The 119,932-nt window shown below is 53.3% G+C and overlaps 8 protein-coding genes across 9 annotated transcripts; 5 read left to right on the top strand and 3 right to left on the bottom strand.

Annotated features, from left to right (window-relative positions):
- Nucleotides 1-11,824: 11,824 nt before the first annotated feature.
- On the top strand, nt 11,825-14,340 carry BBC3 (BCL2 binding component 3). The gene is made up of 4 exons (XM_060275444.1): nt 11,825-11,922; nt 12,184-12,391; nt 13,515-13,669; nt 13,964-14,340. Exons 2-4 carry the CDS (start codon nt 12,190-12,192, stop codon nt 14,078-14,080), a joined length of 474 nt encoding a protein of 157 aa, XP_060131427.1. The 5' UTR covers nt 11,825-11,922; nt 12,184-12,189; the 3' UTR covers nt 14,081-14,340.
- Nucleotides 14,341-15,479: 1,139 nt separating this feature from the next.
- Nucleotides 15,480-39,096, bottom strand: SAE1 (SUMO1 activating enzyme subunit 1). Its single transcript, XM_060275443.1, has 9 exons — nt 38,912-39,096; nt 32,688-32,799; nt 24,124-24,297; nt 23,433-23,575; nt 23,055-23,154; nt 20,536-20,641; nt 17,005-17,149; nt 16,037-16,106; nt 15,480-15,753 (listed from the first exon to the last, which is right to left on the bottom strand). The coding sequence occupies exons 1-9, from the start codon at nt 39,073-39,075 to the stop codon at nt 15,661-15,663; spliced, it is 1,107 nt and encodes a 368-aa protein (XP_060131426.1). The 5' UTR covers nt 39,076-39,096; the 3' UTR covers nt 15,480-15,660.
- Nucleotides 39,097-39,280: 184 nt separating this feature from the next.
- On the top strand, nt 39,281-63,724 carry ZC3H4 (zinc finger CCCH-type containing 4). The gene is made up of 14 exons (XM_035118513.2): nt 39,281-39,728; nt 49,586-49,802; nt 51,046-51,159; nt 51,826-52,042; nt 52,682-52,824; nt 53,577-53,673; nt 53,865-54,004; nt 55,126-55,239; nt 55,924-56,035; nt 56,341-56,450; nt 56,662-57,029; nt 57,332-57,597; nt 58,492-58,743; nt 59,605-63,724. Exons 1-14 carry the CDS (start codon nt 39,550-39,552, stop codon nt 61,104-61,106), a joined length of 3,831 nt encoding a protein of 1,276 aa, XP_034974404.2. The 5' UTR covers nt 39,281-39,549; the 3' UTR covers nt 61,107-63,724.
- Nucleotides 63,725-71,294: 7,570 nt separating this feature from the next.
- Nucleotides 71,295-73,932, top strand: LOC118086649 (cdc42 effector protein 2-like). The gene has a single exon (XM_035118540.2). It carries the CDS (start codon nt 71,561-71,563, stop codon nt 72,248-72,250), a length of 690 nt encoding a protein of 229 aa, XP_034974431.1. The 5' UTR covers nt 71,295-71,560; the 3' UTR covers nt 72,251-73,932.
- A 5,428-nt stretch (nt 73,933-79,360) lies between these two features.
- PPP1R14A (protein phosphatase 1 regulatory inhibitor subunit 14A) lies at nt 79,361-86,118 on the bottom strand. The gene is made up of 4 exons (XM_035118545.2): nt 85,860-86,118; nt 81,492-81,572; nt 80,596-80,628; nt 79,361-79,804 (listed from the first exon to the last, which is right to left on the bottom strand). Exons 1-4 carry the CDS (start codon nt 86,079-86,081, stop codon nt 79,667-79,669), a joined length of 474 nt encoding a protein of 157 aa, XP_034974436.1. The 5' UTR covers nt 86,082-86,118; the 3' UTR covers nt 79,361-79,666.
- Nucleotides 86,119-94,152: 8,034 nt separating this feature from the next.
- On the top strand, nt 94,153-105,866 carry SPINT2 (serine peptidase inhibitor, Kunitz type 2). Of its 2 annotated transcripts, XR_004692766.2 has the most exons (8): nt 94,153-94,263; nt 98,675-98,839; nt 100,477-100,527; nt 100,753-100,809; nt 100,925-101,092; nt 102,621-102,695; nt 103,580-103,796; nt 105,569-105,866. XR_004692766.2 is itself a non-coding variant. In XM_035118538.2 (7 exons), the coding sequence occupies exons 1-7, from the start codon at nt 94,194-94,196 to the stop codon at nt 103,744-103,746; spliced, it is 753 nt and encodes a 250-aa protein (XP_034974429.1). In that variant the 5' UTR covers nt 94,153-94,193; the 3' UTR covers nt 103,747-105,866. The 2 variants fall into 2 exon arrangements, 1 of the variants encoding a protein (XP_034974429.1); XM_035118538.2 differs by having other exon boundaries at nt 103,580-105,866.
- A 1,337-nt stretch (nt 105,867-107,203) lies between these two features.
- On the top strand, nt 107,204-110,338 carry LOC118086655 (uncharacterized). Its single transcript, XM_035118546.2, has 5 exons — nt 107,204-107,227; nt 108,002-108,401; nt 108,557-108,690; nt 108,794-108,874; nt 109,753-110,338. The coding sequence occupies exons 1-5, from the start codon at nt 107,204-107,206 to the stop codon at nt 109,840-109,842; spliced, it is 729 nt and encodes a 242-aa protein (XP_034974437.2). The 3' UTR covers nt 109,843-110,338.
- A 520-nt stretch (nt 110,339-110,858) lies between these two features.
- On the bottom strand, nt 110,859-115,605 carry YIF1B (Yip1 interacting factor homolog B, membrane trafficking protein). The gene is made up of 8 exons (XM_035118547.2): nt 115,525-115,605; nt 115,207-115,412; nt 114,152-114,256; nt 113,863-113,941; nt 113,655-113,712; nt 112,962-113,117; nt 112,605-112,698; nt 110,859-111,521 (listed from the first exon to the last, which is right to left on the bottom strand). The coding sequence occupies exons 1-8, from the start codon at nt 115,571-115,573 to the stop codon at nt 111,366-111,368; spliced, it is 903 nt and encodes a 300-aa protein (XP_034974438.2). The 5' UTR covers nt 115,574-115,605; the 3' UTR covers nt 110,859-111,365.
- Between the last annotated feature and the right edge of the window lie 4,327 nt (nt 115,606-119,932).

Raw genomic sequence — 119,932 nt, 5'->3', positions numbered from 1 at the left:
ATTGTGCTTTTAATATTCTGTTTGGGATGGGAGCTGCCCAGAGTGGCTGGAAAAAATTATTGTTATTGTTATTATTATTAAAATCAAATAATATTAACAACACTCCCAGGTGAGTCTTGCCTGGCGCTGCCTTTCCAGACCACAAGATGGCAGCATCCGCCGGCAAGGATTCCTTCTGCGCCAGGGCAAGGCGGCTGGCGGAGAGGCTGGCGCAGGCCGCTTTTCTTGGCTGCCACCTGATCTGCTCCCCCACCCCCACCAAGAAAGTGCGCCGGAGATTCCCCCCCCCCATATTCCATGGAGTTCTGGGAAGCGGGACACCTGTGGCACATCAGTAAGCAACATCATTATACGAGAGGCAATGTGATGTAGTGGTTAGAGCAGTGGTGGCCAAACTCAGCCCTCCGGCTGTTTTGGGACTACAGGTCCCATCATCCCTGACCACTGGTCCTGTTAGCTAGGGATGATGGGAGCTGTAGTCCCAAAACAGCTGGAGGGCCAAGTTTGGCCATCACTGGGTTAGAGTGTTGGATGAGGACCTGGGAGACCAGGGTTCGAATCTCCACTTGGAGCTCACTGGCTCCAATAATTTGGGCCAGAATTTGTGCCTCTCAGCCTCACGGGGTTGCTTTTTCCTTGGGGGAAAACATGGGGTATGGATTGAGTAGATAAATACTGTATACAGGCAGGGTTTGATTTTCAGTGGACTATTTTTCCAAGCTGGGTTTCCCTCCTCCTGTGACTTTAAGGCTGCTGTATAGTTCTTATTTTGCTTAATATTTATGTACTTGTGCCTAAGATTGGGGGGGGGGAGAGGTTTGCTTTGTTTTGTCATGTAGAATTCATTCTGTGTTTGCCAAATTGCTGGTTTTGGTCATTTTTGAATGTATTGACATGCTCTGTGTCTTATATATTTGTATTTCCAATGCTCTTGTGTTTGTTTGGTTGTTTTCAGTGTTTGCTGTAAGCAGTTTTGTGTGCAGCTTGGGGTGGGAAAGCGGCATCTAAGTAATTTATTATTATTATTATTATTATTATTATTATTATTATTATTTTATACCCCGCCCATTTGGCTGGGTTTCCCCAGCCACTCTAGGTGGCTTCCAACAAAAGATTAAAAGTACATACAGTAAAACATCAATCATCAAAAACTTCCCTAAACAGGGCTGCCTTCAGATGTCTTTATTATTATTATTATTATTATTATTATTATTATTATTGTTATAGCTCAATTATTCAAACTAATAATAATAATAATAATAATAATAATAATAATAATAATTTATTATTTATACCCCGCCCATCTGGCCGGGTTCCCCCAGCCACTCTGGGCGGCTTCCAACAAAACAGAAATTCTAAAATACAGAAATCCATCAAACATTAAAATACAGAAATCCATCAAACATTAAAAGCTTCCCTAAACAGGGCTGCCTTGAGATGCCTTCTAAAGGTCTGGTAATTGTTGTTCTCTTTGACCTCTAGTGGGAGGGCATTCCACAGGGTGGGTGCCACTACCGAGAAGGCCCTCTGCCTGGTTCCCTGTAACTTGGCTTCTCGTAGTGAGGGAACCGCCAGAAGGCCCTCGGAGCTGGACCTCAGTGTCCGGGCAGAACGATGGAGGTGGAGACCGTTTAGGGCTTTAAAGGTCAACACCAACACTTTGAATTGTGCTCGGAAACGTACTGGGAGCCAATGTAGGTCTTTCAGGACCGGTGTTATGTGGTCTCGGCGGCCGCTCCCAGTCACCAGTCTAGCTGCCGCATTCTGGATTAGTTGTAGTTTCCGGGTCACCTTCAAAGGTAGCCCCACGTAGAGCGCATTGCAGTAGTCCAAGCGAGAGATAACTAGAGCATGCACCACTCTGGAGAGACAGTCAGTGGGCAGGTAGGGACTCAGCCTGCGTACCAGATGGAGCTGATAAACAGCTGCCCTGGACACAGAGTTGACCTGTGCCTCCATGGACAGCTGTGAGTCTAAGATGACTCCCAGGCTGCGCACCTGGTCTTTCAGGGGCACAGTTACCCCATTGAGGACCAGGGAGTCCTCCACACTCGCCCGCCTCCTGTCCCCCACAAACAGTACTTCTGTCTTGTCAGGATTCAATCTCAATCTGTTAGCCGCCATCCATCCTCCAACCGCCTCCAAGCACTCACACAGGACCTTCACCGCCTTCACTGGTTCTGATTTAAAAGAGAGGTAGAGCTGGGTATCATCAGCATACTGATGGACACCCAGCCCAAACCCCCTGATGATCTCTCCCAGCGGCTGCATATAGATGTTAAAAAGCATGGGGGAGAGGACAGAACCCTGAGGCACCCCACAAGTGAGAGCCCAGGGGTCTGAACACTCATCCCCCACCACCACTTTCTGAACACGGCCCAGGAGGAAGGAGCGGAACCACTGCATGACAGTGCCCCAAACTTATGAGGAACGGTTGAAGGATCTGGGTATGTTTATCCTGGAAAAGAGAAGACGGAGAGGAAACGTAATCGCTATCTTCAAATATCTCAAGTATTACCACATGGAAAGGGGAGCAAGCTTGTTTTCTCCTGCTGTGAAGAGTAGGACTCAAACCCATGGCTTCAAGTCAATAATAATAATTTGCCAAGCAGGGAATGCAGGGGAAGGGGGTCCTTTATTTACCTATTTCATAAAATCATATTAATAATATAACAACCACAACCACAATTTATTATAGTACTTAATCTGTACCGCCCATCTGATGGAGCTTCCCCAGCCACTCTTGGCGGCTCTTAACAGAATTAAAAGCACACACGAAAAATCAAACCTTAAAAACTTCCCTAAGCAGGGCTGCCTTCAGATGTCTTCTAAAAGTCAGATTTATTTCCTTGACATTTGATGGGAGGGCGCTCCACTGCCTGGTTACAAAGAAGGAGATTCCACCTTAGCAACAGGAAGTAGATAAATATACTGTATGCAAAAAACTTTCTGATAGTAAGAGCTGCTCAACAGTGGACCACCGGAAGGTGGCGCCCTCCCCTTCCTTGGAGGTTTCTAAGCAGAGGTTGGATGGTCACCTGCCTTGGATGCTTAAACTCAGATTCCTGCATTGCAGGAGGTGGGACTGGAAGACCTTCAGTATCCCGTCCAGTTCTATGATTCTATGATTCTGAGAATTGTTGTTGTTGTTAAAATGCTGCCCATCTTACAGGTCGCCCCAGCCAGTTTGGGTGGCTTTCAGCAAAATATAAAAAGACAATAAAACATTGAGCATTAGAAACTTCCCTATACAGGGCCGCCTTCAGATGAGGGGCGATGGGGGTGGAGACGTTCCGTGAGGGATACAGTGGTACCTCGGTTTTCAAACATCATCTGCTCCGGAAGGCCGTTCGACTTCCGAAACGTTCCAAAAGCAAAGTGTACATTTCCGGAAGCATTTACGTCCGGAAAACTCAATACGGAAGCATCCTCGTGGCACATTCGGCTTCTGAAAAGCATTCGAAAACCGAAGCAGTTACTTCTGGGTTTTCAGCGTTCAAAAGCCGAAACGTTCGACTTCCGAGACATTTGGAAACCGAGGTACCACCGTACACGGACGAGGCCATTTAGGAGGAGAAGTCCGGAAGCACCTTTGACACCCTGGGAGAGAAGGGCAGTGGCTTCTCTGAGCCTTGCTTGGGGGGCAATGAGGGCAGGGGCTGGGCAAGAGGCCGCTTTGGGCTGGCCCACCCACATGGCAAGGTGAGGCAAGTGCCTCAGGCGGCAGAATCCACAGAGACAGCAGATCCCATGCAGATCTTTACACACACACCCCTTGTTCCTGGGCATGATTTTGTATTTGCTTCACAGAATCATAGTATTGTAGAGTTGGAAGGTGTCCCCAAGGGTCATCTAGTCCAATCCCCCGCAATGCAGGAATCTCAGGTCTGCTTAAAAACCTCCAAGGAAGGAGAGGCCACAACCTCTTGAGGGAGTCCATTCTGCCAACAAACAGGTCTTACTTTCAGAAAGTTCTTCCTGATGTTGAGTCGTAATCTCCTTCCTTGTAACTTGAAGCCACGGGTTCGAGTCCTACCCTCCAGAGCAAGAGAAAACAAGCTTGTTCCCTCTTCTATGTGACGGTCCTTGAGATATTTGAAGGTGGCTCTCATATCTCCTTCTCAGTCTCTACAAGGCCAAACATACCCAGCTGCTTCAACCATTCCTCATCAGGCTTGGTTTCCAGACCCCTGATCATCTGCACACCTTCCAACTTGTCAACATCCTTCTTAAATTGTGGTGCCCAGAACTGGACACAGTATTCCAGGTGTGGCCTGACTAAGGCAGAATAGAGTGGAACAATTGCTTCCCTTGATCTGGACACTAGACTTCTGTGGATGCAGCCTAGAATAGTATTCACTTTTTTGCTGTTGCATCACACTGTGGACTCATGTCCCCCATACTATATTTGTGCTTCAGGTGCCAAACTGCCATGGGCCGGCCCTGCCTTTGGGGTCTAGGAAAAGGAGCCGTGTCCCACCTGCAGGGTCCCAGGCGCCAGGAAGAGCCTGGGGCTGAGTAGGATGGGCGCTCGCTCCCTTAACTTGCCCTCCCAGCTCAACTGCGTCTGAATCTGGCCCCTGAGACTTGCAACCAAGGAGGGCAGGGCTCAACCATCCCAGTGCAGAAGGGGGCTTTCGGTAGCTTCTGGCCAGAGGGGCCACGCTCGCTTGGCCTCCATGGTCAGAGGCAGCCATGCTTCTGGAAACAGCAGGAGGAGAAAGGCTCTTGTGCTGGGAAACCACAAGCAACTGTTCGGCCATGATCCAGCATGGTCTCCTTGCGCTCTTATAGGCACCGGTTGCCTCTGAGCATGTGCAGACTCCACCCAGCTGCAGCCACCGAGGCCAAGCCGGACAGGCTCCGGCCCAGCAGCAGCGCCTTCCGCTCATTGGCGCGCGCGTTGGGCTCGGCTGCCCCCGTGGCTGTTGCTGAGCCCCGTGATGTATTATTTCTCAGGCTCCGGCGGCGGCGGCGGCGGCGCGCGCTCTCGTGCTGCGCTCCGGCCCTGGCCTTCCTCCTCCCGGCGCCTGACGCGGCTGCCCGGGCCCCAGTGCCCCAGTGCCCCAGACGTGCCCCCGCCAGCCTCCTGGGCACTGGGCTGGGCGCTAGGGCGCCGCCTCCTCCTCCGCCGCGGATGCTGATGCTCTGCTGCCTCCGCCAGCCGCGGATGCTGTTTCCATGGCAGTTGCTTTTCCTGCTGGGATGGCGGGCGCTGATTGGCTGCGCCAGCCCTAGTGCAAGAGATGGTTGGAAGGGACGGACCCAAACGCGGCGGCGGCGGCGGCGGCAGCGGCTGTTGTTGCGACGGGGCCGAGGCGAGAGGGCGGAGGAGGAGGAGGGAGCAGAAAACGCCTTCCCTCGCTCTCGTGCGATGTGTTTTCTGGCACTTTTATTTATTTATTTATTTGGGGGGGCGCGAAACTTAACTTTTGAGTCCTGCCAGCTGCCATCCCTCCATCTGGGTGGGGAGGAGGGGTAAAGCCGGTCAGTGGGGGCGGGGAGGGCAGCGGGCAGGAAGGAGGGGGAATCCCCGGGATGAGGTCAGGGGATTTCCCTCCAGCCCCTTGCGGGGATCCTAATCTCCCGAGGGCCAGCCTTGCACCAGCAACCCGGGAGCCGAGGCAGCAGCTGGTCTCTGCCCACTTCGGGTGGGGAGCGAAAGAGGCTCAGGGGCTCAAGGCCAGCAACCCCCTCCCCACTACGGAGTTGTGCCCCCCACCCCCGACCACCGAAAAGCAACCGACGCCTTTGGGGCAGGCGAAGGGGCGGCCCTCGGGCACTCCTAGGCCCAGTGTGGCCGCTGCACTGGGAAAGAATGGCAGTACTGAAGGGTTGGAACTTGGGAGGGACCCCTGTGGTCATCTAGTCGAACCCACTGCAATGGGGGAATCACAGTTCCAGAATCCCTGCCAGATGGCCGTCGAACCTCGGTTTAAGGACCTCCCGGGGAGGAGAGTTTTCCCCTCCTTCCCCAAAGCCCCGCCAGACAGGCCGGTCTCCGGGTAAGGCGAAAGTCAGCCCGCCGCACCTGCCTCGGCGTGGGGCCTGTGGTTCAGCGCCTGACGTTCCCCTTAGAGGGCAGCTTGTAGGTCACCTCGCTCAACCCCGGCTCAGCCCTCCTGCCCAGGATTAGGAGGCAGCTCAGACGCGCAGCTGCGTCCGCACGTGGCCCACGGAGCGCTTCGGGCCCTGAACATCTGGGCATCGCCTGCGCCACCATCCTGCTCCCCCCCCCCCGCAGAAAGCTGCCACCGACGGGCAGAGCTGGGGTGCTGCCTTGGCGCCCATGGATCATAGGCTCATAGAAGCTGGAAGGTACCCCCAGAGTCATCTAGTCCAGCCCCGCCGTGCCACGCTCCCCTTGGCCAAGCGGTAGCCTGGCTGCTTCGCTTCACCGCCTGTGAAATGGGGCGAGGGGGCTGCACCGTCAGGGCCTGTTGGGGGGACAGAGGGGGCGAAGGAGCCCCGGGCTCCCCACGCAGCAGCCCCACGCAGGGAAACGGAGGCCGGCCGAGGCGCAGCAGGCGTGCCCGGGGAACCCCACCCATCGGGGGCGCGCAAGCCAGGCCGGGCCTCCCCAGGCTGCCGCCCGTGCCCTGTCTCTGCCGCGCCTGCCCGTTCGCCTGCCCGGCCAGGCCGTGTTGCCGTGGCTCCGCGCGGCGCGCGTGGCGCTCTTCCTTTGGAAACAGGCGCCTACTCGGCGCTGAGTGGCTGCGCGCCGCCGCCGCCGCCAGCCAATGGGAAGGCAGGGGGCGGGGGTGTCCAGGCAGCCGAGCGGAACCGACGGGGGGTTAGACACGCTCCGCTGCCCCTGCTGCAAAACAAACCCGCGCAGGGGGGGGGGGCTCCTTGCGAGTAGACGGGGCGCCCCCTTCGCCCCCCCCCCAGCCCCGTGCATTGCGCGGAGCGCCGAGGAGCATTTGGGATGGGCACGTGGGGACGTCCCGACTCTCCCCGAGTGGGGAGCCCGAGAGCCAGGCAAGGAGCCTTGGTTGGGGGACACGAAGGACCCCCGCGCAGGGGAGCCCAAACGCTTCTGGGCTGGACACGTGGGCCTGTAGAGTTGAAAGGGTCCCGAGGGTCATCCACCCTAGCCCCCTGCAATGCGCGGGACGAGCTTACGAAACGGCCCCAGTTCTGGCGCCTTGTCTCTCGCCTTGCTGCCCCTCTTGCGCCCATTATCCCGAGGGAGGACTGAGGCAGGGAGACGGGGCCACGCTGGGAAGAGCGAGGGAGTCCGGCCCGGGGATGAGAGCCCCCTGGACCGCGGGATGTAAGCCCCGGTGCGTGGGCAAGGGCAGAGGCGGGCTGGTGCTCGGACGCCCCCTCGGGCCGCCTGGGCCTCATCCAGGCTCAAAGAGAACCAGGGCGGCCGACTTCACAGGGAGCTGTTGCCTGGCTGGAGACAGACAGAGAGGGTGGGAATGAAAATGCTGAAAGCGCGTTGCTAAGGAAAGAACTCCTCGTCGATGTTCCGGGGCCGAGAAACACGCCCCGCTCGCCACTTGCCCTCGGGCTGCGGCGCGCCAGCCCTCCTGCGGGCGCCCGGGACGGTTCTTGAGGTCTAGAACCCCAGGGTGTTCTTATTTCGTTCTGGGATAAGAAAAAAAGAAAGAGAACCACGGGCTTGATTGACTTCTCTGGGCTTCCCCGAAGCCTCGAGCTGGGAAGCGGGATGCGCACAGCCCTGCCCTGCTCTTGCGAGGCTCTCCTGCGTGGAGGGGAACCAGCAGGCGAGGCGTAAGGACGCCAAACGAGCCTGCTGGATCAGGCCAGTGGCCCACCTAGTCCAGCACCCTCTACTCGCAGTGGCCCAATGCCCCTCCCTGCTTAGGGATTGAGATAGACTGTCTCTGGGCCTGGAGGTTCCACAAGAGCGGATGAAACCTCGGAGGCCGCAGAGGAGGCAACCAGACGCTTGGGCCACGGGTGCGGAGGAGGAGGACAAAGTGGTGGCGCGGGGCGGGATCCCGGCAGCAGGTGGGTCCCTCCCCTCTCCGCGATAGTGCGCGGGCCTCTGCAACAGGAGCGGTCTGCGAAACGCGCAGGGCCGCCGTGCGCTTTTGGTCCTGGCGCGCGTCCGCTCCGTCGAACTAGCGCTGCCTGCTGCCCGCCTCCCTCCTGCCGCCCCCAGGGGTGACATCATCGCGAGGCGGGCATCTGCTGAGTGGCTGTCACTGGGCAAATTCGCCCTGCGCCGCAGCAGCCACAGCGAAGCGTTACTCATGCCCGGCCGAGCGCATGTGCCAGCCCAGCGCTCCCCCCCCCCCGCTCTCGGCGAAGGAGGAATAAACAGCCAGTGATGTCAGCGCGGGAGGGAGGGAGGCAATAGAGACAGCGGCGAAGGCGCTCCGACGGCCCGACGCCTCGCGCTGCCATTGGCCGCGGCCCGCCTGCTCGTCCCGGCGACGGGGCGCTCGTTGGCTCCGCGGCGCTTCTGTTCAGCCAGCCACGCGGCGGGATCCCTCCACCGGAGGGCACGGGGGGGGGGCAGGGGAGGAGCAGCAGCAGCAGCGCAGGGAAGCGGGAGGGGGCGGCGCCACTCAAGCCCCCCCCCCTGCTCGCCCGCTTGGCATTCGGGCCACCTTACCCATGCCCACGCTGCCCACCCGCGGAGATCCAGCTCACTCAAGCTACTAAGCACTCTTTGCATGCTCAAAGGCGCTCCCGTTCATTCTCATGTAAACAGGTGTCTCCGGGAGGAGCCCCTGGCGAGGTCATTTTCTTAGTGGCGGCAGGGACCTTCCCAGGTGAAGGGGAACCAGCTTCACGGCTGGTCCTGAGGATGATGAGGAAAGAGGACCCCTTTATGTTTACACTGACTCTCTCGAAGCCATTCATCATTTTAGGAACTTTCGTTGTGCCCATTTGGTCATCATCTGATTCCATCTGAAATTTGCTGCTTGGAGTCGGGCTTGTGTCCCCCACCCCCACCCCAAATCCTCTAGTTTGACGTTGGGGCTCCCTCACTTTGGTGGGAGTTTGCACAGCCGCTGGGATTTCAACCTGTGGAACTCACTCCCACAGGATGGCCACCAGTGGATGGCTTTAAAGGAGGACTGGGCAAATCATCCAGGAGGAAAAGTCTCTCAATGGCTGTCTTCACAGCTGGGGGCAGCCATACTTCTGGTGCAAGGGAACACTGTGACGGAAACCAGAGCGCCGTTTACCTTCCCGCCACAACAGCACCTATTTATCTACTTGCACTGGTGTGCTTTCGAATTGCTAGGTTGGCAGAAGCTGAGACAGAGCAATGCGAGCTCACCCCGTTGTGGGGATTCGAACTGCCAACTTTCTGATCGGCGCAAGCCCAAGAGGCTCAGTGGTTTAGACCACAGCGCCACCCACGTCCCAGAGGCCTCATAATGCCACAATGTCCCCACCCCCCACATCTTGGAGTCAGGAAGGACTGTGAATAATAATAATAATAATAATAATAATAATAATAATAATAATAATGTTACTCTTGTCAGCCTGTTTTGCCATGGGACCTCCACTCAGGCCCCTATGTCACTGTGAGTCAGAATCATAGCGAGGACCTGTGAGTGACACATATGTTCCACCAACATCTTCATACATGACACTCTGCTCTAATGTGCAAGCAGACACACACACACACACACACACACACACACACACACACACACACACACACAGTGTGCATTGACAGGCCATAGATGACACTCCCCGCCATAGGCCAGGCCAAAAGGTTCAGCTAGAAAATGCCTCCCCTCCCCTCCCTCCTGCTCAGCTGTGGGGATGACCCACTGACCCAGAGCCCAGCAAGGGGAAGAGGCCCACAGCACAGCTCCACAAAGGGTCGGCTGCTGGAAATCCCCTACTTCAACAAAGGCTGCCTGGCTTGCCTTGCCAAGGAGGCCTCCTCTCCTCCTAAAGCCCCCCCCCATGCTACCTTACAAGCCTTGGGAGTTTCCCTTCCCCTTTTCTAAGAGTCGCAGGCCTTGTCCTGGATTGCTCACCATGGAAGAGGAGCCCTGATAGTTAAACTGTGGAACTCCCTCTCATAGGAGACAGTGATGGCCACAGACCTGGGTGGTTTTAAAAGAGGATTAAAGAAATCCATGGAGGAGGAGAGGGCTTTTGAGGGCTTCTAGCCACAACAACAACAACAACAACAACAACAACAACAACAACAACAACAACTTATTATTTATACCCTGCCCATCTCGCTGGGTTTCCCCAGCCACTCTGGGCGGCTCCCCACAGAAAATTAAAAATAGAATCAAACATTAAAAACTTCCCTAAACAGGGCTGCCTTCAGATGTCTTCTAAGAGTCAGATAGTTGTTTATTTCCTTGACATCTGATGGGAGGGCATTCCACAGGGTGGGCGCTACCACAGAGAAGGCCCCCTGCCTAGTTCCCAGGATGGCTCTGGTCTACTTCCACAGTCAGAGGCAGCCATGCTTCTGAATCCCATTGGCTGGAATCCACAGGAGGGGAGAGGGCCCTAGTGTTTGGATCCTGATTGCAGGTTTCCCTTTGGGATACCTGGTCATTCACTGGGAGAGCAGGAGGCTGGACTAGATGGGCCAGTGGCCTGATCCAGCAATCACTTCTAAGACCCTGCATGGGTTTCCCAAAAGCAAGTCATGCCAGACAAATCTCATTTCATTTTTTGATAGAGTTACAAGCTTGGTGGATCAGGGGAATGCTGTGAACACTATCTTGATTTCAAGAAGGCTTTTGACAAAGCTCCCCAAGATTCTGTGGTTCTATGACTCAGTATGGGACCCCGTCAGTGGATTTGTAACTGGTTGACTAAGGGCTCTTGTGCTTGGATCCTGCGTGTGGGCTTCCCTTTGGGACATCTGGCCGGCTGTTGTGACGACAGGATGCTGGACCAGATGGGCCACAGGCCTGATCCAGCAGGCTCTCTGCTTATGCTCTGATGCCTGGTGGGGGAGGGCATGGGGAGGTGACCCTGAGCAAGGTATTGGGAGAAGCGTTCAGCCTCTTTTGGATAAGGTTGCCCCCTCACTTCAAGCAATGGGTGGGCAACACCTGGCTCCAGACCTTCTGATCTGACCAGGAGCACCTTTTCCCCAACCCCAGTTGCTTTGCCAGCTGCACCGTTTGCTGGAGAGCTCAGCCTCTGTCTGGCCCTCAGTGCCTTAAGTCCCTTGCAGGTTAGATTACTGCAAGGCACTCTGCCCAGGGCTGCCCTTGAAGACAGCCCAGCAGGCTTCAGCCAGGAATGATTCTACCGGGGGCAGGGTGGTCTGATCTGGCTGGGGGAGCAGCTTGCCAGGGTACCAGGAGAGAGGTGCCCCCCCTCATTTTTGAACCTGGAACTTCCTGTTTGCAAAACATATGGAGGCCTGTTTTCAGTTGTGGCACCTGAAGTGGAGGAAAGCTCTTCTCTCTCTCCCGCGCCGTTTAATTTTCTGGCTGCAGCCACTCCGCATGGCGCTAGTCCGCGGGGAGGCGGGTTTCGACTGCGGGTTCCTCAGTGTTTGTTTACTCCGAGGGAGGCGGGGCAGACGTTTGCCCACCAAGCAGGACCCGGGCCAGCCTCAGTTGCTCGCTCGAGGAATGGGTCGAGCAGGGAACGTGACGGAGGGCGGGTCGGGCCGGGGGGAGGGCGCTTGCGGCTAGCGGGTCCTGCCGGCCGTCCGGCCGCGCCCCTCCGGGGGATCCCCGACTCCCGCACAAGCCCGAACTTGCCTCCTGGAGGCGGCGGAGGGGGCGGGGCGCGGTGACGTCAGGTCGGGGGCGGGGCGCGGCTCCCGGGGCGCGCTGCCACTGCCCGCTCGCCTGGCAGAGAGTCTCTGGCCGCCGCCGCTCCAGCTCGCCGGCGTCGCTCTCCTGCCTCGCCCGCTGCCGCCGCCGCCGCCGACGGAGCCCCTGCGCTGCCCAGAGACCCCCGATCCGCCCCCGGAGGGTTCATGCAGCTGCAGTAAGTGCGGCGTGCGGATGCCCTCGGAGGGACCCGTCCCGTCGGGGGAGGAGGGAGGCGAGCGGTCCCGCACGTGGCTGCAGGGGGGCGTCAGCCCGGATCGGGGCGTTTCCGAGCTTGGGGCGGGGCGGTAGGAAGGGAGACGGGCCCCCCACCCACGAAGCTGGCACGGCGCGGTTTGTTTACAAACACGAGACAGGCGCGCGGGGGCTGCTCCGCCCGCCGCCCCCACCGACCGTCCCCTCTCCGCTCGCCCCGCAGAGCGCCATGGCCAGACCACTGCAGGACGGGAGCCGCGCCGAGCCGACAGCAGCTGTGTCCGGGAGCCCAACCTTCCCTGTGGGGGGGACAGTGGCCCTGCCGCCCCCCCTCTGCCGCGCGCCCCTCGCCTCGCCACCCCGGCTGAACGGCCTCTGCCGCTGCGGGATCGGCCACGAGACGTTGCGGATACGCTCCGGGGCCACGCGAGGTGAGTGTCTGGGGAGGGGGCTCCGAGGTGGGAGGGGAGCCTGTTGGTCGGGCGGGGGGAGGAGGGCTGACTGAAACCACAAAGCGCCTCTGAGCATGGGCAGAGAACCTTTCCCCCCCCCGCCCGACGCGGCTGCGGAGCAGGTCCTTCTCGGGGTCCCAGCCAGGGCGGTGGTTGTTCCGTAGGAGCTGTCCCGCAAGGAAAGGGCGAACGCGTCCCCGGGGTGCGGGGCAAGAGGGGCGCGGCTCAGCCCCTCTTGTCTCCCAGCCGCAGGTGTCCGCGGAAGAGGGGTCAGACCCCCCGCTCCTCCTCCCCACCGGCACAGCCCAGCCCCTTTCCGCGCCCCCGCCTGTCAAGGACAGACCTTTGTTTTTCCGCGACGGGCGCTCCTCCTTCCGGAGCGCTGCGTCTCCTTGCGGGCAACACGCGGTGGCTGCGAGCACGTGGGAAGGGGCTCAGGCGAGGCACCGAGATCGGGCGCCAGCCTGTTTTCCGGACTCGTTTTATTGCTTCCCCACCGATACCAGACCACTTTCCGCACCCCTAAACACCCAGGAAGCGTTTGTGCATGTGGCAGGCATTGGGCTGACACGGAGGGCGGGGGTCTTGCGGGTACCCCGTTTGCCCCTCAGTCTGCTTTGGTCCCGCCCCACTTGGCCGCACTGCACGCAGGGGGTGGCCCCCCAACCGCCCTGCCCTCCTTGAGCCTGGTGTGGAAACGCTGACTCATCAAAAAAATGCGTGTGTTGAGGGGGGGGAGGCAGACTATGGGAGGGGCCGCCCCCAGCCAAGCGCTGCGAGGAGGAGCTAGGAGCATCCCTGGTGGAGAGCAGCGAGTGGCAGCCCCCTTGCAAACATTGCCCCCCCTTCCCAAGTTTCACGGGGTGGTGGGCTGAAGGGCAAGAGGCAGCTGCGGGCGAGCTCCCCGCAGCGATGCTCGCCCCAGCCAGCCAACCAACCAACCGGGGGGGCCTGTGTCCTGGAATGATCCCTTTTCCCTCCGCAGTTGCCAAGGAGACAGGAAACGGCCCCCTCCCGCCCGCCGGGGGAAAGCAGGGGCTCCTCGGCTTGCTGCTCCCCTCCCCGCCTCGCCGTCCTCATCGCCGCTGCCTTCCTTCCGCAGGCGACGCGCCGCCGCCCGCCGCCCCCCGCGACGGCCCGGGGGAGCCCCCGTCCAGCGGAGCCCTGCTCAGGACCCCCGCGCCCGGCGTGGAGAGAGCGATCGGGGCTCGCCTGCGAGTCCTGGGAGACCAGTTTCAGCGCGAGTACGAGCACAGGGTAAGTCGGTGTCCGGGATGCTGGTATCGCGCGGGGGGGGGGGGCTCCCGAGGCGGCCTGGGGCTGCCCGACTGTCAAGCCTCGTCCGCGCCTCCCGCCGTTGCTTTGCCCAGGGAGCTGGGCAGGCGCCGCCGCCGCCGTTGACTCATCGCCTAAAAATAGCGCGGGATGGAAAAAGGCCGGGTACGGGAGCCGCGGCAGCCGGAGCAGGGCAGTGTCCGTCCCGCCGCAAGAGGGGCTCCAGCTGCCTTCCTGCCCTGCCCTGCTCACCTGAGCCCTATCTTCTCCCCGCAGGAGCAGCGCCGGCCGCAGGGCGCCCTCTGGGGCCACGTCTCCCACTTCGTCTTCCAGCTGCTGGGCATCTTGTACAACCTGCCGGCGGAGGGCATGGCCGGCCTGCGCCCCAACTAGCGTCTCCTCGTGGTCCTCCTGCTGGCCAGGGGGGGAAACCAGCCGGGACTGGAGCCGCCACCCATCGCTTTCACCCAGGCCACCTCCGCCGGGTGCTGTGACTGAGAGGGGCGGGTAGGGCTTCTTCCTTCTGCCCCCAGCCCAGCAGTGCCTTAAGGAGAGCTGCTCAGCTGGGACGCCAAGCAAGTTAGCACTATGTCAATACTGTTCAATGGAGCCTGTACAGCAGGGGCGGGCGGGTGGGTGGGGGAGATAATTGCACAGGGTCCTGTTTCCTTCTGGGGGGCAGGCCAAGCTGTAAATAGGGGGCGTGGCCATCTTGTACATAGGGGGAGGTGGGGGCTGTACAGTGGAAGCTGCTGTATGTATATACATCCTGTGGACAATCCAGAGCTTGTACAGGAGAATTTGGTGCTGCCTGTAGATACTTGAGGGGGGGGAGCGGGTCCGGGGTCTGTACTTTGGGGAGGGGGGAGGCAGAATTTTGTATGTTTCCTTTTCAATAAAAACTGGACTAAGAAGTTGTATTGTCAAGGCCTACATGTAATTTCTGCTTGTAAACAGAGGACCCAGGAAGTGGTTATGCCCACCAAGGTCCGGTCGGGCAGCAGCGACTCTACAGCAGGGGGAAGGCTTTCTCGGTCGAGGCGGGGGGAAGGCACCCCACTGGGAGAGGGGAAGGCACCCCACTGGATCAGACCGTGTCCTCCCACAGCATCTGTGGGATATTGGTCAGTGGGGCTGACTGAGCTCTTGACATCAAGAGGGCAGTGCCAAGGGAAACCAGAGCAGCCTTTCGGAAGAGATCGTGAGAGCTGAAGGTGGTCTGCTCAGGGCCCAGGGGGAGATCAGCCCAGGTCTTTCGAGCTATAAGTGGAAGCCCCAGCCCCCCTCCCGCCTGGCAAGCGCCAAGGTGACCTTTCTCCCCAGGGAGTGCAGCTCTGGGGGAGGAATGCAGAGCTGACCCCAAAGACAACCCCGCCCAGCAGGACCTGCGGCCTTCCTCACCTTCCTGCGGCCAGCCTCACCTTCGCTTCCTCAAATAGCAGGGCGGGTTTTCTGCTGACCATCTGGCTGCTTGACCACAAAGCAGCCACACCCTTTCACGCTGCTGCTGCGCCAGGAACAGAGGCCCGTGCCACGGGAGGCCCTGGGCAGGACCTCCATGCCCGGCTTTGCCAAGCCACAGAAGAGCACCTGGCCAGGTTAGCAGGGGGATCACCTACAGCCCCAACAGCTGCTGGGCACAGGCCATCGCCTTGCCACCAAACCGCCTCCTGTGCCCAGCCAGGCAAGAATAGTCCAGGGCACCCTGGAGCAAACAGGAACAGAGGGGGTCCCCCACCCCTCCCCATTTAAAGACAAATAGGCTCCAGTCAAACTCGCTGCAGGAGAGAAACATTGCTAAAAAAGAGTTTATTGAGTGCTAAATAACACATCCATGGCAATGCAGGAAGGGGGGCATCAGCAACAGCCCCCCTCCATCTCCCAAGGCCAGAGGTGCCACAGAGGAAAGAGCCACATGGGGCTGTGGGCACCTGCTCCAGGACTACAAACGGCTCTGGGGTTGCGGCTCAAGCTCAGTTGGGGGTCAGGCACTCCACCATCCCGTTGCCCCTCATGCCGTCAAAGAAGAAGAAGTTGTTGAGGGGAGCATCCCGCTGAGAGAGGGCCTGGAGATGGGAGGGGGGAGAAGAGGAGGAAAAGGCAGCGTGAGCAAAGAGGCAGAGCTTGGGGGGGGGGAGAGAGGGTGCCTTGAAGACCCATGCTGCCAGGGCCCAGGCAGGGCCAAGGGGGCAGCCAGGATCCCTCCCCACTCCCCTCTCCAGGAATGTTCACAGTTGGGGGGCAGGGGGAAGAGACACAAGATATTCCCTGCAGCTGTGCTGCTTGTGGGTGGGGCTGCAAGCAAGAGCCGCTCCCCCCATGTGGGGAATCCAGGGCCACCTGCCTCACCTTGACCACCTCCTGGCCCAGCACTCCTCCGACCACAGCGCAGACGGGAGCCACTTCGGAGCAGCAGGAGCTGAGAGAGAGAAGTGGGGTGTGTCGGGGGGGGTGCCCTGTGGGAACACCTCTTTGCGGAGCCCCCACAGAAGCAACATGCCAAGGGGAGCATTTTTGGCAGAGGGCAGCCACACAGCCCAGTGTAGTCTGGGCAACCCAATCCCAGTCTGGTGTTGTCAATGGGCATTCCACACAGTCCTCAGGGGGCTGGGCAGGGTGCCCCCCTCCCATGCTCCAGACAGCCTTGCTAAACATAGTCCCCAGCCGCCCGCCCCCCACATTCTTCCTCTCCCGACATTCTCCGTAACCCCTGGTGGGTCGCATGCAGGGACATGCCAATGTGGTGGAGGGCTCAGAAGCCTCGCCTCGCCTGAGGGGCACAAGAGGGCCTTCTGCTGCCCCCTCCCTCCAGGAGGAAAGCAGCCGCCGCTCTCTTCTCCTCCCCCCCCCCTGTCCAAGGTCACAGAGCTGCCCCCTCTATCCCCACAAGCAGCAGTGCAGCACTGCGGCACCTGGGATTGCCCAGCAACTGAGGCGCCCTTTCAGAATTAAGGGCCTGAACTCGCACAAGAGAAAGGCAAGCTTTTCTCCGGCAGCCGCTCCCTCAGCCCCATGGAGCGGAATGGCCAGCGCTCAGAACAGCACAGCCGGTCCCTGCAGTAGCCCTGCAGAAGCATGTGAGCCTTCAGAGGGTCCAGACCACCCTCCTAGAGAAAGAGGGTTGAGCCACCACCCTTCCCAAAACGTTGGACATGGGGCAGTGCAGCCCGGGCATTTAAGGTTCTACCACTCGGATGTGCCATGGGGGACATGGGGCTGACTCAGGGGAGTGCTGACGACAAACAGCAGCAAAGCCTAGCGGTGGGGGTCCGTTCTCAGGGGTCCTGGCCCCCAAGGCAGTCCCTCCTCCCACCCACCTGGCAAAGTCATCCGGGAGCAGGTCAGCCCCGACTCCGAGAGAGGCCAGCACATCAGCACGCATCTGCAGGAGCACCTCGGCGTCCTCTGAGCAGCTCTGCAGGGAAGGGTCCCTGCCCTTGAGGGTCCGGAATTTCAGGAGCACTGGAAGAGGCGGGGGCAGAAACAGCATCGCAACCTGTCACAGGACTGATCCGGGTGAGACCCCGGAGCTGGCAGCGCTTCCCAAACACCCCCCACCCAGACCCCACACCATGCCTGCTGCTGTCTCCTGCTCTGCTGGGCCCTGTTGGGGCAGGTTTGCATCAAAACGACCAAACTCTCCCTTGGCTTGGGTGGGCAAGGAGACCCCTTCTTTTGAATCCAAGGGGTAGCCACCTCCAGAGTCCCCGCCGCCCAGCTCCCACTTTGTGCTATTTCCCTCCACCCAGACAGGTATGTGAAGGGGCAAAGAACATACAGACGGTCCTATTTACACCACGTGCGAAGCCCACTTGCTCCCGAAGGCCAAGGCAGCCCCTTCAAGGGCCAGCAGGCAGCCTCTTCCTCCTCCGCAGGGCTGCTCTCTGGAGACCCCCTTTATACCCCCCAGAAGGGGTGGTGCTGGCAGAAGGAAAGGCCTTTGCACAGACTGTCTCCAGTCTGCAGAGGCTGCACGTGGGTTCAGCCAAGGCAAAGTCAGAGCAATCTGCTGAGTGATTGGTTGCACATGCGCCAGAGCCCACCGCTAAGCTGGGCGGCTTCTCCCACCAGATGATGGGAGAGGACAGCAATCCTGTTCAGTTCCTTTAGGGATCTCTCTGGTGCACAGGATCTCGGCAGGATTAATTTCCCTTCATATCAGCTGATGTGTGTGTTGGGGGAGGGAATTATTGCTGCTTAGCATTTGGGCTCAGCTGTAATTCTGCAATACTGCTGGCCTCCCTCTTAAAGGAGACACAGAGCAGGGCTCTCTCCTCCTCTGAAAGGAGGGGAAGCTGTTTCAAAGGGCACTTTGCAAAGTCACAGCCCTACCCACCTGCCGAATTTGGCTGGTGGCTGCACCAAGGTCAGACTTGGCCTCGGGCAAAGCCCCACCCATCAGCAAACATAGCCTACTTGGCCCGCCCAATTCCCTTCTTGCCCTGCTGGAAGAGAAGTGAGATCACCCAGCAGGGATAGGTCAGCAAAGCCAGAGCAACAGGAACCAAGGGGCAGGGGCAGCTCATGCCGCCAAAGACTGAATCGGGACTAAATATGACCAACACAGATTGGAGAGCTGGGCCCAAACCAGCAGAAGGAATATCAATAGGGACAAATGTCAGGTTCTGCACTTAGAACCAATATAGGATGGGGGACACCTGGCTTAATAGCAGGACATGTGAAAAGGATCCAGGGGGCTTGGTGGAGCACAAGCTGAACATGAGTCCACAGTGTGATGCAGCAGCAAAAAAAGCAAATGCTATTCTAGGCTGCATCCACAGAAATACAGTGCTCCAGATCAAGGGAAGTCATAGTCCCACTCTATTCTGCCTTGGTCAGACGTCACCTGGAATACCGTGTCCAGTTCTGGGCACCACAATTTAAGGAGGATGTTGACAAGCTGGAAAGTGGGCAGAAGAGGGCGACCAAGATGATCAAGGGTCAGGAAACCAAGCCTGATGAGGAACGTTTGAGGGTGTTGGGTATGTTTAGCCTGGTAGAGACTGAGATGGAGATATGAGAGCCATCTTCAAATATCTAGAGGGCTGTCACATGGAAGATGGAGCAAGCTTGTTTTCTGCTGCTGCTCTGGAAGGTAGGACCCGAACCCATGGAGTCAAATGACAAGAAAGGACATTCCAACTGAACATCAGGAAGAACTCTCTGATGGTAAGAGATGTTTGTCAGTGGAATGAACTCCCTCGGGAGGTGGTGGACTCTCCTTCCTTTGAAGTTTTAAAGCAGGGGTTGGATGACCATCTGTCACACGTGCTTGAGATGAGATTACTTCATTGCAGGGGGTTGGACTTGATGACCTTTGGGGATCCCTGCCAGCTGTAAAATTCTACAATTCTATGATAGCAAAGCCTCACTAAGGAGAAATAAGCTGGCATGTTGGAGAAACCCAGCAGGCCAGGCACTCTGCATGGCACCCAAGCAACAGAAACAGAACTCCGGGGTGGCAGGAAGAGGGGGACTGGCTAACCCTGCAAGTATTTTTATCCAGCTGCTGTTATCCTAAGTGCTCACAATCCTCAATTATATCACACGCAGACAAGAAGTTGGCATCAACACCAACTAGCCCTCAGAGGAAATGGCCCACCTCCTGACGCTGACGCTCCCTCCCTCATGCTCTCAGCCCAGGTGAAGAAGGGGGTCCTTGCCAGCCAAATGAAACTGGCAACAACAGCCCACGTGGTCCCCTGTCCAAACATGCCATTGCTGTCTCCTCCTCCTCCCCCCAGACCCCCCCCAACACCGATTAATTCAGAATTCCTCCACTTTGTGGAGCTAAACCCCAAGATGCAAGAATCTTGTTGCACTGATCCCGAGCATTAGTAGAATAGCAGCAGCAGGAATCGCAGAACAGGAGCACTGAAAGGGACCGCAAGGGTCATCTTGCCCAAGCCCCTGCCATGCAGGAATCCCAGCTGAAGAATCTCTGACAGGAGGGAGGGGAAGGAGCTGTGTTTGAGAAAAGCCAAGGAAGCAGAGAAGGTTTTTTTTTGGGGGGGGGGAATCTCCCCTAAGGAACTTCCTCTCCTGGTGGGGTTGTTGACAACCCCTCTCTCCCGCTGCCCCTGGGAATGTCTCAGCACCCCTCCCCTCGCGAAAGCCCAACATGGGCTGCTTGCACACACAAGGCCCACACAAAGGCCTTAAAGCTCCCCCCATTCGGGATGGGGAGGGGCAAACCATGAGGGCAAAGGAGAAAAATGGGCTTCAGAAGCAACACGGACTCGAGCGCAACCAAGAACACAAAGCAGCTCTTTGATTTGCACAATCCAGAGATGCTGCCCCAAGAACTAGGCCTCTTACCCAGAGCAAGGCGGATCAATAAGAATATACATGAAGCACCACTGGCTGGGAAGAGGGCTCCCATTTCCTCCTCGGAAGAACAGGACAATCCTGCCTTGGATGGTGGCAGGGGGCAGAGTGCCTGCTGCTTGGGAGCCCGGCAGCCTTGCCCTGGCAGGGAACCAGGTGGAGCCCATGGCCGCCCACCCACGAGGCACATGCCCACCCCCCTCAGGCCCCGCTGAAGAGGTGGGTCCTTGTGCCACCAAGCAGATTTGTCCCAGGGATGAATGCCGGGCCTGTTCCAGAGACAGCCCCCCCAAGCCCCTCTGCCCCCCGCCTCGGCTGCACACGTGTAGACCTCTCCTTGGGAGCGCAAGGGGCTCACGTGCCGGCAAGTGGGACACAGCCCCATTGTCTGCTGGGGACCAGGAGTCATGTGGTCCTAAGAGCAGTCAGGTGACCAGCTGCAACACCAACTGACCTCCTGCTCACACACACACTCCCCCCCCCCATAAACGCTCACGCTGGCCTCCAAAGGGGCATCTCACCTTGAAGAAGGAAGTAATCGGGGGCCGTGCGCTTCAGGGCAGCCTTGGCCTTCTCGCCGCTCCAGTCGACAGTCAAGGCCTCTTTCAGGAGGCAGAAATTCACACACTGGGGGGAAAGGACAGAGAGTCCAGAGTCCCGTGTGCAGCTGCTTGGCTTCGCCACCAAGGGATGCCCCTTCCAGCACCTCATTGCAGCCACATTCCCTCTTCCTCCCATTATGGCTCTTTCGGTGGCACAGCCATTATTTCCAGCATTAAGACAGCAGGCGCTACATTTCTATCCTCATTTTCCACAGTTGCTCCTTCTGAACTGCCCGGCTCCCCCCCCCCCCGAGACCCCCACAGCTGAGTAGTAGCGGGAGGCACTGGCTGGGAAGAAGGCTCAGAGCCCAGGACGTGGTGGCAGGAAAACGATGCCTGGTCAGAGGGAGAAGAGCGGGCAGACAGGGAGGAGGAGGAGGAGGGTTACAAGCTGAAGAGGCAACAGGGTTTGGTGATCAGGAAGAGGCTGTGGCAGAGAGCAGACCAGGATCAGAGGCAGGAGACAGAGATGCAGCAAGTTGTTGAAGAAGCCAGGGGGTCTCTCCCTCATGCTGTGACCAGCTCCCCTCCCTGTTGGTCTCCCAGAAGCCAAAGAGGTATGAAGAAGGCAGAGCAAAGACAGGCAATAAGGACTCCCCTGTGGGAAGGCTCTCCAGTCCTTGAAATTGCCTCATTGTGGCAAGATCTACCAGGAGGCCTTGCCTCCTGAGCTGTTTTGTCTCTTTGAATAAAAAGAGTTAACTTCACTGGCACCGTGTGAGTTATCACTGGCTTGATCCTGACACCCACCCTGGGGCAGGGGGTTGAGGAAAGATGGGGCCTGATCTGACAAGCAGTAAGAAGAGCCACCTCCTGACACCACGCTGGGCCAACTCATGACTTATGAAGCATGCCCTGCCCATTCAGGAAGGGGCTGTGGGGCCGCTAGGATGCACACAGAAACCTCCAGGAGCAGCTCAGTTGCACAAAGGCACCAGGGACAGGGAGCAGAGCTCTGCAAAAGAGCACCCCAAACTGATCTCTGGAGGCCACGACCTGCGAGGCAAGCAGTGGCCCTTGGAGCTCTGAGCCGTGCCTGACACTCTTGCTTCCATCCTCCAATCCTTGTGGTGGTATAACCAGGTGTTAGGAGGCTGTACACCTGGCCGCCCACACAGAGGCTTGGTTTGAGGAGAGGAGAAAGCAGCTGCTTTGCCCCTCCCCAACCATGGTTTGGCTTATCTTTGCTATCCGAACACAGGCTCATGGCTTGGCTGTCCTTTACAAACCTTGGTCACAGCCCATGAGGAGAAGCAAAGCAGCTGTGATCTATTCTGCTGGGAGCGTCACTAAGCCATGGTGTAGCTTATGTGACTCAGACCAGTAGCTCATATCTAGCAGCTTGCCATGCAAGCTCAGAAATCGGCAGGTTTATGTATTTAAAAGACATAGAACTTGCCATAAACCTGGTTTCTGCTTCTTCAGTTGCAGAAAGAGGCTCTAGAAATCCATGGGCGCGGACTGCAGACAGCTTAGATTATGAATGGCCTGGGCACGGACTGCGGTGCCTGCTAACAGGTAACTATCAATGAACTACCAGTTCTTTATTTGCTACAATTTATAACCCGTCCTTTCTCCTAAAGGACCCCCGACAACCACATGCACCCACCACCACCCCAGCTCTACCCCTCTCACACAGCCCACCATTTCCGTGGGCCTCCCTGCCCCTCCTTAAGGAAGAATCCCAAAATGCTTCCAAGATACGAACCCTAGAAACCTAGCTATATAGGGCAGAGGCAAGTTCGACTCAATGGGCCTCCTCTGCTCCAGGCAGAGTCTGCCCAGCCTGGCTGAAGCGCAGAGCTTCCTAGAAGGATTAGTCCTTACATGGCACTTAGGATCCAGAAGGCCCTTGCTTTTGTCCATATAGTGAGCAACAGGACACAACATCCTTGCCTTTATCATTTTGTACAGTGGCATTCATCTGATGCTGAGGCCATAATCTGCCCAATCCCAGGGCTAGAGGGGGTTTTGTTTTCACAAGAGGCTCACTCCCCCCCCCCGAACTATTCCTTCTCATCTCGGCATCTTTTAACTTAGGGATAGGACAGCTGTGATGCTGAGACTCCGATGGTCAGGAACATTGGGAATTCTAGTCCAACATCACCTGAAAGGCCACGTGCCCCCCCCCCTCGGACTTAGCCATTGCCTGGCTCTTGTGGGAAGGGGAATGCTGGGACTGGGAGCCCAAGCAAAGAATGAGAAGCACCTGACTGACTGAGGGCTGCACTGGGGCAACAACAGACCTGCCTGAGGGAGAGGGAAGAGGAGGAGAAAAGGCAGACTCAGCTCAGAGGAGTTTTGGGGACGAAGACCAGGAACGCAGCTATATGGCCATTGCATTACGTGGAGTTGGGGGGGGGGAGGGGAAGGAAGCAAGGCACAGATCCGTTCCTGCCTCTGTTTCCAAATGGCCAAAGAGCTCTCCCAGCACACACCTTCTTCACTAGCGTGGTCTCTGTGAAGTCCAGCTTGGCTTTCTTTGCGTCCGGCCCATCCTCCACTCCCTGGCTGGCTTTGGCAACCTTTGTCTTCTCCCTGCAAGGCATGGAAGCAATTTAACACTGCAGCCCTCCTCCCTCCAGCCGGTGGAGGACTCCTGCTCCACAACGGCCTGAGTTTCAACAGGTGAAGAGTTGGCACCTGGACAGTGGGCACAGGATGGCTCTCTGCCTCCCTCCAGTGGCCAAACTCTAGAGAGGTTTCCCCAAGTAGCACCTGACAGGCCTAAAGCCCCCCCCCCCCCGCCCCATGAAAGGCATTTCCCCACGAAGGCCCCATTACCAGCCCCATTACCAGCCCCCAGGCAGACTCACTCCACAAATTCATGCTCGCCCAGGTTGGCAAACATGTAGCCGTGGTAGCCAAAGACATCTCCCGCAAAGAACTTGACGCCGTTCTTGTGGCATATTTGGTCGATCTTCACCAGGACTTCCTGGGAGCAGCACGTCACGCAGACCTGGAAGGTGAAAGCCACAGGGCCAGAGATCAGCTGCCTGAGCATATTATTCTAATTATTACGACATAAAAACACAAAATGCACAACGTATTATGTAAAAAACCAATAGCCCCTCTGTACACAGTTTAAAAGGCCACAGATTTCATCAGGCCAAGACTTGGTTGAAGACGAACGTTTTTGCCTGGCGCCTAAAGGTGTATAATGGAGGCGCCAGGCGAACGTCCCTGGGGACAGCATTCTACAAACAAGGAGGCACTGCAGAAAAGGCTTCGTTCTCATGTCGCCCAGGCTGCCCAATGGCCTATGGGACAGAGACTTTCTAGGAAATCTAGGACAGAAAAGGCCTTCATTGTCATCTCCTCTCCCCTACATGCTGGCTGGCCTCTGCTTAAAGATCCCCCCCTCGACAGCACCAGAGAGGGCAATCTGGGAGCAGAGGCATTGTGAAAATGGTGGCTCAAAGGGTGCCTTTGGTGCCCACCGAAGCCTGAGCTGAGGCCACTAACTCGGACTGTCTTCCCTCGCTGGCTTCTCCCGCCAAAACTCACCACGTCAAAGCGGGTGAAGAACTCTTCGGGCTTCTGTTCGACATTCCCAGGGTCCGCTTTCACATCCACCATGGGATTGAGGTCCTGAGCCCGCTCCAGCGAGGCTTCCGCCCTGTTCTTGCCCACGGACCCCCCAGGAATCAGAAACTGAGCTTGCGTATCTTCCAGTGACACCTGGGAGGGGAGAAGGAAGTAATCGGAGCTGGCCAAAATCCCAGGCCTCCCAGGGTTAAACAGCAGCACCAGGACAACTGGACCTCACCTGAAGCCACACAGCAAAAGGTTTTATTTATTTATTGCATCTATAAATAAATAAGGGGCTCAAAGTGGCGTACATGGTTCTTCCCCTCCTACAACAACCCTGTGAGGTAGGAACTTCTACCAGGTACTTCACACCAGGGACTTCTAGCAATTTATCTCTGGAAAGCAGAACCCCGAGAGGGAAGAAAGATCTCAGGGTGGTTCATTTGCATGAAAATGCAAGCTAGAAAACCATGGGAGGGAAGACGGGGAAGAAGGTGAGGGGGTATTGCTGCCCTTTACTGTTATTATATTAAGTAACTGGTGTTTTATGGTTTAAACTGCTCTGTGGCCTCTTGATGAAGGGTGGTCTATAAAGTTAATAAATAATAATAGTAGTACCGGGTAGTAACTACAGGGCCTCCTGTTCTAAGCCTTGTGCAACATGCAGAAGCTCATTTCATTCACTTATTTAGGCTCAAGGATGCATAAAAGGTTCCCGTCCCCATTTTATCCTAACAACAAGAAGAATGCACTAAAGCAGACAAAGCGAAGGCACAGCGATTGACCCCAGGCTGCCCAGTGAGCTTCGTGGTTTAAAAGCGGGGCTCCCCTGCTGTAGTTCTGTCATTTATTTATTTATCAAATCTGTCTATTGCTCTTCTTCTGTAGATCTCAGGGTGGTTTGTTTACATGAAAATGCAAGCTAAAAAAAGAGAAGCAAAATACGTAACAAAAACAAGAACCAAAACAAGCTAACAACCCCCCCAAAAAAGCACATGTAAAAGGGTATCAGATGTTAATCAGCCCAAGGCCTGGTTGAAGAAGGTTTTTACCTGGCACCAAAAGGTGTATTATGAAGGTGCCAAGCGAGCCAGTCCATTACCGAGGGAAGAAACCAGTCCAGCACTTCCACCGCCCCACCCCCAGATGTAAAGAGAAGTAGAGCTACGTGGCATCAGAATATTGCTGACAACTCCAAACCTCTGGATCAGGCTTTCTCAACCTTGGACCTCCAGATGTTTTGAGACTACAATTCCCATCATCCCTGACCACTGGTACTGCTAGCTAGGGATCATGGGAGTTGTAGACCAAAAACATCTGGAGAGCTGAGGTTGAGGAAGCCTGCTCTGGATAATCCCACTCAGAGGTTTCATGTTAAATAGCATAGGGGATAAATCAAACCATGAGGAACCCCACATTGAAGGCTCCATCGGGCCAAAGAACACCCCCCCCCCCAGCAGCACCCTCTGGAAATGACCATCGAAGCAAGACTGGAACCACTGCAAATAGGTGCCAGCCAGCCCTAACTTGGACAGCCGCTCCAGAAGGATTCTTTCTTCTTTGGTGATCCCTCATAGCCGAGCAAGATTGTCTTCCACAAACACGGCCTTAACAGTGAGTTCATAAGAGACTGTGGAGGCCAATTCTGGATCCACACATCCTTCATCAGTGGGGACATAGGTTTCAAGGTGGGATTTGATCACGGTGTGGATTTGCCAAGCGTGCCTTCCTCTTCACACGTTTCTCCCTTGCGTCCTGAGTTCGAGTGTCTTCAAACCCCATGACACCTTTGGAAAAGGCTGTCCTCCAATTGGAGCGCTCGCAGGCCAGTGTTTCCCAGTTGTTGGTGTTTATACTACATTTTTTAAGATTTACCTTGAGAAAAATCTTAAAAACCTCTTTTGCTGACCACCAGCATTATGCATTCAATTTTCAATTCCGGAATAGAGTAGTTGCTTTGGAAGACGATCATCAGGCATCTGAACAACATGACCAGTCCAATGAAGTTGATGTTGAAGAATCATTGCTTCGACACTGGTGATCTTTGCTTTTTCCAGTACACTGGCATTAGTTCGCTTGCCTTCCCAAGTGATATGTAAAAAATTTCCTGAAACACTGTTGATGGAATCTTTCAAGGAGTTGGAGATGGCGTCTATAAGTGGTCTGTGTTTCACAAGCATAGAGTAAGGCCCTCCAGATGTTTTGGACTACAATTCCCATCATCCCTGACCACTGGTCCTCTTAGCTAGGGATCATGGGAGTTGTAGGCCAAAACATCTGGAGGGCCGCAGTTTGGGGATGCCTGGAGTAAGGTGACCGCCTTGGGTGACCCTACTGGGAGTACGAGACTCCAGACGGCTTCACTCACAAGGATCGCAGGAACGTGCAAGCCCACTCATCACCACGACAAGGTGATGATCCAGTGAGTGGGTCCAGAAGGATACCATGGTTGATGCCACTATGAAGCCAAGGAGAATTAACAAGGAGCCATTCACTGTCTCTATCCATTCCTGACAGAAGTCAGCATACAGGGCGACCGAAGCAGTTTCTGTGCTAAAAGCAGGCCTAAACCTTATCGAAATGGATCTAGAAAATCACTTTCCTCCAAGAGCACCTGGATCTGCTCGAGAACCTTACCCAGGAAGGAAAAATGAGTCGCTGGTCAGTAGTCACTATGGCATTGCTGCCTCCGACCGTGGAGGCAGAGCGCACACATCCCGGCTAGTAGCCATCAATTGCCTTCTCCTCCATGAATACTTATTGCCTCTATACCAAAGAGCTCCTGGGAGGTACCTTTTATATCAAGAGCTTATGTAGCACAAAAGAGGAATGGGGGAGGGAGTTTAATTCAGTTCCTCCACATCCAGGTGGAGCCGAGACCCAGATAAAGCCCCGTCCAATCCAGCTGCACACTCTGGCAAAGCAAGTGTCTGGTCTCCCAGCTGCTGCCACTTGATCTGTCCCTAGCGATTGATTTAAGAGCAATTGGGAGGGGTGGCAATCAGTTGAAGCCATGGCAAATGGAGAGCTGGCGCATTGTTCTCTGGCAGGGCTTCTCTCTCACAGTTCAATGCTGCGCAGGAAGTAAAAAGGCTCAGTTTTTTTGTGCAAACGCAGAATGGGGAAACTTCCAGCTGCTGAAAACTCATGCAGCCATCAGAACCACAGGAGCGACAGAAGAGTTAGAACAGCTTGAGGACTGCTCAAGCAAGGGAAAAAGCAGGCTCTCTCTTTGCTGTTTTCTCTGAGGGGACCACATGTGCCGGCCATGTACTTTGGCTCTCCCCACCCTGATCCTCGCACACTTCCTTCTCTACAAATTCTTGCTCATCTTCTGGCTAAGAGGCCGGTTTGCATCCTCATTTCAGTGTGAAGGAGCTCCACCTTGTGGCCCAAAGTCGCAAGCGCTGCTCTGTAGAGTTAAGCCTGTTTTCCACACCCAAAACTTACACAGGGGCAGTGCTTTTTTCCCCTTAAAAATGTTTAGGGGTACTCTCATTTTGACTCAGGAAGGTTACCATTTTATAGTTCGAATCACGGAAAATAAATACAGTAAATGGACAAAAGTACAAAGATTCACAAAATGTTTAGGGGTATGTGTGCCCTTGTGTACCCCCAGAAAAAGTACTGCAAAGGGGTTACATACCAGGAGTTTGTGTGCAAAGGCAAAATCATGCAAAGTCAGGAAGACCCCCAGAACGGCCCTCCCACAGGACCATCCTTACCTTACTGGGCTCTGGAAACTGTGGGAGGCTCCTGCAAGATCTCGCAGAGCCCCCTGACATCTTGCAAAGGCACCTCAAGATATTGCAGAAGCACATCACAGCCTTCCCGAGGCCTCATGGAACCTTCCCAGAGCCCGACAAACAAGGCGGAGGGCCTAAGAAACTCTTTCTGCAGCAGGAAAACCCAGCACAGAAAGAGCTTTTAAAACCCTCTGCCGTTACTTATGGGGCTCCAGGAAGGTTGAGAGATCTTCGTTAAGAGCCCCTTCTAACTGTCTCACATCCACCCACCTTCGCTCTCCATTTCTTATTTGTTTTCCTGCCACCCATGCAAGGTGCAATTGTGTAAGTAAATCACACGCTAAATTGGGTCTCCCCCTCCAAATGCTTTCTCCCTCATGCCTATTTTGTTGTTGCTGCTGATTTCTAAAGTATTTGAAACTCCAGATTTTTTCAATACTTGACTTACACCTGATTATGAGCATCTCTCATCTGGGGCAAGTGTATTTCTAGACTGATTTGTGTTGTATTATGTGTTAGTCATGCTCAAGAGAAGACCCACTTAAATTAAAGTTCTCAAGCCACAGCCAATGATTTCAACGGCTCTACTCCAAGAAGGGCTAACACCCCCAGTAGAACTAATGTCGGCTGCAGCCCTTGATAGGCAGAAAATACACACAAGGAAAGGTTTTGGCTGGTGCCACCAGGAAGAGACCGGGCGGGAAATGATCCACAGGAGAACACCACAGGAGCCCTGAAGACTGAGAGACAGGGTGGCAGAGTGGTTAGTGTCAGACTAGGACCTGGGAGAGCAGGGCTCAAACCCTCATCTGGCCATGAAGCTCGCTGGGTAACCTTGGGCCACTCACTCACAAGGGCTAACCTACCTCACAGGACAGTAGGAGAACACTTCAATCTCCCAGGACATACAATACAAGATCTCAAAGCAGCTGTCTTATTACAAAATAATTTCAGAAATAGACTTGAAAGAGAAGTGGCTGAATTACAACTTATTACTTTGACTGTGTCGACCACAGCAAACTATGGCAAGTTCTTAAAGAAATGGGAGTGCCTGATCACCTCATCTGTCTCCTGAGAAATCTCTATGTGGGACAAGAAGCTACAGTTAGAACTGGATATGGAACAACTGATTGGTTCAAAATTGGGAAAGGAGTACGACAAGGTTGTATATTGTCTCCCTGCTTATTTAACTTATATGCAGAATTCATCATGCGAAAGGCTGGACTAGATGAATCCCAAAACGGAATTAAGATTGCCGGAAGAAATATCAACAACCTCAGATATGCAGATGACACAACCTTGATGGCAGAAAGTGAGGAGGAATTAAAGAACCTTTTAATGAGGGTGAAAGAGGAGAGCGCAAAATATGGTCTGAAGCTCAACATCAAAAAAACCAAGATCATGGCCACTGGTCCCATCACCTCCTGGCAAATAGAAGGGGAAGAAATGGAGGCAGTGAGAGATTTTATTTTCTTGGGCTCCTTGATCACTGCAGATGGTGACAACAGTCATGAAATTAAAAGACGCCTGCTTCTTTGGAGAAAAGCAATAACAAACCTAGACAGCATCTTAAAAAGCAGAGACATCACCTTGCCGACAAAGGTCCGTATAGTTAAAGCTATGGTTTTCCCAGTAGTGATGTATGGAAGTGAGAGCTGGACCATCAAGAAGGCTGATCGCCGAAGAATGGATGCTTTTGAATTATGGTGCTGGAGGAGACTCTTGAGAGTCCCATGGACTGCAAGAAGATCAAACCTATCCATTCTGAAGGAAATCAGCCCTGAGTGCTCACTGGAAGGACAGATCCTGAAGCTGAGGCTCCAATACTTTGGCCACCTCACGAGAAGAGAAGACTCCCTGGAAAAGACCCTGATGTTGGGAAAGATTGAGGGCACTAGGAGAAGGGGACAACAGAGGACGAGATGGTTGGACAGTGTTCTCGAAGCTACAAACATGAGTTTGACAAACTGCGGGAGGCAGTGGAAGACAGGAGTGCCTGGCGTGCTATGGTCCATGGGGTCACAAAGAGTCGGACACGACTAAATAACTAAACAACAACAACACTAAACTGAAAACGTGGGAGAGACGTGGTCTGAATAGAGATATTGGATTCTTGTCTCATTCCACATGCTAAAGCTATTTTTGGTCAGCTGCATACTATCCCTTGCTTTTTCCTGTAGGACTAATTGCAGTCGTTAACAGGTTTACCATACGCATTGAGTCAATCACCCATCTCCTACTACCCTCCAGAGAAAAACCCCACCCCACCCTCCCACTATATATACAAGGTAAGGGTCTGGTGACTTGTGTTTCAGTGTATCCGAAGGAGTGTGCATGCACACGAACGCTCATACCAATGACAAACTTAGCTGGTCTCTAAGGTGCTACTACTAGACCAGGGGTAGGCAACTTACAAGCCTGGGGGCCGGATGCAGCCCAATCGCCTTCTCAATCCGGCCCGCAGACAGTCCTGGAATCAGCGTGTTTTTACATTAGTAGAATGTGCCCTTTATTTAAAATGCATCTCTGGGTTATTTGTGGGGCATAGGAATTTGTTCACCCCCCCCCCAAAAAAATATAGTCCGCGGCCCCCGTCACGGTCTGAGGGATGGTGGACCAGCCCCCAGCTGAAAAAGGTTGCTGACCCCTGTAGTAGACTATTTTTTAATTTTTTTATTTCAACTGTGTCAGACCAACACGGCTACGTATCTGAATCTACCTCACAGGGTTGTTGTGGCGATTAGATTGGGGGGAAGAAACATGTACACCCCCTTAAGCCCTTTGGAGGAAAGAAGGTGGGACCAGAGCTGTAGCTGGGGGGGGGCAGGTTTTTTGCTCCAGATGAAGTTTCCCTGGGTGCGATAAAAATGAAAGCATGATGGATGCAGCACTGCCAACAAGGAAATCAATCTGGGATGTTTCTGGCCAAGGGGCACTGGTTCTCATTCTGCACATGTGAAGAAGTAAAAACCCCACAGGAAAGGAGGAATGCCCCCCCTACCTTTCCCTAGGAGGGGATTTTCCTCTTTCGAGTGGCCTCAGGGGTCCCAAGCAAGGACGTTCCTTTCCTGGGAAAGTCTCCATCTCCCGGCTTGCGACATACAACCCTCTCTCTGCCACATATGCACTCTCCGTGGGGCTTGCCTTGTGCTTGATCTGGAGGCCACAGTTGGCGCAGAACGCAGCAGCACGATTGCTGACAAGACTGAAGACTGGAAGTGAGAGCTGGACCATATAGAAGGCTGATTGCCAAAGAATTGAAGCTTTTGAATTATGGTGCTGGAGGAGACTCTTGAGAGTCCCATGGACTGCAAGAAGGTCAAACCTATCCATTCTGAAGGAAATCAGCCCTGAGTGCTCACTGGAAGGACAGATCCTGAAGCTGAGGCTCCAATACTTTGGCCACCTCATAAGAGAAGACTCCCTGGAAAAGACCCTGATGTTGGGAAAGATGGAGGGCACAAGGAGAACGGGGCGACAGAGGATGAGATGGTTGGACAGTGTTCTCGAAGCCACCAACATGAGTCTGACCAAACTGCGGGAGGCAGTGCAAGACAGGAGTGGCTGGCGTGCTCTGGTCCATGGAGTCACGAAGAGTTGGACACGACTAAACAACAACAGCATCAATTAGCATATGAAGCCCGTATGGACTTGGGACCAGTTACCGTATTTTTCCGTGTATAAGACGGTATTTATTCCTTTGAAATAATAGGCAAAAAATGTGTGTCGTCTTATACACTGTTAGCAGAGGGGGGATGGGCAATTGGTGGCAGCACCCAGCAGATGATTGGCAGTGGCAACTGGGTGTGTCATTGCTTGCTGCGGTAAAGGCCTGCTGATGATTGGCTGTGGCTATTTATGGCAGCGTTTAGGCATGTGTTAAATCTGCTGCGGTTGTGTTGAGCGTGCAGGTGGGCTTTTGGCAGCGAGCGTGCTGACAACTGGTTGCCACAACAATGTGTGTGATTTGGCATGCAGGCTGTAGAGCAGGCCTAGGCAACCTCAGCCCTCCAGATGTTTTGGGACTACAACTCCCATCATCCCTAGGTAACAGGACCAGTGGTCAGGGATGATGGGAATTGTAGTCTCAAAACATCTGGAGGGCTGAGGTTGCCTGTGCCTGCTGTAGAGCGTTTGGCAGCGGTGATCCCCCCCAAAAGCTCAACAACACTGGCCTCCAAAAATAGGGGTCGTCTTATACATGGGGGCGTGTTATACACAGAAAAATATGGTATTTGTGAGATCCCCTTGCCTCCCATGGGCCGACTCAACTGCTTTGATTCAAAGAATTGGCACTCCTACAGGTGCCACATAATACTTCTTCTGCATTTGTAAGAACTCAATCATTTAGTGAGGCGGCACCTACACTTTGGAACTCCCTGCCTCTTGACATCATACCCTCACTATTCTTTTCGGCATCTGCCAAAAACTTGGTTGTTCAGACAAACCTACCCAGATCTTCGGAAAGTTGAAGTGAGTTTTAATTTGTTTCAATCTATCATTGTTTTAAACTTTGTGTGTGTTTTAAATGATCACTGCAATTTTTTGTAGGGTAAATTTTATTATCTTTTCTGTAAACCGCTTTCAGGGTCCCCACCCCCACCCTCGCAATCAAGCAGTGTTTAAATTTCATGAAATAAATAATTTTATGCACATGCGCTTTTGAGTACAAAGGGGAAAGATCCCATATATCCTATTTCCCATTCTAGGATCAGGGGACACACAGGGCGACAGGGAGCCCAAGGGAGGAGCCCCCCCCCCGGACCCGCTCCTGGCCCCTTGGGCAAGACTCACCTGCTGATGGTCGAGCATCGTCAGGGCTTTGACTCCTGCCAGGATTAGGTTCTTGGCCACTTCTGCCCCCAAGCCTTTCATGCCCACCAGCAGCACCCGAGATGCCCGCAGGCTGCAGAATACAAGAGGAAGACATCAGTGTCCTGATGCACATAGTCTCAAGGAGGCAGCAATGAGGCAGTTCACCCCCCCCCCAAAGGCACAAGGTGCTGGTCAAAAGGAAGTGGCCTAGGATGGAGGTGAAAGGGTTAATCCAAAGCCAGCGGACTGGATCCTTTTGCCAAATGATCAAATTAACGTGAGCGGTTTTGATCTTCAAAGCCACGAGGGTTCAATGGCTAATTTTATCCCTGCTATTCCTTCTTTTTTTTTTGCGGCTTTTCTCTCCTGTCTTCACTGCTGGGGATATTAAGTGGTTTGTTTGTTATTTTTATTAAGATTTTACAAGACGTTTTAGCATAATCGAAAATTCAAATTACATTTTAAATTTTAAATTACACCCCCTCCTCGAATTCCCCCAACTTCCCTTTCTGGTTTATAGCATATTTATTTCTTCTGCTTATACTTTTATATGCCTTATGTGCTAAAATTAAAGTTGTACCTTGTCAGTGTTCTTAATATTTTAATCTCCTATTTATATTTTCCATTTATATTCATCCATTGTAAGTGTATTACTCCAATCCTGCAAGTGAGCTCATTTCAATGCATTAGGCTATTTCTGTATATCCATCATAAAAGGTTCCCAATCTTTTTTGAAGCCATCGCTGTCCTTATCTTTGAGTCTCTCAGTTAGCTTCGCCATTTCAGCATATTCCATCAACTTTTCTTGCTATTGTTCTTTCGTTGGTATTTCATCGCTTTTCCATCTTTGGGCTAGCAGAATTCTGGCCACTGTTGTCGCATACATAAAGAGATTCTTCTTGACCTACAATACCTAATGAAAATGCTTCTGGTATTTTAACAAAGGTTACCTTGAAGATTTTTTTTCAATTCATTATAAATCATAGGGATATTAAGTTGTTTAATGTTAGCCGCTGGATCCTCAAAATTTGGCTGCCTAGGAAGCTCCAGCCTGGGGGGGAAATACGCTCAGGGTTGCAATGTGAAAACAGGCAGTACGTGTTGCTGAGGGTGAAATTCATAATTAGAACCATAGAATGGAAGGGTTAGAAGGGACCCCTGGGGGTCATCTAGTCCAACCCCCTGCAATGCAGGAATTGCAGCTAAAGAATCCCTGACAGATGACCACTCAAATCTCTGCCTAAAATCCTCCAAGTAGCCACTTTCCTTATTAGAATAAAGGGGGTTGCCCCTCACTCCTATCTCCTCCCCTCTTGAATTTCCCCAAATGCCAACCTCCAGAGATGTCCAATACAAAACAAGCAGCACGCAAGGGCACAAGATTCAATCAAGTTTCAATCAAGTATTATTAATCCAAAAGGAAAACAATAAGAGAACCTCCAGAGATGATCATGCGGTGATTTATGATAGCCAGGGAGAATCCTGGTATCACACTCCCCCTTTGAAAAGATTAAATGGGATAAACCTCCCGGGCAGTTGCTCTGAAGGAGCCACTCCAGTTTTCGGATGAGGAGCATCTTGGTGAGAGGAACGGCCATCGGACCCAGACACTGCAGAAGAGCCCTTCAGGGTCACTCTCAAGGCAGGGGTAGGCAGCCTAAGGTCCAAGGGCCAGATCCGGCCCAACCGCCATCTCAATCCAGCCCACGGACGGTCCGGGAATCAGTGTGTTTTTACATGAGTAGAATGTGTGCTTTTATTTAAAATGCATCTTTGGGTTATTTGTGGGGCATAGAAATTTGCTCATTTTTTTCAAAAAAAAAGTCTGGCCCTCTCACAAGGTCTGAGGGACAGTGGACCGCCCACTGCTGAAGAAGTTTGCTGACTCCTGTCTTAAGGCATCAGCTCACCAAAACAACTTCCCTTCTTCTATTTTTGAGATGGGAACTAAAAACAAATTCTTATTTCCTGATGAGTAGCCTTTGGACTATGTTGTTGTTGTTTAGTTGCTTAGTCGTGTCCGACTCTTCGTGACCCCATGGACCAAAGCACACCACTATAATGTAATTTAAATAGATAGCTATCTTTAGAAAGGTTTTCCCTCCAAAAGCATTTTATTTTAAAAAATCCAATTTAAAATTTTAAAAATCTGATTTTTTTGCTTTAAAAATATCATTAATTTTTATCCACCTGGGTTTCAACGCCAGCCTCTCGCCTGGGGCCCTTCACAAGCCCAACCAGCCCCAGCGGCCATTTTCTTTGGCCCTCACTGAGGAGGCGGAATGCGGGGGCCCGGAAGGTTCTGTGGCTGTTGGGTGGGGGATGGGATGGGGAGGGAACACCCCCCCAAATCAGGCGGCTGCCGCTCCAGAAACAACAGAAGCCCAGGGGGGCAGCTTGTGTGGTAAGACCTCCCCATGGCCAGTGCAGCACTCCTGAGGGGAGATAGAAAGGTGGCCATCACCCCCTCGCTCCCTCCTAGGAAAGGGGAGCTCCGAATGGGGGCCAGAAAACAGGGGCCTGCTCGGCACCTGCCCCCCAACAGGCCGGCAGTGGCAGCAGGGGGGCTGCCGGGCCTGGCAAGATCCAGCCACCTTGAGGTGGGGCAGCACCCCGAACCCCCAGGAGGTGGCCTCTGTTGGCAGGAGCCAAGGCCAGTGTGGGGCAGGCAGGAGTGGCGCACTGGGAGCCCCGCAACAGGTAAGCCCCCCTAAGTCTGCCCCCCCCGATTGCCTGGAAGGTGCGGCTCTGTGGCAGCTGGGTCTCCATGTGACCTGGGGGCTCTTTGTGGGGTATTTACGCTCCAATCCATTGGTTTAAAGCTGTCTTTCATAGCATGCAGGCCCCCAAGATGCCCCCTAAGGAGCTTTCCCTTGGCAGCAAGACTTCTCTGTGGTGGCCCCCATGCTGGGGAAGCCCCAGGAGGCTCAGGTGGGGGTCCCTCCCAGAGAGCAGAGGGCCTTGGCCTTGCCTGGCAAGACGCCCCTTCCAAAGAGGGCCGTCCCACTCAGGGCGCCGGGGCTGAATCCGGCCGCTCCTGCCCCGTCCCCTCACAGCGGCTGGCCAGATGCCCCCAAGCAGGAGCCCCTGGCAAGTGTTGGAGGGAGACCACAGGCAGCACTGGCCCTTGCTTTGCCAGGGAGGCCGCCGCTGAGCCTGGTAGGAGGGAGTTCCACAGTCCCTGTATGCCTTAGATCTAGATTCGTTCTGAGACCGTGTTTTTGGAGGAGCCACACGATGTAGCGCTTATGCAGCCGCTCTGAGCTCAGTTTTGGCCGGGAAGGGTATAAATGAAATTTATGATTATTATTATTACGCATTTGGAAAGGGAGGTGCTTTTGTTTTGCCTTCATCCCGTGTTTTGTGTGTTTATATTTTCTGCTGTGAGCTGCCCTGGCCTCTGTGGAGGAATATGGATTCAATAATAAATAAATAACTAATAAATAGGCTGGAGTATTGTTTACGGGGGGCTGAGAGAGCTGTTGGTGTTATTGATATTATTATTGTATCTTTAGTTTTGGATCTTATGATTTACCTGGAAATGGTTTTCATTTGGTTGTGTACTTTTTGATGTGTTTCATTTATTGTTTATGACTTCTGTTATGTTTGCAATTATGTAAATCTTGTCATGTTGTAAGCCGCCGTGAGCGTAGTTTCATTTATGGAAAGGCGGTATACAAACAAAATTATGATGATGATGAAATGACAGGGCAGCAGAAGTCCCTCTGTGCTTCCCAGACCTTTCAAATAAATCGGTGGCTTCCCCCCCGCTTTGCACCACTGGCGCAGCTATGCTTGCTCTTCTGTCCTGAATCCTAGGGATGCGCATGGAGCTTTGTTTTAAGCCGCCATCAGGGAGAAGGAAAAATGCTCCCAAGGGAGGGATTTTGCCATGGGACTGGGCAGGGCCAGACTGAGATTTAATGCGGCCCTCAGCTCCTGAAGGTAATGGGGCCCCTTCTATGTCCAGCTGTCCTTTGTCAACAATAAATGGTCGAATTTTTTTTGTGTTGAATACATGCGATATGGTCATTTATGGACCTCATAGGTACCTAAAGCCATTTGCACATGATGCCCTGCAACTAGTCCATGCAGAAAATAGGCACCCTATAGAGAAAAATGAGCAAGCCAGTGATATTTTAGGGAGCAGGCAAGGCCATGACTTGCATCATAGGAGCAGACACAACACAAAACACGGTTGCTGTATGTAGTTTTTATTTTATTTGCTTTTTATCTTATATTTTGGAAATGCACATCCAGTTTTTTAGCCCCTTTAATCTTTTTCAGGGCCCCCAAGAGAGTGGGGCCCTAAGCTAGAGCTTGTTTAGCTTATACACCTGTGCAACGCCCTCCCATCAGATGTCAAGGCAATAAGCAACTATCTGTCTTTTAGAAGACATCTGAAGGCAGAGCCCTGTTCAGGGAAGTTTTTAATGTTTAATGCTGTATTGTTTTTTTTAATATTTGGTTGGGAGCCGCCCAGAGCGGCTGAGGAAACCCAACCAGATGGGCGGGGAATAAATAATACTAAGTAATAAATAAATTAATAATAATGCGTAAATCCGGCACTGCTCCCCCCCGCTTTGCACCAGTGGCACAGCTGTGCTTGCTGTTTTGCCCTGAATCCTAAAGATGCGCCTGCAGCTTTGCTTGAAGCCGCCTCTCCTCCTGCCTGACAAGGGCCACCCGGGAGAAGGAAGGAATTGTTGGAGATTCATTCCCCGTGTTTGCATTCATGGGATTGTTGACTACCGATGGTGTATGTTTTCATTCCACAGAGTCGGACGTGACTGAAACAGGATGTTTGTTACTGTGTAAACAAAAAAACCACTAAATTGCGCTTTGCTGTCTGATGCTAGAGAGAGAGGGAGCTATGTTGCAGTGCTCCGAGTGTGTTTATATGTAAATAAACGTGGATTAGCCAAATGCTGTGCTACTGAGTTCTGTTACACAATTGTGCAAACTCTGCAGAGCCGTAAGTGTGCTGATGTCAGTTGGCATCAGTCGCTGTGATGTTCAGGCTGGAGAAAGCTTTTGAAGCTACCGAACGATCGACCAGGAGGAAGAGTACTACAGGGTTCTACTCGTGAGTAGGAGATCCTGACAGGAATGCCATGGGACCTGGCCTTCTCCGAGATGGTCTTGTGCTCCCAGGAAGGAGGACCCTCATCCGTTTGCTCTGGAAAGCAAATGGGGTTGCCAGGAGCTCCAGAGGCGAGCCTGGGTGGCCAAAGGACTCCTGCAAAGGAGCGCCAAGGGGCCCAATCATCCTCCCCAGGGCCCGATTGAGGTTTGATAAGGCCCTCAGCTCCTGAAGGTAATTGCTGCTGTTTTTTGGGTTGAATAGATGTGATATGGTAATTTATGGACCCCATAGGTATCCAAAGCCATTTGCACATCACAAAAGATGTATTTTATCAAAGTCATTGTTGAACTGAAATACAGTTAAGAAGTAGATGAAGAGTGAAATTGATACAAAATAATTATTAAGTTCTAACTTAAAATGATTGGGGGGGGGCATGAATTACATCCTAGGAGCCTACACAACCCAAAACACTGTTGCTGTATGTAGGTTTTATTTATTTATCTTACTGTGTTTCTCCGAAAAGAAGACACCATCTTATATTTATTTTTCCTCAAAAAACCCCCCAGGATGGCTTATTTTCAGGGGATGTCTTATTTTTAATTACATGTCCAGCCTAGCCTCTTCCTTGGCACCCTCCAGAACTGCGCCTATCACTATGTCTTATTTTCGGGGTATGGCTTATATTGCGCAAATGCTTGGAAATCCTGCTACGGCTTATTTTATGGGTATGTCTTATTTTAGGAGACACAGGGTATATCTTATGTTCATGCTGTCTTGTGTTTTTAATGTTTGGTTTGGAGCCGCCCAGAGTGGCTGGGGACTAAATAATAAATTATTTTTATTTTTATCTTGTTTTGGAAATGCACATCCAGTTTTTCCCCCTTTAATTTTTTTTTGCGGGGCCCCCCAGAGTGGGGCCCTCAGCTCTTGCTTGTAGAGCTGCTAAGTCCATTCGGCCCTGGGACCGGGCCTTCTCCGAGACGGCCTCGTGCTCCTCGGGAGGACTCCTTTTGCCCCGTTGGGGTCCTGCACAGCGGAGCTCCGGAGGGGAGCCTGGGGGGCAGAAGGGCCCCTGCGAAGGAGCGCCCCGGGCCTCCTCAGGGCTCTTCGGCCTTACCGTTTCTGCGCTTCGAGGCCCCAGAGGCGGATCTGGCGGTCGTACTGGGCCGCCTCCTCCTCGCTGATGGCGGCGGTGCTGGCTGAGTGCGGAGCGGGGGCCCCTGCGCCCGGGGCGGCGGCGGCGGCTCGGCCGGCCTCGTCCTTCTCCTCCTTCTCCACCATGGCTTCGACTCGCCGCTGCCGCCGCCGCCGGGCCCCGCCCCTTTCCCCGCCCACGCTGGCCCCGCCCGCCGCCTTCCGGCCGCGCTCGGGCGTTTCCGCTAGGCGTCGGGCGAAGCCGCCGCCGCCCTCCACCCCCCCTTTCCGTGCGCTGCGTCGGGCGTGTCGGGCGCCGCCTGGCTGCTGCGTGTGTGCGGGCGAGGGCGGGCGCTGGGCGAGTGTCGGGCGGGCGAGCAAGCCGGCGCCATTTTGTGTGGTGCAGCCTCGGAAGCAGCTCGCCATCCCGGCAGCCTCCGCCAGCCCAGCCCGCGAGCGGAGCGCGGCGCCTCAGGCCCGCCGAGTACAGTGACTGTGCCCCGTCCCGGTGCGCCTCTGCCTCCTCCTCCTCCGCCCGCCCGGCTGGCTCCCTCGCCCGCGGGCGCCGTCCCGCTCGCCCCGTGCCCCCGTCCCTCCTTCTCCGAGCCCCGGCCGCCCCCCATGGCCGTGGAGAGCCCCAGCGTGCCCCCGCCCAGCAGCCCGCACGCCAGGCCCCCGTCCCCCTCTCCGGCCGCCGCCTCCCTCCTCCACAGCCACCACCACGGCAGCAGCCTGGGCCTCGGCGGCGCCAGCGCCCGGCCGCTCCAACAACACCACCACGGGCCCGGCCCGGACGAAAGGTCCAGTACCCGCCTCTCTCTCTCTCTCTTTCTCTCTCTCTCTTCTAGCGGGGGGGAAGGGAGGGGGCACGAGCGGGGGGAGGGGAGGCGGGGGAGGGCAGCGCAGGAGCCCCCCTATCCCGGCCTGGCCGCGTCTCCCGCGAGCCCAGGGGGGAGGGGGGCAGGCCAGGAGGAAGAGCAGGAGCAGCAGGTCCCGAGGGGGGAGCGGGCCCGGCCGGCCTTGATGGGCGCCCCCCTCCCGGGCCTTTGGGCGCCCCGCCACGAGGGATGGAGGGAGCCTGCGGGGGTGGGGTGGGGCAACATTTTGACAGACAGAGGGGGAACCTCTTCCATCCTTCCCTTCCCCCCCCTCCCTCGAGGGCAGGTGGGCAGCACAGGGTCGCCGTGGGTCTACCTTAGCGTGCGCGCGCACGTGTGTATGCTCGCACACGGGCGCGTGCCTCCTTTCCTTCCTCCCTCCCTCCCTTTCCTCTTCCTCCCTCCCTGTGGAGTTCTCTCTTTCATGTGATGCAGGGGTTGGGTTGGTAAGTAATCTCTTTTATTGAATAATTCAATTTGTACCTTGTTCCTTTCTTTCCCCGCCACAAACAAAAGGCCAGAAGTCAGTAAGCATTTCGTTTAAGGAAACGAGCAGAACGGTGTCCCTTTCTGTTGGGCTGCTTGGTGCACCTTCCATGTGTGACCCGTTAACTTAGGAAAGTACTCACAAAAGCACACACCCATCCTGGAAAGAAAAAAGGAGATGTTTCTGATGACTGTATTTTTAAAGATGGCCCAAGCCCTGCAGTAAGATTTGCAGGGTGAGGGGCTGGCCCCTCCGCCCTCCTCCCCCACCAGCAAAGGGCTATGGAGCTCCAGCTGGGATGCCACCCAGGCACTTGGTCTGCAGACTCCCTCTTCATCCGGCTATCTGGAAAGTGGACACACGCTGCACTTAGTGCAGGTTTGCAAAGTTGTTTCCAAAAAGGATAAGCAGTTCCAAAATGTAACAAATCACAGAGTCCCCAAAGTCATCAAACACTACCACCCTCTCCCTCATTTGCTAAGCAATAACCATGTACAGTGTAAGCACCTTATTAGCAGCCCTTTTCTTCCTGTTTCCATCGTCCTTTTGTTAACTACCGTACATGTTCTGTGCAAAGTTCATGTTTGTGCCTCACACAAGACAAGTGAATCCAAATGACAGTAACTGTGTTGTGTACATTAGACTCCTTATCCCATAACCCAGCGCTTTCCAAATCCCGTCGCTCTTGTTCTTCATGTAAAACAAGGCCATACACTTGGTCCCATAGCGAGCGCAGGGTTTTGTCCTGTTTATTTTGATGAAACGGGAAACAGTCCACAAGTGCCACACACTAGTTTATGCAAAATAGCATTGGCTTGTGCTTTCCTGCACTACCAAAAAAATTACTTTTGTGCGCATGTGCTAGAAAACATCTACAAAACAAGGAAACTACTAATTGGTCCACTAAAGAACAGAGTGAAATTTCTGCTTGGGGTGACAATAATTATAAAAGTAACAATTTATTACTTGTACCCTGCCCATCTGACTGAGTTGCCCCAGACACTCGGCAGCAAATGATAGTTTAAAGGCAATTATCACAGTGAAGTGTTAAGTTTAGAGATTTTTTAAATAAAAAATCACCTTAGCATGCAATGCCCCCTGATTCTGACTGGCAGGTAGTGGGTGGGCTGGTAAATAGGCTGCCTCTTCCCCGACCTCCATTGGTGGAGAGGAGGTAGAAGATCTACCTGAAGGAGCGTCTCCATCTCCATCGTCCAGCCTGGACACTGAGGTCTGGCTCCAAGTTCCCTTACTGCAAGGTGTGAAGCTACAGTGAGCCTGGCAGAGGGTCTTCTTTGTAGTGGCACCCTCGCCGTGGAACACCCTCCCATCAGATGTCAAACAGATAAACAATTATAGGACTTTCTGAAGGCAACCCTGTTCAGGAAAGTTTTTAATGGTTCATGTTTTATTGTGTTTTTAATATTTTGTTGGGAGCCACCCAGAATGGCTGGGGCAACCCGGTCAGATGGGCGGAATAAAAATAAAAATAGTAGTAGTAGTTATTAGGGAGAAAGCTACTGCCAGCAAAGGCCTGAAAAGGAGGGTTTTTGGGGAAATGAATGTTGGCAGCTTTGGATGCAAAGCACCGAGGACCCTGAACCATTAGGCCTCAACTACCTGTAGCTGGCACCGCAAAATGGTCTCTCCAACCCCTTTCTGCCCTGACCACCTCAAGCAGGCAGGGCCTGGGATATGTCCCTAGACCCACCCCTCTAGTTGGATTCATCTGCTGCTAGTGCTGCAGTCACATACTCCTTTTCTCTTTGTGCCCCGGCTCTTGCTGCATGGTTTGGCTGTATTCACTCCGTGACATTGGTGGCAGAGGTACCACTGCTGTTGGTCTGGTTGAAATTTCCTAGTCAAACTAACAGGAGAAAAGGGTTCCTTTCCCCATCACTGGCCCAGCTCTGGTGGTCAGAATATGTTAGGTGGTTTAGTCCATATGTTGGTAGCTCTGGTGGGGACCTTAAAGCACAAATTTAGCCAGTGACTTACAAAAGCCCACATTTCTGCCAACTAAAAGCTTGAGCCATTTTATTTCTACTTGTGACTGATCTAGCTGCAAACTCTGAGATGGGTTGAACTTGTGCTTGTTGATCGTGTCCTGGGCAGCCTGAATTCATGTTCAGGGAGTTTGAGGTGGCTGAATGAGGCAGCCAAGGGTTGGCCTGATGTGTTACCAAGAGTTGTGCAACAGAGACCTGCTTCAACTTTGAACTCTATATTCCTCAATTTGTAAGAATTTACGTGGCACTTCTGAGTTAAGTGCATTATTTCAGCACTGCCAACAATAAGCCAATGAGGCAGGTCTGGCAGTGCTTTGTAAGATCTGCTAGATTTTTTAAATTCTTCCTATTGACAAAATTAGGCTGGGAGTTGGAGAAAGACAGAATAAGGGTGTGCACACTTGGAAAGTGTTAAGTCCTAGGCACTGATCCTCTTGCTGTTTTGCGTGATGTTAAGTGGGAAGGGATTAAAATACAAACTCTGTATCAGCATTTTATGCTGGTTACAGTCAACACATTTTTAAGGGAAGTGTTCTTGTGCCTTTAGTAGTTTGATGGAAAGGGAGAACTTTTGCAGATAAGAGTTTCTTCTCCTGCCGCTGAGGACACCTGCTGAATTTCTGCTTCTCTCCCATTGTTGGAAACATAGGAGGCTGCCCCCTGTTGAAACTCTTGTGCATTCTTGGGGGAATGACGTCAGCTTAGAATGATGCAAGTCAACAGTATGACCAGCAAGGAAGATGGGGGAGGAAACGTGGCTGTTCATTTAAACTGGAAGCTAATTTCCATTACAGAGCAAGATTGCATATTAACTCCTTTGTGAAGCATAGGCTGCAGCCCTGGAAATGACCTTTTAAATGAAATATTTGGCAGGTGCATAAAGTGCTTAATGCAGCCAAGAGTGACTCGCAGAGTAGTTAGTGGTCGTGGTGGTGGTTTTTTACTGTCTTCTGATTATTATTATTTTGCCCAGGGAACCTTGAAAGCAGTTTTGGTAGTAGGAGAAAGAAGCTGGCCAGTTCCTTCGGAAGAAGGTGTCCTGCATTCTTCCAGGGCAGCCTCTCTTGACGAAGGGATCTTTTAATAGCCAACTCTGCGGGTTCCACTCTCCTCTGTGATATGCCCTTGTGCTTTGTTTGGCTCGTCAGTCCATAGCACCTGGTTCTGCTGCAGGCTCTTGTTTTGAAAGGTGCAGACATGATATTGGGCTTAAAGCTGTGCTTTTGGGCAGGTTGAGGCCACTGAAATAATTCCAAAATGTTTAAGTCTCATCGTTCCCCACCCCCTAGCTGGAGGGTGGGTTTTTCAAAGAGGTCCAAGTTAGCTGCCTGCCTGAATTAAAGACGTCGTTTGTCTTGATCGCCTTTGAAAATACAGTTCCCTCTAGCTTTAAGGAATTAGCATTAGGAAATCCTCCACAAAAGTTTCCGGTGTCTTCACCCTGCAGTGTATGCTGCTAAACCAGAAAAGGAACTCGAACTCCTACTCCTGCAGTGTTGAGGTCATGCCTTATATCAGGCATCCCCAAACTGCGGCCCTCCAGATGTTTTGGCCTACAACTCCCATGATCCCTAGCTAAGAGGACCAGTGGTCAGGGATGATGGGAATTGTAGTCCAAAACATCTGGAGGGCCGAAATTTCGGGGTGCCTGCCTTATATTATGAGTGCGTACTTAGGGGTAGGTCCCACTCCTGCTAAATCCCCTAGGGCCGACTCCTACCCCAAGGCGTGTGCTTTGTCGCACCGATTATAGGTCCCATTTTGTTTTGGGAGAGCTAAGCTGCAAGTCTGCCTTATTCCAGATTTTTTAGTAAGTTTCTTCATAGCATTTCCCCGGCATTCTGAGTTCATACTTTGGGTGAAGAAAGGTCATTGTTTTAATCCCCAACTGCATCTCCAAGCAGTGCTGGGAATAGTCCAGGTCTGAAACCCAAGAGAGCTGTTGCTAGTCAGTGTGGGCAATACACACAGAGAGAGACCACTGGTTTCACTTGGTAGAAGGAAGACATTCCTAAGATGCATTAAGGTTTTGTATAGTAATGCCAGAGAATGTTATTTTGCCTGCTGAAGAAAGTGCATTTATACTGTAGTGGGCAGGTACTCGTGTTCCACCTGCTGACTAGGGTTCCCCGTGGCTGGTTAGATTTCCTTAAAATGTCATTGGCCAAGAGGTTTTTTGTTGTTATGGAGTTCCTCACTCCAGGAAACATCCTGGCTTTTCTGAATTCATGGTTCACAGCACCCCAGCTCCTCCCCAGTTTTGCTCTTATAGGAATCATTCACTGGGTAATTACTGTTTGGTGTTCTCTCCCACACCTCCTCCTGCTCCAGTGTGTGAAATCTCAGGCCCAGCTGTGGATGACCTTTGCTGTGGACCTGCAGCCTGCACAGATTTTAGCTGATGATGTAGAATGCTTCCATAATTGCAGCTAAGTTCTACTCAACAGTAGATCCTTCCAAATTAATGAACCCAAGTTACACCCATTATGGTTATGGCTGATGTTGGGTCCATCTGTGTTCCCTTGAAGTAGACTCATTAAAATTAACAAACTTGTTAGTTTGCTAGTTTCAGTGGGTCTACTCTGAGCATGAGTAAAGTTGAGCACAACCCTAGGTTTCAGCAGTCTCCTAGGTAAGCAGCAGTGCTAGAAATTATCCAGGCGCTTTTTGCGTGCCAGGTTGGCGACTGACTTCTCCATCTGGCTTGGCCCTCCAGCTTTCTTAAGCAGGTAAGCAGAAGAGCTTGTTCATTGCCTTTATATCCCACCTTTTTCTCCAAAGAGGACATGGTTAATCCCTCAGTGACCCTGTGAAGTAGGTGGAGGCTGTGGCTGCCCTTAGGTCACTCAGTGAGCTTAAGGACTGAGTGGGGATTTGAACCCTGATCTCCCAGGTCATATACCACACTGGCTTCCTACAAGTCCTCATGTTATGGGGCAGCTATATAAATAAATATTGGGCAAGCAAAATACCACTTTGAAAAGGATCTGAAGTATTTTTCTTGAAGCTTGAATATGTTTTATTCTGGATTGTTTTATTTGATTTTAATGTGTTGTAAACTGCTTTGCTATTTTTTCATTAGATTATAAAGTGGTATAGAAATGAAATAATAACAACAAACTTAATTGGGGGCGTGCGTGCGTAGACATACCGTTGTGGCAACCGTAACCTAGGTTCAAGGTGCCATTTGGTGATTAGCTCATATATCTGGGTTTCTAACACTGGTAAGCAGGTCAGGGGAACAATATCAATTTCATTTTAACATTGTGTTTGTTCAATCCAAAGTTTAGACCCAAGGTGGTTTTCCCATGACTTTCACATTTCCCACCATCAGGGGGCAGCAGAGACACTGGTCTTGATTTTTGACCAGAAAAGGTCTTACTATTTCTATTAAGTTTCAGACACAAAGTAAGAAAGCAGAAAGCATTCTCATTATAGAGAACTAACATATTTCAGTTGCAGTAATTAAATAAGAGCTTGATATTTCTGCAAACGGTCCAGTAAAGCAAAACCACATACCACTTGCTCTGAGGCCCTCTGTCCTGCAGTGTTTCTGTTCCTTAATCAACTTAGAATATTCTCCTAAAATTCCCTTTCTGCCTCATTGCCTTGACAGTGTGGCTTCTCTCTTTACGTCTCTGTGTTGGATCGATCCCTGTCATGTTTCATTCAAAGTTATGTGTCAGGTTCAGTGGCTTCCCTTTTGTTTCCGTCCGGTGTTTTCTTCAGGCTCATCGCCTGCTGCCGTCCTTCGGCACCTGTTCCCACTCCCACTTTTCCGTTCTGTGCCAGGCACCTCCCTGTATATATGCCTGGCGGAGCCCCCCATGGCCCCCGTGGGCCTGTTGAAGCCAGCTCCTTCTCTTGACCTCTGAGAGGTGTCTTTGTCTGCTGATCCCTGCCATTACAGAGCCTTCTCCTGCCATGGCTTCTTTCCTCAGCCTGGTATTCTTTCTCTGCCTTTTCTCTGGCAGATGTGATCTTTTCAAGCACATTGCCTTTGCCGTGCTCTGGGTTTTGTACTGTTGGCACCAAACACCTGCTGAAGCATGAGCACTCCCTCCCCACATGGACTTTCCAGGAGAAGCTTCTGTGCTGTTCTGATCCAGGCCTTGGAAGGGTCTGTTGTCTCCAGCAGGCTCTGGTCACATGATCTGTGAGGTCACACAGGGTGACTGTGATGTAATACTTTGCATGAAGCTCAGCATTCTGCTGCAGAGGTAGCAAAGGGACTGGCTCCCGAGGAAAGTCCCCAAGAGCTGTGGTGGGCCAGCCACAAGGCTAGCGTTTCCCCCAGTGTCACATGGCAACCATGCTGCTTTGCCCTATAGCCAGAGTGAACACGTATGGCAAACTCTACTATGAAGTTGACAGAGCCCTGTAGCTTTTAGTAATAATTACTTTACTCAGAGTTGCTGATTAATAGCTTTTCACACAGCATTAAGCCACCACGTTTTAGATCATTTTGACTGCCAGAATAAGGCTACAATCCTAACCACACTTACTAGGGAGTAAGCCCCATTAAACACAGTAGGACTTACTTCTGGGTAAATATGCATGGGATTGCACATGTATCTTGCATGCTGAAGCCTTCAAGGCGTTTCCTATTACCAGGCCAAGCATGGTCAAGGCGAAAGCTGTTTATTTATGCCAAGGTGGAAGAGGTTTAGGTGAAGGGATCAGTGCTGCCATTGGAAAGTGGATGGCAGGGATGAAGTCCAGCTGCCCTGAAAGTCAAGGCTTCCCTTATGTGACCCCCACACAACTTTAGGCTGTCCAAAACCCCTCTCTCCCAAGCATTCATTTGTGGGGATGTGAGGTATTGGGTGCCGTTTTTCTTCTGAGTTATTTTGAGAGTTGGAACAGTTATAACTAGTAAATTGCAGTGCCAGATTTGGCTCTGTTTAGGTCTTGGAAGCCCCTATTGCACACGCTTCCAGTTGTGGAGGAGCTGCAAATAATTCTGAAGGTTGCTGCCAGCTTCAAACTGTTCCCTGTCTGAGATGCAAACACAGCCTGGAGGTGGCGGCACTGCCTGGCTTTGCCCTGGCTGGCCACACACCACAGTCAGCACCGCATCACTCTGTCCTGCTCACAGAGAGGAGGAGGCCCCTGAGGGAGGACAGCCAAGGGGCTGAGTTGTGCACAGGGCCTTGTCAGCTGGCTGGCAGGCTCTGGGGAGAAAGTCAATAGTTTTTGTTGCAGCGGCAGAAGCAGCCTGGCTTCCACCCTGTGCGCTGCAGAGGCAGTTTGACTAGCAGCAGACTTTTAGTGTGAGGTGGAGGAAGAGAGGGCTTCACTGAGGTGTGGCATGAATATACCTGAGGAGCAGGCAACCCTCATCCAAGCCTATTTTTCTTTATTCCCTCTCTTCCCCCACTGCCCCCTGAGATCAGGAGAACAATCCTGTTTGCTGTACTCAGGTAGCACCGGTAGCTCCCTGCAAGTAATGCTGGCTCGCGCCAGAAAGGATGTGAGCTTGTCTACCCCGGCAGCGCTTCCTTTCGCGAAACACATCGCTTCCTCGAGTGCCTGCTCAGTTTCTTAACCCTGGAAGTCAGATAAACCACATGCTTTACCTATTGCCTTCAGTTTACAAGCACAGAACACGGACTATCATAAGATAGGCAAATTGAGGTGGTTCTTTATTTGAAATAGCCTGAGTCAAAATGTAGCGAGTATTCTAGTTTTAAGTGCAAAGCGGGTGTGAAGTTCGTGAGTCCAACCTTCTAGCAGAAAAGTGGGCGTGGTTGCGATTTCCACATCTGGTGGTCTACACAGATATGGGCTTCTTTTCTTAAATGAAGATGACGTCCATTAAAAATGCCATATGTGAAGCCGGCCCCATTGCTAGTTTTGTGTCTTGGTCTATAATTTGCTGTATGTCCTTGGGTCTCACTGTTGTGCTTGGCTCATGGATACTGACTGTAGCAGCTAAACCGTTCGTGGCCTGGAGAGTGCCAGCCTAGGAGTTTGGCTTTCGGAGTGACTGGCTGGCCTGGTGCCTGCAGGGCTTCTGCCATAGTGATGGGCTAGTGCTGGTGGTGCTCAGAGTGGTGGTCTTCAGGGCACCCACTGACCTTTCCCCACTGGTGGTGCCTGTGCACAAACCGCAGTAGGCAGCCAAGACCAAAGAAAAGCTTGTGTGTCATTCCAAGTAGGAGGCGAGCCCTTTTCAATGGCTGGTGAAGGGCTCAAGCGTTCAGGAGATGTTGGTTTCACTTTATAAATAAGATTCCCACTCAGGAATTTGGTCGCATGTAAGGAAAGCTTATAAGCTGTTGTGGCAGAGGGATGGTGAGCACGACCTATCAGCTGAATCCCCGGTTCTCTGCTCACACCGGGTCTCGCCACCAGGCCACCTTGGGTCAGCCCCCATATCTGTATTATGGAGGTGATAAAAATGGCAAACCGTTTTCAGTAAACACTATAAAATGAAAGCATGTCATGCATGAAGTCCTTTGAGCAGTTTAGGGGACTTACTTTAGAAATACGTTCGTTGTTTATCCTTTCAGTCTTGCAGAAGAGTGCGGGGTTCCTCGGCAAATGGTTTTCTGGCTTTGGACTGGGAATGGAAGTTGTAGTGACTTTTGTCTTTGCACAGGAGGGAAGTGGCACTTCAGCTTTAGGCTCAGCTCTGGGCTTTCTCAGCTCTTCTTGCGTTGCCACTTTGCTGTATTCTAGGGCTGGGGAGGAGTAAATGTGTTGCCTTGCGGTGGCAATGTAAAAAGGCAGCTCTTCGTTTCTGTGTAGATACCAAGCAGTTGCAATAGCCACGTCTCTTGCTTTTATTTAACTTTGAGGTTTCCAGCCACAAATGTGTTTGCATAGTCAGATACGTAGCCAGGCACTTGATGGTTGCTTTTGCTGGTGTGTGCATGCATGTGTGTGTTTGTATCCTCTCCCGGAATATAGTCTTGGGCAGGCTTCCTCAACCTTGGCCCTCCAGATGTTTTTGGCCTACAACTCCCATGATACCTAGCTAGCAGGACCAGTGGTCAGGGATGGTGGGAATTGTAGTCTCAAAACATCTGGAGGGCCGAGGTTGAGGAAGCCTGGTCTTGGGGCTGGAGCTGTATTCATTTTTGCACATACTCTGCAGAATAAGGATCTGTTCTGGGAGGAAGCAGGACTGGTTTGGTTCTTTTCCAATGCACTGATCAGGCCTGCGACCTTTTGACAGGCAAGCGACGTGCTACTTAGCACAGTTTTCCGCTTTGAAACTCACCTGTCACCTGCCTTGCTCCTTCCATCCAAATGATTCCAGTTGTGTGTCTTTACAGGGAGGATGGGGAGCTGGAAGAAGGGGAGCTGGAAGATGACGGGGGCGAGGAGCCGCATGATGCTTCAGAGTCCCGCGAGAAGAGTCGAAAGGACAAAAACGAGAAGCACCATAGTGACTCGGATGAAGAGAAGACTCACCGGAGGAAAAGGAAGCGTCGGAAAGAGCGCGAGAAAGAGAAGCGGAGGTCCAAAAAGAAAAGGAAATCCAAGCACAAGGTGGGTGAGGCCAGGCAAGCTTCAAGAATATCAGTTTCAGACCCCTCCTCAGCCTGTCCTTTGATGTTTGCCCTGGTCTGGGGTTACAGAGCTGGGGACGTAAAGGGGATGCCAAGCAGGATGTCTCCTGCATTTCTTCACAAGGATCTTGGTGGGGCCCAGAGCCTGCTGGGTCAATGGCATGCTGGTCTTCAGAAGCGTGAGGGGGCCACAGAACTGCATGAATGAGATGAGAAGTTACCAGTGATAAACTAGACTCAAAGGTGGAAGAAATGTTTGGAGGCTAGAAGAGATTAAAAGCAACTGCTTCTAAGGTGAACAAACGATACGAGGAACCAACAACAGTTAGACTTGCATGTACAAATACCAAAGTATCTGAAAAATCAAGTAAACTAGTGTGCATGTGCTGGAAGCCCAATTTCAAATTGCATTTCATGCCCGACTACCTTTGAAAGCTGCCTGCTTGCTCCAGAGGCAGCAGTAACTTCCATCTATCTATCATCTATCTATCAATCATCTATCTATCTTCAACTGCTACCCATTAGCCAAAGAAAACCTGCCAGAGCTTTCAAATCCCTAAAAACCAAGGAGGGTTCTTGGCCTATTAGGCTTATAATATAAAAAGACACAACACAAAAGAAAAAGGGGTTGGGGGGGGGAAGAAAACAAGCAGTCTAATGGCCAACCGGCATGAAAAAGTTAATGTAGAGGAGTCACAAAAAGTTGCCCCTATGGGGTGTCCCTGCTGCCCTTGTCTTCTGTCGGCTGTTACAGCCTGATGTAGTGTCTGTTGCTTTGCTTGCTTCATATATAGTTGGAATTCCCACCTGTGTAGAGAAGTCAGCGCTGAAAACATTAAAGCTAATAATAATAATAATAATAATAATAATAATAATAATAATAATTCTTTATTATTTATACCCTCCCATCTGGCTGGGTTTCCCCAGCCACTCTGGGTGGCTTCCAACAGAATATTAAAATAATCTATTAAATATTAAAAGCTTCCCTAAACAGGGCTGCTTTCAGATGTCTTCTAAAAGTCTGGTAGTTGTTTTTCTCTTTGACATCTAATGGGAGGGGGTTCCACAGGGCGGGTGCCACTACCGAGAAGGCCCTCTGTAACTTGGCTTCTCGCAACGAGAAGAACCAGAGCTGCCTTTTAAGCAGTAGCCAGAGCTGGGTGAATAAAAAGAGCACGATCTGGGGAGTTGCCTGTAAGTAACAGCCTTGCCCTCCTTTGCAGCGCCATGCCTCTTCAAGTGATGATTTCTCAGACTACAGTGAGGACTCAGACTTCAGCCCCGGCGAGAAGGGGCATCGAAAGTACAGGGAGTACAGCCCTCTCTACTCCTCCTCGGTAAGTGCATTTGGAAGTTCACCAGGAATCAGGCTGGGGTCTAAGTCCCGCCCTGCAGTTAGGCAAAGGCTCCCACGCAACAGGGGCCAGTTGGATTTGTGGCAGAACGGTGGCAGGTGGCAGTGGAGGCCTCTGTATTAGAGGGGAAAGTGGGCAGCTAGGTAATGTCTGCTCCTGGAAAGGGTGGTTTGGGAGAGAGCCCCCCCCCAATGTGCTGCCCTCTGTACTTTTTGGACTACAATTCAGCCTCAGCCAGCATGGCCAGTGATCAGGGATGACCCTCTGGAGAGTCTGGTTTAGAAGATGCATAAGGAGCCCATTTGTACCTCAAGACCCTATACACATCTGAGGACCAGGTTATGTGAGAGACCGCCTTATTCCTGCAGTCCATGGGAGAGCTTCTCTTGCAAGTCCCCAAGATCTCAGCAGCCCTCCTCCACAGGAACTTAGGCCAGGGCTTTTGGTGTGGCTGCCCCTGTAGTGTGGAACAGAATTTCTTTCGGGAGACGGGTGGCTTTCCCTGTTGGCTAAATGTGTCTTTGCCAGGAGTGCCTATGGCTCCCTGTTTAAAATGCATTTGCTGTTTTCATTGTACATCTCATTGAGATGGTTGGTGATGGTGATCAACTTATGCCTGGTAATAACCCTGTGTGCGTTCACTTCCAGTCTCATCAGCAGTATCCGTCATCTCACAGTGCCCCCAAAAAGGGATATTCCAAAATGGAAAGCAAGAACTACCCCATGTACGAGGAATATGAGAACGAGGGCTATTGTGACTATGAGGGAGAGGATGACGAGGACATGGGCAAAGAAGACTATGATGACTTCGCCAAGGAGCTGAACCAATACCGGAGAGCCAAGGAGGGGTCTCACAGGGGGAGAGGTACGCACCTGCCTGTGCTTAGCCCTCATTCCAGGTGCTGGAAAAGTGTTTGCTCCCCAGTACAAAAATTACACCCATCCTGAAAGTCAGTCAGCATTCTGGGATTAAACTTGGCTTTTTAAATGGCACTTCAGGCTCAGTGCATATTTTTGTTCTGGGTTCAAACTCAGAAAACAGGTTGGCATCAGGGTTGCGTTCCTGCCTGCTTTTTGTCAAAATGGAGGAGCTGAACTGTCTCTGCCTGTTGGGTTCCCCAGAGGCCAACTGCATGTTTTGAGTCAGATTGACTTTGGTACCGAAGGTGTGTTAGCTCCTTGGTTACGCAGCATCCTCCCCTGGGACTGAGGCCCCTTGCCACAGCATGGCTGCTTTTCTTTCCTTTGAGATCTTAGTCATAGAAAGGCAAGAAAACATATCTCTCTCCGCCCCCGCCCCCCGGGTGTGTTGTGTCCTCTGGTCCACAGAATCGTGGAGGCATGGCTGTGTCCCATTGTATGGGAATTTTGCTGTTCCTGATAGACAGGTGCAAAATGCTCTGCTGTTCCTACTTACAGGGAGCCTTGGCAGGAAGCTGGAAGCAGCATCTCTTTATGCCCCAGAGTCTGATCCGTTTTTGTTCCGTTTGTCTTGTGTCCACAGGGGGTCGTGGCCGAGGCCGAGGCTACCGTGGTCGTGGAAGAGGCGGGATGCGAGGGCGAGGCATGGGCAGAGGCAACCGTGGCAGGGGAAGAGGGGAGCACCCAGAGGAGGAGGAGGAGGAAATGTATGAAGAGGAAATGGAGGTAAGCTGGCACGGCCGGCGCTTGCAGCTGGCCCAGCTTCCTGCTTCCTTGTGTGGCATCTAATCAAAACAGACACAACTGTATACAATGGAAGTATAATACATACTGAATGTCCCAGTGCAATTGGTATAATGACCCAAAATAATATCCACTTGAGGCCTATGTGTACAGTTGCAGAGAAGTTGACAAAATATATATGCAGTCTTGCAAATTGCTATTCAGTATAACCGAGTTCAGGAGTTCAACTCTGTAGTGAATCATCTAGATAACATGAAGGACTCCGGCTGATGAGACGCCTGGCTATGGTCTTCGTTTCGCTTGTCATCTTCAAGTTGGTTCAGATACATTGCTAAATAATACATGTCATGCTGTTATTACAATGTACATTGCGAGGACATTATTTTGTCCAGTTGCATAATACCAATTGCATCGGTTTGCCAGAAGCAGCTTAGTCATGTTGGCCATGTGACCCGGAAGCTGTCTGCGGACAAATGCTGGCGCCCTCGGCTTATAGAGTGAGATGAACACCGCAACCCCAGAGTCGTCCGTGACTGGACCTAACGGTCAGGGGTACCTTTACCTTTTTAATTGCATCGGGACATACAGTCCGTGTTATACTTTCATTATATACAGAGTTGTGTTTATTTTGGTTAGATTCTATTCTCTCTATTCCTTCATTGTTGGATACTCCTTGTGTGGCATTTCATGAGCCAAACCCCACTTTGTTGATTTCTCCTCTTTCTGAATGCCAGTACTGTGAAGGAGAAGAGCCTGCAGGGGGAGATGAGTATGACGACTATTCCAAAGAGCTGAACCAGTATCGCAGGAGCAAGGAAGGAAGGGGAAGAGGTAGGTAGGCCGGGGGTCTTGCGATTGTCCAAGACTCCAGTTACCCCTCTGGCCGGCAGGCTGGAGCCATCACAGGCCTCATTTCCCTTTTGTTTGCGCTGGCACTGTGTGATCCACTTGCCTGTGTGTATGGTGTGATGGTGTGTCATCTGTTGCCATTTAAGAAAAAGATGTTGTTTGACATGTTCCAGGCTTAGGTCGTGGCCGAGGCCGTGGCTCCAGAGGGCGAGGAGGCAAGGGGATGGGCCGAGGAAGAGGCCGGGGGAGAGGAGGCATGGGCAAAGGAGGTGGAATGAATGAAGAGGACGACTACTACGATGACGACATGGGGGTGAGCGACTTCCCTGACCCAAGTTCCTTCAGCCTTCCCCTAAAGTTTGTGTGCCTGGATCAGGCCCCTTCTGCTTCCATGGGGCCAAAAGCCTGATTGGTCTAGATGCAGTTGCAATCAAAATTATTCAACCGCCATTGCAAATCAAGTTTACAGTGGAACCTTGGTTTTCAAACGTAATCTGTTCTGGAAGTCCATTCAACTTCTGAAGCATTCGAAAACCGAGGATCAGTGAGCGGTTGGCAGAATCCATTGAAAAAATAGAGAAATGCGCCTTGGAAGCCGTTTTGACTTCCAAGGCGTGTTCAAAAACGGAAGCAATTACTTCCAGGTTTTCGGCGTTCTGGTTCTGAATTGTTCAGCTTCCGAGACATTCGAAAATCAAGGTTCCACTGTATTACCGGTATCAAAATTTACAGACTTTCAGCTGTTTGCAATGAGCAAATCAAACAAAAGCAATTGAAATAGCTCAATGCAGCAGATGCTTCATGGTTTCCCCAAATTCAGCTGAAATTGCAACTTACACTGGCTTCTCCAGTCTCACTATTATTCATCCCCCTGTATAGAACCCCTCAAAACAACACAAATACAGCAGGTGTTGTCTCAAGCGCACTTGGTACAACTGATCAAGGGCTCCATTAGTTGCACTAGGTGTGCTTGAACACATGAAATACCTGAGCTGACTAGGGGGTTGCAGTGTCAAATTTGGCTGCATGATAGAAATATGGCTAAATCAAGAGAATGGTCCAAGAAGGTAAGAACATCGCCCTTCACAAACAAGGAGCAGGATACAAAAAGATAGCAAAGGCACTTCATGTTCCTAGAGAAACTGTTGGAAGCATAGTTTGCAAGTTCAGAGTTAAAGGAACAATGGTTACACAATCTGGATGGGGCAGAAAAAGGAAGCTATTTGCATCAGCAACCAGACTTCTGAGAAGGCAGGCTGGGGAAAACCCTCAAGTGACTATACAAAATTGTTGCAGCAAGACTGGGTGGCAGCAGGCAATATTTACAGATTGTTTTGTTCTAAAATTAAGATTGCTATGTTCTAAATTTAGGAGACTTTGCATGAATGTTGCATGAATAACATTGGTAAATAAAGCGTCTTGTGATTGGCATAGGATGGAGGCGGAGGCGGGAATTATCGGCGGAACGACCACGATAAATCTCACCAGCAATCGGATAAGAAAGGAAAAGTCATCTGCAAATATTTTGTGGAGGGAAGATGCACCTGGGTAAGTGTTCAGGACCAGCTTTCATTCATGGCTGTGTGATGACATGGTGACCATGCACAAGGTCTGCAGGAGTATGTGCCATCAGAGTCTGCTGCAACAAAAACAGCAAGGCATCTGTCTGGTGGCACCTTAAAGGCTCATGGACCTGTTATGGCATACGCCTTCTTGGACTAGAGTCCACTTGCATCAGAGGCTTGTACAGTACAGTGGTACCTTGGTTCTCAAACTTAATCCGTTCCGGAAGTCGGTTCCAAAACCAAAGCTTTCCAAAACCAAGGCGTGCTTTCCCATAGAAAGTAAGGCAAAATGGATTAATCCATTCCAGACTTGTAAAAACAACCCCTAAAACAGCAATATAACATGAATTTTACTATCTAACGAGACTGTTGATCCATAAAATGAAAGCAATTAACAATGTATGCAATCACACAATCAATCAATTAATCAGTAGCTGAACTGGGTTCCACACAGTCACAAAAAAGCAAAATAAATAGCAAAAACAGACAGACCTCAGCATAACACACAAAACGGAAATGTGGCACTCAAATCAGAAACGTAACATCTCACCTCTGGGGTTGATTTTTTTGGGGTGGGGTGGGGGTGGGGCTGCTAGACATCCTTTGTGCCCAGGTGTCAAACTGCAAAAATCAGCTCCTCTTTGCACTTTCTGCTTTTTCCTGGCAGGGCGAACACTGCAACTTCAGCCATGACATTGAGCTGCCAAAGAAGCGGGAACTCTGCAAGTTTTACATCACCGGCTACTGTGCCAGAGCTGAAAACTGTCCCTACATGCATGATATCCTTTCCGGTTGCTTTCACGCTGGGGTTTCTTAGATTTGCCTCCTCTGAGTCCTGCATTTTTAGAGGAAAGCTAATATCAAAGGGTAGGTGGGGAGGTTTGATCTGACTCTCCATGCTGTGGACAACGGTTAAGCTTCAAGAGAAGTTTTTGAGCTGGGCCAGAGTTGCTCTAGGGAGATCAGCCCCCCTTCCTGGGTGTGAGAGCCCTGAGTCTGTGGGTGGGGCAAAGCCTGGCCTGGTGTCCTTGGGGTGTGTTATTTCTGTGCCTTTGCGTGATTTACTTTCTTTAATGCCTCGCACGGGACTTCCCTTGCAAGCTGTTTCATACGACTGGGAACTGCATCAATGGAGACGACTGCATGTTCTCCCACGATCCTCTCACAGACGAGACGCGGGAGCTTCTGGATAAGGTGTGTGGGCTGGGGGGGCTGCTGAGATTTGCTTCCGGTTGTGGAAGCCCTTTGCCGAGGGCAGTGCCTTCTCACTAGCAGTTGTGGGGGGCAGGGATGGTTCGGGAGCCATGCAGTCGGTGTGTGGGCATAACGGGAGACTCCTCCTGCCTTACCACCCGAGGCGGCCCCTGCCTTCTTCACCCACGGCCTTGTTCCGCTTGCCCCTTAGATGTTGGCGGACGATGCTGAGGCAGGAGCAGAAGACGAGAAGGAGGTGGAGGAGCTGAAGAAGCAAGGCATCAACCCCTTGCCCAAGCCGCCTCCCGGGGTAGGGCTGCTGCCCACCCCCCCTCGGCCGCCGGGGCCGCCAGCTCCAACGTCGCCCAATGGCCGGCCCATGCCTGGCGGGCCACCTGCTCCACCACCCCCACCGCCCCCCCTCCCGCCCCCAGGACCACCGCAGATGCCACCTCCGATGCATGAGCCCCTCTCGCCGCAGCAGCTGCAGCAGCAGCAGGACATGTACAAGAAGATTCCCTCCCTCTTTGAGATTGTGGTGAGGCCCACCGGCCAGCTAGCAGAGAAGCTGGGTGTGAGGTACGTGCTACCTTCCTTCCAGCGCATACTGGGGATCCGGTGAAGGGCAAGGAAGCGGGGGTACGCCTGGGGCTTCCCCCTCCCTCCTGCTGGCAGCCATAGTGCTTCAGGTCGAGGCCTGGGATTGTGGGCTGGCTCCGCTTTCCAGGCCACACTCCTCAATATCCTGCTGCCTGGCAGGGAGCCACATGCAGCAGTTTTGCCTTGACCTGCCTCCTCCCATGCTGAAGTGAGCCTTCTTTGGAAAGGCTCCTTCTCCTCCTCAGCCATTTTGCTGACCCTCGCTGCGTTCTTTCCTCTAGGCACCCAGGCATGTCTCCGCCTATGTTCCCCGACATGCCTCCCGACATGCCCCCCGACATGCTTCCTGACATGTGCCCTGACATGTGTCCTGACATGCCCATGGGCCCCGGGATGAACCCTGGCCCTCCCATGGGCCCCGGGCCCCCAATGATGCCCTTTGGGCCTGAGGAGATGCCCCCTGGTCCACCAGCACCCGACTTCTATGACGGCTTCTACCCGCATCCAGAAGGCTTGGAGATGGACCCCAACCTGATGGGTGGCCCAGGTACTTGATCCTTCCTTTTAACACATTTATATCCTGTCCTTCCTCCCTCCCAGTGGCAAAACAATACCATTGCAGGAATTTAAAAGAAAGCATGTGAAAATAAGTCAACATCTGTGCTTATTTACTCATTTAAAAATAGCAGTTAAAAATATGTGAGTGTCGGCAGTGTGGCTAGAGTAAAGCTGTGGGCCTATTATTATTTTATCAATATTTATGCCCCACCTTTTCCCCTTATGGGACTCAAGGCAGCTTACATATGAAAACGAGACCCACTGGAACGGGTGGCGCTGTGGTCTAAACCACTGAGCCTCTTGGGCTTGCTGGTCAGAAGGTCAGCGGTTTGAATCCCAGCGATGGAGTGAGCTCCTGTTGTTGTCCCAGCTCCTGCCAACCTAGCAGTTTGAAAGCAAGCCAGCACAAGTAGATAAATAGGTACCACTGCGGTGGGAAGGTAAACAGTGTTTCTGTGCGCTCTGGGCACTCGTCACGGTCCTCCGTGTGCCAGTAGCGGTTTAGTCCTGCTGGCCACATGACCCGAAAAGCTGTCTGTGGACAAACGCCGGCTCCCTCAGTCTGAAAGCAAGATGAGTGGCGCGACCCCTTAGTTGCCTTTGACTGGACTTAACTGTCCAGGGGTCCTTTACCTTTTTTTACCTTACCCCACTTTTTCCCTTTATGGGACTCAAGGCAGTTTCCATATGAAAATGAGACCCGCTAGAGCATCAAGTCCAATGGGCCCTTTGGCCCCTGCAGCCTGGAGAGGCCTAAGACCCCCAGGGCCACAGTCTGCTGGGAGGCAGCCACTCATGGAGGCTCCTCCATACCTAGCATGGCTGTACTTGCTCTCCCTGCCCTTGTTTCTCATGGCCTCCTTGCCTGTGCTTTCCCTGACAGAGGGCTACGGGAACTATGATGAGATGGACGAGTTGCCTGGGGAAAACATCTTCCCCGACCCTTCCCTGGAGCCAGACCCCTTCTGCGATGGAGGGATCCCCCGACTGCAGAAGCCTCCCGCCAACGTCCCCGACTTCCTGCCGTCCACGCAGCGGGCTCTGTACCTGCGCATCCAGCACAAGCAGCAGGAGGAGGAAGAGAGGGCTCGGCGGCACGCGGAAGGCTACAAGCCAGATCGGGATCACGAGGAAGGCAAGTGGCTCTGGCAGGCCCTGACTCCAGGCTTGCTTGGAGCGGCAACGCTAGTTCTTGGAGGGGGGCAAGCTGCTCTGGTCGTTCAGCCTGGCTTTCTTGGTGTCCTCCTAGATCAGAGATGGGAAAGTGGACCCCCAGAAAACTCCCCCTCTCCATGGACCCCTTTCACAGTTGGGCAAGGCTGCCTACCTGTCAGTCACCTCCTGTCATAGGATGTCAGGTGACTCAGCTTCAAACCTGCAGCTTGCAAAGGAAAAACCAGGCAACTCACCTGTCACCCTCCCCAAAGTCTTCCTTCTTTGCCAGTGGCAGAATTTGAGACTTTTTGAATGCGATGCTTTTTTCTGCAGGTTTATCTGCCCTGTCCCACCCTGTCACATGACCTCAGGTGATGAGCAGGGGCCTGTGGTTAGGGCCAGAGGTTGCCCATCCCTCTCTAAGAGCCCCTCCTCCTGGGGTTCTTGAGCTGCAGCTGGTGAGAAGGAAGTGGCCTCTTCATTTAAGCTGAGGACACAGTCAGCTGCCATTCATGACTGAGTCTGGTCTAGTCCAGAACCCCAACTGACCTCTGAAGCCTGGGTTGTGCCTATCGCAGAGGCAGACAGAGAGGCAGACACCATCCTCTGTAGCTGCTCCTAGCGGTTTATCAAACCTAAACAAAGGAAGACTTTTTGCTTGGGATGGCAGTTTGCATTTAATGTTGCCTTAATTGCTTCGGCCAGGCAAGGTTTTCGTTTTCCAGTTTCAAGTATCTGTCAGTTATCCCCAGTTGGGTGGATACTATAGCCAGGAGTGATACTCCAGGTTTGCCTCATGACTCATTCTATTGCCCCCTCTCTCTGCTCCCCCCCCCCACAGGCGATACTGGCAATTGGTACTCCAGCGACGAGGATGATGGCAGCAGCAGTGTCAGCTCCATCCTCAAGACTCTGCGGCAGCAAAGTTCCAGCCGGCCCCACGAAGATGCTCCCAGTGGCGCTGGCCCCGCCTTGAGCAGGAGCGACCCTCGCCTCCAGAAAAGCCAGCCCCCGGGAAGCAGCCGGCCGGCCGACCCTCGCCTCCTGCGCGACCCCAGGCTTTCTCGAGGCGTGGAGCCTTCCGCTCCGCCTGGTGCGGGGGACGCTGGGCCCACAGATCCCAGGCTGGCCCGGCACATTCCCCCCTCTGCCCCTAAAGCAGACTCTCTGCATTCCAGCCCCTCCGTGGGGCAGAAGGGTGTGGCAGTTCCGGAAGAGGAAGAAGGGGAGAGGGCCCTGAGGGACAAGCCGGTCACGATTCCCCTGGATCCTTTGCCAAATCACACCCTGAGGGACCCTCGGGGCCAGCTGCAGCAGTTCAGCCACATCAAGAAAGACATTGTCCTGGTCATGCCCGGTTTTGCCCGCACGGTGCTGTGGAGCCCCGAGGACCTCATCCCGCTGCCTGTCCCCAAGCAAGAGTTCGTTCCCGTCCCGGCGGCTTTGCAGGCTCTGCCTGCTCTTGATCCGCGCCTGAACCGGCCTCAGAACTCCACCAGTCTCTCCGACCCCAGACAGCGGGCGGCAGCCCCAGCAGAAGCTCCAGCCGGCTCTGGCTCCAGCCTCCCGGACTTTGAGCTGCTCTCGAGGATATTGAAGACGGTCAACGCAGCAGGCAGCCCAACCCAGAGTGACAAGCCAAGTGACCCCCGGATGCGCAAAGCCCCTGCTGACCCCAGGCTGCAAAAGGCTTCTGAGCCAGCACCCTCAAAGCCAACAGATGCTGCCAGTGCATCAGCAGCTGGCCCTGCTGCCTCCTCGGAGGCAGCCCCCAGCATCGCTCCCTACGATCCCCGGCTGCTGACAGCGGGAGGGCTGAGCAGGGGCACCGGCCAGAGCAGTGTCCTCAGCGGGATCAGCCTCTACGACCCAAGGACTCCGGGCTCAGGCGGCAAGGCTGCGGAGCCAGCTGGGGAGGGCAGCCCTGCGGCCAAGGGCTCCGACGGCGGCGGCAGCAATAGCAAAGGCAGCGCCAGAGGGAAGGAGCCCTTGTTTGTTCGTCGGTCAGCCCTGGACCAGGTGGAAGCGGAGAAGCCAAGCGCAGAACCTTCGACCGACAGGTACAACAGCTACAACCGGCCGCGGCCCAAGGCCGCCACCACCACCACGGCCACCACTGCCGCCGCCACCACGCCTGCTGCCACAGAGACTGCTGCACAGCCTGGCATCCACAACCTTCCGGTACCCGCTGTCTATGGCATGGTGAAGCAGGGGGCCAAGTCCGGGGCAGGCAGCCCCTTTGCTGGAAACAGCCCTGCGCAGGAGGGGGACCCACAGGACGCCGGCTCCTTAAAGGATGTTTTTAAAGGCTTTGACCCCACAGCCTCCCCGTTCTGCCAGTAGTATTAAAGACTTGCCCCTACAGCCTTGTGCCCGAGAGAAGCAGCAGTGTTCGAAACTTGTTCTCTTATTTTCTTTTTATTCCATTAATCCACCTCCCTCCTCCCTCCCCCCCCCAGCCATATAACTTGTATATACATCCTTTGGGTTTTGCTCAGTGCTGTAGCGTGTAATATCCAAGCTGCATTGTAAACAAGTAATCAGAGTATCTTAAGTAGTACTAGCCAGTATTGTCTGATGCCCTGGGCCTTTGTTTGAGGCTCACCTGAAATCATTCATTGTCTTCAAATCTTCTTTGGAAACCTGGGCCAGCTAATCCCTCCAGCCCTTAGCCCTTCCTTTGCACAGTGGGCTACGTCCGAACCCCTCCTGCTTCTCCTCCTCCTCCTCCTCTTCAGGTGTTTTCTGTGGGATGGAGGAGAGGCTGGTGAAAGAAAGGTGGTTCTTTCCTGTTGCGTAAAGGGATGATGCTGTCAGCCATGCTGATCTGTAGAATATATGTATCTTCATTTCTTAGCTGTAACAAAATAAGTGTATCATAGCCTTTTTTTTAAGAAGAAGAAAAAAATCTAGTGCGGTGAAAATTACCATGGAGAAATAACCATGTTGGATTATTTTTGTAATTGTGTTGGATTTTAAGTACTTGTTTGCCATTTCCTGGAGGTTGCTGGATCCAGATCCAGATGAACTAGAACAGGGCGCTACATCTGGGGTGTTTGGGCGGCCTCTCGAAAAAAGTGATGCTTTCTACCAAAACAGAATTTGTAGTATTGAAATTAAATTATTAATATCCCTTTGATTCCACTTGTCTGTCTTCTGCACTTGTCTTAATAAGCAGGCACTGCCAGAGCTCCAAAATGGCTCATAGATTATGTAGCTCCAGTTTCGCAGGCCGTGTTATGGAGGTGGAATGGGGTAACTAGAGCAGGCCAGGGCCCAGTGTCTCTGCTGCAGAGCAGGTTCGCTTAAAACCCAGCCTGAATAACTCGAGATTCCACGTGGCTTTAGAAGTGGAAATGTTGCTGGAGGTGGACAGACCTTTTGGGAGCATCAGAAGAGCAGGTGCCTGGAGTTGGTGCTTCAGAGGCAGCCGAGGAGGACCAGGAGCAAGAACCAGAGATTGCAATGTCTGCTCTTGAGAGCTCATCACAGTCGACTTGCCTGCTGGCTGTTTTAAAGCCCAGCCAAAATATCTTCTCAAAGGGAAGAGAAGTTTGTGGCCTGCACTTGCTTCGTAGCCCTCCTGCCCTGCATAGCAGCCCTGACTCTTCCCTGCCAGCGTCTTGAGGTTGGCATCTCGTCGCCTTTGTGTTAAAGCACGCAAAGCTATTTTGGCCTGATCCTGTAGAAAGAAGCACCTGTCACCTCTTGGTCCTCCTTCAGGTGGGGCTGCTGCTCTTTGTGGTCTTTCTTCTCGTCCATCTGCACTTGAAGGCAGGAGAGAGACTGGATGCTGGCCTGGAAAAAAGTATTTCTCAACAGCAAGGGTATTTCGCAGCTATATGCAGTGTTCTGAAAAAAAAGCATAAGCTCTTGTCAGCTTGGCAGAGACGAGGTGCTTGTGCCCTTTCTGCACGAGGAACCTGCCCAGGGAACAAGGAAGAAGAGGCAGCCGAGGGTTCCCCTCTGCTTTGACTGAGTCTCTCCTAGCGACCCAGCGTGGCCGAAGGAAGCATCCTGCAACCATGCTCAGCACACAGCACCCCCAAAGATCTGGAACAAGTTGGTCTCTTCCCCCTACATAGAGGTCATAGTCTTGAGTGGTGAAGGCGGTAAACACCATGAGCGGAGCGTGTCTTAGCTGAAACTGACTAGCTGTAAGAAGGTCTTCTCTCCCTACCTTGTAGTATATATGGGGGCTGCTGCTGGCTATATGAGAAGTGGGGTGTCTCATTCGCAGAAAAAAGTATTTAGGGGTGGGAAAACAGCTTTAAGGCATTTGCATTGCTGGGAACGTTGTGAGTGCTGAACTTGGCAGTGTTTACTTTAAAAAGGGCCATCAGGACACCTTGAAAGCTTGGTCGTTCCCCCATACCTGTGCCGCTGCAAATCCTCCTGTTTCAGGCACATTCATTTAATGGAGATGTAGTTTGGCTCTTGCCCGGGAGCATAAAAGCCACAGTGTATTGGAGGAACTGGTTTAAGAAGGGGAGGGACGTGCTCCATCTCACTCCAAACTTAAACCACTTTTCCTTGGTGAAAGCCCAAGACCGTTAAGCCCATTGTCCGTTCTACAAACTTAGCAACCATTTCACCGTTCTGACTCTGTGCACAAGCATTGAGGTCTAGCTGCTGTGGGTCCTATGGGAGGGACAGTGAACTAGAATGAAATTCTCAGCAACCTCCCCAAACTCTCATTTCCAGGGCTCCTTGGTGCAGCTATAGCTCTCAAACTGGTGTAAAGTTTTTGAGTGTAACTTTAACCGGGGAGGTTCGTTGTGAAGTATTCTGTCTTGCGAGCTTATTTAGATAGAGATGCTCAGTGACATTTGTATAAAAAAAATGATCTTTTGTAAAAACTGTAAAATCACTTCAATAGACACAAATGGCAAAAAAAAAAACTTAATTGATGAAACTGGTCATCTACCAGAGCTTTATAAACATGCTATAAAATGTAAATACTATTTGAAATGGGGTTTGTATATATTGTACCAGTATTTTTACAGTGAATCTTTGGTTGCATGGCTCTCTACTTTCTTTTGTATCACACATTTGTCTTCCAACAATGTCATCCAGACTCAAGTCTCCTATCATTGTACTGCTGACATTAAATGATGCAGTGATTTTAAAGGCTGCTGTTGTTTGGCTCTGGTGTGGAATCCCTTTGTAACAGAAATGACCCCCCCCCCCCGGGTGCAGTTTTTCAGCCAAAGGATGCTTGGAAGAGACCGTGGGGGGAGGGGGATCCCAGGATGGTGTGGTATAAGGTAACGGAGGAGGAGGATGGCATTTGCGAAAGGAAGGTGGCAAGGCTGTCTGGTAAGCTTGGCATCTGTCATTCTTGGATTTTCCAAACTACTCCTGAGTGACCAGCCCACCAGTCCTCTGCTCTGAGATTACAGTGGCAACCACTTAGCACACATCCTGCACCAGTTGTGTTTTGTCCTGGGGGGCTGTGCTGTGCTGTGCAGTGTCATTGCACAGGGGAGACTGCTACTTGGAGAAAGGAAGCAAATGCGACCTTTTCCAGGCAGACCAGGAGAGGCTGGAGAATGTGGAGCAGGAAGGAGGGGTTTTGTCTAGGCCAAAACACCCCTCCCCCCCCAGGTCAAACTGGGGTCCCTCCTGCAGGGGCCAGCGTAGACCCTCAGTGGCCTGCTAGGTAGAGCCCAGGATGGGTCTGCAGCCTCCATCAAGGGCATAGCATCACAGAAGTTGACATACCTCCATCTCAAGATCGGAACAGCACCGGCCGGCTGGCCTGGTCCAGGGTCCTGTTCTGCCCTTTGGGCGCTGATGTGTCAGCCTCCTTGGGCTTCCAATCTCCAGCAACTTTTATTCAGAGGCCTGCTACCTTTGATACTGAGGGGAGCACATAGATGCCATGACCAGAAGTAGTAATGGATAGCCTTATTCTCTGTTAATTTGTCTAATCCAGGCATCCCCAAACTGCGGCCCTCCATATGTTTTGGCCTACAACTCCCATGATCCCTAGCTAATAGGACCAGTGGTCAGGGATGATGGGAATTGTTTTCCAAAACATCTGGAGGGCCGAAGTTTGGGGATGCCTGGTCTAATATTTTCCAGCATCCCCTTTGGAGGCACTCTGGACACCTCGCAGTCCCTGGGTTGCCAAGCTGGCTCCTCACAAACTCTCCCTGAGGGTAGGTTGGGCTCACACCAGCAGGTAGTGTAGGGGGCAGTTGTCAGGTGAGTGTGGGCTGGCGTGATCCTGCCCCTTTTGCTTGCATACATGGCCTGGAAATGGCAGTTGCCCACTCTCCCAGGCACCAGGAATGTCAAGCATTGAAACTAACCCTCTGCTGCGGCTTCGGTCTGGAAAGAGCGGAGCCCAGAAAGGTCCTTGCGAGGCGGAAGAACGCCTCCCATTGAAGACAGGAGGCTGAAGATCCTGGCCCTATGGGCAGTCTGGCCACCAGCTGCAGACCTCGGTCGCTGCTCTCTTCTCTGCTGCTCTGCTCTTCATCCTCCTAGATGGGAAAGTGCTAGGCTTTCCTCCTTGTGTGGGAGAACGTTCCTTGCTGCCTGCCTGCTTATGTCAGGGGGCAGCACAAAGCTTGAATACTCTGCAACGCAGGGCTTGATGGACCTGCACCTGTAGAAATAGGGGGAGCAGTCCGGCCTGAGAAGCCCCCAGCATCCTGTTCTCGCGGGCCAACCAGATGCCCGTGAGAAGCCTGCAAGCAGGATTTGAGCACAGAGTTTGCGCTCTCCTTGTGCTTTCCAGGAATCATGATTTGGAAGCGTTCCTGCTTCTGACTGGAGGCAGAGCTTAGCCATCGTGGCTTGGTAGCCCTCTGAATTCGTGTAACCCTCTTTTGAAACCATCCACATTGATGCTTATGGCAGGCAGTGACCGTTTTACACGCGTCCAATTGACATGGGTGGAGCAGGCTTATGCACGCTCCTCCTACGCACACGGGGACCAGGAACACAACTCCCACAAAAAGGGGGAGTTGCCTGGACTGCCTCCTGTGGGAGCCAAATTCCCCAGTTCATGTGCTGCCTGAATAAGTACTTTTATCTCAGCTGAATCTTCCAACATTCAGCTTCATTGCTGCAGGGGCGGGGGAAGGGGGGGCGGTGGAGGCGGAATGCCCCGGGTGTCACCACTGAGGGGGGTGACAAAAGGCGGTGCAGCGGCGCACCTGAGCCACATGTCTCCAGGGAGAGACGCGGTGGCTTGGGTGCGCGCCGGCTCTGCTGCCCAAATGGTCTGCCCGCTGCCTCCTCCCCCCCAGCTGTAGGGCAGCTAAGTGGGAGGAGGCAGGCATACTCCTCGGAGGCCCCACGGAGCGTTCTGCCTCGGCTGGCCCCGTCCCTGGGCGCAGGGCACGCGCACCACCCCAGGCGCCCAATCGGCTTGCTCCGCCACTGCGTTGCTGTCCATGAGGAGCAGTGGAACAGACTCCCTCAGAAGGTGGTGGCTTCTCCTTCCTCGGAGCTTTTTAAGCAGAGGTCAGGTGGCCCCCCCTGTCAGGGGGTTGGACTGGATGACCCTTGGGATACCTTCCAACTCTGCAGCTCTGTGATTTTGTGAGAGAGGGAGAAAAGCTGCTCTTTATCCACTTTCTCCATTTTTAAAACTTCTGTCATGTTGCAGCCTCTTACTTGCCTTTTCTCCTAACAGGGAAGGTCCCAAATGCCTCTCTTCAAAGGGGAGTCACTCTGTTCCCTTGATCATTTTGGTTGCCTGGTCATTTTGGGTTGGGCTTTTGAGTGCCTGTGCTTTCCTCTCTCAGCGGGGACACAGTCCATTGACGGGCGACCTTGGGAGCCTCTGTGTGTGTGTGCACTATAAATAGCTGTGAATCGGCTTAGGGTGAAAATGGGTCAGGAACTCAGAGGCTTTATTGCCTGGGGCTGATTAGCCAGAACACTTTGCCCTGCGCTAATCTGTGTGCGCTGCACTTCCTCGAAAGGGTGGGTGTGGCCTGGCTTTTGGCTGCAGGGGTCAGTGGGTGGAGCTGCCCACCCACACCCAGACACCTCTGCCCCACGCTTTTCTTGGCTCTTGAGAGTGGTTAGTATTCTGGCTGCTGGCAAGCCTGCCTCACAGTCCAGGTTGCAGCCTTTAAATGTCTTTTAAGACATTTCAAATCAAAGCATAGTTGCTGCTGATTTCCAGTCCATCGATTGATCGTTAACATCTTTCACATCTGGCTTTTAAAAATGTTTTTCTTCCGGAGCAGCTGGCTAATCGCGGTTAACCGTGGTTAACCCATCACAGGTGAATTACTTAATTTAATAAATGGTTTAAATAGTTGCCTTTTAGAGTCCCAGAGCAAAGGAAGTGAGGGCATGGAGGCCAATAAAGCGAGATGAGCGCCGCAACCCCAGAGGCGTTCGCGACTGGACCTAATTGTCCCTTTCCCTTTCTCCGTTGAATTGAGCAGCACTGGGGGTCTGGCTGCTCCCAGCTAACTGCACGACGCTTATGTTTCACCTCGGGTCCTGGGTGCAGCTTCTTCAGATTAACCCGCGACCCTCTCCCATCAGTTGCTTCCGTGACCAACTGTTCTGGGCCACAGTCGTTTGAGGTGTCTTAACTACCCAACCTCTCTGTTGTGGCTGGAATGTGGATGTGTCAGGCAGAGCAGAGCCATGGGGAGACGGCCTCCATAGCCCTCCGTCTTCTCTTAAAGGCCATCTAGGTCCTTGCTCTGCGTGAAGAAGGCCTTTTCTTTTATCTGTCCTGAATCGTCCAAAATTTCGCTTCATTGAATGTCTGCTAGTGTTAGGAGAGCAGGGCCAGATTGAGGTTGGATGAGGCCCTCAGCTCCTGAAGGGTAATGGGGCCCTTTCTATGTCCAGCTGTCCTTTGTCAACAACAAATTGCCGCTGGTTTTTGTGCTGAATATATGGTAATTTATGGAACTCATAGGTATCTCAAGCCATTTGCACATAACAAAATATGTATTTTATCAAAGTAATTGTTTGACTGAAATACAATTAAGAAGAAGCATATTGATAGTGAAATACAGTTAAGAAGAAGTATATTAATAACATTCCTTACATCATAGGAGCCTACACAACACAAAACACTGTTGCTGGATGTAGGTTTTATGTTTTTAATCTTATATTTTGGAAATGTACATCCAGTGTTTTTTTTCCTTTACATTTTTTTGGGCCCCCCCCCCAAGCGAGTGGCGCCCTAAGCTATAGCTTATTTAGCTTATACGTAAATCCGGCACTGTAGGAGAGAGTGGGAATTTTTTTTTCTCCCTCCACTTTCTCTAGGCCCTGCATAACTTTATAAGCTTCTCTCTCTCTCTCTCTCTCTCTCTCTCTCTCTCTCTCTCTCTCTCTCTCTCTCTCTCTCTCTCTCTCGCCTGTGCTTCTTCCGCTGTTGCCCTTTGGCCTCTTGGACCAGCTGCCACATCCTGTCCCTTTCCTGCTTCTCTGCTGATGCTCCTCCCCAGGGCCACGGAAAGTCCCAAGTTGCTGCCATGGATTTGTGCAGCAAAGGGGTGATGTTGTCTTTTTCTCCCTCCATGTGGACAGAGCCTCTCAACTTGGGCTGGGCTGGGCTGGGCGGAGCGCTTGTCTGCAGCCCCTCCGGGGAGGAGAGGACGAACGAGGCGGCCTAAGCTGGGCTTTGGCTTTACGTCAGAGGCCGGCTCAGACTCCTCCTCGGACCGGGGCTGGGTGTTCTCACAGGCTCCCTCGGTGTAGCGCTGAGCAAGAAGGTGCTGGGCAGCTCCAGGCAAGTGTAATCATCGTAGGATGGAGCTGGGAGGGTGGGGAGCCTGGGAAGAAGGGAGACATGGTGGGGGCCCTCAGTCCTGGATGCAAGGAGGGAAAGGAGGTTGGCAGGCTGCAGGGGGGCATGAAACAGGAGGAAGGGGGTCCCTTTCACAAGCCCCTTGCAAGGAGGTTTAGCTAGTGGAATTATTGGGGGGTGGGGCAGAAACAGCAGCCACACCATCTGGTCTGGTCCTTTGACTCCTTGACTTCCCGGCCTCCAACTCCCAGCACCCCCCGGCCCCTCTTGGCCACATGCCGGCCAGGCAGCTGGGAGTTGTCATCCAAAACATCTGGGCGAAAGCAGAGCAGAGGTGGCGCATTTCCCTGCCCCCACAGACCCCTGCTGCTCTTCCCGGTTCCCTTTACACATGGGGAGAAGCTCAGAGCTTGGGCACTCGGTTTGCTGCAGGCAGGCAGTGAGCGTGTCTCTCCCCATCTCTCTCTGGGTCCACAAGTGAGCCTTGCACGGGGAAGGGGCTCATTGGAAGTCGCTGCTCATCGGGTGGCAAACTTTGGGCAGGAGTTTTCTGGTGAGGTCAGGCCTCCTTTGGCGAACGCACCCTTCCCCACACACGTATTCAGAGATGGGCAGGGTGGGGGGGGTCAAGCCTTGCCTGCCCCCTTGGGGAGGGCTGTTGCTTGGGAGGGGGCAGCAGGATAGGTGCAGAAGCTCCAGGGGGCCGTCCTCCTCTCTTTGTTTTGTGCCACTTGCCAGAGGAGCCAGGGCCTCATCCAGACTTGGGATTTGTCAGGGAGCAGCTATTCAGAGAGCAAGATCAGAAGAAGGGCAGAGGATACCGATTTCCGTGATAAGCCTGTTACATAAGGGAGCAAGGGCTGCTCTGGGGAGGCATCTCTGAGCGCTGCCCTTGAGCCCTGGCAAGGAGGTGGAGGGAGGGGCAGGCTGGCCGGTGGAGCAATGAGGCTTCCTCTCCTCCTCCTCCTCCTCCTCGCCATGGGAGACCAGCCGGTTCCCACCTCCTGAGGAGGGGCCCTTGGGTGCACTTCTGAGGTGCCAGGGTGCCCTTTGCAGAGCAGGAGGCTGCTTGTTTCTGGGCGGTGCAATACCTGTCCCTCGCAAGGCATCTCTGAGGTCTCCCTGTCTTCTTGGGGGGGGGAGCAGGAGGCTCTGTGGGGAGCCCTTGGGGAGCAGCCTTGGCACTGGGGTCGAGTGAGGAAAGCCAGCTTCTTCCCTGAGCCAGCCGGTGGGCATGGCCAAGAGGCTCCCGGGGGGCGGGCAGTGGCAGCAGATCATTCATGGCTGCTCATTGACCCCCTTGGACGGGCAGGACAGTTTTCCTGCTTGGCTGCCGCACTATTGATCTCAGTTGTTGGTGTTGCTGAAGTGCTTTGGACCAAGTGGGTCCATAAATCGCTCCAAATGCTTCTGGGACCAGCCAGGGGGTGCCCCTGGCCCTGACCTTAGTCTGATGCACCATCCCTCGGGGGGTCTCCTTCCAGCTCTTCCCTTGACCGCCCCCCCCTGGATGACCTTTCAGTCTCTCGGGGGGGGGGGGGAGGTGAGGAAGAAAGAGGGGACAGGCAGGGGTCCTTGTTTGTCTGCCTGCTCATTTGAGACATTTGCACACAGTCGTTCATTAACATTCACCCCTCTGTATTTTAGGATACCATTTTCAATCCCAAACAGCAATAAGAATACACAGTGGCTCCTTGCAAGGACAGCAGGCTGCCCCCCCCCCGGCCTTTTTTTGGGGTCGGCGCTCCTTGACCTTCCAAGGGGGGATGAGGCTGAGGCAAGCCACTTTTGCTGCCTGGCAGAGCAGCCCAGCAGCCGGAGGAGGCAGGACTCTCTGTCCCACTGGGGGAAGGAAGCCCTTTACCTCCACCCCTGCCAGCTCCAGGCCACATCAAAAGGCCAAGCTTGCCCCCCTCTGCCCAGGGCTCCTGCTGGAGCCTCTTGGCCTGAGGGAGCCCTCTGGGTACACAGGGCAGGTTGTGGCCTTCGGCTGGGCACCAGAGGCTAGGGGGGCTGTGCTTTGGCAGGTTCTCTTCCTCGACTGCCTGGCTGGGAGGAGAGCCTTAGAAACCAGCGGCCTCCACTCTCTCCATAGGTAAAGGTAAAGGACCCCTGGACAGTTAAGTCCAGTCAAAAGTAACTATAGGGTCGCGCCGCTCATCTTGCGTTCAGGCCGTGGGAGCCGGTGTTTGTCCACAGACAGCTTTCCGGGTCATGTAGCCAGCAGGGCTAAACCACTACTGGCGCACGGAGGACCAGGATGAGTGCCAGAGCGCAGGAAAACGCCATTTACCTTCCCGCCACAGCGGTACCTATTTATCTACCTGCACTGGCATGCTTTCGAACGGCTAGATTGGCAGGAGCTGGGACAGAGCAATGGGAGTTCACCCCGTCACAGGATCGGCAAGCCCAAGATTCTCAGTGGTTTAGACCACAGCGCCGCCCGCATCCCTACTCTCCCCCCATAACAGGGCTCAGCCCCAGATTTGCTGGGGGAAGAGTCAGGCCTGTGCCTCCCCTGCCCGGCTCCCCCATGATCCCCAGCATCTTGCTCCCCATCCCCTCCTTGCCCAGCTTGGGCGGGAAGCAGGTTGATGTGGCTGCCTAGATTTTGCTGGCAGGGATGGGAGCAGGATGTGGACCATGGACTTCTGGCCTGGGAATGTCCCCTGGCCAGAAAGGCACAAGGAAGGGGATATGTGTGCAGACTGCCAGATTGGCACTGGCGAGAGATCCCTGTGGCCTCTGCCAGGCTCACCTGTGCCTGTTTGCTCCTCCCGCAGGGCGCAAAATGCCTCCCAGGGCACGTGGCGGCTGAGCAGAGGAGCTCCGCACCCAAGAGAGGTGTCTGGCACCACGGAGGAGGAGTCGCTGCCACCTTCCGGTGGCCTTGGAAGGGGCACCTGTCAGTCCTGTGAGAAAAGGCACCATCCTCAGCTGCCCTTCCGAGGAGCCTCTTGGGAGAAGAGCAGAGGCCAACAAGAGCTGTGGCCTCTGACCTCGGGGCGCAGCCAGCCCAGCCGCTGAGGGTCACTCCCTGCGTCCCCTGGAGATGCCAGCCAAGACTCCCATCTACCTGAAGACCTCGACCCCCAAGCGGGGCCGGAAGTTGCGCCTGCGGGACGTGCTCTCCAGCGACATGATCAGCCCCCCGCTGGGCGACTTCCGCCACAGTGCCCACATCGGCTTGGATGGGGAGGGCGACATGTTTGGGGAGCTCTCCTTCCTGCAGGGCAAGTACGACCTGCTGCCCCGCCTGGGCCGCTGCGGGGGCTCCCCGGGGGGCGGGGGCTACCGTACCCTCCTGAAGAGTGCCGTCTCCCTGCCTGCCTTCAGCGGGGCCCAGGACCAGGCACCCCCCAAGCCGCCCCGCCTCCACCTGGAAGAGATGCCCAGTGGCGGGGGGCAGGGGCGCTCCATGTCAGTTGGCTGCGCCGAGGGCTGTTTCCACAGCAGCAGCGCCACTGCCGAAGGCCTCTCCTTCTCCGCCACACCTGCCCCTCACTACGAGCCGCTGGCCTCTTCCGTCTCCTTCTCGGGGCCCCCACCAGAAGGCAGCTGTTTTCTGGGGGACAGCAGGTACCGTGAGGTGGCCAGCCAGGAGTGCCCCTGTGGGGGAGCCGCCGCCCTGCCTCGCTCGGAGTCCCTGCTGCGCCTCGACCTTGACCTGGGGCCCTCCATCTTGGATGACGTCCTGCGCATCATGGAGGAATACCAGCGGCCTGCGCCCAAAGCCCTGTAGAGCATCTGCCTGCCCACGCGCCCCTCTCCAGCTCCACCAGTGTGGCTGTGGCCTTCCTGCTGACTGTCCCCAGAGGGGCTGGACTTGCGGAGTCCTGGGATGACAAGGAGAGGCAGCCCCTCTTGCCTGCTCAAGGGCCCAGGCAGGCAGCAAGGAGAGGCAGGGGCTTGGCCAGGAGCTGAATTGAGGGGGGGTCTTTGCTGAAAGAGAATGGGGGGCAGCCAGCTGCTGTTGCCTCCTGCAACGCCAGAGGAGAAGCAGCTCCAACCACGCCAGGTCCCACCCAAGGGATGGCAAGGAGGCACCACCTTGCAGCTGCCAACCTCAGGCCACGGCCAAGGTCCACCTGGCCCAGCCACAGGGGACACAAAGGCACAGGGGACACAAAGGCAACAGCCTCCCCACCCCCCTTGGCATTTGTCCTCTATGTGGAGATAGACTTCCTCTGAATATGGAGGTTCTGCATAGCTATCATGACTTAATGAGCCACTGGGCAGACCTCCCCCGTCTCCAGGATTGTTTTATTTCGATGGCATCCTATATTGGGACCCAGAGCAATGTTTTGGGACAGGTGGATTCTGTGCATTAAATGTTGTCCTCTTGCCTCAAAGGGAAAGTGCTCCAGCCCCCTCACCGTTTGGGTGGCCCTTTTCTCAGGTCTACAGACGTGCTCAAAGCATTCCAACATAACTGAGATTTGTTTAAGGGCATTATCATAGAATGGTAGAGTTGGAAGGGATCCCCAAGGGTCCTCTAGTCAAACCCCTTGCAATGCAGGAATCTCAGCTCTAGCTTCCCTGGCAGGTGGGCATCCAGCCTCTGCTTTAAAATCTCTGAGGAAGGAGAGCCCACCCCCTCCCCCTTGGGAGACTGTTCCACTGTGGAGCAGCTCTTGCTGTCAGAAAGCTCTTCCCAGTGTTTAGTCAGAATCTCCTTCCTTATAACTTGAAGCCTTCGGTTCAGACCTGACTCTGGAGCAGCAGAAAACAAGCTTGCTCCATCTTCCATGTAACAGCCCTCTAGATACAGGTGAAACTCGGAAAATTAGAACATCATCGAAAAGTGCATTTCAGTAATGCAACTTAAAAGGTGAAACCAATATATGAGATAGATGCATGACATGCAAAGCAAGATATGTCAAGCCTTTATTTGTTGTAATTGTAATTATTTGTCGTTAGGCGGGTCAATTATAAACGGAATGTAATTAATGAAATGTAATAGCGATGTTTATTTTTGTATTATTGTAACTATTTGTTTTATTACTGTGGAATTTCCAAAAGAAAGCATTTGTAAAAATTAAAAGAAAAATAAATAATAATAAGTTGCATTACTGAAATAAATGTACTTTTCGACGATATTCTAATTTTCTGAGTTTCACCTGTGTTTGAAGATGGCTCTCATATTTCCATCTCAGTCTCTCCCAGGCTAAACATACCCAACACCCTCAAACGTTCCTCATCAGGCTTGGTTTCCTGACCCTTGATCATCTTGGTCACCCTCCTCTGCCCACCTTCCAGCTTGTCAACATCCTCCTTAAATTGTGGTGCCCAGAACTGGACACTGACCAAGGCAGAATAGAGTGAGACCATGACTTCCCTTATCTGGACACTAGACTTCTAGCATTTGGGCTTTTTTGCTGCTGCATCACACTGTGGACTCATGTTCAGCTTGTGTTCCACCAAGACCCCTAGATCCTTTCCACATGTCCTGCTAGTAAGCCAGGTGCCCCCCATCCTATATTGGTGCACCTGGTTCTTCCTGCCTAAGTGTTCCTGTCTAAGGTTCTTTACATTTGTCCCTATGGAAATTCATTTTGTTAGCTTGCACCCAGTTCTCCAATCTGTTAAGGTTGCCTTGAATCCCGATTCTGTCTTTTGTGACATTAGCTATCCCTCCCAGTTTGGTGTCACCTGCAAATTTGATGAGCACCCCCTTAATTCCTTCATCCAAGTAATTTATACAGACATTGAACAACAACGGGGCCCAGGACAGAACCAGGTGGCACCCCACTCACTTTGTCCCAGGATGAATAGGAAGCATATCATATTGGCAGTGTTATTTTTGATCCCTTCCCTAATGCTCCCTAATATGAAATTAGCCCTGTTCAAAGCTGCTGCGCTCAGGGTTCATGCTTTCCCTGAGCTATCCACTGTGACCCCAAGATCTCCTACAGTGATGATATCTGAGCTCCCAGGAACCTGTACAATGTGGTTATTTTGCCCCAGTGAGCATCACTTTGGCCGAGTCCCGGATCACAAGGCAACTGCCCGTCTACTGTACCAGCTGTACTGTGCAGCATGGAGCGTTCCTCCCGGTCTGCTTTTATTCTGGTTGCGAATAGTTTGGTGTTACCTGCCACCTTCAGACCGATCATGAATAAAAGATCCCATTCCCAATTGGCGGGGGACCCCACTAGCTGCTTGCATTGTTTAAAAAATGTGGGGTTTTTTCAATGCAAATTTCATCAGGTGTTTGGGCTGAAAATTAAAGGGGTCTGTAGCAGGTGTGGAAGGAGAAATTAACCCTGGATCCAGAAGTGGGATTTTCTTCAGGCCTGCATGGAAAAGGGAAAGGGTTAGCTTCTTCCTCTTCCATGCCTGGGCTGATCCCATCTGTTAGCAGAGTGTCAGGGTGATTTGCATAACACAGGGGGATGTGATTTGCATTTTCAAAAGCCTTTGCAATAGAAAAATTGGAGTGTCTGGCCTTAAGCGTCCCCAGCATCTAGTGAAGCTCTGCCTCAGAGCCGTCCTTCCTTTGCTTTGTGCAAACCTTCTTCCCTGCACCCCGAGACTTGCTTGATTTGGGGGGGGGGGGCTGACACAGTTGAAAGCGCAGGGTTTTTTCTTCCTGAGCCCAGGATGGAAATGGCCAGGCGGGGCGCATCACCTCCTTCAGCCACCAGGGGGCAGCATCTGCCCACTCATCCAGCGAGGAGGCGGCTCATTAACTCTTTCTGCGACAGCCGGAGTCGAGCAAGAGGGTCGGCTGAGCGATCATCAGCCGCCAGGTTGCAAATTCAGAAAGCGAGTCGGGGAAACCATGTATGGAAGTGAGGGTGCAAGAGAGGGAGGTCCTGGACAAGTGATATCAGCTGAACATCGGAAGAGCGCGCGGGGGGGGGGCACCCAGTGGCTGATTAAATGCCCATTACGGGAAACCCACAAGAACAAACTCCCCTCTCTGGTTTCCAGCAACTGGGATTAATTGCTGCCTCCAGCTATGTGGTTCAAAGCCATGCAAGTCAGTGGCCACCATTGCCTCCTGTGTGTGTCGAAACAAAATAAAAACATTCCTTCCAGTAGCACCTTAAAGACCAACTAAGTTTGTCAATGGTATGAGCTTTCGTGTGCATGCACACTTCTTCAGATACGAAGGCATGCACACGAAAGCTCATACCAATGACAAACTTAGTTGGTCTCTAAGGTGCTACTGGAAGGAATGCTTTTATTTTGTTTCGACTACATCAGACCAACACGGCTACCTACCTGTAACTAGTCCCGTGTGTGTGTTTGTGTGTGAATGTGAATGAATTCCAAACTGCTGCCTGCCAGCCCACATCCCCTTTTCCTAGGCTGGTGCTGGGGTGCAGGTTAACCCTTTCCCCCACCCACCCAGAGGTAGCATCCCTGCCTCCAGCTTGCCAGGGCTCCTGCAAGAGCCTGAAAGGGCAGAGAGGCCCAGCGGCCTCTGCAGCAGCCACTCTGCCACCGCCTCTGGTGGGCTGCCCCTTCCTGAGGTCGCCCCCTTGGGGCTGGGGCCAAGTATGTGACACCCTCCACAGCCCCAGTGTACTGGAAGAAGCAAAGATGTCGAAGCAAAGATTCTTCAACATCAACTTCATTGGACTGGTCATGTTGTGCGGATGCCTGATTCTTGTCTTCCGAAGCAATTACAGTGGTACCTCAGGTTACAGACGCTTCAGGTTACAGACTTCGCTAACCCATAAATAGTACCTTGGGTTAAGAACTTTGCTTCAGGATGAGAACAGAAATTGCACAGCGGCAGCACAGCAGCAGCAGGAGGCCCCATTAGCTAAAGTGGTATCTCAGGTTAAGAACAGTTTCAGGTTGAGGAACGGACCTCCGGAACGAATTAAGTTCTTAACCTGAGATACCACTGTACTCTATTCCAAACTTATAAATGATAAGCGTAATGCTGGTGGTCAACAAAAGAGGTTTAATGACTGTCTCAAGGCAAATCTAAAAAAATGTAGTATAAACATTGGAAAATGGGAAACACCGGCCTGCGAGCGCTCCAGTTGGAGAACAACCTTGACCAAAGGTGTCATGGGCTTTGAAGACACTCGAACTCAGGACGCAAGGGAGAAACATGCTAAGAGGAAGGCACGCTTGGCAAATCCACACCGTGATCAACTTCCGCCCGGAAACCAATATCCCCACTGTGGAAGGACGTGTGGATCCAGAATTGGCCTCCACAGTCACTTAGGGACCCATTGTTAAAACTGTGTTTATGGAAGACAATCTTACTCAGCTACGAGGGATCACCAAAGAAGATTGAATCTGCCAGAGGCAGTCAAGAGAGCCCCCCACTGCCATCCTTTGCCTCTTCCCAAATAAGGAGATCAGAGCCAGGCTCCCCAAGGAGCCATCAGCTGGGCTGGGTGCAACTGGAGCCAAGGCTGGGTGGGGAGCCTGGTGCCTTTCTCCACCAAGGCAAAGAAGAGGCTCACTACCCACAGCAGCAGGGGGTCAGGCTAGCCTGTACTCCCTGCACAAGGGGGGGGGCAGAAGAAGCAGCAGGCTAAGTTGCCCGCTTACAGTCTCTCCTCCTTCCCTGCCATCTCTTCCAGGTGGCCAAGCATCCATTTTTCAGCACCCAGCCAAGGGCACAGAATCAGGCTTGTTGTGGCTCTCGTCAGGCTCCCTGCAAATGCAGGAGTCGCGTCGGAAGCCTCATCGCTGGGGGGCCACCAGAGCTCTGCACAATTCAAAGTGTTGGTGCTGACCTCTAAAGCCCTAAATGGCCTCAAAGGCCCAGTGCACCTGCATGAGCATCTCCACCCCCTTCATTCAACCTGGACACTGAGGTCCAGCTCCAAGGGCCTTCTGGCGGTTCCCTCCCTGCGAGAAGCCAAGTTACTGGGAACCAAGCAGAGGGCCTTCTCGGTAGTGGCGCCCGCCCTGTGGAACACCCTCCCATCAGATGTCAAGGAAATAAACAACGACCTAACTTTTAGAAGACATCTGAAGGCAGCCCTGCTTAGGGAAGTTAATATTTGATGAATTATTGTATTTTAATGTTTTGCTGGAAGCCACCCAGAGTGGCTGGGGAAACCCAGCCAGATGGGTGGGGTATAAATTATTATTATTATTATTATTATTAAAAGCCACCCCCCTGGAGAGTCTGCCACCTTGAAGGTGGGAGGCGAGTTTCTCTCCAGCTGCCTGCGATGCGGCAAGAGGCCTCTGGGCAGAGGCTGGCACAGGTTGGCACAGCAAACCACAGAGCACCATTGAGGGAGAAGAAGACAATAGGCACGTGTTCTCTTTGGGGAGGGGGGCAGGCAGGAGGGAAGCGGTGAAGACATGAATGCCCCACTGTATCTCCACTGCAAGCGAGGAAAGGGCCGAGCCAGGGAGGCCGCCATGGGGCTCTCCACCTCCTCCTGCCAAACGGGGCGAAAGGGCCGCATTAAGTCATTGTTTTTGGAAGGACAGCCTGAAAGAGTGTTCTTTTCCAGTCATTAAACCTGGTAGTTAAACGGTGTCTGCTGTCGTGGCTGCAAGCTAAGCAGACCATAAAAGGCCCTCTGCCCCCCAGGTCCCTGCTGCGCTGGGGGTTGCCAGAGGAACTGAGAAAAACAAGGCGCTGAGAGGAGGGAGGGAGGGAGGGAGGGAGGGAAGGGCGGCTACCCCCAAGACCCCTCTCTAATTCTTAAATTGTGCAGCTATGAAGGCGCATCAGAGAGTGTGGGGAAGTGAATGCCAGTCGAGTGTCCAGCTCAAGGGACCTCAGTTTCACTCTCTTCTACCTTGGCCAGGCCCCACCTGAAATACTGTGGCCGGTTCTGGGCAACACATTTTAATCTGGGCAATTAAAATAATCCAGGGTCTGGAAACCAAGCCTTATGAGGAAGAGCTGAAGGGGTTGGGGGTGTTTAGCCTGGAGGAGATATGAGAGCCGTCTTCCAATATCTCAAGCGCTGCCGCATGGAAGAAGGAGCAAGCCTGTTTCTCCCTGCTCTGGAGGTGGGGAACTGAACCGATGAATTTAAGTTACAAGGAAGGAGCGTCTAAGAATCAAGAACTTGGTGACAGCAAGAGCTGTTTGACAGTGGAACAGACTCCCTCGGAAGGTTGTGGACTCTCCTTCCTTGGAGGTTTTCAAGCAGAGGTTGGGTTGGCCACCTCCCAGAGATGCCTGCATCGAAATTGGGGTCCCTTCCATCTCTTTGAGTCTATGGGGAAGACAACTGGGGCAGGAGAAGCCTGTTTTAAAGCAAAGAGACGAGGCCAGCTCTCTCTCCAGGAAGACGTGGCCTGGGAGGGTCAGGAGAGGGTAGCGGAGGAGGCTTGTTGTTCCCATCCAAGGGATGTTTTGCATGCAGCTGTTTATCCTGCGCTGTAAACAAGATCGGCAGCTGGGAGAGGCTGCCTCCCGGAGACGGCCACTTGGCCCACGTAAGGCGCCTCCGCTGGGCTGAGGGTAGGGCTACCCCCCAGCCCCAAAGGCCACCGGAGGCCATGCTCACGGCCTCCAAAGGGGGAGGACAGCAGGGGGTCACAGAGGCATCAACAGGAGCCATCCTTGGAGCCCAGCCACGCTGGCATTTTCGAACTGGAGAGGAGCCCAAGAGTTTGCTCCTGGTAGAGATTGGGGGGGCATGGACGGACTCTGGTTCATGAGAAGCAGAGCTGGAGGCAAGAGCCCCAAAACAGGCTTCAAAGCAGCAATTCCTGCATCGCAGGGGGCTGGACTAGAGGGCCCTGGGGGGTCCCTTCCAACTGCATGTTTCCCTGATGGCTTAGGACAGCCACAGGCTGTCTATCCCTGCAGCCAATGTCAGCAGCAGATGTGCGACAGGTACCCCCTCCCCGCCAAAACCCCCCACCTCCACAGCCAAGGCAGGAGCTGACCTGTGAGCTGTTTGAGACAGAGTACTTTATTACAGGATACAAGGAAAGCAGACAAGACTGTTCACTGTACAAAGTGGGTGAGGAGGGCGTTCCAAGATGCTGCTGGGGGGGCGCCGGGGTGCAGCAGCTGTGGGGCTGGGGGACGTCCCTGCAGCCAGATGCAACTAGGGGGCGATGCACGTCATCGAGACACCATTGGGACCCTGCCGTTGCTGCTGCCAGCAGCCTGACCTCTATATTGCAGCCCCCCCCCGCCCTCTCCCAGGAGTCCACCCCTGAGGCTTTCGGCAAAGCCTTCCGCAAGATCAGGCAGCTCTCACACTCGCTCCTCCGGGCTCCCAGGGCCCTGCTCCACTCTTTCCCGGCTGCCGCCTCCGCTGTCGGGGCTGGTCCGGCGGAGGACGTGCTCTGTCCGGAGGCCCCTCAGCTTCCCCAGCAGCTCCTGGATGAAGTCCTGTGACAGGAAGGAAGGGGTGAGTCTGCCTCTCTCTGTCCGGTCGGGAGAGAGGGCCAGAGGCCAGGGAGGGTGGGCCAACCGTTGGGTCAAAACAGCCGGCAAGGGAGGGGAAAACATTCCCAAGGAGAGCCTGGCGGCTGGATCAGAACAGGGGCCCATTCGGTCCAGCATCCTCTTCTCAAAGGGACCAAATATCCCTCCCCAAAAAAGAACTTAGGAGTCCAGGTAGACTGTCTCTGGACCTGGAGGTTCCATCAGGACATCAGAAGAGCCTGGCTGCGGCCAAAGGGGCTCCACCCTGTCCAGTGTCCTCTTCTCACAGTGCCCCCCCCCGGAAGCTGCTCCCCAGCTCCCTGCCCTGAGAGCAGCCAGGCTGGATAGCCCTGCGACTGGCCCTGGGGGGAGGCAGGGGGGAAGGAGGGCTGGCTCCATGCTTCTCAGCAGAAGGGATCCAGTGGGGGAGGCAGAGGCAGGGGATGCTCTTAGGAATGACCAGCTGGGATTGGAACGCCAGGAATCCCCGGGAGGATCCAGCAGCCATCCCATCAGCCACCAGGAGGGAGGGAGGGAGGGAGGAGGCTCTGTTGTGTATCTGGATGGGGAGGGCTTTGTGCCAGCGATGGGAGCTACATCCCCCCCCCCTCCTCCTCCACAGACAACCACTCCTGCTGGGAGAAGCTACATCCGGCAGGTGCTCTTGGGAGGGGGGAGCAGCTAATTCCTTCCCTCCCCCTTTCAGGGTAAAAGCCAGAAAGATCCCTGGGGGGTCAAAGAGCAAAGGCACCCACCTCTGTGTCCTTGTGGCAGGACTCCAATATGCTCTGCAAAGAGAAGAGAATGAGGAACGGCTGGGGGAGCTTGCCTTGCATCTCAGCCTCCCTTCTCTGACCTTGGAATTTGGGGAGGGAGGAAGGAGGAAAATCCCACTCCTCTTTGCTCTCAGTGCAGTGGCAAACCCGACTCCCCAGAAGCCTCCCTCCTGCCCAGTCCCCCTGGCCCCTCTGCCTGCTGCAAACTCATCTCCCCTTGGATAAAGTTCCGCAGTGCAAAGGATGCCCTTCCTTTCGGTTTCGATTTATTACAATCTGTATTTCTTTCTAGCTGGCATGGAAACATGGCAGGTGTGCTTATCGATTGCACAAATGCCCTTCCCCCCCGCGGCCCCCTGGTTATTGCACCCAGGCCAGAGGCAGAACTCGCTTGCTCACAAATGTGCAGAGGCTGGAAATCTTATCGTCAGGAGCGCTGGACCCCGCCCACCGGCCTTGGGAGAGGACCGCCTTATACAGAGTCCATCTACACTGGCTGGCAGCACCTCTCGCCCAGCCCACCTGGGATTGGACCTGCAGCCTTGTGACCTTCCACGCAGAAGGCAGATGCTCTGAGGTGGCTCTTTCAGGGATCTCACCCAGAGGGGGTTTCCTGCGCAAAGCTCCCTCTCTCCAAATTTGGGGCACAGGAACATGGCGGCCTGCCTCAACTTGGGTGAGAACACAGCTCCACCCAGCTCAGTCTCCACGCTGACTTGGGAAAGACTCGGCAGGGTTTTGGGACACAGGGCTGATTCCCTGCCCTACTGGAAGACGCTGCCAGGCTAGGATGCGCAACCTCTTGCAAGCCATGCAGGTGCCCTGGTACTGAGATAGAGCCCCCTCCCCAGACGGCAGCAGCCCCCTGCAACAACCTGCAGCTTCTTGGCACGCTCCTCATCCGTGGCCATCTCCAGCAGATCGTCGATGTTCACCTCGTCCGGCATCTCTGCTTCCTGCAACGAATGCCAGAGGATCAAGCTAGGAAGTGACCCAAAACCTCAGGAAAGGGATCTTGTGCACAAGCAAGGCTTCACCAGGGACCAGCCCCTTTACAGGACTGTGGACTAGGGGGACGAGCCACCATTTATGAAGATCACAAGCAAGCAAGCTAGCTAGGAGATGGGCCAAAGACCCATCTGGTCCAGCGGCCTGTTCTCACAGTGGCCAACCCGACGCCCTCATGGGAAACTCACAAGCGAGACCTGAGTGCAAAAGCAGCTCTCTCCCCCCCCCCATGGTTTCCAGCAGCTGGGATTCAGAAGCACCACTGCCTCTGACCAGACAGGCAGAGCATAGCTATTAGCCACCGAGAGCCCTCCCTGTACGCTCTGGGAAGAGCAGAGACCACCGGCAGCTCCATCTCCGAAGCTATAGGCTTCATCTCCATCACAATTGGCCTATCTCCTCCTCCCAAATGCCCCCTTTCCCAGCATCCTTCCTGCAAAGACCTGGCCATTAGCGCCACTCCCAAACTCTCCCTTCAGAAGCAGCACATCAGGCCAAAGTGCAACTGCCCCTCTGCCTTCCTCAAGCCCTGGGCTTTATAAGAGGGGTCTTGCAGAGGGGGCTGGGGAAGGCAGAAGAGGCCACACCAGGCCACGCTCTGCTTGTGCCATGGCACCCAGTAGCACCTGGCCCTGCTGCCCATGGAGGAGTGGGTCAGTTTTTATTCGCTTTCATTAGAATCATAGAGTTGGAAGAGACCACAAGGGCCATCCAGTGCAACCCCCTGCCAAGCAGGAAACACCATCAAAGCATTCTTGACATATGGCTGTCAAGCCTCTGCTTAAAGACCTCCAAAGAAGGAGACTCCACCACACTTCTTGGCAGCAAATTCCACTGTCGAACAGCTCTTACTGTCAGGAAGTTCTTCCTAATGTTTAGGTGGAATCTTCTTTCTTGTAGTTTGAATCCATTGCTCCGTGTCCGCTTCTCTGGAGCAACAGAAAACAACCTTTCACCCTCCTCTATATGACATCCTTTTATATATTTGAACATGGCTATCATATCACCCCTTAACCTTCTCTTCTCCAGGCTAAACATACCCAGCTCCATACCCAGTATTATCATACCCAGTATAACATGCCCAGTATTATCTTCGTTTATACTGGCTTAAAGGGTCAAAAGCCTTATCAAGGTGGGTTGCAAAGTGGAACCATGCTATGCACACACACACACACACACACACACACACACACACACACACCAGAGCCCAAACATTAAAATATCCCTGAAAAATAAAAGGGCAAGATCAGTTAAAGGCAGACGACTACCTCCAGCCCTTTCCAAGACCTGTTTGTCAAGGCGGGAGCCTGTGGCACATTCCGTAAGGATCAGGCATCCCGTAGGGATCAGGCCCTGCCGGGAAAGGCGGCCTCCTTCCTCCTCTGCAGGCCAACCGGACAGACCTGCACTGCAGGGCCTCCTGATCGGAGGCTGATCTGATCGGAGGCCTGAGCTGTTGACACGCCTGCAGACAGTCCTGGAACACAACCCAGCCCATCGGGGCCCGAAAGGGAGATGAGCAGCAGCGCTTCAAACTGGGCTCAGCCAGGGCGGCCAGCAGAGAACCAGATCTCCCCATCGCTTGCTCCAGTAGCTGCACCCTCCCCCCCCAGCTGGAGCTCCCAGGGCATCCTGACCTGAGCAAAGGGGTTCAGGGGGAGGTCTGCAGGCAAGGCGGGGGCAAACGCTGCTGTGCTCCCCCTCACTGCTGTGCGGCTGCAGAATTAGCCGGCCAGCTGAGTCCTGCAACTCCCCTGGGATGCGCCAAGCCAGCCGGGCTGGAAACTTTCCTTTCATGGAAGGGTTGCGGGCGCCTCTTTTATAGATGGGTCTGGCTCCTCTCCGCCCCCCCCCCTCGCTCCCTCCCAGGCCTCAGGCTGCAGGAATGCACTCTTTTCCTCTCAAAAAGCCACTCTTTTGTGGGACCAGCTGAGGTCTGCCCCCTCAAGCCACCCCAAAGCAGCCCCTTCGTGGGGGGGGGCAGGAGGAGATCCCCACCAACTAACCGCCCTGTGGGCTTGGGATGAAGGGCAGTGTATTAATTCAATTAATAAAGGCAAAGTCAATAGCTCCAGGTCGCCTCCAAGAGCAGCACAAAAATGGTCTTAATTATTATTGTTGCTATTTTTATTAATCACAGGGCAGGAGGGGGCAGCCCCTTCCACAGCATCCTTGCATACTTCCAGAGGGGTCTGGGAAGGGACCTGAGTTCTTATTCTTCCTTTCATTGCTCTGGAATACCGGGAGGGGGGGGAGAACAGGCAGGAGGCCCCTCCAAGAGGAACTGGGCTGAGGTGGGGTGGCAGCAGAGGAGGGAGAGAGAGAGAGGATGGGCAAACAAGACCAGCCCCATGGCAGGTGGGCAAGGGCCTGTGCATGTGGGGGTGGGGTGGGGGTGTGTGTTGTGAGTTCCACAGGATAAGAAAGGCCTGGATGAAAGAAGGATCACCAAGGAAGAGAGGAAGGATCCAGACTTTCCAGCCAAATCAGAGCAGAAAAGGATTCCCATTAGGTTAGGAGAAGGTGCAGAGAAAGACAGTGTCCCATAGTGGTTGGACTCGAACCTGGGAGACCAGGGTTCAAATCCCCACTCAACCATTAGGTTCACTGGGTGAGCTTGGAGGACAAATCACTGAATCTCTCAGCCTAGCCTACCTCACAGGGTTGTTGCAGGGATACGTCCCATGCCCTTTTAAAATGTGTTTTTCGGGGGGGGGGGCTATTGGGTTGTTGTTTTTATTTTTATGATGTATTTTGTGGTTTTATATTTTGATTTTATTCTGCGAACCGCCCTGGGGACCCCGGGTATAAGGCAGTATAATAATAATAATAATAATAATAATAATAATAATAATAATAATAATAATGGAGAACCATGTGCCGCACCTTGAGCTCCTTGGAGAAAAAGGTGGGAAATAAATGCAAGGAATAAATAAACATAGCAGGCCATCTTCCTTTGCCAGAATCAGACTGGCTGCCCCATCTTTTTGGGACTGGGCAGTGCTCTCCTGGGTTTGGGGCACAAAAAGGCTTTCCCCCAGCCCTGTAGAGGGAGGCAGTGAGCTTGACTCAGGGGCAGGCCCTCTCCCCCCATTGCACATCCTGGCACCATATGTCTTGGGCAGCGCCTTAATCCTGCCCTAGGGCAAGTAATCAAGAAAGATCAAGGAAGGGATTTGGCGAGATTAATGGGGATTCTGCCCATCGGAAAGTTGCATAGAAATATTGGGGTGGCAGGAGAAGAAAATGGAAGGGGGTAAAGCTCACTGCCACCCTCTACAGGGCGGAGAAAAGGCTGCAGCCCCCCCCCGGGGGAGGGGCAGGAGGGAGAAGGGGCTGTAGACAACCTGTTCCCACTTCAGGGATGCCCCACAGCAGGGTGATGGCATCTGGGACAAGAGAGGAGCAGGTCTGGCTGGGGTCCCTTCACAGATCCCTAGCATAGGAAGAGAAAGGATCCTAGAACTGTAGTGTAAAAAGGGACCCCGAGAGTCATCTAATCCAACCCCTGGTAATGCAGGAATCTTTTGCCCAAAGGGGGGCTCAAACCCACAAGCCTCACACTCTGCCAAGGGAGCTGCCCCAGCAATGACCAGGAAGGTGGAGGCAGCTGGGTTTGGGCAAGCAGCTCCATCCTGAGGCACCGGAGCCCCACACTCCCTGGAAACAGCGACTTCCTTCCTGGTGACCCACAAAGAGCCCACGCAGTGGCTGGGAATTCCGCAGGCTAAATGAGACCTGCTTCTTCCGTGAGAGGATTATGCTGCCACTCTCCTGTTGCCCAAGGTCCCCTCTCGGCAACTTCTGAACTGGGAGCATCTCTTTGGCCTGACCCTAAAGCCTTCTTCCTGTGCGTGACCCTCCTTTGGAACTGGAAGCAGCGGGTTAGGCTCGATGACCCTTCGAGTTCCCTTCCAACACGACACTCCTCGGATGCTAAGCCCACGCGTCGCATCCTGCTGGGCCCCTCGCTCTCCAGGGAGGGCAGCGGAGCAGCAGAAGACTCCCTCCTCCAGCCCCTCACCAGATGCGCCTCTTTCCCCCAGATGGCAGCCCGGATCTCTGCCCCTCCTTCTCCCTCTGTCGAGGCCGCGTCTGCAAGAGGAGCGGCGGGGCAGCATCAGTAGCCGCGGCGGAGGAACCCGGGGAGTCTCCCCGAGAGGCTTCCGACGGGGAGGGCATCCCCCCTGCTCCCTCCCTGCAGCCCTCGCTTCCCCTCCCTCCGGCCCCCTCACCTGTCCAAGGTAGAGCTCCTCCAGGCGGCCGTCGATCCACTTCTCGGTGTCGAGGCGCCGCTGCAGCTCCCGCCGGTCGTACTTGACGGTGACCCTCGCCTGGCGCCGCTGGATGCCGGGGCTGGGCGTCCTCTCCGCCGCGCGGCCGCCCCCCGGAGACAGCCCGGCCGGGCGCGCCGGCGAAGCCCGTCCCAGGCGCCTCCCCACCCGGTTCGCAGCCATCGCTCGCGCCGCCGCTGCCCGACGGGGCGCTCGCCGCCCGACGGCGCCTTATAGAAGACGAGGGGCGGGCGGGGCGGGGCGGAGGGCTCCGTGGCGCCCCGCCCCCCGGCGGGCCCGGACGGGGCCGACGGCCCCCCAGCGCCACCTCCCGACCGGCCCCGTCCAGGACAGGCTGCGGCACCGCCAGAGAGAGAGGCCCGGCCGCCTCGGACCCGAAGGCTCAGCGTCCCGTTGAGCGTGAAAGTCTCCAGCCAGATGCCGCTGAGAAGCCTGCTCTGTTGGGAGGTAGGCTGCCCCTGAACATGGAGGCTCCATGCACTCCTCCCCCCCCCAATATATTTCTTTTTCCTCCATGAATTTGTCTTTTAAGGCTGTCCATCATCTCGTGGCAAGAGATTCCTCAACAGGGAATGTGCAAAAATGACTTTTTGGCCCTTGGGTCCTTCTGAACTGGGAGCCGAGAGGTTGGTGTGATGAGCACCCAGCCCTTGGGAAGGGTGGGGGGAGCCGGGGTTGGAGTAGACAGCAAAGGATGATTTGGGGATGGGGGAAGGCGGTGAGACCACTCCAGGGGATGTGGAGGGGGGTCTTGAGAGCGGGGGTGTGTGTCTCGGTGCTTTGCCCACCCCCAGAATTGCTCACAGCAGCTGAGTTCTGCCCTGTGGGAAGCGAATGTGGAGGGGGGAGGGGGGGTCTTGAGAGTAGGGGGGGCAGCCCGGGAGGTGGGGGCCTCCTCCTGGAGAGGCTTGGGTCTCACCGACCCACTTCTGAACCACACAGCACCCCGCCCCCCCCAGCAGACAGCTGGGCAGGAAGGAAGGGAGGGAGGGAGACGCATAACTCCTCTGCCTGTTCTCGTCGCTCTTGCCAATGTGACGCCCACGGGTTGCAGAGGGAAGTGAGGGGCAGATGGAGCTCCTCAACCTGGGAAGGGAGCTGTTATAAAATTTCGAGGTGCACAAATAGCAGACACACAGTCCACAGAAAAGCAATCCTTCACCCTTCAGATTTTAGGAAATATTCCCTGATGAAATTACTTTATTTTAGTACAGTACACAGAACAATCCCAAAAGCCATCTTGGCTCTCTTAATGACTCCAAATATTTCCTTAGAGCCCATTTAGGAGAAATAAATAAAACTCGCATCCTCAACCTCCGCTGCCTCGTGGGATTTTCCATAATAAGAAAAGGCTAAGGAAAAAAACCTGCATAAATCTGGAGCCCCTGAGATGGTTGGATGGCACCTTGCATTACGACTACTGTGACTAATCTTATTATTATTTATAATAATTTTTATTGAATTTTCAATTTTACATTTCCAAATAAACATTTTACAAACTTTGAAATATCCAGTGACTTCCCTTCTTCTCTTTCCATGGTTCATTTTACATATCGTACAACCCTGCATATTTTACTATAACCTTTCAAATCAATTTTCCACTTTTACATCCATCAGAAATTATTTACTCTGTTGATGTTGCCAGCGTTTTGAGCTGCCAGCGAATTGAGCTGCATACAGTTACTGCAGGGGTCCCCAGACTTTCTGCGCGGCGGGCCGGTGCCCGCCGCGCCGACCGCGCGGTGGGCCGGAGGGCAGGGGAGTGCGCGCGCAGCGGGCCGGAGGGCGGGGGAGTGCGCGCCCGTGCGCATGCGCACACGCACACGGGCGGGAAAAAAATCGCCAAAAATCGCTTGTGCGCATGCGTATGGGCCTCCCCCGACCCGGAAGTGCACCAGAAATGACCTCTTCCGGGTCGGGAGAGGCCCATACGCATGCGCACAAAGGATTTTCGGCGATTTTTTGCCGATTTTTTAGATCGTCGCTGCGCCGCGCGCCGTGAGAGCGGGCGGCGGCAGCGGGCGGCGGGAGTCGTCGCGGGACGGATTGGAAGGCCGATTGGGCCGCATCCGGCCCGGGGGCCGTAGTTTGGGGACCCCTGAGTTACTGTATGGTCCATGGGGTCACGAAGAGTCGGACACGACTAAACGACAACACAGTTATTGTCCTTCTATTCAATAAAAGTTTCCCATACCGTATTTTTCGCTCCATAAGATGCACTTCTTCCCTCCTAAAAAGGAAGGGGAAATGTCTGTGCGCCTTATGGAGCCGAGGCACTGGGCGGCAAGCGGAGGGATGCCTCTACCGCCGGAGCCATGGCTCCCAGTGGCAGTGGAGGAATGAGCAGCCCCAAAGCAGCCCTTTCGGACCACTCATCCCTCTGCCGCCTCTTCCGCTCGCAAGAGCACAATGCAGCACCTCTCCCAGCTCCGCCTTCAGTGCCTGCCCCAGCAAGAGGCGGTGGCGGGACCAGTTGTTTATTAAATAGTTTAGTACAACATTTGAATCAGAATTTTTTTCCCCTTTTGTTTTCCTCCTGTAAAAACTACTGTGTTTCTCTGAAAATAAGACATCGTCTTATATGTATTTTTCCTCAAAGAAACACACTATGGCTTATTTTCAGGAGATGTCTTATTTTCCCCCCCCCCTCCTCCTCCTCGTGCCACGGCCGGCATTGCTACTGCGCCTATCACTATGTCTTATTTTCGGGGTGTGGCTTATATTCCTTGAATGCTTAAAAATCCTGCTATGGCTTATTTTATGACTACGTCTTAAAATAGGGGGAACAGGGTGAGAGCGTCTTATGGTCATGTGCGTCTTATGGAGCGAAAAATGTTCTTCTTGTTCTCTTATTCTATATGTTAAATCTGCAAGTTGTGCACATTCTGTCAACTTAAGTTGCCATCTGTCTTTAGTTGGGACCTCACTCACTTTCCATTTTGGGGCTAACAAAACACGGGCCGCAGCTGTTGCATACATAAATAACCTTTTTCTTTCTTTCTTTTAAATAATTTTCATCCCCCCCTCCCCATTTTTATCGTAACAACATCATAAATAACCATTTCTTGACACCTAGGAATTTCAGTCTGGGTTATCCCCAACAAAAAGGACTCTGGGGGTTTTTTTGGGTGGGAAAGTAATTTTAAACATTTTTTCCCAATTCATTATAAATCATTTCCCAATACACTTTTACCTTTTTACATATCCACCACATGTGGAAGAGTGTTCCCTCCGCTTCCTTACACTTCCAACGCAGATCTGATTCTGTGTTATAAATCTTAGCCAACCTACTTGGAGATAAACACCATCTATGAATCATTTTCAAATAATTCTCTTTCAATGAATAACACGAGGGAATTTGTGACTGGGGCCGAGGAGGAGCAACCACACTTCTTCCTGGAGTTGGTGGGCAGGAATCTGCAGATTGCCTTGTCCAGAAGACATCATCACATTCCCACAGCTAGCTGCTAGCTCTGTTACCACAGACACTGCACCCAGTGACCACAGGGTAACGTCATTCTGAGACCTTGACCATGCTCAGGAGGAGGAGGGAGAAAGATTTTACACTGGGGGCAGCAGATTGTTGATCCTCTGGGGAAGAAGAGCCCTAACGAGCTGTTTAAAGACTTGTTCTAAGGGGCCAAAGAGCCTGGAGCCATGGCTGTCGACAGAGCAGCCAAGAGCCTGGAAAAAGGTAAAGGTCAGGCCAGTCCTTCCTATTGGGGCTACTGGCGCACCAGGGGCACCCCAGCGAGTGGTGGACCTGCGTGGCTTTGCTGGTCGTGTCCCCTTTCCCTGCACGCCGGCCACCATGCCGCGCTGGACCTCCGGCAGCCGCGACTTGGAGCCCAGCCCAGGGCGGGGGGGGGGGCGGTCCTTGCCACCAGCCCAGGCGCACCACCAGGCCAGCGGCCGGGCTCCAGAAGCGGCAGCTGGGGCGCAGCTCCATCCCGCCCGCCCGCCCACTGGGGCAGGACCCGGCCCACTGCTGCTACTGGGTGGCTGCTGGGTGGAGGTCGGCCCGTCCGCTGGCTCTGCGGCAGCTGCCCGGCCGCCTCCATTGCGTGCTCTTGCCCTTGAGCGTCCTGCTCACTTCGCAGCCCGGCTGCTCCTTGGGCAAGGTGAGGGAAGCTCGGGCAGGCCAGGGAGCAGCGGCAGTGGAGGCGGCGGCCCTGTCTATCCCGAGTGCGCACGGTGCCCTCGGCGCCTTGGAGCAGGGTGGACTCTTCCTTCTTGGGGCCTCTCCCTGCCCAGCGTAGCCCCTCGTCTGGTTCCTGCCTCTCTGCGTTCCCCGCTCTCCAAAGAGGGACGAGCCCGCCCGGAGGGAAGGGTGGGGTTGGGGGGCGCCCGAGGGATACCTGCACCAAGGCACCAGATAGGCTTAAGACGGCCCTGGTAAAGGTAAACGACCCCGGATGGTTAAGTCCAGTCAAAGGCGACTATGTGGTTGCAGCGCTCATCTCGCTTTCAGGCGTTTGTCCACAGACAGCTTTCTGGGTCACGTGGCTCCTGTTGCTGTCTCAGCTCCTGCCAACCTGGCAGTTGGAAAGCCCACCAATGCAAGTAGATAAATAGGTACCGCTGTGACGGGAAGGTAAACGGTGTTTCCATGCGCTCTGGTTTCCATCACCGTGTGCCAGAAGCGTTTTAGTCCTGCTGGCCACACGACTCGGAAAGCTGTCTGTGGACAAATGCCGGCTCCCTTGGCCTGAAAGCGAGATGAGCGCCGCAATCCCAGAGTCGCCTTTGACTGGACTTAAGGCAGCAGACCAAACCCCAGGAGCTGCTCCTGAGGAGGAGTCTGCTTATGTTGCACCAGAGATGAGGCAGAACGCTGCCCAGGATGTGCCCGTGGTCCTGAAGCTGTGGAACAGTGGAGAGATGAGGGGCTACCAAGAGCCGCCCAACTCCCAGTTTCTGGAATCCCTCCACAAAGGGGAGGTTCCTGTGGAGCTTCTCTAGTTCGCCCGTGGTGGCCAAGTCAACTTGGAGAACCATCACAAAGAGGATTTCACAAAAAAGCCTTCAGGGCTTTCACAGAAGGGCAGAAACTGGGCAGCGCTGCCCCCCAGGTGATGGGCGCAAGATCCCTGTTGCAGCAAGAGAAAAATGAAGCCAAAGCCAGCTCCTTCGTCACTAGCATGTAGATCCAGTTTTCGGAAGCTGAAGTCTGATGCGACTGTTGGCTATTGTTTCTGGGGTGCCTGCACCAATTAGAAGCCGCGCCTTGGTTTTTGAACATTTCAGAAGTCAGACAGACTTCCAGAATGGATTAAGTTTGGCGCTTTTGTTTTTGCTCTTTATTTTGTGTTTTTGTTTTTGAGGTTAATTTGTTTTTGTAACTGTGTGGAATTCAGTTAAGCTACGGATGGATGGATGGAGTGTGTGTGTGTGTGTGTGTGTGTGTGTGTGACACTGTGGAAATTGGTAGAAGCCCCCCATCCAAACAACGACTATCATCAGTGCAGGTAAAAAAAAATATATTTTTAATTTTTATCATCTACAATAATGTCTAATATATTTTATAGTACAGTACATTGATTATTGCTTCATTTTATGGATCGATGGTCTCATTAGATAGCAAAATTCATGTTATATTGCTGTTTTAGGGGTTGTTTTTAAATGTCTGGAACGGATTAATCCATTTTGCATTACTTTCTATGGGAAAGCGCGCCTTGGTTTTGGAACACTTTGGTTTTGGAATGGACTTCTGGAACGGATTAAGTTTGAGAACCAAGGTAGCACTGTACTCTATTACATTAATTGCATGTGTCATATTGTCTTTCATTCTGCTAATTTTATTATTTGTACCCAGCCCATCTGACTGGGTTGTACTTTGTACGCCTCCTTCTGGCAACTCCTGCAGCTCAGACGATGCCCAGTGGCCGGCTCTGCTTTCCTTTGGGCTGTGTGGACTGATGCTCGAACTCGGTACAAGGCAGGTTCCTGCGTTTCCACAGAGAAGGGTCACCACTTACCAGTTCCGAAAGGGGATCTCCTCTCCTCGAATGTCCAGAATTATATTGGCACAAACTTGGAAGAGAGAAGAAATACCAAAGAAAGAACAATGGCAAGGGAAACTTATGGAATATACAGAACTGGCAAAATTAACAGAAAAATTACATGAAACGGATAACAAAGATTTTAAAAGAGAATAGGAACCATTTACAACATATATGAAGACTCAACATAAAGAATAGGAGTCACTGGCAGGGTTTGAATAAACAAACACAATTGTATATAACAAAAAGCAAGACTATACGTATTGGGAAAATTTTGGGAAACAACACACAGGGTGGGGAATATGGAAATGAAACAAAATGGGAATATGAGGGGAGGGGAGGGGAAAATATGGAAAATTGTTAGAGAAATATTGTTATAGCGGGTGACATGGAAAAACCAATAAACATATTTTTTTTAAAAAAAAGATTTCACAGAGGCCTCTTTGATGTTGGAAGCCACCTGGGAAAGACAGGTGAACTAATGCCTGTGTACTGGAAGAAGCAAAGATCACCAGTGTGGAATGATTATTCTACATCAACTTCGTTGGACTGGTCATGTGGTTCAGATGCCTGATTATCGTCTTCCAAAGCAACTACGGTGGTACCTCCGGTTGTGAACAGGATCCGTTCCAGAGCTCCAGTAGGATCCCGAGGTTTCCGCAACGGGAGGGACTGCTTCTGTGCATGCTTGTGTGGTGAAACCCAGTAAAATACTTCTGGGCTTGCCGCGCGCACATCCCAAAGTTTACATAACCAGATATACTTCTGTACGCTACTCCGATCTTAAAAATGGAAAGCGTAATGCTGGTGGTCAACAAAGAGGTTCAAAGACTCTCAAGGCAAATCTTTTAAAACGTAGTATAAACACCAGCAACTGGGAAACACTGGCCTGCGAGCGCTCCAGTTGGAGAACAGCCTTGACCAAAGGTGTCATGGGCTTGGAAGACACTCGAACTCAGGACGCAAGGGAGAAACGTGCTAAGAGGAAGGCACATTTGGCAAATCCACACCGTGATCAACTCCCACCCAGAAACCAATGTCCCCACTGTGCAAAGATGTCTGGATCTAGAATTGGCCTCCACAGTCACAGAGACATCACCTTGCCGACAAAGGTCCATAAAGCTATGGTTTTCCCAGTAGTGATGTATGGAAGCGAGAGCTGGACCATAAAGAAGGCTGATCACCGAAGAATTGATGCTTTTGAATTATGGCGCTGGAGGAGACTCTTGAGAGTCCCATGGACTGCAAGAAGATCAAACCTATCCATTCTGAAGGAAATCAGCCCTGAGTGCTCACTGGAAGGACAGATCCTGAAGCTAAGGCCCCAATACTTTGGCCACCTCATGAGAAGAGAAGACTCCCTGGAAAAGACTCTGATATTGGGAAAGATGGAGGGCACAAGGAGAAGGGGACGACAGAGGACAGGATGGTTGGACAGTGTTCTCGAAGCTACAAACATGATGAGTCTGAGTCCAAACTGCGGGAGGTAGTGAAAGACAGGAGTGCCTGGTATGCTCTGGTCTATGGGGTCACAAAGAGTCAGACACGACTAAACAACAAGTAGTCACTTACGGACTCATTGTTAAGACCGTGTTCATGGACGCCCATGAGAGTGATTGCCAAAGAAGAATAAGAAAAATCAGACTCACCATAGCCGGATGGGAAACCCATCTCCAAAGTGGAATATAACCCAGGCTGAACAAATAAACTGACCAACATGTAAACGAGGACTGCCATATGCCCGGAATTTCCCGGACAGGGTCTCCATGGAGACTCCATAGTCTCTTGCGGACTCCCTGTTAAGACCCTGTTCATGGAAGACAATCTTACTCGGCTGCGCGGGATCGCCAAAGAGAAAGAAGAATATTTTATCCGCTGCTCCCCCCCCCCCCGCGCACCCTTGGCGTTGCCTGTCCCGGCCGACGACGCAGGAGGCGCTCTGGCTTTCCTCCGCCCCGCGGGAGCGCGCCGGCCCCACCGCCGGGATCCCGGAGTGCTGTTGCCGGGCGCCGCCTTCTCCCCCCCCCCACCAGCTCTGCGGCAGCAGGAGCCGATCGCGCCGGACACGGGCCGGCAGCATCCGGAGCCCGGCCGGAGGGCGTGGCCTCTTCGGCTCCCCCGCCCCGGGGCAGGTGCGCCGAGGGGCGTGGCCGGCTCCCTCGTGACGTCGGGCGCGGCGGTTGGTGGCCCGTGCCCGGGGGGCGGGGCTCACCTGCGGGGTCTGGGGGCGGCGGGCGCGGCGAGCGCAGTTGGGGCTTCGCAGGCAGCCAGGATGGGGCGCAGCGCGGGGCTGATCCTGATGGCCGCGATGGTGTTGGGCGCCGCCGCCGAGGCGCTGCCAGGTGAGAGGGAGGGGGGGTCGGGAATCACAGGAAGAAAATTCCTCTTGCTTTCTATCTCTTTCTCTCCCTCCGGGGGGGCGCCGTCAACCGCCGCCCCCCCCAGGCCGCGGAAGGGGGCGGGGCTTCTCTGCGGGCCCCTCCCCGAGGGACGATGGCTGCCCGATCCCTTGTCTTTTTTGGGGGGGGCTCCCATCCTTGACCGGCCCTCCCTCCCTGCCTCTGCGGTGGTCCCCCTGTGGCTCTATGGGGCCCCATTGGGGTAGGGGAAAGCCCCCTGTGTCGCCCCCGGGGGGAGGGAGGGAGGGGAAAGGCGGGGCGCGGCTTCCCAGCGAAGGTGAGCAGGTTCCCCTCCCCCTCCCCGGGAGGAGGAAGAGGAAGTGATCTCTCTGCCCGGGACTGCCTCTGCCCAGGTGTGTTTGCCAAGCCCCCCCCCCCCGCGTGTGCCCATTGTTTCTGGTTCAGTTCCTCTATGCCAGGGGGCAGGTGCGAATGCTGCGCGAGGCGTGGAAGGTGGGAGGGCCGGGAAGAGAGAGACCCCACCCCGCTTATAGCCCTGGATAGAGGGGCTGGTTGGGGGGGTCTGTGCCAGGGGTCTGAGTTGCCCTCCTCGCCCTGGGCCGCTCCAGGAGGTTGGCCTGCTGCCCAGATCGTGTCTGTTGTTAATAATAATAATAATAATAATAATAATGTATTATTTATACATCTGGCTGGGTTTGCCCCCTCGTGTGTTTGCCCCTCGCTGGAGGGAGGACTTGGGTCCCATGTGTGGATTGGCAGAGGCAGTGAGGGCACAATGGGCCGACTGTTGTGCCCCCTGGCACTCTTGACAGGCCAGTTTGGGAATTATGTGGGATAGGACTTCTGTCCGCCTCCTGGCTGGTTCCCCCCCCCCTTTCCTGCCTGCCACCCAAGGATGAGTTTTTTAGGCTGTGCTCCCTGGACCCAAGGGGGCAAGATCACAGAATTGGAGTGTTGGAGGGTACTCCAGGGGTCATCCAGTCCAACCCCCTGCAGCGCAAGGACAGATCCCCCGTGGCTCATTCCGTGGCTGGGCTTTGTGCTCCGGCTGCGCTGAGCTTGGTCCAGAGAGCTCTTTACTGTATTTTGTTGGAGAGGGAGAGAGTGCACCTGTGAGCATGGAAACCTACCTTCCCTGCTTTGTGGGCGAAAGAAAACAGCCTTTCTGGGTCAGGCTTCCAGGCTGCCTCCTCCACCTCCTCCTGAACTGGCCTGGCCAGGTGGGAAGGGAACCTGATCCGACTGGGTTCTGCAGGGCTGGGCAGCCAAACTGGTTCAGCCTGTTGGTGGTGAGGTCATCTGAGCTGCTCTCCCTGAATCACCAGGCCATGGGGGCCTGCCTGGCGGAGACAAGACTTCCTGGTGGGGAGGGGGCACCGTCCTGCACAGGGCATCCTTCCTTTTTATTATTCTTATATTTATTAAGTTCCCATTTTATTACATTTAAACAAATCCTTATTGTACTCATGACATATTTGCTCCATCGAGATCCGATTCCCTCCCCCCCCAGTCTCATGGTTTCCATAATTCATTATTACTTCATAGCATTTAAACATTTTCCCATTTATGTTTCACTCCTTCCGTTAATCACAATTTTTTAAATTAAATACAAAAAGGTACAAATCCTTAACATTGCAAGTTTTTCTTACAACAACCCTGCTAAGTGTTGCATCCTTCCGCCTCCACTAGAAACTTCCTCCATGTGCCACTTTGGGGTCTTGGTTATTCCTTCCATGCCCCGCTCACCTTCCTTAAACCTGCAGAAGAGCAGAACAGGACTACCCCCCATCTCTTAATTTTTTTTAAAAAATTTTTTTCTTTGTAACTATTTTTTTACAAAACAAAATCCACAATTATAAAAAGGAAAAACTTCTACCATATCCATATATGGGATTCTCTGAATCTCGTGACTTACCCCCTGCATCTCATTACATTCTCCACATTTTTCATTTCTCTAAATTGTCCATATTTTCCATTTCCTTCCAAGATTTTTTTACCGTCCAGCTAGTGTTTTTATTTGATTACAATGGTCTCCTAAGTACACTATAATTTTTCCCTATTCTTTTTTTAAAGTCCTTATCTTCTTGATTCCAGAGTCTCCCAGTCAGTTTTGCCATTTCAGCATAGTCCAGCAGTTTGCTTTTAAAAAAAAAATCAAAGTCTTTCAACATAGAACAGCAACATACTGCACGGATAAATGCTGGAATATCCCATCCTCAGAAGGTGATTCTAAGGCAATACATGCAAAATAACAACCGAACAGCGCAAATTCTTTTCCCCAAACTTCTGTTTGTACAGAAGGCGATAAACAGTTTTAAGTTAGCCAAAAAGTTTTCTGCTGTGAAGGGTGTCATTTTCATTTCTTAGGTTGGCCACTTGCATAATGAAGCTGTGAGATTCAGTTACAAAAGAGTCTTTGTGCTTCAGGCCTTGGGCCAATTTCATTTTATGATCTGAATTTTCCACAAGTCCTTTTTTTTTGCCATTCCTTGTTGGGCCAGTTTGTCAGAGAACTTGAGCTGTTCTTGTTTTCATCCGTGAGCCGCCTTGAGTTCCTGTCAGGGAAAAAGGTGGGGTACAAATAAATATGTCAATAATAATCCTAAGAGACGCCCCCTAAATTCTTCCAGCATCTCCTAAGAAGAGGACTTAGTAAAGTTTTAAGCTGTTAAATTAATATTGTCTCCTTGGACATCGAGAGACATTTTGCCCAGTAATTGCTTGTGATCTACCCATTGTCATTGCCAAGGGAGAATTCTCCCAGATGTGGCCTGGCCTCTGTGCAAAGGGACACACACACCCCCACTGCTTCACATGGAGGGAGGAATTGACTCCCCTTGCCCCCCACCCCCACCCCCGGGGCAGACTGGGGTGCCACCGTAGTCGAGGGCGGCTCTCCTTGTGAAGGGTTTTTGCCAGTGGTTGGAGAAAGTGCTCTTGAGGTTGCTGCTGCTTTGCCACAAACTGAGGAGGCCTGGTGGGGATGAGCATCCGATAGTTTTGCCTGAAGCGTCATCCTGGGGGCTGGGCTAAGGGAAGGCAGTCTGTGTATGCTCAGAGGCGCACTTTCTCTCTCATTGTGCCGTAGCATCCCGAGCAAAGCTTTGAATGCCGGCTTCCCTTCCGCGCTCTCCCTTCCTTTATTATTGAGCTTTTATCTTTTAATAACTAGCAACGTTATAAAAACAAACACACTGTGAGTCTGAGAACGGATTAACTCCAAAGGGACGCCCAGGTCCATATTTACCGGTAGATCTACATTTAACTCCTAAGTTACCTAGCAAGCAGAGAACTCCGGTAACATAAACATGAAGCGAATACTCTCTGGGTAGCTGCGCAAAGTTGACTTATCTGTGTGAGAAGCAAATGAGAATCACACGCCCCAAAATGTAGTGGAATCCTGTTTAAAAACAGCACCTTTCCTGTGGAGGCCGTGACTCTGGTTCACGGAGGGCTCCAGAAATGGGTGCCAGTTGGCCGATTGTGTTGGCTGTTGGGTGTCAGTTGGAGATTGGCAGTTGGAGATTGGCAGTTGGAGAAGTCAGGGAGAGAGGGAGACAGCAATATCTATCTATCATCTGTCTGTTTGTTTGTTTGTTTGTCTATCTGTTTGTAGTCCGGCAGGCGGGGGGGGGGGGGTCCGGGCGCGGCAGGGAGCCGAAGATCTCTGGGCCATAGGGGAGCCCACCTCCCGGGCGGGGACCCACTCCGTAGCCAGTGTGGGGTGGTGGAGGATGTTGCAGCCAGGGACTCAAAGTCATCTGGTTAGGGGGGGGGGAGAAGGAGAATGTTGGTGGGGGGGGGGTCACAAGGCCTCTTTTCTTCCTCCCTTCCCAAGGGTCAGGGGTGGCATCTGCAATTGGGCCTGCGAGGGGTGTTACATGGGATTGGGTCCCAGGCAGGGCCTGATTGAGGTTTGATGAGGCCCTCAGCTCCTGAAGGTAATGGGGTCCTTGATATGTCCAGCTGTCCTTTGTCAGCGACAAATTGTCGCTGGTTTTTGTGTTGAATATATGCTATATAGTCATTTATGGACCGAATAGGTATATCAAGCCATTTGCCCATGTTGCCCTGCAACCAGTCCATGCAGAATGTAGTTACCCTATATAGAGAAAGGAGCAAACGAGAGATATTTGAGGGAGCAGAGCCGACCCAACATTGCTGGATGTAGGTTTTATTTCATTTGTTTTTTATCTCTTATTTTGGAAATGTACATCCAGGCTTTTCCCCCTTTTTGGGGGCTCCAAGAGAGAGGGCCCCTAAGCTAGAGCTTCTTTAGCTTACATGTAAATCCGGCGCTGTTCTAACCCCTCCCCCCCCCCGAGCATCTGGATAGGTCCCCTTCTGGTTGCAAGAGCCACTCAGCATGCTGCTCCCCTCTGCTTCCTTCCAGACGATTGCTACCTGCCCAAGGTGGTGGGGCGCTGCCGGGCTGCCTTCCCCCGGTGGTGGTTCAACGCCTCCAGCCAGGCCTGCCAGGAGTTCATCTATGGCGGCTGCCGGGGAAACGCCAACAATTTTGTCTCAGTCGACAAGTGTCGCCAGATCTGCGCTGCAGGTGAGTGGGGTGGGGTGGGGTGTATTCTGGTGCATATGAACCATCTGTGACTTTATAGAATTGTATTGTTTTTTAAAAATATTTTTTTAAATTTTACTTAACATTTAATTAGATTTAATATATAATTAGATTTCTTATCCACCGTCCACCCAAAGGTCCCAGGGCAGGTTGCAATGATATACACACAAATGAAAACAGCTGCAAATCATAAAACAAGGGTTTTAAAAATCAATTTACAACAATCCATATGTAGAAACATACAAACATTCCACCAATAAGAACAGTTTAAAAAATCAGTGCAATGGTTGTATGCTTTATAAGTTTGTTGTTACAGATTTTTTTAAAAACGCTAATATGAGCTGCTTAAATTCAACATTTGTTGTTGGAAAAGTGGAATACAAATATAAAATCAAATAAAATCTGAAATGGGGAGTGGGCGGAGGCTGTTTAGGTCAGCACCAACACTTTGAATTGTCCTTCGAAATGTCCTGGGAGCCAATGTAGGTCTTTCAGGACCTCAGCGGCCACTGCCAGTCACCAGTCTGGCTGCCGCATTCTGGATTAATTGCAGTTTCCGGGTCACCTTCAAAGGTAGCCCCACATAGAGCACATTGCAGTAGTCCAAGCGGGAGATAACCAGAACATGCGGCACTCTGGCCAGACAGTCTGCGGACATCCTGCGTACCAGATGGAGCTGGGAGACAACTGACATTGAATTGACCCATGCCAGATAGATAGATAGATAGACAGACAGACAGACAGACACACTTTTTATTCTATTAATTGTTTCATCATTATAGTTCCACTTTATCTGTAAGCCGTGTTGAGTCCCTGTTGGAGACAAAGGTAGGATAGGGATAAAGGCGGGATATACAATATTTTCCCATGTATAAGACGCCCCTATTTGGGGGGACTCAAAATTAAGAAAATTTCCACTCTACACTATGCATGTATATGATCACCTCCAATTTTCAACATTATTTTATCAGAAAAAACCCTAGTCTTATACACAGAAAAGTATAGTAAAAAAAATTCAACCACAACAACCGCGATGATTTGCAAGCCCCCAGCTGGACTGGAGGTCCCCTGTGCCGGATTTAGAGATCCCTGTTCAGGCAAGACCCGAATGAAATGGAGGATGTTTCTTCCAAAGTCTGCCAGGCACCTCTGGTGAGGTGGACATTCTGGCTTAACAACAACAACAATAATATTTCTACCCCACCCATCTTGCTAGGTTTCCCCAGCCACTCTGGGCGGCTCCCAACAGAATATTAAAAATACAATAAAACACCACACATTAAAAACAGGGTTGCCTTCAGATGTCTTCTAAAAGTCAGATAGTTGCCTATTTCCTTGACATCTGGTGGGAGGGCGTTCCACAGGGTGGGTGCCACTACTGAGAAGGCCCTCTGCCTGGTTCCCTGTAACTTTGCTTCTCGCAGGGAGGGAACCGCCAGAAGACCCTCAGTGTCCGGGCTGAACGATGGGGGGATGGAGACGCTCCTTCAGCCTCTCCTCCTTTTCACGGATTGGGAGGAGAGCAGACACTGCTGTGGCCTCGCGGTCTCCCCCCGGGCTCAGTGCCCACCTTGGCGAGTCTTGGCTGCGACGGCCTGACACACTCTCTTGGCTTTCAGATGGCAGCAGGGGGGACACAGAAGGAGAAGCAGCAGGACCCACCAGCAAGGGTAAGGAGCCGGGAGCTGGGTGAGAAGGTCTCTGGGTGGGGCAGAGGCTGCCTTCCCCCAGGGGCTGGGAGGGAGCTCTGTGCCTGGCCCCTCATTGCACAGGGAGACTCATGGCACCCTACGCCCCGTGAATGGGTGGCCTTCCTCGCAGGGGCGTCTAGGAGTTTGCCAAAGGGGCCAAGCATGGGCTCTGGACTGACTTGCTCTGCCTTCCCTCCCTGACAGCCGCGTCTGGATCCGGCCACCGCCGTCTGCCGGGAGACGACCGAAAGGGCTTCCAAGGTAACCGGGGCGGGGCAGGGGTGGCAGCTGACGGGGGAGAGGTGGCTCCAGCTCCCCGCCACTTCTGGCCTCTCTCCAAGGGCACCTTCGAGTCTCATTTTCCTCCCCCCCCCAGAGTTCTGCGCTGCCCCCCCAGAGGTAGGCCGCTGCCGCGGAGCCTTCCCCCGTTGGCACTTTGACCTTGAGACCCGGACCTGCAAGATGTTCATCTATGGCGGCTGCGGGGGCAACAAGAACAACTACGACTACGAGGAGCATTGCCTCCAGTGCGCCAGAGACGGAGGTAAGAGGGGGCAGGCCGGGCACCCAGGTCAGTCCACCCCCAAGGGCTCCTTTGTGGGAAGCTTCCTTGCCCAGGGTGGAAGGGCAGATTCCCCCCCCACACACACACACATTCCCTCCCGTCCCCAAAATCCAAGGAAAAGTTCCAGAGACTCCTCACTCCCTTCTTTTTAAAACTTTTATTGATTTGTTAGCCAAGGAAAAAAGGGCAAACTTGACAAAAAGAGAGAAAAGGGAATCAAAAATCTAAACCACGGAAGCATCACATTATGGAGGGACAAAAGGGCACAGATCCAGCACTGCTCCAGAGTATGTTCCCTTTGCAAAGAATAAAGATTTATAGAAATAAAAGCGTTCTCTGCCTGGGAGTCCCATCCTAATGGAGATTAGAGGTTCTACATTGTCTCAGGTGGGCCAGGTGTTTGTCCTGGTGGCTCTGAATGCGCCTCAGTGTTTGTCGAAGGCGTATCTTGTCATGCCTTGTCATATAGCAAGAAAACCGGTCGTTCAAGCTCTGCCCTTTCGATCCTATTAGTTTGTGGGATGCCTTTTCCAGGAGGGCCATTTGCCAAAGCCTTGAATGTGGGCCATCCGGTTTATTAAGACTCAAGGTTTCCTGGATTTGGCAACAGGGGCCCCCGGCTGCTGCTCAGAGGTGTTTGAGAAGTGAGCTCCTTCCTTCACTTCTCCCCTCCAGAGACCTGCCAGGAAGGCCCCGATCCCGTCCTCACCAGGCCTTCATTTGGGCTGGACTCTGAGGACTCAACTCCCCGTGGCTTCTCCTGCCGGAGCATTGGTTGATTGATTGAATTTATATACTGCCCTATACCCAGAGGGCTCAGGGCAGTTCACGGAAAAGATCACAATATATAAAATCAAAATAAGAACAATAACCCATTAATTCCCCCCCCCCCAAAAAGAGCCACATTTTAAAAGGGTATAGGATGTCGATCAGGTCAACCAAAGGACTGGTTAAAAAGGAACGTTTCTGCCTGGTGCCTAAAGGTGTGTAATGAAGGCACCAGGCGAACTTCCCTGGGGAGAGCATTCCACAGATGGGGGGCCACAGCAGAGAAGGCCCCGTTCTTGTGTTGCCACCCTTCGGACCTCTCGAGGAGGAGGCACACGAAAAAGGGCCTCAGAAGATGATCTCAGGGTCCGGGTAGGTCCATATGGAAAGAGGGCGTTCCTTGAGGTATTGTGGTCTTGAGCCATTTAAGGCTTTAGAGGTCAAAACCAGCACGGTTGGCCCTTGGCTCCCTGGCCCAGCCCCTTCTCACCAGCTGCCTTTTGTCCTGGAGGAGAGGGCTCTGCGTGGCTCCAGGGCACGAGGGCCCTGCTCTGCCCCACAGCCAGAGGAAGCCATGCTTCTGAATGCCAGTCGCTGGAAACCCCAGGAGGGGAGAGTGTTGCTCTGGTGCTCAGATCCTGCTTTGGGGTTCCCTATTGGAGCATCCTGTTTTTCCCTCTTGGGCCTGATACAGCCACAGGGCTCACCTCACCTTCTGATGTGTCTCCCCAATTTTCAGACTTAACGGAAGAGCCGTTGGAACCCAACCAGCACAGCCACCTCTTCCCGGACCCCATGATGCACTCCACCAGAGGTAGGTGCCTGGAGGGGGGAGTTGTGGGGGGAGGGGGGTCGCAGGGCCCAGGCCTCTGACTCTCCTCAATATTCATCCAGAGCAGAACTCTGACATATAGTTAGCAGAGTAAAAACTTAAACGCATTGCAGGATTCCCAAAAAATAGACCAGAGGCCATTGCATTTCATCCAGAAGAGCTTTGCTGCTACTGAAGGCAAATGGTCACAATGGTCACAAATCCAATATATTCAGGATTGGCCCTGTCCATAAGAAATCCAGTTGCAGCAGACTTAACTTAAAAGTACCATCTATCTATCTATATATAAAAATGTAGAGGGTGCATGTTTGTTCCAATGAACCTTTCTCCACAACCGCTTACCCGATCGTCCTCATATTTACCTACAACATCGGGAGCGCATGTGAGAGTGTCTCTATCCACTTACATTGTCCATAAACACACCTAGGACAGGTAGAAACCTGGATTTGTGTATAACAAATTGCCCCCTCCAGTGGACATCCACCATACTGCCAAATTCCTGCCCACTCCCCATCCACCCCACCAAACAAAAGCAAACACACACCCAAAATCCCACCCACTCCCCACCCACCCCACCAAACAAAATCAAACATACACCCAAAATCCCACCCACTGGGAGACTCTGAGGGCCCATTTCACAGACTAAGCCACAGCAACGCGTGAAAGGGCCAGCTAGCATGATTATGAAATCCTTTGTGTATTTTCCCTTTGTTATACCACAAATAAGCATGCCACCCAAATCTGTTATCATGTCCTTCCAGATCTAACAGATCTGTATTTTCTAACTTAATCCAATCTCGGATCCAAGTAACACAGGCAGCTTCACAATAACTTCCCCTGACACTTTAACTCTTTCCCCTCCGCAGCGGTGGTGCTGGCGGTGCTGCTGGCCCTGATGGTGGCCGCCCTTCTGGGCTCCATGGTGCTCTTCCTGGTCAAGATCTGCCGGAGGAACTCACAGCTGAGCCTGGGGCCGGTATGGACCACCCTGGACGACAAGGAGTACCTGATGAGCAACGCCTACACCCTCTGAGTGCCAGGGGCAGGCGGGCTCCCTCTGGCCGGCTGGGGCTCCAGCTGCATGTAAATAATGGAGGCGAGGGGCTCTCCCCCCACCCTACCCGTCCCCTCTCTGGGGCCAGCTTTGTAGAACACACTTGGATTATAAATCTCTCCCAGGGAGGGGGCTCCTTTCTCATGACGCTGGTTGTCTCTCCAAGTTTGCTCTCCCCTTCTCTTCTAAGCACAGCCGCCGGGAGCAGGAACACGGGCAGGGGGGGGGCTATATCTGGGGCCCCAACTCCCCGGAAAGGTTACTTGAAGCATGGGGGAGGCCTGTGCCCCAAACATGGAAGGGAAGGGTGCCTGGGCAAATGGGAGAGCCCCAAGATGCAGGGCCTGCCCCCTCCCCCATTTATCACAGCCCCCCTCCTCAATGCCACAGTCTGCAAGCAGTGCAAGTTGGGGGGCGCTTCCCCAGCCTTGGGATCCGCTGCTGTTCCCAGATTCCCGTGGATCTTGTCTGTGGGAGATTCTCAACACAGGCGGTGAAGCCCAGTTGTTACAGCGAATGGTGGGAGTTTTTTTTTTTGGGGGGGAGCACAACGCTGGAGTCTCCAAATCCGTGAAGCTGTGACTCCTCACTGCAGGGTAGAGGTATGAAGGTAGAGAGGGAGAAATTGGCCAGGCGGGGGGGGGGGCTCTTCTCCCCCTCCCCAATGGTACGAAATTTTGCTTTGTAGGGGAGGGAGCGAAGCGTCTCCCACTGAATGTTCATTCCCCTGCCCCAGTGTTCACAGCGCTGCTCCTGAGAGTTGGGCGGGGGGAGAGAGAGAGAGAGAGGTCAAAGTCTCTGTCGGGTCAGGAATGCCCTGGTTCTGCCTGGGCACGGCCTTTGGTGTGCCACGATGTGCCCTGGTGTAGGGGTGAGGAGCAGGGAGCGGCCTGTATTTTTGTGGACTTTGCCATCTGCTTTATGGCCTCTTGTTGCGAGGGGGTGGGAAGCGATGGTGGCTGCTGTTGCTGCTTCCAGGGAGACTCCAGCCATTTCTCACAACCCCAGACAGACCCCACTGGGTGCTCTGCTTGCCCAAAAGGGGACTGGCCCTGCTCTCCGCAGAAAGACACTCCCCAGGCAGGCAGGATGATTCCCCCCTTGCAAGGCCTGCTTTGCTTTGGCCCCTTCCGCTCCTACCTGAGCTGCTCCTGCCTTGTCCTCCCCTTTTGTTTTGGATCAATTGAAGTGAGTTCTAGTTTTACGTTTGCTGGAGAGGCCTTTCCTCTCTGCCCTGCTCTTTGTCTGAACTGCTGCTGCTGTAGCCGCCTTCTCTTCCTTCCGCCTGCAGCTTCCCCATCCATCCCTCCATCCTGTCCCCTTTCTGGGGGCAGAACCAGCCTCTCCTCTCTCTCCTGGCCTTCCCAGGTGTGCTTTCCTGGTGTGGCCTCTGGTCCCTGCCACAGAGTCATTGCAGCAGCAGGAGCTTCAGGAGAAAAAAATAATGGGAGGCAGGTTTTCATTTTGGTCCAAGTCCTCCTCTGTGGCCTTGAAATCATCTTGTGCTTCTGGGACAGGCTTCACTGAACAGGTCTGCCTCTTCCTGATCTTTCAGGCACCATCAGGCTCCAGCTGCAGGGCTGGCAGGCGGGAGAAACAGGCAGGCCACTTCCTTGAGAATCGTGGAGCCTGCCTGCCTGCCTGCCTGCCTGCCTGCCTGCCTGCCTGCCTGCCTGCCTGCCTGCCTGCCTGCCTGCCTGCCTGCCTGCCTGCCTGCCTGGGAGATGAGGCTGCTGGACCTCCTCCTCTGGAGAAAACAAGGAACTGACACCCACTTATTTCCCCCCCCTCGTGCCCCCAGGAGCTGGAGCGACTGCCCTGCAAGGCAGACTCCCTCCCTCCCTCGCTCTGAGGCTGCTTTTGTTCTGCCGGACCGGGACCCTTCCTCGCCTCCAGACAAGCCGAAGCAGCTCCCCACCCCTTGGTGAGCAGCTATGGTGTGCCTCTCTCTGAGCAAAATCCAACTTGTGTGTAGCATTGAGTGGGTTTTTATACTTTTTTAAAAAATTGAAACTTGATTGTGTTGAATTTTTTGGAATTGTTCTTTTAATTGCCTTTTAAAATCTGGAAGGTCTTTGAATAAAACAGATCAAACTCTTGCGGTGGTTGGAGTCATCTTGTGTTGGACAGCGAGGGGGGGAGGTATGTGTGCAGCTTTCTGGGGGACCCCTGGCTCTTGAGAGGGAAGAGAAGGCAGAGAGGTGGCAACCCCTGTACCCCACCGGGGTGGGGGGGAGAGCCTAAAAGCCTAGTCTCTCTCTGCATCCCCCCCTAAGGACAAAGCCATTCGGGGCAGCTGCCCGGGTACCATTCCTGCTCCAGGCCTGTTCTGTCTGTTCATCTGGGGTGACTCCTGCTGTGAAGAGGGGAGTCTAGCCTAGTATACCTGAAGGAGCGTTTCCACCCCCGTCATTCTGCCCGGACACTGAGGTCCAGCTCCAAGGGCCTTCTGGCGGCTCCCTCATTGTGAGAAGCAAAGCTACAGGGAACCAGGCAGAGGGCCTTCTCGGTTGTGGCACCCGCCCTGTGGAACACCCTCCCACCAGATGTCAAGGAAATAGACAACTACCTGACTTTTAGAAAACATCTGAAGGCAGCCCTATTTAGGGACGTTTTTAATATTTGATGTTTTATCGTGTTTTTAATATTCTATTGGAAGCCGCCCAGAGAGCCTGGGGGAACCCAGCCAGATGGGCAGGGTATAAATAATAATAATAATAATAATAATAATAATAATAATAATAATAATAATAAATTTTATTGCCAGGACAAGCCTCTCTGGCCTCTGTCATATTACTCTGCCCAAAGGAGGGGCCTGTCATTGGATGAGAACTCTAGCCTACCCCGCCCCACACCCACCAAAAGCCCAAAATTCAAGTAAGGCAACAATTCTGCCACTTACAAATCAAAGCTTTACAATGAAGCTGGTGCAAGGGAACATTTCCTGATTGAAACAGAAAAGGCCTGGAAAGGCACAGCGTCCTCTTGGCAGGTCTCTAGGCACACAGCTTAGGAGCAGTGGCTGTGTGTGTGTGTGTGTGGTTTTTAGTAAGCAGAGGGAGCAACTATCTCCCCCTCTCCTCTTGGAAAGCACCCCCAAAACAGCAGCATGGAGGGGAGAACAAAGAGGGTCCTAATGCTTTCCTCCTGGGGGGGGGCACACAGAGAACCATCTTGTGATGAATTAACCCCCTCCTGCCTAAGGCTGGAACAAGCAGGAAGCAGCTGCTCTGCAAGTCAACCAGCTGGCCTGTTGCACCACTGGGGGGGGGCAGCCCTTAAAGATACAGGTACCCCAACCCCCCAATGCGCAAAACACTGTAGCATGCAGGTCTGTACCTGCCCCACTGCACTGAGTGAGCCCGTTTTCTGCTGCCCAGAGCGCAGGACCCTTAGCAAAGGATTCACATAACAAGGAAAGCTATTGTCTCGAAACATGAGGAAGAAGAGCTTTCTGACGGTAAGAGCTGCTGGACAGAAACAGGTGGGCTTGGAAGGCGGTGGGCTCTCCTTCTTGGAGGGTTTTTTTGGGGTCTCTTTCAGCTCTACAATGCTATGTTAGAGCATCCTATTGTTACAGGAATTCTAAGGCCTCATATATATAAAATAAATGTTCATAAATGTACCAGGCAAACACATGCATAAGTATATAAACTACGTGTCCGAAATTGTACAGGAGAGCAATCCTGAATCCATTTTGACTTTTCCCAAATGGATCTCAAATGTTTCTCTGCAAGGAGGAAGGAAATGGGAAAACCTCCCCATTGTCTCTTTGCTCACAAATCTTGTCTTAAGGGTGTGTATGAATAGGGTGAGCCTGTGAACTGGATTCAGGAATTGAGTATTTACCATCACGAAAGAATGGCCAGCATGCCCAAGTAAAAGCAATCAGTGACCATTATCAGGTATCCTGGGCTGGCATACAGGTTTTCTGCTGTAGACTGCCCCTTCAGTGCTGTATGTATGATGTTTTGGGGGGTGGCCTTGAGCTACAGGGGAGGCAATTTTCAAATGTCTATATAAGGCCTTGCACACCATTGATCTGGGTTCCTCCTGCCTCCTGCTGTCTTGCATGTGGTTGTGAGCACCCTGTTGCAACAGTTTGATAAAGATCATGCTTACTAGCTGCTTTGTTTCTCAATATTCTCTGGTTGGCCTCTGTAATTTCTCCTACCGATAGAAAACCTATATAAGGACTCTATACGGGCTCTTGGATACCCCATAAGGGGAAAAGGAGCAGTTTTTTCTTATAACACTGTCTCTAAGCTCAGGACCTCTGGCCAGGCGGGCAGGGGATGTGTGTGCCCTCTGCCCACCAAGCTCCGGCCTCCGGAGACCCACCTCCCCGTCTCTTGGCCACTTCTGTGCTTCTGCGCCCGGAAAAGCCCCGGGCGCCCCCCCCCCCGACGGGGCGGACGCAGCCCCGCCCACCGAGGATGATGCATCGGGCTGGGTCCCGAGGCCCGTCCCCCGCGCTCGACGGACGCTCTGGGGCGGCTTCCGAGCAAGCGCGCCGCGCCCCTCCTCTCCGGGCGGCGCCTCGCCCCGCCTGCCTTCGGGAAAGCGCCCCGCCGTCGCCCACCGGAGCAAGTGCGCACCGCCACCTGGCACGATGGACTTCGACCTGGCGGCAGGTGAGTCGGGGTGGACTACCTGGCAAGACGGCTGGATTCTCTCTTCTTTTTTTGCTGGGGGCGGGGTGTCCCCAAGGCCAGGACGCCTGGGTCCCCTCGAGGTGAGGCCCCGTGTGTGACCCTGGGGCGGCTCTTTCCCTCTCCTCTGCCTGCAGCGCTGGGGCCCGGTCCCCCGAAGCCCGATGCCGTCGCGGAGATGAAGCCGGGCCCGCGCAGCGGCGATGCGCCTGCGGCTGCCCAGCCGTCTGGGACGCCTCCTGCGGTCGAGGGCGCCGGAAAGAGCCTCGCGGTGAGTTGGGGGGTCCCTCCCCTCCAATTCCCCGCTTGAGCAACTGGCGGAGACCCCCCCCAGCAACGGGACCCCCCCTCTCACTCCCGCTTCCCCCTTGCAGGAAGGCGGGCCCCGATCTGCATCCGACTCCAGTAGCAGCAGCAGCAGCAGCTCCTCCAGCGACAGCGACCAGGAGCGCAAGGCAAGAGGCGGTGGCGGGAGGTTGGCGGAGGGACACCCCCGTCTAGGAGAAAGAGGCCTGACCCCCTCCTCTCGCAGACCTTTGTCGCCTCCCCCCCCCCACCTTCCTGGGAGGGGCGCGTCCATGGAAGCCTAGAAATGCTCCAGCCCTGGGTCTCCCATCATGTCCCCCGTGAGGAGGGGGACGGGATGGGCTAGGTGGCCTTTGGACTCCTCTTGACTTCTAACCCTTTCCGGTCCAGGTTAAGATGTGCCTCTTTGCCCAGGTTTTGAGAGTTTGTGAGGGTCATGGTTACTGCCATTTCTGTGTGCTTTTGGGTGTGGAGATGCTTGGCTGCTAAACTTCCTGGTGATACTGGCGTCATTCTTAGGTGACAAGCAATAGCTCCCTCCATGTCAGGACTCTGGGCAACGCTTGGGTGCAGGCAGCAAGCCAACAGCTCCCCCCCCCCAAGGCTCACATGGGGCAAGATTCCTGCACTGCAAAGGGTTTGCCGCCAGGGCCCCTTCCAACTCTACCTTTCTAGGGCTCCATTCTCTGGGCAATGTGAAAACCTCCTGCATGGATGCCAACTGGCCTTTGAGAGTCAGTGAAAGCAGTGTGTTCACAGGCTCTCTTCTCTTCTGTTTTGTTGTTGTTTAGTCGTGTCCAACTCTTCGTGACCCCATGGACCAGAGCATGCCAGGCCCTCCTGTCCCAATTTCCTGACTAGCCCTATCCATTCCCTCCCCCCACCCCCGCTGCACCGGGCTTCCCTCAACACACCCGCCCCTGGATTGAGGGCTGGCTCCTGGTCAAACTTCCTTTGCCTGCTGGGGCCTCTCCTGCTGCAGCTGGTAGGAAATGTTAAGATATTCTGCTTCCCCCCACGTCTGCAGGGACCTGGCACTGGCCGCCAGAAGAAGTTGAAGAAGCCCAAGAAAGAAAAGAAGGCCCACAAGGAGAAGAAGGAGGAGAGAAGCCACTGAGCCCTGCACACACCGGGGCTCCTTGCTGCAGACTTGCCTAAGCCCCACCGGAGCCCAGCTATGGAGCAGCCCCTTCCTTTGGCTCAGGACTAATGAAAGAGGTTGCTTTCAGATTGTCAAGCATGTTATGTTCCCTGGTGATGGTTCAGCAGGGGAAGGGCTTTGCATTTTGAAGGTTGGAGCATCAGGGGGCTGGAAGGCAGGCCTTGCATTGTATGCAGACATGCTTTGCTTTCTTCTGCTGGCAGCAAGAGCACCAACTTGGGATGGCTTTAAAAGATTGGACCAATTCACAGAAGAGGAGGAGCGGCATCTGAGAACAGGATTCTGGACTTAGATCTGATCCAGCAGGCTCTGCTTATGATCTCATGGAGGGTTTTTTCCTGCTTTTTGCACTATTGGGACAAATAAAGGGAGCTGCCTTTTCTGTTACACTGGAATGTCTATGGAAGAAAATGGAAGGTGAAACTTCAGCAGAGTAAAAGAATTGAATCCTTTTGGTGGCAAGGAGTTGTGAGGGTGTGTTAGTTTGCAGACCTGGAACGCATCCATCCGGGCCCCAGGAGAGGCGTGTGACTGTGAAGGGGGGTGGCTGAGCTGGAGGGGGCAACAGGTGGGCAAATGCCACGGGCAAAGGAGGATGTTGCTCTGAGCAGATTCAGCCTCGCCTTCTCTCCAGGCGAGAAGAACCACAATTCAGCCCCAGGCCCCACTGGTGGAACAGGGACCGTGGCAGAGGGTGAGGAGTTAGTTACAAGGAAGAGGGCGGGAAGGGCTGCCGTTCTTCTGTGAGGGCCAAGCCCTTGTGTTGCCCGCCCCCCCATGCCCCCAACCCCTCCTCCCCGGTTTGCACCCAGTGAGCAGTGGCACAGTGTTGCAGGCTGAGTGAGCGACCTAAGCTGCATGCTCTGCTGAGAGGAACCACCACAGCCTGCAAGAGCCTTCTTGCTCCAGAAAGAAAGACCCACTTTCTGCCTCCCCCCACCCTCACCACGCAGCAGAGAGCGACCCCTGGCACAGGTTTCATTCTTTATTGGCCTGTTGTTGTGTGTACAGCACCAAAGACAGAGAAGCAAGCAGCTTGTGGGCTGGGGGGGGGAGGGCAGGTGGGTGTCAGGCGGCTGCTCCATGAAACCCCCTCTGACAGCCTCCCCCCACCCTCCCTAGTAATACTGAGTCGCTCGCAAGCAGCAAAACCTGGCGCACGGGCGGAGAATACCATGCGCTCTCCGGTGGTGTGCAGTGATCGCAAAGGCTCCGGCCTGCATGCAAAGGGGTGGGTGGGTGGGGGGAAAGGATGCTGCCCCCAGGCAGAGGGAGCTGAGCGGAAGCCTGCCTGGGAGCCCCCTCCCCATCTGCAAACAGGCTCCTGCTGCCCACCCAGCCCTGACAACATCCACACACCCCAAGGTCGCTGAAGCCAGAGCCACGGTGGCTCCAGGCCAGGTCTATGTCCAGCCTGCTGCACAGACCCCCCACAGGGAGTGGGGACCCCCACCCTGCCCCCTCAGCAGACCCGTCCGTCAGTAGATGAGGTGAAAAGTGAGCCAGTACATGATGAGCGGCTGAAGGCCGGCCACAGCCATGGTCAGGTACATGCGCAGCTGGTTCTTGGCTCCCCGCACCAGCACCCCCTCGGCCGCTGCTTCCGACAGTATCTTCAGGCGCAGGGTCCTGATCTGGAAAAGCCAGAGGAAAAGGCGAATCAGGGCCGAAGTGCAGGGAGGGACACGGAGGCCCTGCCTTCCTGGGGATTTACCAAGCAGGATGGACGGTTCTTGCAACAGGGGCTGTTTCATTTAAAGGCCATCTGCATACTGCTTTTACACTTTGGAGGGGTTTGCAGCAATAAAGCCATGCAATAAAACCCACCAAAAAAGTTACAAACAGGCAGCAATTAACTATTCTGGAAGGATGTATTCTTGGTCGCTGGCATACAACTGGCGGAACAGAAAAAGTTTCAGCGGGTGTTTAAAAGCTGGCACAGAAGTTGCCTATTGAATCTCCAGTGGCAGAGCATTCCACAGGACTAGGCGCTAAAGGCCCAGTTGCTTGTTGTTATCAAGTGAGTATCTCCAACTTGGGGAATGGCCAATGACATTCCTGCAGGTGATCTCAGTGACTGAGCTGGGACAGACGGCTTCAGGGCCTTTCTAGATCAACACAAGGACCTTGAACCCGGCTCCGAAAGAACAAATTCACGGAGAAGAGGGCAACTGATGGCTACCGGCTACGACGGCTCTGCTCTCCCTCCACAGCAATGCTTCAGAAGTCCAGTTGCTGGAAATGGCAGGAAGGGAGAGGGGTGTGGCTCCTTCCTAACTAAGGGTTTTCCTTTGGGGAATCTGGTTGGCCACCGTAAAGCACATTGCAGTAATCAAGCCTCAGGGTTACCAACGCATAGACTACAGGGTCAGGCTGTCCTTGTCCAGGAAGGGCCGTAGTCAGGGGCAGACTCTGGCCTTTCAAATTTCAGCGGTGCCCTGTGCGAGGCCAAAAATTCAGCACCTGCCCCCCACCTCTTGCCTTCCGCTCTGCGCTTGTGCTATGCCATAGTTGTGGCACTCCCTCAGCTCTGCTCCCAGTGTGGCAGAACCAGCCTCCCTGCCCTAAATCCATTCACAAAGCTGGTAAAAGGCTGCTGCTACTAGAGGCCAACGCAGAGCCTGAAATGAGGCCTGCTCCTGCTGTGTAAAATGCTAAACAAGTGCAGAAGAATTTGGGGAACGACCCACCGCCACACACTTCCTGGAAGTTCTTACCATGAAGACAAAGATTGTGACGCAGCACCAGCTCAGCAGCAGGTAATAACCCGTCTTCCCAAAGAGCAGCCCAGCCAGGAGGCCGACAATCATCCTGTCACAGGAGGGGAGATGTGTCAGGCCCAGAGCCCGGCTCTTCCCCAGCCCATATAATAATAATAATAATAATAATAATAATAATAATAATAATAATAATAAGTAAATTACTTATACCCCACCCATCTGGCCGGGCCTCCCCAGCCACTCTGGGTGGCTTCCAACAGGATATTTAAAACAATAAAACTTCAAACATTAAAAGGAGCTCAGCCACCGCACCCCCCGCCTGGAGCAGGCTGCCCTCGCCTCCTGGTTACTCACCCAACATACTTGTACCCTGAGAAGGCCACCAGGTCAATGGTGGACAGGTCCGTGTTGACAGTGACCAAGTACAGGCTGAGGAGAATGGCTATCACCTCGACAATGAGCCAAGCCAGGGCTGAGCTCGCCTGCAAGCCCAGCAGGTCAGGGGAGAATCTGCAAGGGGTGGGTGAGGGAGAGTGTTGAGGAGGGGGCTCCCTGGCCACCCAAACTGCCCAGGCCTCCAGGGCTACAGGAAGGCGCTCACAGCCCCAGACCATCTCATGCCTCTTCCCTGATTCCAACTAAACTTAATATTATTGACAGTAAGAGCGGGTGCACAGTGGAACGGACTCCCTCAGAAGGCGGCAGGCTCTCCTTCCTTAGAAGTTTTTAAGCATAGGTTGGGTGGCCCCCCTGTCAGGGACTCTGTGATTCCTGCAGTGCAGGGGGTTGGACTAGATAGAGGACTATTCTAAGATTGCTGTTGCGAGACCCCCTTATCCCCTCGCATAGCTACGGGGTCCCCAGAGTTCCTTAGAACTCTCAGCATCCTTCACAAGCTACACATCCTGGGATTGCCATGCCTGTTTGGGCTGAACTGGCAAGGAAATGAGGATGGGGTCCTGGGCAGCTCAGCAGCGTTTTGGGGAGCTGCCTTGCCCTGCCTTCCCTAGGAATGCCAGCAGAAATGTGATCCCTAAAACATCTCACCTGTTCTGGGTCCCCAGCGCCAGACCCGCCACCAGGATGTAGGTGATGAACGCCATGACTACGGAGGGAAAGGGCTCCTTAGCCATGGGAGAGACTGGGCTCAGCCCTGCCAAAGCAAGGCCTCCACCATTTCTCTCCCCAGGGGCTTCTCCCCCCAAGCCACCTCAGGGCTGGTGCCACCCCAGGGACCCACAGAGACCTGCCGTACCTGGAATGTAGAGGTCGGGAGCATTGACGTCAAAGCGGGGGGCCACAGGGGTGTCCTGCTGGTACTGCACCTGCCAATCCTGCCAAAGACAGCCAAGAACCCCCACAGGCTACCAACGGGCTCCCTGCTGCCAAGAGACCAGGGTGGCCAAAGGGGTCGGGGTGGCACAGGGGAAGGCGCCCTGGCCTGAGCCTCAAAGCCATAGCAGGGGGCCGCTTGGAGCAGGCCGATCCTCCGCAGTTCCCGGCGGCCCCCCATTCTGCCTTAGCCGGGGCCCTTTGCAGCTCACCTGGTGCAGGAAGGGGAAGAGGAGCAGCCCCAGCTTCCTGCCCACATAGACGGTGTCCACAGCAAAGTAGTACTTCAGCTTGGTCACGGGGACAAAGCGGTCAATCTGGGAGGGCAGGAGAAGTGGCAGAAACAGAGCATGAGCAGAGAGGAAAGTGTCTCAAGGGGATTTTCTTTGTTGCAAATCACTGCCTCTGCTCCGCCTACCTCGCAAGGTTGTGGCGAGGATTTAAGCAAGGAGGCCAGGAGAATGACAGCTCCCACCCTGCACTCCTCGGAATAAATGCCATGCAATCAATAATATGGATGCAATGAGTTGGGATTCCTGCATGGCAGGGGGCTGGACTAGATGGCCCCCGGGGGTCCCTTCCAACTGTATGATTCTTGGGTTTTAAGAAATGGGCCAAGCTGGTTTCCTGCCACTTCAGAGGGGGAGGACCTGAATCAGTTATGGTCTTGGATTAATAATGGGAGCAGGGCCAGATTTAGGTTTGACGCAGCCCTCAGCTTCTGAAGGTAATGGGGCCCTGGATATGTCCAGCTGTCCTTTGTCAACAACAAATGGTTGCTGTTTTTTGTGTTGGATATATGGTAATTTATGGACCTAATAGGTATCTCAAGCCATTTGCACATCACAAATAGGAGCCTACACAACATGAAACACTGTTGCTGTATGCAGGTTTTATGTTATTTGTTTTTTTATCTTATATTTTGGAAATGTACATCCAGTTTTTTTCCTTTAGATTTTTTTGGGGGTCCCAATAGAGTAGGGCCCTAAGCTATAGCTTATGGGAGGGTTATGGGAGGGTTTTAAGGAGAGCTCAGGGGGCTGGACTAGAAGACCCCTGGGGGTCCCTTCCAACTGTATGATTCATTGGTTCTAGGGCCAAGCTTGTTTACTGCCGCTCCAGGGAGGAGGGGACGACCTCAACCGGTTATGGACTCGGGTTATTAACGCGTGGGTTTTAAGAAGAGCTCCTGGGGATGGACTAGAGGACCCCTGGGGATCCCTCCCCTGACGTCGCGCGTCTGCGCATGCCCCGGAGCCGCACTCACGTTCCTGCCCACGATCTCCTTGCCCTGGCTGGCCAGGCTGCTCCCGTAGGCCGCGGCGAAGCTGGAGACGGGCTCCGAGAGGAAGGCCGAGGAGGCGGAGGCGCTGGTGTCCTCGAAAAGCCGCTGCGGGTCCGTCCTGAGGGCCGGGCTGGAGGCCGAGATGCCGAGCGGGGCAGGCGAGGAGGCCGGCGGGCGGCGCTTCGTGGCTGCCGGGGGGAAAGAGAGACCGAGGCGTCAGGGGGGTGACAGGCCGACCTCGCGGGGCTGTTGTGTCGCCCGGGGGAGGGACCCCTCCCCTCTCTCCCACGTGACACCCACGCATGCGGCCGGGCGCTGCTCCTCCCGGCGTGGCGCCGGCGCGCTCCATGTCGGGCCGCTTTCAGGGCCGCCGCGAGGGAAGGAAGAGGGAAGCAGGCCGCGCTGCGCAGGCGCACTTGGAGGCCGCCCCGCGGCCAATCAGCGCGCGCCGCCGGCGGCGGCAAGAGCCAATCTCGGGACGCGTGTGGCCGAGCGCGCGCGGACGCCGTGACGCGAAGGCCGATGCGCCTCTCTGTCGAAACCGCGGTAGGGAGGGAGGGAGGGCGCGCCGTTGCCAAGGAAATAGCGAGCGGCTCACGTGACTGGGGGAAAACAACCGTTTACTTGAGGGGGAAGCGCATGCGCCGCGAAAAAGGGCGCGGAAAGAGAGGCTGGCAATCCCAGAATCCTTTGCGACTCCCATCCCAGAAGCCTTTGCAGCGACTTTGGAGTCCTGAGGGGAGTTGGAGGAAGGAGCTGGATTGGAGGGAGGGAGTCTCTGCCATGGCAGCCAAGGCCCTGCGCCCAGGAGCCTCCGGTGCCGAGAAGGGCCTGGCTGGAGCCCGGCAGCAGCGGGAACCACGGCCAGGTGCCGGGCGGAGAAGGAAGGCCCGGACCCCTTGGCTCCAGGACAGAGCCGCCAGAGCATCGCTTGCCCAGAAGGCCCCCAGGCCCACTTCTACCAAGGAGGAACTCCACGCCAGCCCTAGGCTGAGGTGCTTCAAGGGCACAAAGAACATGGGAATCCCCGGGCGCAGAAGCATAGCCTGGCTGGCTTAAGAGGCTTGTTATACGGGGAAACTGCTCCTTTACCCCTTATGGGGTACCCAAGAGTCCATATAGAGTCCTTAAGCCGATTGCCTCTCGGTAGGAAAAAATAACAAGAGGCCAACCAGAGGATATTGAGAAGCAAAGCAGCTAATAAGCCTGATCTTTATTGAACTGTTGCTCCTCTTCTTCTTTGGCGATCATTCGTAGCCAAGTAAGATTGTCTTCCATAAACACGATTTTAACATTGGGTCCGTAAGTGACTGTGGAGGCCAATTCTGGATCCACATGTCCTTCCACAGTGGGGACACTGATCACGGGAGTTGATCACGGTGTAGGTTTGCCAAGCATGCCTTCCTCTTAGCACGTTTGTCCTTTGCGTCCTGAGATTGAGTTTCTTCAAAGCCCATGACACCTTTGGTAAAGGCTGTTCTCCAACTGGAGCATTCGCAGGGCAGTGTTTCCCAGTTGTCAGTGTTGAACTGTTGCAACAGGGTCCTCACCCCACGCAGGAGAAAGGAGGAGGACCTAGAACCATTTTACATTGCTCGCCCTGGAGCTCAAGACCACCCCCCAGAGACATCATACATACATCATAAAAGGGGTGGTCTATATGGACTCTATATGAACAACTGGGAAAGGAGTATGACAAGGTTGTATATTGTATATTGTCTCCCTGCTTATTTAACTTATATGCAGAATTCATCATGCGAAAGGCTGGACTAGATGAATCCCAAGCCGGAATTAAAATTGCCTGAAGAAATATCAACAACCTCAGATATGCAGATGACACAACATTGATGGCAGAAAGTGAGGAGGAATTAAAGAACCTTTTAATGAGGGTGAAAGAGGAGAGTGTAAAATATGGTCTGAAGCTCAACATCAAAAAAACGAAGATCATGGCCACTGGTCCCATCACCTCCTGGCAAATAGAAGGGGAAGAAATGGAGGCATCCTTCATCACTGCAGATGGTGACAGCAGTCACGAAATTAAAAGACGCCTGCTTCTTGGGAGAAAAGCAATGACAAACCTAGACAGCATCTTAAAAAGCAGAGACATCACCTTGCCGACAAAGGTCCGTATAGTTAAAGCTATGGTTTTCCCAGTAGTGATGTATGGAAGTGAGAGCTGGACCATAAAGAAGGCTGATTGCCAAAGAATTGATGCTTTTGAATTATGGTGCTGGAGGAGACTCTTGAGAGTCCCATGGACTGCAAGAAGATCAAACCTATCCATTCTTAAGGAAATCAGCCCAGAGTGCTCACTGGAAGGACAGATCGTGAAGCTGAGGTTCCAATACTTCGGCCACCTCATGAGAAGAGAAGACTCCCTGGAAAAGACCCTGATGTTGGGAAAGATTGAGGGCACTAGGACAGTGATGAGCAACCTTTTGAGCTTGGTGTGTCAAAATTTGCCAAAAAACCAAGCATAACTCGGGTGGTGTGTCACTTCGAGAAAAAAACACCATAATTTCGCGATATTTATAGTTTAAATAACAAAAATGTATAATTGTAATATATAACTGTATTTAATAAACCAAAAACTAATTAATTAACCAAACCAAACCAAAAACCCCTTATTTATCACAAAGTGCCCAGAGTTGTTGAGCTTTTTTGGGGGTGCTGCTGACCAAAGCTTTGGAGGTTTTTTTCGGGGGTGCAAAAGTTGCTTTGTTTTTTGGGGGGATGCCCCAAAACTGCTGTGCTTTTTGGGGGAGAAAGAGAACAAATAAATGATGAATAATACCTTCGCTGAAACTAACACGCAGCACCGACATAGTCTGCCAAAGCGCCAGAAAAAAAGAGCACAGAAAGGGTTAAAAAACCAATCTCTGGCTACCAGCAACAACAACAACAAAAAAAGGATCTGGGTTTTAACAGTGGAGACAAGCTGTAGCGGAGACAAGCTGCAGGAGGAGCGGGAGAACAAATGGGGGGAAACAACAACAGCATGAATGGGCCGATGGGTTGCGTGCCAGCAGTGAGGGCTCTGCGTGTCACGTCTGACACGCGTGTCATAGGTTCACCATCACTGCACTAGGAGAAGGGGACGACAGAGGACGAGATGGTTGGACAGTGTTCTCGAAGCTATGAACATGAGTTTGACCAAACTGCGGGAGGCAGTGGAAGACAGGAGTGCCTGGCGTGCTATGGTCCATAGGGTCACGAGGAGTCAGACACGACTAAACGACTAAACAACAACATTTGGACTCTTGGATACCCCATAAGGGATAAAGGAGCAGTTTTCCCTTATAACAAGCCTGGCGTTCTATGGTCCATGGGGTCACGAAGAGTCGGACACGACTAAACAACAACAACAGAAATCCGAGTGTGTTGTTTATCTCCTGTCTAGCAGGTTACCTGTTAATGGTCACTTGATTGGATTACCTGGGGGAGCCTGGCCAGTCTTTTTGTAATGATGAATACTTAGTTCCTGAGCCAGGTCACAGGCTCACCCTGTTCATAGACAGACATACCCTTAACAAAAAGACAATGGGGAGGCTTTTCCATTTTCCTTCGACATTGCAGAGAAATATTTGAGGTTAATTTGCGAGGGACAAAATGGTTTCAGGACTTTTTCTGTACTGTTTTCAGTCATTGGGTTATATATATTTATGTACATGTTTGCATTGTACATTTATGAACATTTCTAAGAGCTTAAAATTCTTAAAACATTATCCCTAATGGGGTAGTCCTTAAGTCGATTCCCTGTTGGTAGCTTAACAGTTTAATAAAGATCAAGCTTGCTAGCTGCTTTGCTTCTCAATATTCTCTGGTTGGCCTCTGTTATTTTCTCCTACTGATAGGGACCCAATAAAGGACTCTATACGGGGCTCTTGGAATCACCATAAGGGAAAAGGAACAGTTTTTTTTCTTATAGCAGTTAATTTATGTAAAGGTTTTTTGGGAGGTTGCCCCTCCAGCAGACATCATACACCCCCCCCCGACTACCAAAATCAACACAATCACTCCTCCAAATGTCTCCACAAAACACTTAATCACACAGGTTTTTTCCTATCTATTGAAAGGGCCTCTGCTGCACATTACCAAATGCAACAATTCACTGATAAATGTATCTACCGTATGTACTGGCTCAATGGTCATAAAGGTAAAGGGACCCCTGACCATTAGGTCCAGTCGTGACCGACTCGGGGGTTGCGCGCTCATCTCGCATTATTGGCCGAGGGAGCCGGCGTATAGCTTCCAGGTCATGTGGCCAGCATGACAAAGCCGCTTCTGGCAAACCAGAATAGCACATGGAAACGCCGTTTACCTTCCCGCTGTAGCGGTTCCTATTTATCTACTTGCATTTTGACGTGCTTTCGAACTGCTAGGTTGGCAGGAGCTGGGACCAAGCAACGGGAGCTCACCCTGTCACAGGGATTCGAACCGCCGACCTTCTGATCAGCAAGCCCTAGGCTCAGTGGTTTAACCACAGCGCCACCTGGGTCCCATCAATGGTCATAGAAAGTCATATAAAATCGCTCCAGTATCAGATTTGCACCATTCCAACTTGGTTCTGTTCAGGAAAGCATTGGCTACCAAGGGGAGAGCCTGGGACATGGGCAGGGGAAGCCATAATCCCCCAAGCCTGAGACCTTGTACTCAGCAGCCTCCTTGCCTGGATGATAATTGCTGGCATCCTGGCCCCTGAGTGCCA

Source organism: Zootoca vivipara, chromosome 6, assembly GCF_963506605.1.
Source record: "Zootoca vivipara chromosome 6, rZooViv1.1, whole genome shotgun sequence".
Lineage (NCBI taxonomy): Eukaryota > Metazoa > Chordata > Lepidosauria > Squamata > Lacertidae > Zootoca > Zootoca vivipara.
The sequence above is the reverse complement of the archived record's forward strand: the minus strand, read 5'-3'. Positions and strand labels throughout refer to the sequence as shown.

Coding starts and splice junctions, on each gene's coding strand:
- YIF1B (XM_035118547.2), bottom strand. CDS start 115,573: ATGGAGCGCGCCGGCGCCACGCCGGGAGGAGCAGCGCCCGGCCGCATG. Junction 114,257..115,206: donor AGGAGATCGTGGGCAGGAAC/GTGAGTGCGGCT, acceptor CTGCCCTCCCAG/ATTGACCGCTTTGTCCCCGT. Junction 112,699..112,961: donor TCAGGGTACAAGTATGTTGG/GTGAGTAACCAG, acceptor CTCCTGTGACAG/GATGATTGTCGGCCTCCTGG.
- BBC3 (XM_060275444.1), top strand. CDS start 12,190: ATGGCCAGACCACTGCAGGACGGGAGCCGCGCCGAGCCGACAGCAGCT. Junction 12,392..13,514: donor ACGCTCCGGGGCCACGCGAG/GTGAGTGTCTGG, acceptor TTCCTTCCGCAG/GCGACGCGCCGCCGCCCGCC. Junction 13,670..13,963: donor AGCGCGAGTACGAGCACAGG/GTAAGTCGGTGT, acceptor TTCTCCCCGCAG/GAGCAGCGCCGGCCGCAGGG.
- PPP1R14A (XM_035118545.2), bottom strand. CDS start 86,081: ATGGCTGCGAACCGGGTGGGGAGGCGCCTGGGACGGGCTTCGCCGGCG. Junction 81,573..85,859: donor AGGAGCTCTACCTTGGACAG/GTGAGGGGGCCG, acceptor CATTCGTTGCAG/GAAGCAGAGATGCCGGACGA. Junction 79,805..80,595: donor CCTGCCACAAGGACACAGAG/GTGGGTGCCTTT, acceptor TTCCTGTCACAG/GACTTCATCCAGGAGCTGCT.
- SPINT2 (XM_035118538.2), top strand. CDS start 94,194: ATGGGGCGCAGCGCGGGGCTGATCCTGATGGCCGCGATGGTGTTGGGC. Junction 98,840..100,476: donor TCGCCAGATCTGCGCTGCAG/GTGAGTGGGGTG, acceptor CTTGGCTTTCAG/ATGGCAGCAGGGGGGACACA. Junction 101,093..102,620: donor CCAGTGCGCCAGAGACGGAG/GTAAGAGGGGGC, acceptor CCCAATTTTCAG/ACTTAACGGAAGAGCCGTTG.
- SAE1 (XM_060275443.1), bottom strand. CDS start 39,075: ATGGTGGAGAAGGAGGAGAAGGACGAGGCCGGCCGAGCCGCCGCCGCC. Junction 24,298..32,687: donor CGATGCTCGACCATCAGCAG/GTGAGTCTTGCC, acceptor CTCCCCTCCCAG/GTGTCACTGGAAGATACGCA. Junction 23,576..24,123: donor TCTTCACCCGCTTTGACGTG/GTGAGTTTTGGC, acceptor TTCACCTTCCAG/GTCTGCGTGACGTGCTGCTC.
- LOC118086655 (XM_035118546.2), top strand. CDS start 107,204: ATGAGGAAGAAGAGCTTTCTGACG. Junction 107,228..108,001: donor GGAAGAAGAGCTTTCTGACG/GTAAGAGCTGCT, acceptor TAAGGGGAAAAG/GAGCAGTTTTTTCTTATAAC. Junction 108,691..108,793: donor GCGCCGGAAAGAGCCTCGCG/GTGAGTTGGGGG, acceptor TCCCCCTTGCAG/GAAGGCGGGCCCCGATCTGC.
- ZC3H4 (XM_035118513.2), top strand. CDS start 39,550: ATGGCCGTGGAGAGCCCCAGCGTGCCCCCGCCCAGCAGCCCGCACGCC. Junction 39,729..49,585: donor GGGCCCGGCCCGGACGAAAG/GTCCAGTACCCG, acceptor GTGTCTTTACAG/GGAGGATGGGGAGCTGGAAG. Junction 56,036..56,340: donor AAACTGTCCCTACATGCATG/ATATCCTTTCCG, acceptor AATGCCTCGCAC/GGGACTTCCCTTGCAAGCTG.
- LOC118086649 (XM_035118540.2), top strand. CDS start 71,561: ATGCCAGCCAAGACTCCCATCTACCTGAAGACCTCGACCCCCAAGCGG.